This window comes from Vicia villosa, linkage group LG1 (genome assembly GCF_029867415.1).
Source record: "Vicia villosa cultivar HV-30 ecotype Madison, WI linkage group LG1, Vvil1.0, whole genome shotgun sequence".
Taxonomy (NCBI): domain Eukaryota; kingdom Viridiplantae; phylum Streptophyta; class Magnoliopsida; order Fabales; family Fabaceae; genus Vicia; species Vicia villosa.
The window spans coordinates 72,772,266-72,916,444 of record NC_081180.1 but is presented as its reverse complement, the minus strand read 5'-3'; the positions used below and the strand labels follow the sequence as shown (position 1 = coordinate 72,916,444).

Genomic DNA, 144,179 nt, shown 5'->3' with positions numbered 1-144,179 from the left:
TTTCAATTTAGTATCTCTCAATCAATTTTTTGGTTTGTGGACTTATATTACCTTGAAATAAGGTAATGTCTTCTTTAAGAAATCGGGTATTCTGATTAGGTATTCTGATTAGGTATTCTATTATTCACACTTTATAAGATCTCATTAGGTATTATGATCAAGACACAATGATGATATCTATTTATTATCTTGACAGAATTCCTTAGTACCTGATAGAGAAACCAAGAAGCATTTGTTTAGCTTAATTAAGACATGGATAAGACATGGATGAATTCAAACCGATTGTCGAAAGAGTACGAGAAAGGGGTATGGGAATTCGTTGAGTTTGCGGTTGCGCACTCCGAAGACCCGATTCGAATGTCGTGTCCTTGCTTGGGTTGCTGTTATGGGGATAAGGTTGACGGGAATAAGTTGGCATCACATTTACTACGGTTTGGAATTGATAGAAGTTATACATGTTGGACAATGCATGGTGAGAAAAGTAACGGGAATGTTGAGTCGAGGTGTAATAGGAAGTATGCTTCAAACGACGATTGCACAGACACATACGATTGCGATCGAGTCGAAGAGATTGCAGAAACGCTTGAAGAAGATCTTGAGGATTGTCCCAAAATGTTCGAGAGGTTGGTAAGCGATGTAGAGAAACCGTTGTATGATGGTTGTTCAAAATTCACAAGATTGTCTGCGGTGTTAAAGTTGTACAACTTAAAGGCGGACAATGGATGGTCGGATAAAAGTTTCACAGAGTTATTAGCCCTTATGAAAGATATGCTACCAAAGGATAATGTTCTTCCCAATCGAACGTATGAAGCCAAAAAGATGTTGTCCTCTATTGGCATGAGCTATGATAAGATACATGCATGTCCAAACGATTGCGTTTTGTTTCAAAATGAGTATGCAGCGTTGAATGAGTGTCCTAAATGCGGCGCCCCTCGATATAAGAAAAAGTTGTCTCCGGCCAAAGTCTTATGGTATTTTCCTATAATTCCGAGATTTAGACGCATGTATTGTAGTGAGACCGATTCAAGACACTTGACTTGGCATGCAGATGAAAGAATTATTGATGGAAAATACTATGCAAAATAATGGTGTTACCTTGGTAGCTGAAGCAATGCACATATCAAGTGCGAATGACTTAAATCCGAAATTTGCAAATTTGTCATATTTTGGGGTTATCGAGCGCATTTTGGTGTTTGATTACGCGAAGTTTCAGATTCCTGTATTTGGTTGCAAGTGGGTTGAAAATAATAGTGGCATACGAATGGATAAGTCAGGATTTTTGCAAGTGGATCTCAATAGGGTAGGGTACAAAGATGAGCCTTTCATTCTAGCCTCTCAAGCTAAACAAGTGTTCTATGTCAATGATCCGACAAGTACGAAATGGTCTATAGTGCTTTTATCTAACAAAATAGTTGATGAAAACATTGAAGATCAAGGTGATATTGGTGTTGGCATTGAATCTTTTACAAGAAACGATCAAAATGAGAATGAATCTTGTACTAGAAATGATCATAATGAGGGTATTTGGATCAATCCAACCGTCCGCGTTGTTAAGAGACGCGTAGAACACAATCCTACCAAGAAAAGAAAGAGATGTTAGTGATAAAGGTAATAGTATACATATTCCGACTAATTTGCTTTATTCAATTTGTACCGATTGTTTTATTCAATAGTATACTTATTCAATTTTGGTGTATATTTTCGTTTTGTACATAACTTTTGAACCATGTATCCGTTTGTCGACTTCTTTACATGTAACTATACTATTTTGACGATTCTGGAGCTGCTCATGCACTTATCTTTACATTTCAGGACTGTTTTTTTATCGGTTTTGCTTCTGCCCGTAATCAAAAGTCAGGCTTAGGGTCTGAATTTCGGAAAACCGACTTTATTTTTGAGTCCGTGGGGACGTTTTACCATAGCCATGTAAATTTCGTTCAATTCCGACAACTTTCTTTTTTTGACGCTTATTTTGATTTCACCGATTTCGTTTCCGATTTACTTGTACATGCATGGTTTGACTTCCATTTGACTTGTATAGATTGTTATCTTATTAATAGTGTATGAATGTGCTTTAGTTTGTTTGATACAGGTTCAATGGCTCCGGATAGAGATGCTCCACCTGAAAACTCACAAGAAAGAGATGCTCCGGATACAAATGCTCCACCTGATACTGAAGCAAAAGAAGTTGCACGAGGCATCACCATTATGAAGGGAATCATTCGACACAGAGACCAAGGATTAATATATCATTTGTAATGGAATTCTGATAACCAACCAATTGGTCCTAATTCTGCAAAGTTGATAAGCTATATTGGTACACTTGTTCGTATGCATATTCCAGTCTCCGTAGCTAAATGGAATCTGAAAAGCGAAGAGTTGGATGCGAAAAAATAAAGTGATTTGGGACGAGCTTAAGGTATCATATATGGTTGTTCTTATTATCTTGACGATAATTTGTTTAACTTATTGAAGGCCATGAAACTATTATTAACATTGTATTATATAATTATGTTCTTCATGAAGGATATCAAATAGTTGTATCTTGAATGTGGGTAAACATATCAAATTATAGCTACATCAATTAATACATTTCATCCAGGTTAATATCAGATTCTAATTTCTTCTGACTAATGAAGTTTTTTACTATAGGGTCCAATTGTTTACCATAATTCGAAATTTATTGACACCTCATCCAATGAACAATTTCACGTTAAGGTATTGTTATATCTTCAGCATTTGATTAATTTAGTTTACTATCATATTGTTGCTTGATCAAAAAATTTTAACGTTTGTCTTTTATCCATAACTATCTAGTGTGCATGTGGCCAAAAGACTCTTTTGGTCTTGGTTGATATTATTTTCATTGATTGGTTACTAAGCATGATATCGAATATATTTAAAAAGTGGCTACAGTGACGGAGCCAGAATATAACGTCTGGGGTGGCCAACAAATTAAATTATAATTTATAGACCAAAATATTCATACCAAAGTTGAACATGAAAAAATTAAAGAGTATTACCTAAAAGTATTTTGAAATAATTCTCTATAATTTTTTAATTGTTTAAAAAAATTCTCAATGTGATTTAGACAAACTCTATTTATATTTTTCTATAATTCTTGAATTATTAAGAACTCTTTGAAATTCCAACATAAAAGTTATATTTTTTTCATCTCTTTTTTTTCTTTAAAAAAATCAATTTTTCTACTTCTAATCTCCATTGTGAATTTAGTGCTAAAGAAACATAAGAAAAAAAATTACACTTTATCAACAATGTCAAACATTGCTCTAATATAAATTTACAAAAGATAAAAACACTTTAACAACCTTATTCAATATTGCAAAAATATGTCAAAATATAGAGGAAAATTATAATGCACCAATATGTTAAAATAAGTCAAAAACTTCAAGTCTAATAAATCTAGGAAATGAAAAATAGGAATATGCCAAAATAAGTAAAAATTTAAGTCTCAGGAAATGAAAGACTGAAAGTAGCAGCATTGGTTAACTAAGGTAGGATTAGTGAGAGACGGAGATAGGATTCAGTGGCAAAGTTGTAAAATTTTATATAAACTAAAGTTATTTTAAAATTTTCACAATATATGAAAAAAATTAAAAATAAAGTTTGGGGTGACCGTGGCACCCCCTTGTCCCTATGATGTTCCGCCACTGAGTGGCTATAAAAGACATGTAGTTTTGAGAAGGAGTGATAGGTAGCATTATATTATAAAGAAATTTTCTACTATTATTTTCATGTCATCCACTTTGATGTATTTTATCTCCCCTCTTACACAATTTTTTTTTGCACTCTAATGTGTAGTTTATTATCTTAGTGAGATAAATAGGAAAATAAATTTTAATAGTAACATGTCATTCTTTTTACATGTGATGTGAAAAATTGTTTCATTATTCTAAATTATGTATAAACACATGAAATCACACTTGCTCCGAATTAGTTTGCTATATGGATATTTGTAACTCAAACAAATCACATGATTTTGTATGGTGACTTTTGACTAATGACTATATGCATATTTAGCTCAAAAAAGTAAACATTATTTTGTACGGTGACATTTTCTTTCTGAATCCTTCAACGTAGTAAAACCAAAGATGCAAGTGGTGTGACATTTTCTTTCAGAATACCTCATATTCAAAAGCTAGTAGATTTTGACTTCTGAATTTAAAAACATGATATATATATATATATATATATATATATATATATATATATATATATATATATATATATATATATATATATATATATATATATATATATATATATATATATATATATATATATATATATATATATATATATATATATATATATATATATATATATATATATATATATATATATATAGAGCATATCAAGTGAAAGCATTTTTAAATGAGAGATGAGAGGAAAAAATATCAACCATTAGATTCATCAAGAGAGAGAATGATAATACATTAATGAGGCTATTAATTTCTCTCTTTTGATGAATCTAATGATTAATATTTTTTTCATCTCTCATTTATGTGTGTGTGCGCGCGCGCGCGCACTCAAAAGTAAATTTAAATTTATTTTAATTTACTCTTAATAGCAGTACTGTTAAATTGTGGCGAAATATTTAAATTTAATTTTGTAAACTTAAACGATTTTTTAAAAATTTATAAGTAAGTTGTGGAAATTTTGTAGTGTTTTGTTATTTAATACTATAGAATCAGCAGAAAATTAGGGCGGTTTCAACCAACGTATGATTTAGAGATATTAATATTTTATGTGAAACATATGGCGTTTGAAACAGCTACTATTTTCAAATTAAAACCACGACACGATAATATATTAGAAAAGGCGGTTGGTATGGCGTTTATCTTCAAACCGCCACTATTAACCTAGCGACAGTCAAATATACAGTGTTTTTGAAAACATCTTTTTTTTGGTTAATTGTGGCGGTTCAAACCGCCATAATATTCATAAAATAATGAAATTTATACGGTTTTAAGTAATACTTTAGTGAAATGTGGGTTAGAGAAGAAGTATATTAGAGTTTTTGAAGAAGTTCCAGATTTTGTGAAGGCCATCTCGGATCTTGATAGGGCTATTTTTGTAGCCTCAGTAAAGAGATTCTCTTAATTTTTATATATATATATATATATATATATATATATATATATATATATATGTATATATATATATGTATATATATATATATATATATATATATATATATATATATATATATATATATATATATATATATATATAATCTCCTTTTTTAAGATGTAATTTCCTTTTTTTAGATTAACCTCCTTTTTTTGTTGTTGTTAGATTTAACTAAAAACACATGGACATATATCTAATATGAATTATCTCGAGGAAAATTTTTATTCCACCACATGTTTTTTCAACACATCACGCAAAATTCCGAAAGTGTCCTTCAAAATCGGAATTATATTTTCGGTACGCGCCAATATTCACATTAACGTTGGAACTAACCGGAAATATAACTACGGTAAGAAACCGCAAGTATATTTCTTGTTCATGGGGCACCTAAAAGGCGCGCTGCCTCTCCCCTCCCATTACAGTTTCCAAATCAAAAACACAACACAACAACTCTCTCAATTTCATTTTCACAAAATTCATCGCATTTGCAACCGAAGTCGTTCTAAAACATCAAAACATCACTGAATCAAGCATCCAACAACAATCAAACAACAAAATAAACAACAATCAATCAAGTAAGTTGATTTTGTTATTTTTAAAGTTTATGTAAAATCCACTTAAATTTGTGTTTTAGGTTAGAAATTAGGTATTTGTCATTTGTTTTGAACATTATAAATCAATTATAATGTGTTAGACATGCATTTGCAATGATCAATGACTATTTAATTGAGTTCTTATGTGAGGGTGAGGTGCCATTAACACACCTCTAAAGTTGTAGAAGAACCCGAAAGCATATTTTCTGTTTTTATGAAGAACAAAATCGGAAGAATGTTTCCGGTTTTTTACCTTATGTTTTTTCAAGTTTGTTTTTCAACATTGGTCCTTGAGTCAACATTTTTTCCGTGCTTTTACAGGAGCAATGACTGACAGAGCATCTCGATTGAGACACGGTCAGGGTAGCACAACACGCTTCTGTTCAGAAAGAAAGGAGTCATGCATCCCAGCCTCCTTCTGCATCTGGACAAGATGTCAGTGGCATGATCGGCCCATGAGGACATCAGTGCCACTGAAGTCTTGCCTAAGTGTCATCGTATCATGAGCTTGCGCGGGATGCTATAAAAGAGGTTCATTTCCTGATGGATCTGATGCTAGACGGACTCTCGATGCCATCATGGCGGAGGCTCAGACTGCTATGCTTTACAGGAGGGACGCCTCGAGGATTACACTACGACTCATCATCCGCCCTACCCAGTAATTTTGGTTACTTTTTTTGTTATTTGGTTTTACTTTTTGTTATTCAGTTTGGATCACATTTTTGTATCTCGTACTACTACAACACTATATATATTCAGTAGTTCTGGTTTAGTAGCGTTTTGATATTCGATGATTTATGGTTTTTTTTCCCAAATTGTACAGGTAGTCATATTACGTGTGAATGAACCTTAAATATATAAAAATGAAAAAATGATTCTGTTCTGGTTAAGGTTACAGAATAAAGCGGAAATATATTTCCGGTCTAAAACTGCAAATATACTTTTAATTTTCAATTAAATTTTTTAAAAAATGGTGCACACTGAAAATATATTTCCATTTTAGCGAGACATTTTAAAAATTGCTTTAAGATACTTCTTTTAGATAGGGGTGGAATAAGAATCTCTTTTATCTCAATGAATAATCTATGAAATATACACAATTTTTTTCCAAAAAATAAAAAACCTAAAAATGCATGTCATTTCTTTTAAAAATAATTTGAAAATTAATAATAATAATAATAATAATAATAATAATAATAATAATAATAATAATAATAATAATAAAGATGTCAATGATTGGTCTGATTTGAGAAATGATTGATGGCAGAGACTCGTTGACTTTTTATTATAAAAAAATTAATTAATTTTTGTGCAAATTAAATTTTTGTTTTAAATACTTTGTGTTGCTTTACATTAGTTTTATTTATTTTTATTTTTATACAAAAGAGGGTCGAAACCTGAATAACAAAACTATAAGAAAACTACTCTATCAGTGGTGGAACCACTTTTATCATTTTCGAAAAGATTAGAAATAGCCATCGAAACCGAATCAAAAATAACCAACTCCTAATCAATAGTGCACCCAAAATTTGTCGAGGCATCCGCACATTTATTTGCTTTACGATATATGATCTATATGAACCTCTTCATGCATCTCAATCAATATTTGAATCCTTTTGAGAAGAGCAACTCCTTCTCCTTTTTAGTAGAGCATGTTTCAATTGCTTGAAGGACATTGTTTAATATTAGTTTTAGTTCAAATTAAATTTTTGCATTATTAGTTAAATAATTTTTGTACTATTACTTTGTTTTAAATAATTTTTGTGCAAATTAAATTTTTACACTATTAGTTTCTTTTAAATAATTTTTGTGCAAATTTAATTTTTGTATTATTACTTTGTTTTAAATAATTTTTGAGCAAATTAAATTTATGTTTTAACCACCCCTCCAAACCCTATTAGTTAAAAAAGTGATTTTCACATATATTTAGTATTTTTTTTTATTTCATCATTTTAGTGTGTCATTGTTTATTTTAATTTCTCGTATTTGTGCGGTATATTTTCTTTTTTCGTCTTTGTGCGGTGTTCATTTGTTTCAGGTTGAATGATGAGTTTCGATATAGTGCAGATCCAATCTATGACTTTGGTGCCATTAACGCTACATATCCAGAGGCATGAATATTTCGAACATTTCAATGTAATCATAGTTATATTCATAGGCATATGCAATTTTCTGTTTTATGCTATTAACATGGATGTTGTGAATTTATTTGCATATTCATCCTTTTTGTTTTTGCCAATTTTTAATTTGTATTGGAATAATGTATTCTATCCATCCGAATAAATGAATATTTTATTCAGTAAAAGAAACGTTAGTTTTATTTTCGTATCAATAATCAATTTTAATTAAGAATGAAGAATAAATTTTGTAAATTATCTATGGGTTGAGTATTGCATTTATTGTTCAATACCTTTGGAGTTTCTTCTTCCAAATTTTTTTAATCAACATTCCAAAAATATGATACACATTAAAAACAAATACACTTCATTAAATTAAATTGTTTTTCGTATCTTATTCCACCATCTAATTCCAACCCCCATTAATTTCTTATTCTTTTTCAAACCGTCAATTAAATCTCATTTAAGTGGTGTATTATAATCTTTTAATTTCAACTAAAATACAATAAATCTCCTTTAATGTCTTTGAAACTATGATTGAGATCAATATTTAGATTTTCTAATGACAGTTCAATTTAATAATAAATCCTAAGAGTATAATTAAGAAATAAATATAGCAAAAATTATTTGAAAATTGTGTGTTGAATTTAATACTAGATTATAATTAATAGTTTTATAGTTTTTACCATAGGAATTTTCTATTCATCAATTCTTTTAACTTGTGCCCAAAGGAAAAGGTGAAAATATGTCAGGTCGATAACAGAGGCCTACAGGAGACCTACAGGTTAACTTACACAGGCTCAGGCTAGACCATGTTAGAAATATGGTATGATAATCCTGGATATCTTCAAGAATCGTGTTTGTTCACTTTCCGAACAAAGTATTTCGACCCTATTCTTGTCGGGTTCACGAAATCTTTGCGAGGATAATTCTTGAAGAACAATCTGTTTCTGACAATAGAGCGCAGATCAGAATGTAGAGAGGAAGTATGTAATTTCGTGTACCAAATCGAGACCAAAAGACTCCTTATATAGGAGACCAATAATAGAAACGAACAGACACACCTTTTCGGAAAAACAGTTATGTCTGTTGGAAACAGGTGCAACTATTCAAACGAATTGTTATGTCCGTTGGGAGAACCGCCCCTTGGACCCCGACGGGACGCTGCCCCGCACCCCGCCAGGGGCTCCGCCCCTTGGAACCCCGTTTCTATTATTCGTATCCAATTGCACGTTTGGCTCTACGAGCGTGCACTCCGCACTACCCTAACTCGTTTCAAGCTTAACGCATAATTGCATCGGCCTACAGTAAATCACATTATTACCAAAATACATTGATGATACTAAAATCACCAACAGACCATCCATTTATTTAAATAGTTTACAAGTTAACTTGCACAGGCTCGGGCTAGATCACACATTTTTTTAAGGGTTAATAGTAGTTTACCCCCTTGTAATATGAGCGTGTTTCGGTTTACCCCCCTACCGTTGCCAAAGGCAGGTTTTGGGAACAGTTTTTTTGAAGAAACCGTTGCCAAAAGGTAGGGAGGGGGGAAAGCAAAATTCGCTAACATTACAGGGGGGTGAATTACTATTAACCCTTTTTTTAAATAGAAAAGACTTGGACTTTTTTATAATCTTATTTAATTAAAAAAGTTTAACTCGACCCAGCTTATTTTCATCCCTATTCAAGGACACAAGTTAATCAAAAAATAGATAAATACATACCGAAAAGTGATAATCGAATAAATTGTTGAATTTCACAATTTTTATATCCTATATCCTTCTATTTTTCTTAGATTTCTAGCTCACCCTTTTCTAAACCTCTATTTTTGTGTTATATGTTTCTCATTAAACTTACTCAATATTTTAATTAAAAATTAAAATATTTTTTTGCATATGGAATTGTTGTTTCAAATATGTATTCATATTTCAAACTCTTTTTTAGATGTAACTTTTTTTTCTAGATGTAACTTCTTTTTGTTGCTAGATTTAACCGAAAACACGTGGATTTATCTAATATGAATGATGTCTATGATTTATGAATTGTTTATATTTTTACCAAAAAAAATCTAGAGGGCACTTCTTTTCATTTTAAAAAAGAAAAATCTCAAAATTATTAACAAAAAAGATGTCGTTGATTGGCTAGATTGCAGAAATGAATCGCGGGAAGAGATTCATTGACCTAATTTGATTAAAAAAATTAAATGAATTTTTGTGCATCTTAAATTGTTGTTTTAGATACTTCGTGTTGCTTAACATTAGTGTTCTTTCTTCCATCGAGAATTAATTTAAATTTAAATTATGTATCAAGAATCAATTTTGTTGATTAATTACGAACTTCGGATAAGTTTGTGGATTCGGAGAGGGAGAGGATGGTTTTACATAGTATTTCGTTCAATAGCATTAGTATGAACGAGAGGTTGGCTCTTGAGGATCCGTTTCTAGAGGAGGAGATTAAAGAGGCGGTTTGGGGGTGTGGGAGTTTCAAGAGTCCGGGGCCCGATGGTTACACGTTTATGTTCATAAAAAATTGTTGATTCTTCATTAAGGAGGATTTTATTCGGTTCTTCAATTGATTTCATTCCGACGAGGTCCTTGCTAAGGCGGTAACTTCTTCCTTTTTGACTTTGGTTCCTAAATCTCCAAATCCGATTTCTTTGGATGATTATAGCCCTATTTGCCTTGTGGGGTGTATGTATAAAGTGGTTGCTAAACTTTTGGCGGGTAGATTAAAAAGTGTTAAGTTCTATCGTCTCTCCGTGCCAAAATGCCTTTGTTCCGGGTAGACAATTGCTTGACGGGGTCTTGGTAGTTAATGAAGTGGTAGATTATGCTAAGAAGGTGGGGAGAAATTGCTTATTATTCAAAGTGGACTTCAAAAAGGCATATGACAAAGTCAATTAGAACTTCCTTAGATTCTTGTTGGAAAAGATGGGGTTTAGGGCGGTTTGGAGGAGATGGATGGAAATTTTAGTTTTTCAAAGCAAAATGTGTGTCTTAGTTAATGGTAGCCCAATTAAGGAGTTTATTGTGGAGAAAGGTTTGCGGCAAGGGGATCCTTTTTCTCTTTTTCTTTTTGTTTTGGTTGTGGAAGGATTGACGAGATTAGTGAAAAATCTGTTGAAATCGAGGATTTTAGTGGCTTTAAAGTTAATGGGAGATGTAAAGTTGATAATTTTCAATTTGTGGATGATACTCTTTTGGCGGGGGAAGGGTCTTGGAAGCAAGTGTGGGCTATTAAATCGGTGTTGAAGGCTTTTGAGCATGTTTCGGGTCTTGGTATCAATTATCATAAAAGTAAATTGATTGGTATTATACTAGTAACAAGTTTTTGGAAGCCGCGGCTTGTGTTCTCTCTTGTAAGGTGGAAGCTAGTAATTTCTCTTTTCTTGGAATTCCGGTTGGAGTTAATCCGAGAAAACACTCGACGTGGGTTCCTCTTTTGAATAAAATGAAGAAACGTCTCTCGGGATGGAAACATTGTTTTCTTAACCTTGGTGGTAGGATCACTCTTTTAAAGTCTATTCCTTCTTCTCTCTTTATTTTCACAATGTCTTTCTACAAGATGCCTTCGAAAGTAGCTAAAGAGTTCTCAAGCATTCAAGGTAATTTCTAATGGGGAGGTTCGGAAGGTGTGAGGAAGATCCATTGGATTAGTTGGAAGACGGTGTGTCTCCCTCGTGAGAAGGGAGGGCTTGGTATTAAAAATATTACGGATTTTAACTTAGCTCTTCTAAATAAATGGAGGTGGAGAATTTTTCAAGGCTATGATAGTCTTTGGTACGATTTATTAAAAGCTCGTTATGGTGACATTTCAATGAAGATTTTTAGTGAAGTTTCTAGCGGAAAAGTTCCTTCTTCTTGTTCTTTTTGGTGGAAGGATATTCTTAAAATTGGTTCCTTTCCTTATAAAGATCTGATGGTGGCTTATTGTAATTTTAAAGTGGGGAATGGATTTAACACTCCGTTTTTGGGAATCCTGGTGGTTGGAGAATGTGTATATGAGGGAAGTGTTTCCGGATCTTTTTTCTATCTCTTTTTTTAAGCTTGTTTCGGTGGCCGGAATGGGAGGATGGAGTAACGGTGTGTGGGTTTGGGTGATTTTGGAATCGATATCTCTTCTTTGAACTCAGCCGCTCGTTCTCGATTGTATGATCTTAAAGTTTTGTTAGTTGGCATGGTGGTGGGCATGGATTCCCACGATAAGGTTGGGTGGTCCGTGGACAAGGGCGGTGACTTTACGGTGTCTTCTTGTTTTGATTTTTATGCTTGTTTTCGTACTCCTTTTGGCCCGTTTAATAGGTACGACATGATGTTGGATAAGGTTTGGAAGTTAGAGGTTCCTTTCAAGATCAAGGCCTTTGGTTGGAGAATTCTTGGTAATAGGCTTCCTACTAAGGAAATTTTGAAGATTAGAGGTATCGACTTCTCCTTAAACTCTTTAAGGTGTGTTTTTTGTAATATAGATTTCGAGGATAGGGATCATTCCTTTTTCAATTGCAAAGTAGTGAAGATTATTTGGAATGATATAGCTTTTTGGATTTGTAAACCGATTGATATAGTGGAGGAAAAGTGCCTCTCAAATTTTATGGATTGGTACTTGTTTTGTAAAGGGAAGAAGGTTAGGGATGGCAAGTTGGGAACCGTTTGGCTAGCAACGACATGATCTATATGGCTTTTGCGTAATAGTATTTGTTTTCAGAATAGGGGTGGAATGTGGATAATACGGTGTGGAGTATAAAATTTTTGGTGTGGAAGTAGTTGTTAATAGGAGATATTACTATTCCCAATTCTAGTTTTTACGAATTTAGTAAAGATCCTTTGTTATTTCTAGCGTAATTGTAATTGGATAGTAATTTTTCTTTTTTTTCGGGCTTCGTCTCGTTTTCTCCGTGTAATCAATTTGGAGAACCCTTAGTTCTCCCGTTAATATATTCTTGCTTAAACAAAAAAAAATACGAACTTCGTTGTTCAATACTTTCAGAGCTTCTTCTCAATTTTTTAAAATAAACATTTTACAAGTACTGTGTATGATACACTCATTAAAAATAAATACACGTCATTAAAATTAAATTCTTTTTATTTTTTTTTATTCTACCGTATTATTCCAACCCATTTAATTCTTTTTCTTTTTTCAAATAGTCCATTAAATCTGATTTAAATTGTCTATTATAATATTTTAATCTCAATTAAAATGTAATAAATCTCCTTTAATCACATTTAAACTGCAATTGAGATCGATATAAGAATTTTAGAGTTTAGGTTAAGAGATGGCGATTGGGAACTGTTCATGCAAAACTCTAATCACATTTCCATATTGTTTCCTTCCCATGGTTACATCAATCGTGCCAAGAAATTTCCTAGACATCCCCCCTCCCATAGACACACAGAAAACAAGTCTATTTATGTTTCAAAAATCCTAAAATAAACCAAAAAAAAATTTATTGGAGTTGTGAACAATGTGTGCAACATTCATCTATTTAAGCTTTCTACTCTGTATCAAGGGAAATAGATTGACTATTCTAATTATCGAGGATGGATGTCTATTTGGAGTAAAGGCTTGTAAGCATAACCTCCATGGAGATATTGTCAGAAGAATCAGGTATGTGAACTCTTGGAATATCAACCCTTGATTTCTAAAGCTTTTCTTATAGACCAAGTATGGGTGTGTATACATGGTATCTCCCAAGAATATTGGAGGCCTATAACTATTTTTTCCATTGCAAGTAGTATCGTTACCCTACTCTGCAATGACTCTACTATGAGCAAATCAAGTTTTGAAAGACCTTTTGGCCATTTTGTAAGGGTTTTGTTTGACCTTGACTTGACCAAGGAGTTAAGATACAAGGTTATTATGGAAAGGCATGTCTATGCCTTTTTTTGTGGAGCTTGAATATGAACATTTGCATGACTTTTGTTCTTTATGTAACTGCAAAGATTATAGATTTGAAAACAGTAAGAGGAGAAAGGTTGACTTTGAGGAGAAAGATTGACAAGTTGAGGCAAGGAAAAAAATAGATAAAGGAAATGCACCATTTGTGGTTGATTAAGAACCCATATTGAATGAGAATGGTGGTATAAGTGGTGTTAAGGATCTTATACAGGTTCCTAGGGATAAGGAAGTTCCTACTCCAATAGAAGAATATGAGTGTGAGACAGTGCTTCAAACTCTATTTTCCATCATTAACCCAAATGTGGACTTGAATCATGTTTCCACTCAGAGCACTCATGTTTTTGAGTTTATTAGTCTACTTTAAGGGTGGACTTGGCAAAGAACAAGGAATTGCTTCAAAAGGACATGCATTTTTTGGACAAATATTGGGCCAACATAGTTGAACAGGAATAAGAGGCATCTATTGGAATGTGAGAGGTATTGCAAACTCTCCTACCAAATTGGCTCTTAAGAAACGTGTGATCGAGTACAAGCCTCAATTTGTGTTAGTTTCTGAACCTTGGATGGTGTTTTCTAGTTTACCTCATAATTATCTTGAGAGGCTTAACCTTAAGGTATTTACTGTTAACTCTAGGGTAGGTCCAAAGCCTAATCTCTGGTGTTTTTATGATAATGGTCTAGACCCTTTCTTTGAAAGTTAGGGGTGCTATTTATGATTCAACCAACCATGTTTTAAACCTTGATTTTACACGGGATAACCAATAATCTAAGAATGTTAACACCGGGTTAATCTCAAACCTATGAGGCTTTTAATATCGGGTTGAGTTTCAACATAACTTGGTTTTATACCGGGAAAACCAAGAACCTGCGAAGCTTTTAATATCAGGTTGAGCTTGGACCTATGCAATTTTATAACGGGTTAATCTCGAACCTAAAACAGAACTGAATCACACAATCGCAAACTAAAGCTTTTGACTGGTTTAGCTTCTAACCCAAATAATTCCCTAAATGGATAATATTCAACCAAGGTGTATAAAAAGTATTCTTTTGGTGAATTTACCATTCTACCCTTTATTGAATTACAAATATATCCTCACCTCACTTGTGTAAAAAAATATATTTATATATATATATATCCTCACTCATAAAAGGACTTTTCTAACAAAAGCACTTAGGCTAAAATATTAGTGAGGAAAAGTAAAATAAAACTTTAGAGAGAGAGAGAGAGAGGGGTGTGTCAAAACATGTTTTTGGATGAAATAAAATGTGAAAAGGGATTTTATTTATAGGCTAGAGGTTGGCTCAAAAAAAATTCAATAAATGCATTTTATGACAATTTAATCGATTGGCACATATTCACAATCGATTAGAAGTTTGAAATATAATTGTTTGTAAGTTTATAAAAGGAAGTAAAAGATATATAGTTATTGCACATCATTAAGGCGCTTTCCTAATCACTTGTGACTTAATTTCGAGTTGATCTAATCGATTATACAATTGCTCCAATGGATTAGATACTTCAAAAAAAAAATGAATATATTTTCTTTTGGTTAAAGCATTATAAAAATATTTTAGTGTGTGTGCTTTAGCCGTGCGTTTTTACAATAAATCCCTTATGTTTTACACTTTGTTCACTCACTACTAAATTAGGAGGTACCATAGTACTTCAATACTTTTCCAGATGCTTTCTCTTTTGTAGGCACTTGCTTAAGTAGCTTGAGATGAGACTTTAGTTATATTCCTTGGAGGAGGTCCACAATGCAATCTTCAATTTGAAAAAGGACAGTGCACTTAGGCCAAATGGCTTTGGGCCCTCTTTCTTCCAATTTTATTGGAGTATCACTAAAGAGGATGTTTATGATGTCACATTGCAATTCTTCAAGGAGGGGTGGATCACACCCACCTATAATTAGGGGTGGCAAAACGGGCCGCCCGCCCCGCCTTAAGCCCGCCAAAAAAATGAGCGAGGCCGGCATGCCCGCCAAGTGAAATGGGCATAAAAATCATTCCCGCCCCGCCAAGATGGCAGGTTGGCGGGCGGCGGGCGATTTTTATTTATATTTTTTCATTTTTTTAATAGATTAATAGTTTTTTTACCTTTTAATTAAATTTTTCACTTATTTTTTAAAATTATTTTTTATAAAAGTAACTTTTTAAAAAATTTTGCTTTAAAAAATATTACATATATTTACAAAAAAATATATAAAATAAACCATCAAGAATTGGAATTACTAGAATTAACTAAAAATGAGGGAATTTCGAAAGAGGGGCGGGCTTTGGCGGGCGGCAGGCATCGGCAGGACGGGCTATGGCGGGCGGCGGGTTTTGGCAAGCGGCGGACCTAAAATCCCAACCCAACCCGCCATTTTTTGGCGGATGCGCGGGCCACGGCCCGTTTTGCCACCCTACCTATAACTCTAACATTATGGTCCTTATTCCTAAAGTCCCTTATGCAGATAGAATTGAACACTTCAGGCCCATTGAAATGGAAAATTCCAAGCAAAAAAACATTACCAAAATCTTAGCAGATAGGTTAACTGAAATTATTCCTCATATTGTATTTCAAGAGCTTAAGGTTTTCATCCATGGTCGATCCATCAAGGATTGTATCTGCCTCACCTCAGAAGTGGCCAATCTTCTCCATAACCAAGCTTTTGGTGGAAATGTTGCCATGAAGGTTAATATTTCTAAAGATTTTGATACCCCAACTAGGACTTTCTTATGCACGTTCTGAACAAGTTTGGATCTCACAACACTTTCTCAAATTGGATTAGTTGCATATTATATTATGCTTATATTTCCATCTCAATCAATGGTCGGTAAAAGGGTTTCTTCATTTACAGGCAAGGTGTTATGCAGGGAGCCTTGTCTCTCCCTTGCTCTATTATATAACTGAGGATTTCCTTAGTAGAAGTTTGTCTCTCTTGGATTCAAACAACAAGATTATCCTCATCAGTACTTTTAGACATCAAAAAGTTCAATCACACACCTTATGTGCTGATGAAATTATGATACTGTCAAAAGGAAATAGTGCCTCCATGGATGCAGTTAAGGATCTCTTCATGAGATACCCTTTTTCTCAAGCCAAAACATAAACCATTCCAAGTCTACCCTTTATTCAGAATCCATGACATCCAAAATACACGTAATTCTAGTAGCTAGAATGGATTTCATTGTTTGTCATATCACTTTCCTCTACATAGGGGGCCGTATCTTCAAGGGGAGGCCTAAAGTCAGACACTTTTAATATATTTCATACAAAGTAAGGGACAAGCTAGCATTTCGCAAAACTCATCTTTTGTGCATTACTTAGAGGTTTCTTTTGGTCAAGTCTATGATCCAGGGCATGCTTATTCATACCCTAATGATTTATTCCGTGCAAATCTCCCTGCTTTGGATCATTGAGAGATGGTGCGGTAATTTCATTTGGAGTAGTGACATCTCCAAAAGGAAAATGGTCACAATGTCTTGGAAGAAGTGTTTCCAAGATCCTGCTATAAGTTCCCTTGGAATCAGGTCAATGGTCAATCTTAATTAAGCTTATAGTCTTCTAAATTGTTAGAAAATGACAAACTCTCAAGATCAATTTTTTACTAGATAGTTGGGGTGGCACAATTGTGGCTGAGCATTTGCAAATACCTAGGAGCATTCATGAGAATTTGAGGTTAATGCTTAGTTCTTTTATTCATGATCACAAGATTGTGCTTCCTTTTAACCTGTTAGATGACTTCCCTAGTCTGCACTTGTTGTCTTGTAATGTGATCATTGCTAAGGAGAATGAGGAGTTAGTTTGGACTCCTAAAGTTGGTGGCCATCTCAACCTCGAGAAGGCTTATGTTCAAAAAATAAGCTCAGTTTAAATTATGCATTGGGGCGAGAAAATTTGGAGCATTACTATCCCACATTCTACCTCTCTTCTGTTTTGGAGGCTCATGCATGGTAAGCTACCAACTGATGAATAATTATGCCTTAGAGGTTTGCATGGCCCATCCATGTGTTGTCTCTGTAAAAGGTGTTATGAATTTCTTAGCCATCTCCTCTTTGCTTGTGTCTATGCAAGAAATCTCAAGAGTTTACTGAGAAAAGCTTTTCGTATTCATGTCATCAAAGCCTTGCGTGATTGTTGCTCAAAAGTAGATGATAAGGTCTCCAATTCATCCAACCTTCTTTTTCTTGTAGGCATTGCCAATATGGTTGCTGAAATTTAGAAGGTTAGGAATGATGCTAGATTCAATGGTGTCCTTGCTAGGCGGGAAGTAGTGGCCACTAGAATCTTCTCTCAAGTGTGTCTCTTTGGAAGGTGCTTGAAGGCATCTTCTTTTAGTGTTTACATTAGTGATTTTGTGTTATTCAAAACTTTTAAACTACTTATTATTCTTCCCGATCTTAAGGTGATCAAGGAGGCTTTGGGGGAGCCAACTCTTCTAAACTAGATTGAAGAGAATTCAAATGGTGCTTCGATTGGTGCTACTTATGTTGCTTCATGTGGAACATTTTTCGAGATCATAAAGGTAGGCACATGTGTATTTATGCTTGTTATCTTGGCCATGGGGACTTTTTTTGTTGAGATCATTTGGGGTTATCCTTCTTATAGAGCATGATATTGCCTCAAAGTGGCCTTGCTTTTGGATGGAAGCGGATTTCACTCTTGTAATCCAATCATTTTTTAAACCATCCTTGATTCGTTGGCGTATAAAGAACCGGTGGAACCATTTATACTAAGTACTAACTCAATCTTTTTTTTTGCCACTAACATATTTAGAAAAGGCAACCAATGTGCAGATATTCAAGCTAATTTAGGTCGAACATCTAATGACTATATTTGATGGAATCAAATTCATCTTAATGTAATTAGTGCCTATAGTAAAAACTTAAAATGCTTTTCTTACTTTAAACTTTACTAATCTTTGAAGTTTTGGTCAATCCTCTCATTTTTTACCTCCTTCCATTTATATATTCTCTTGAGGTTATAGTCCTTTTTTTTTTTTGCTTAAAAAGTTTCATTTATATTGCAATTGAGATAAACATTCAAAATTTCGGAATGAAAAATATGATAATCAATTTAGTAATAACTCAAAAAATATATAAACATGTGATGAAAGCGATAAATAAATTTTTTTGAAAAGAATGAAATTAAAAAATTTTATTTTGTAAAAATTAAAAAATTTTATTTTGTAAAAATTAAAAACAAAGTTAGGATGTTTAGTTTTTTTTATGTAAGTACATTTTTAATTCAATAAAAAATATTAAAAGCATATTTATTTAATTTTTCATAAAGAAAATATAATAAATTAATATGTATCTGTGTGTTTCTCATTAAACATTCTAAATTTTTCAATTCAAAATATTTAGAATTTAATTGGTATCTCACAGTATAAAGCAGTTTTACACCGTCAGTGAATCGTGACCGTATATTTATTAAAATTTAATTTTTATTTTAATTATTTATAAATAGTTGTGATGCACCGACTATGGAAAGAAATTTACACCGACAATAATATTTATCTACTATGTTAATATATTATATTATATTTTCATTCAACTTTTTATTATACCACTCCTCTCTCTCTCTGTATATAAATAAAGCAAACGTATTTTATTAATGGAAAATATATAAATACTTTGGTCAAAGTTATTTGAGTGTTGGGATTTTTCCCAATATATGTCATCGTGGGACCTTATTACCTTAAGACCTGAATCATAAACTTTTTTTCATAAAAAAAGTACATCATATTTTTTGGAATAGATGTATTTTGTTTAAAAATAATGATATAATATTTATTCAATGAAATATGCTTAAGAATTAGGTTGTTGAAAATAATAAAATGGAAGGTTAAGATTTCGCGGTGATCCCCTAAAAATAGGAAAAATTAGTATTGTGGGGCCTACGAACCAACCTTACTTGTTTGATTGCTTGGCACCCCCATGCCAACCGGGTCAGTCAAGATGTCGGAGGATTCAAAAATTCCTCTTTCTTCCTTCCAACAGGATGTTGACACAACCATGTGACTCAATGGACTACTACAAAATAAAAATTAGGATACTATTATCATGTTTCTTAATACTCCCTCCGTTCCACAATGAGTAACCCAGCATACCATTTCATACAGATTAAGAAAAGTGTAAAAAAGTAAGAGAGATAATATTATTTTTACTATAATACCCTTATTATGTATTGGAAATTGTGAACTTTTTAATAATTAGAGGGTAGAATTGGAAAAAGTGTATTGGAAATTGAAATGGGTCACTCATTTTGGGACATCATTTTATTCCAAATGGGTCACTGACGGAGGGAGTAATAATAATAATAATAATAATAATAATAATAATAATAATAATAATAATAATATAGAATCAAAAATAAATAATACCTAGGGTCAGTTATAACATCAAGTGATTCCAGCCCCTCTCGATCATAGTTGCGGTAGATCGAACTGTGGTTTTTCCTATCAAGTCTAGTGCCAATCACCATTAAACTAACTAACGATTGGTCTTAAATTCATATACTTATATATTCATTAGGTTGATATATTCATATCTCATAGTTAAATATAAAACTTTCTTACACTATTCTAATAGGAAAATTCTAATAGAGAATGCTAACATTTGCTACAAAAGCGAAAAGTTAGTAAAAATTAAATGTAGAAAAATTTAATTAAAATGCATTGATAACTTAAAAGAAAATTTATACAATCAGTTAATTATAGACGTTGAGTGTTGAAAGAAAATTGACTTTTATCTTAACCACCTATAAAGTAATGTAGACATATGATGATGATGACTTGACGGTGTAAAACTTTTTACATTAACATGTTACGTAGGCGAAATTAATGTTTTTTTTTTTAAAATTAATGGCAAGGACCAATTTGACTAACAAAACAATTTTTAAGTGACTAATATGTAACGTTTATTAGATTGGGGACAAAAGAGAAATATGAAATTAAGTTAAAGGACTTCGGCACTAATTAAACTTTTAGATTTTTATTGTCTTTTTTTAAACAAACTGTCTATTTAATTTATAAGTTTCTTAACATGTATCTTGGTTTTGTTTGGGAGTTCGGAGGGGAGAATTTTGAAACGCTTTTTAAAAAAATTATAGAGAATTTTAAATATTTTTAGAAAAAAGATTTTGTTTAGAATGATAAAAAGAGCGTTTATCATTAACCTATTTTTAATTTTTATAATACTATAACAATATAAATTATATTTGATTAATTTGTCTAACCCCTCCAAAATTCTTCAAAGCCCTCCTTCAATACAATTTTTTAGTTCCTCCAAATTAGGAGGATTTTGTGTTACAACTAAAAACAAAACCTTCTAAAAGCCTCCCAACGTCTGAAGCATAGGTATTTCTAAAATGATAAAGTACCGGTATCGGGTACGCACCCGTACCGGGTACACGTACCGTATTCAAGCTACTTCAATTTTTCTAAATATTCGATTATGAGTGAAATTTGTGGTTATGTCGAATATCAATATCGTATATTTATGTATTTTAATTTTTTTGATATTGTATCTTAACATTATTTATGATCTTTTAAAACTTTTACAATAATATTTTGTTATGAAACTAAGAATTTAGTTCTCTATTCATACATTTTATAAAATACTCTTATTTTTATTATCGTACCCGTACCTTGATTTTTTTTAAAATGGTGTATCCCGTACTTGTACCAGTACCCGCACCGAAAACCGTATCTGTACCTAAGCATCATAGCTCCCAACCAAAAAATCCTTCTAGTCTTTTCACTCTATCTTTTCCTTTTCTTTTTTTTAAATTCTCCCATCCCTTCTCTTCTAAACTTCCAAACAAAATTTTAGAGTATAAGTTAGCATTATCTTAAAAAGGTGTCTAAAGCTAAAAAAAAATTTCTGATAGAATTTTCAAGTTTATAATGCCTCTCGCTTTAAGTATAGACGTCTTTTGAACAATCTATACACCTTTTGTTTAAAAGAATTAATATTTTGTGTTAATATTTTTAAATTTAGTTTATTTTTAAAAGAGAATAAATTTTAATGATATTAAAAAGAGGATAAATACATTCTACATAATTAAAACATAAAGATACATTTTTTAAATACATATGAGTAAAACAATATATTATATTATATATATATATATATATATATATATATATATATATATATATATATATATATATATATATATATATATATATATATATATATATATATATATATATATATATATATATATATATATATCAAGTGATATCACTTGAATACGAGATGGACATAAATACTATTTTATCTATTTGATATAAAATAAAATAAAAAATGGAATAGAAAAAAAGAGAAGAAGAGAGTTTATTGTATTATTCACATTTTAACTTTTAGTTTCGAATACAATATGAGTCATATTTATAGGACACATGTAATGAATGAGAAATTAATACTGAATCCGCTCATTTATTGAAATACCTAATCATGTCATTTATAACACTCTCCCTTGGATGTCCATCAACAATATGCCTCATTAAAACCTAACTAGAAAAAATCCAGTGAAAAAAGTTCTAGTGAAGGAAATTATAGGGAGACAATCGTCCATTATTCATAACAGTCCCACTTGGATGTTTGTTTAGGATATGCATCGTTAAACCTTTTTAGGAAAAATATAGTGGAAAAATACATAGTAAAGGAAAAAGAGTACAATATTCTTCTAAGATAAATTCATTTCTCCCCCTCAAGTGAACGATCATTTCTTCGATGATGAAGACCAATCTTCCGTACTAGTCAGTTAAAAGTTCTATTTATTAGTGACTTTGAGAAAAGTCTAGAAAATTATCACTTGAACGAATTTGTTGGATGCTTATATCACTACTTTTTTTGAAGATCACGTGTAAAAACGAACTTTGGAGAAATATGTTTTGTCTGGTCTCTTTTAATGTAACCATCTTTTAATTGAGCAATACGTGCAATATTATCTTCATCTATGGTTGTTGTATTTATTTATTTGGAAAAAAAACTACAAGTCTATTGTATGTTTTAAATTAGGGACATTAACAAAATACATTCTCAGCATGATTCATGTAATGCTAAAAGTTCTGCATGATTAGATAAAGTTGATGTTATTGTTTGTTTCACATATGTCCATGAAATAGTTGTAACACCATAAATAAACAACTAATATATATGATCTACTATTATGAGAATCTGATAAGTAACTTATTTCTGCATAACATGCTAATTCTAATTTGGATACTTTGGAATAAAACAAATTTGTGTCCATTGTACTCCTAAGGTAACAAAGTATATGTTTAACATTGCTTCAATGTCTTCGTGTTGGTGAAGAACTGTATCTTGCTAATAGATTGACAGAAATTTATATATCATGGCATGTATAATTAGCAAGGTAGATCAATGCTTGAATCACACTGAGATATGATACTTCTGGATCAACTGATTTTTTATCCTTTTCTCGAGGTCTTAAAGAATCTTCTGCACATCCAATAATCGGACACCATAGGGGTAGACAACATATGAGATTTGTCCATATAGGTACTTCTGGACAAACTAATTTTTGATCCTCTTCTCAAGGTCTTAAAGAATCTCCCGCACATCCAATGATTTGATATTATAGAGGTAGACAAAATATGAGATTTGTTCATATAGAAACGTTTTAACATTTTTGTTATATAACAAACGAGATTTGTCCATATAGAAATGTTTTAACTCTTTTGCTATATAATCTTCATGGTGTACAAAAATTCCATTGTCTAAATGGTCACTTAGGACTTCGTCTTTTCCAAGTCCCTCATCTCAAACAATTTCTGTAAACAACTTATAGCATTTAGAAGCTCTCCACTAGTTCCAATAATATTTATGTCATCCACATGGATATCTATTATAGCAAATCATTTTCTAGATATTTTCATAAAAATGTTAATTCTCTATTTTATGATTTACATTAATTTTTGTAAAACAAATTAGGCAGCAACATGTTAAATAAAATGCTATAACTTGCAGAGAAACCATGTTTTACAAGATGTCCTATCATGATCATTTGACATCGTGTCTATTACAGTTTACAGTTTGGATTGTGTTAGTTTGTTACAAATGCAGAATATTTTGGGAATATTATGCAATTCTATGCGGCGCTCAATTTAAGGATAAACGATTTTATCTGTTTTCAAGATGTATTCTTAGTTTCTAAATATGGAGACTATTTAGGAAACTAATGATTGAAGACCTATTTTTATGGAGAAGCTTTTACAGAATTTTAGCAGTCTCCTTGCTGTGTTTTTGAAGCCCAAATCCAGTCCAGATGTTTGCTTTAAATGGATTGTCACTAACCTAGTTTTAGTGTGGAACATACGTGTAATTTTGTTAGGGTTTGTTTGTGTTAATTGTGAGCTTCTCTAATGACATATTGATATAAGAGTAGGATTGTTTCTATTGTGTTGTAAGTTATTTTTGTTAGAACAAGATTTGTTCTGATCAATATTCTTAGTTTTGATGATAACAAGGATATGAATTTTGTGTGAGATAATGTGGTACTCTAATACATTGCAATTTCCATTTCAGGAAATATATAAAGAGTATGCACAAATCAGCGCTCAGAAGCTTTGTCTCAGAAGGTTCAGCATGCAACATCAGAACATGGTCTGGAAAGACATCAGAAGATGGTCAAGGCAGAATCAGAACATGGGTCTATGGAAGCATCAGAAGAACTTGAGGTCAGAAGCAGAAGCACTGAAGTTCTCATGGTATCACGCTCAGAAGCACTTCAAGGTCAGAAGACAAGAAGATGCTATGCACCAAGCTGTTTGACTCTGATGATATTCAAATATTATATTCAAACATCAGATCAGAAGAAAGTACAGGTGGCAGGCTACGCTGACTGACAAAAGGAACGTTGGAAGCTATTAAAGGCAACGTCAGTAGACACATCGTGAACAAGGCTCGAGGTAGTTGACAAAAGCGTGAAACATTAAATGCAAAGCTGTACGGAACACGCAAAGCATTAAATGCATTCAACGGTCATCTTCTCAAACGCCTATAAATATGAAGTTCTGATGAGAAGCAAGGTTACGAATTCTGAACAACTCTGAACCAAATTCTGTGAATATTAACTTGCTGAAACGCTATTCAATTCAAAGCTCAGAAACTTCATCTTCATCAAAGCTCACTACATTGCTGTTGTAATATATTAGTGAGATTAAGCTTAAACGTTAAGAGAAATATCACTGTTGTGATTATAGCTTTTAAGAAGCATTGTAAAACTCTTATTTGATTACATTAATTTGTAAGTAACTAGAGTGATCAAGTGTTGATCAGGATACTCTAGGAAGTCTTAGCTTGTGTCTAAGCAGTTGTATTTAGAGTGATCACGTGGTGGTCAGGATACTCTAAGAAAGTCTTAGCTTGTGTCTAAGCATTTGTTCCTTGAGTGATCAGGTTGTGATCAGGATACTCTGGAAGACTTAGTCGCGGACTAAGTGGAAAACCATTGTAATCTGTTGCGATTAGTGGATTAAATCCTCAGGTGAGGTAAATCACTCCGTGGGGGTGGACTGGAGTAGTTTAGTTAACAACGAACCAGGATAAAAATAATTGTGCATATTGTTTTTATCGTTCAAGTTTTTAGACTACACTTATTCAAACCCCCCCTCTTTCTAAGTGTTTTTCTATCCTTCAATTGGCATCAAAGCGCCGGTTCTAAGGTGCAAGCACTTAACCGTGTTTAGAAAAGATTCAGGAAGAGAAAAACGCTTCAGTGAAAGATGGCTGGTGAAGATCCATCAAATCCAACTCCATCTACATCTGGCTCTGCTGAGCAATACAATGGTAACAATGGTTATACTAGACCACCAATATTCGATGGTGAAAACTTTGAATATTGGAAAGATAAACTGGAAAGTTACTTTCTTGGTCTGGATGCTGATCTATGGGATCTTCTGTTGGATGGTTACAAACATCCTGTTAAAGCTACTGGTGTAAGGCTCACGAGAAGTGAAATGACTGATGATCAAAAGAAAGATTTCAAGAATCATCACAAATGCAGGACTGTTTTGCTGAATGCTATCTCCCATGCTGAGTATGAGAAGATATCTAACAGGGAAACGGCCCATGACATATATGAGTCCTTGAAGATGACTCATGAAGGAAATGCTCAAGTCAAGGAGACCAAAGCTCTTGCACTAATCCAGAAGTATGAAGCCTTCAAGATGGAGGATGATGAAGACATTGAGAAGATGTTTTCAAGATTTCAAACTCTGACTGCTGGATTGAGAGTTCTTGACAAAGGCTACACCAAGGCTGATCATGTAAAGAAGATCATCAGAAGTTTGCCCAGAAGACGGGGCCCAATGGTGACTGCATTCAAGATTGCGAAGAATCTGAATGAAGTTTCTTTGGAAGAGCTGATCAGTGCCCTGAGGAGTCATGAGATTGAACTTGACACTAATGAACCTCAGAAGAAAGGTAAGTCTGTTGCATTAAAATCTAATATTAAAAAATGCACTAACGCTTTTCAGGCTAGAGAAGAAGATCCTGAAGAATCAGAATCTGAAGAAGAAGATGAACTGTCCATGATCTCCAGAAGGGTGAACCAACTCTGGAAGAGCAAGCAAAGGAAGTTCAGAGGCTTCAGAAGTTCAAAGAAATTTGAACGAGGAGAATCTTCTGGTGACAGAAGATCTGACAAGAAGAAGCCTGTCTGCTATGAGTGCAATGAGCCTGGACATTACAAGAACGAGTGTCCAAAACTTCAGAAGGAGAATCCCAAGAAGAAGTTTCATAAGAAGAAAGGTCTTATGGCAACATGGAATGATTCTGAGTCAGAATCAGGATCAGACTCTGAAGGAGAGCAGGCAAACTTTGCGCTGATGGCGACAGAAGATGATGGATCAGAATCTACATCAGAATCAGATTCTGAAGAGGTATTTTCTGAACTATCCAGAGAAGAGTTAGTTTCCAGTCTAACAGAGCTTCTTGAATTAAAAGCTCCTCTTAGTATCAAATACAAAAAGCTGAAAAAGCAATTTGAATTTGAAACTAAGAAGCTTGAGTTGGAAAATTCTGAATTAAAAGAAAAAGTTTTAAAATTATCCAATAATGTTGGATCTCCTTCTGATTCAGAAAAATCCACTCCTAGTCTGAATCATATTCTGAAAGAATATGATTTAAGTTTCAGGAAGTTCTTATCTAGAAGTATTGGCAGAAGTTAGCTAGCTTCTATGATATATGCTGTGTCTGGAAACAAAAGAGTTGGCATTGGTTATGAGGGTGAAATCCCATACAAGCTTGAATCTGTGGATGATATGAAAATATCATACAAGCCTCTGTATAACCAATTTAAATTTGGCCACTCCCATGATATTAAGCACACATCACATGCACAAAGTTTTCACATAACACACACAAAGAAGCATGTGACACAACCTAAGAAATATCATGGAACTCAGAATAAGAAATATCATGCTGTTCCTCCTGCTAAATATTTTGCTAAACCCAAGTTCAATCAGAACTTGAGGAGAACTAACAAGAAAGGACCCAAGAAATTGTGGGTACCTAAGTAAAAGATTATTCCTATTGCAGATATCCTTGGCGGCAAAGAGGACAGAAAGCAAAATGTCATGGTACCTGGACTCTGGGTGCTCGCGACACATGACGGGAAGAAGGTCTACATTCCAAGACCTGGTGCTTAAACCAGGTGGAGAAGTCAAGTTTGGAGGAGATCAGAAGGGCAGAATCATTGGCTCTGGAACCATAAGTCTTGGTAACTCTCCTTCCATAACTAATGTACTTCTTGTAGAAGGATTAACGCATAACTTATTGTCCATAAGTCAATTAAGTGACAATGGTTATGATATAATCTTCAATCAAAAGTCTTGCAAGGCTGTAAGTCAGAAGGATGGCTCAATCCTATTTACAGGCAAGAGGAAGAACAACATTTATAAGATTGATCTTTCTGATCTTGAGAAGTAGAAGGTGACTTGTCTTATGTTTGTTTCTGAAGAGCAATGGGTCTGGCACAGAAGATTAGGTCATGCTAGTTTGAGAAATATTTCTCAGATTAACAAACTAAATCTGGTCAGAGGACTCCTAAATCTGAAATACAAATCAGATGCTCTTTGTGAAGCATGTCAGAAGGGCAAGTTCTCCAGACCTGCATTCAAGTCTAAGAATGTTGTTTCTACCTCAAGGCCGTTAGAACTCTTGCACATTGATCTGTTTGGCCCAGTCAAAACAGCATCTGTCAGAGGGAAGAAATATGGATTAGTCATCGTTGATGATTATAGCCGCTGGACATGGGTAAAGTTCTTGAAACACAAGGATGAGTCACATTCAGTGTTCTTTGAATTCTGCACTCAGATCCAATCTGAGAAGGAGTGCAAAATCATAAAGGTCAGAAGTGATCATGGTGGCGAATTTGAGAACAGACTCTTTGAGGAGTTCTTCAAAGAAAATGGTATTGCCCATGATTTCTCTTGTCCTAGAACTCCACAGCAAAATGGAGTTGTAGAGCGAAAGAATAGGACTCTACAAGAAATGGCTAGAACCATGATCAATGAAACCAATATGGCTAAGCATTTCTGGGCAGAAGCAATAAACACTGCAGGTTATATTCAGAATAGAATCTCTATCAGACCTATTCTAAATAAGACTCCTTATGAACTGTGGAAGAACAGAAAGCCCAACATTTCATATTTCCATCCTTTTGGATGTGTATGTTTTATTCTGAATACTAAAGATCATCTTGGTAAGTGTGATTCTAAAGCACAAAAATGTTTCCTTCTTGGATATTCTGAACGCTCTAAAGGCTACAGAGTATACAATACTGAAACATTGATTGTAGAAGAATCAATCAATATCAGGTTTGATGATAAGCTTGGTTTTGAAAAACCAAAGCAGTTTGAGAATTTTGCAGATTTTGATATTGATATATCAGAAGTTGAAAAACCAAGAAGCAAAGCTGCAGAAGCTGGCAGTCTCAGAAGCAATGGATCAGAAGATCAAGTTGCTGCATCTTTAGAGAATCTGAGAATCTCTGAAGAACCAACAGTCAGAAGATCACCTAGACTTGCTTCAGCTCACTCAGAAGATGTGATCCTTGGAAAGAAAGACGATCCCATCAGAACAAGGGCATTCCTTAAGAACAATGCAGAATGTCAATTAGGTCTTGTTTCTTTGATCGAGCCAACTTCTGTTGATCAAGCTCTAGAAGATCGAGACTGGATAATTGCCATGCAAGAAGAACTAAATCAGTTTACAAGGAATGATGTATGGGACTTGGTTCCTAGACCAAAAGGATTTAACATCATCGGTACTAAGTGGGTTTTCAGAAACAAGCTAAGTGAGAAAGGTGAAGTGGTAAGAAACAAAGCTAGACTGGTTGCTCAGGGTTATAGTCAGCAAGAAGGGATTGATTATACAGAAACCTTTGCACCAGTGGCCAGGTTAGAATCTATTCGTCTATTAATTTTTTTTGCCACTCAACACAACATCACTCTTTATCAGATGGATGTCAAGAGTGCCTTCTTAAATGGTTACATAGATGAAGAAGTTTATGTCCATCAACCTCCTGGTTTTGAAGACTCCATGTCTCCGAATCATGTTTTTAAATTAAAGAAATCATTATACGGATTGAAACAAGCTCCCAGAGCTTGGTATGAACGTCTGAGTTCTTTCCTTCTGGAAAATGATTTCACTAGAGGAAAAGTGGACACTACTCTCTTTTGTAAAACATTTAAAAAGGATATTTTAATTTGTCAAATATATGTTGATGATATTATCTTTGGAACATCTAATGCTACACTTGGAAAGGAGTTTGCTAAGTCTATGCAGGCTGAATTTGAAATGAGCATGATGGGAGAACTCAAGTATTTTCTTGGGATTCAAATCAACCAAACTTCTGATGGAACCTATGTTCATCAAACGAAGTATGTGAAAGAACTTCTGAAGAAGTTTAATCTTTCTGAAAGCAAAGAAGCCAAAACTCCTATGCATCCAACATGTGTACTGGGTAAGGATGAGGTAAGTAAGAAGGTAGATCAAAAGTTGTACAGAGGTATGATTGGATCTCTTCTATATCTAACTGCTTCTAGACCTGGCATTCTCTTTAGTGTGTGTTTGTGTGCTCGATTCCAATCAGATCCAAGAGAATCTCATTTAACGGCGGTTAAGAGAATTCTAAGGTATCTGAAAGGTACTACTAATGTTGGTTTAGTTTACAGAAAATATAAAGATTACAACTTAGTAGGATTCTGTGATGCTGACTATGCTGGAGATAGAATAGAAAGAAAGAGCACTTCTGGATGTTGTCAATTTCTTGGAAGTCATCTAATCTCATGGTACAGCAAGAAGCAAGCTTCTATTGCCCTCTCAATAACAGAAGCAGAATATGTTGCTGCTGCTGGTTGTAGCACACAAATGCTCTGGATGAGAAGTCAGCTGGAAGATTATCAGATATATGAGAGTAACATTCCTATTTTCTGTGATAATACTTCTGCTATATGTTTATCTAAGAATCCTATTTTACATTCAAAAGCTAAACATATTGAGATTAAACATCATTTCATAAGGGACTATGTTCAGAAGGGTGTTATATCCTTAAACTTTGTGGATACAGACCATCAATGGGCTGATATCTTTACAAAACCCCTTGCTGAAGATAGGTTTAAGTTCATTCTGAAGAATATCAGTATGGATTTATGCCCAGAATGAGAAGATGAGAAGATCTTATGTATGAGTATCTTCTGAAATGAAATTGGATTTTTGTTTATAAGAAGTTCTGATTGAAATCAATTAGAAATTGTGATTCTGTTATTACTAACGTTTCATTGTCTAAGTTGATTTGGAATCTCTTTAAAAGCAAAACAGCTGTAACTGGCTATCCAGATGGTAAACACGTGTTCACTATTTCTGGACAAGCGTGCGTGCAGTTGAGGGGACGTCTACTTAGGTAACTGTGCAAATCACGTCTTTTGTCATTATTATCTCTCCTCACATCACGTAACATTAAATGCTATTCATCATTTCTTTTATTGTCCTTCTTTTCTTTTTATATTCCTCGAACGTTTCCCTCTTCCTTTTCCCTCTATTTATTCCGTCATTTCGTTGCATTTTTTTTAATAAGTCTTGGCTCTCTTTCTCCTTCTTTTTCTCTCTTGTCCAACAAAGTTTTTCTTTGGCATAAACCTTAGTCATTCATCTTCAACCTAGCGTTCATCATGAATCCTTTCAACTCAATAAGAACGAATGGAAGGGTTATTCAGTTACAGGATGTGAAGCATATCTTGGGATGGCTCTCCAAGTCTCTTTCAAGACAGATCTCTTCTTCAATGGTGTTATCAACATTTATCCAAAGCAAGAAGACCTTCTTGAGTCACTGGAGCCCGTTTGCAACATTAGCTCTCTATCTGTGAACTGTCCCTCACTTCCTCTTTGGTCTCTTGGATCTCTCCTACAGTGGAGGTTCTAGTCTGGACAGGCATGAAGAGTTTTTCAAGCTTCCATGGCTGAACAAACTGAAGACCAGAGGGTTCTTGAGTTGTTTGCGCAGTCTTTACGTAGGATAGAGCTTAGGTCTTAAGTCTTTGTAGTTTTCTTTCCTTGTTGCATCTGTTTTCCTGCATTCCTCTTTTGTAATACTTCTTGTTGAAATCAATGAAATGTTATTTATGTTTCTTTCATTTTGTCTCTTGCTTTACATCTGAATCTTCTATGCTTTTTGATGTTATGACAAAAAGGGGGAGAAAATATATGATAAATGATCTGATTAATATTATCAGTTACCGAGTAAAAAGACCCCACATTTACTAACAGAAGCTGCAAGCTTCATATGTTTTTAAGTTGTGTTGTTGCAGGAATCGAAGATTCAAGTTCAACATGAGAAGCAACGAGATGAGCAATGAGATGATGAAGCAACTCTTTAGAGAATCAAGCTCATGGATTCTTGAAGCAAGCTGAATGCTATGAAGCTTCAGAATGAGAAGCAAGAAGAAAGAATGATCAGAAATAGCTCTTGGATTCTTGAAGCAAGCTGAGTGCTATGAAGCTTCAGAATCAGAAGCAAGAAGCAAGAATGATCAGAAATTCTGGTAATAGAATATGATCCAAATCATTGTCTATTTGCTCTGATACATTGTCTATTGGATCTGATATATTCTATATGGCTTATATGGCCCTGATACATATTTTGTGTTCTGATACACATTTTATGTTCTAACTCATTCATGCTGAATTTTGTCATTTAGTTTTGTTCTGTAACATTTCAAGATGTAGAGATGCTCTGATGATGCTCTGGTACATTCAACAATGTTCTGATACAATCTAGCATGAAGTGATGTAAGAAGAAATTCAAAGCTCTGAAGCTATCCGAGGGAAGCAAAAATCAGAAGCTGTGAATGTTCTAAAAGATCCAGAAAAAACTCAAGTTCTGAAGCTGTCCTAAATGGAAGCAGGAATCAGAAGCTGTGAATGTTCTGAAGATCAAAGAAATTCAAGTTCTGAAGCTGTCCTAAATGGAAGCAGGAATCAGAAGCTGTGAATGTTCTGAAGATCAAAGAAGTTCAAGTTCTGAAGCTGTCCTAAATGGAAGCAGGAATCAGAAGCTGTGAGTGTTTTAGGGATCTAAAGAAATTCAAGTTCTGAAGCTGTCCAATGGAAGCAGAAGTCAGAAGCTATGAATTATCAGAAGCAAGAAGCTTATGTGATCGTCTCTACCGAAATAATCAGGGAAGTCTTTTATTATTAAAGTTCTTCGAGTATTTATTTCAGGGGGAGATTACTCATCTCAAGGGGAGATTGTTAATCTCAGGGGGAGACATATGCACATGCTTATGATATAGCTGTGTAATTTGTCTTTAGCCGTCTGCTCTTTCTGATCGCAAATTCATATCATTTATATATGTTTTTGTCATCATCAAAAAGGGGGAGATTGTTAGAACAAGATTTGTTCTGATCAATATTCTTAGTTTTGATGATAACAAGGATATGAATTTTGTGTCAGATAATGTGGTACTCTAATACATTGCAATTTCCATTTCAGGAAATATATAAAGAGTATGCACAAATCAGCGCTCAGAAGCTTTGTCTCAGAAGGTTCAGCATGCAACATCAGAACATGGTCTGGCAAGACATCAGAAGATGGTCAAGGCAGAATCAGAACATGGGTCTATGGAAGCATCAGAAGAACTTGAGGTCAGAAGCAGAAGCACTGAAGTTCTCATGGTATCACGCTCAGAAGCACTTCAAGGTCAGAAGACAAGAAGATGCTATGCACCAAGCTGTTTGACTCTGATATTCAAATATTATATTCAAACATCAGATCAGAAGAAAGTACAGGTGGTAGGCTACGCAGACTGACAAAAGGAACGTTGGAAGCTATTAAAGGCAACGTCAGTAGACACAGCGTGAACAAGGCTCGAGGTAGTTGACAAAAGCGTGAAACATTAAATGCAAAGCTGTACGGAACACGCAAAGCATTAAATGCGTTCAATGGTCATCTTCTCAAACGCCTATAAATATGAAGTTCTGATGAGAAGCAAGGTTACGAATTCTGAACAACTCTGAACCAAATTCTGTGAATATTAACTTGCTGAAACGCTGTTCAATTCAAAGCTCAGAAACTTCATCTTCATCAAAGCTCACTACATTGCTGTTGTAATATATTAGTGAGATTAAGCTTAAACGTTAAGAGAAATATCACTGTTGTGATTATAGCTTTTAAGAAGCATTGTAAAACTCTTATTTGATTACATTAATTTGTAAGTAACTAGAGTGATCAAGTGTTGATCAGGATACTCTAGGAAGTCTTAGCTTGTGTCTAAGCAGTTGTATTTAGAGTGATCACGTGGTGGTCAAGATACTCTAAGAAAGTCTTAGCTTGTGTCTAAGCATTTGTTCCTGGAGTGACCAGGTTGTGATCAGGATACTCTGGAAGACTTAGTCGCGGACTAAGTGGAAAACCATTGTAATCTGTTGCGATTAGTGGATTAAATCCTCAGGTGAGGTAAATCACTCCGTGGGGGTGGACTGGAGTAGTTTAGTTAACAACGAACCAGGATAAAAATAAGTGTGCATATTGTTTTTATCGTTCAAGTTTTTAGACTACACTTATTCAAACCCCCCCCCCCCCCTTTCTAAGTGTTTTTCTATCCTTCAATTTTATTCATTTATAAGCTTTTAAGTATTGAATGATTATGTATCATTCATGTTTCTTTTGATGCATTAAGTTGAGTGTAAGTTATTTTTTTATCAAGCTATTGTTCTTGATCGAAGCTTTTAAGCAAGATCAAGTATTGTATTTGATTGAGGGGTTTCTTAATCAAGTAGTGCTTTGTAATTGAATACTTAGGTGAAAGGCTGTCAATATCAATAACTGGGATTGGGACTGTAAGACATTGCTGCAGTGATTGGGAGTGAGAGGGGTTTCTCATATCTAGAAAGTTCCTAGCTAAAATTTACATTGGGTAGGAATTCAGTGAGAGGTTATAAATTGGAGGTTACTTAGCTTCGAATTAATACTGCTGATATTGGATTTTCTTACTCGCTTGGTAGCCCCCAGAGTAGGTGTTGTTCTACACCGAACTGGAATAACAATTATGTGTGTTCAAGTACTTTATAACACCTTTAAATTGTAATTACCTTGTCACTGTGTGTTTGTTCAGATGTCAGTGTCTCAACATCTCTTAGGACATCTGAGATATGCACACCAGAATTTCAAAAAAACAAGGACATTGAGATTCTTTAATACTAGTTTTCACATCATAGTATCTTTGAAATGACTCAATCGATTTTACCAAAATACATGTAAGTGTGGTTTGTAAACTTCTAATTTACTATAATACATAAGATTTCATTCTTCTAATTTGTTTCAACCCATAGTAAATAATAAAATAATTTAAACGAAAGATACTCATAAAAATTGATGACATGTGATTCAATTACAATTTTGTCATCTAAATCAAAAACTTATATATTTTGTTAATAATCACATAGTCCATAAACCAATATTAATATATTTTACTATGCTTTATAAAATTTAGAATGCAAATATTTAGTCAACAAATATTAATAACTCCATAAAATTTTTGCAAGAAATATATTTCTATAAACTAAATTGAATTAACATAATATATATATATATATATATATATATATATATATATATATATATATATATATATATATATATATATATATATATATATATATATATATATATATATATATATATATATATATATATTCTATTAGAAAATTAAGCAAAAAAAATATATTTATAAATATAAAATATAATATTTATATTTATTATACATTAGATAAAAGAAAGAAAAAACATAAAGGACAATAATTTCAAGAGAATAATATCAAAAATAAAAACATAAATAAAAAAGATTAATTATTGTGCACTGTCAGTGTCAAATTCTTTACACAGTCTGTACATCACAACCATTTACAAATATTATTTTATAAATATTTAAAATAGAAATTAAATTTTAATAAGTATGTAGTCACGATTCACTAACGGTATAAAAATACTTTACACTTTCCGTGCATATCAATTAAATTCTAAATAAGATAATATAGTTATTATTTAGAAACTACTGTATGGTAGAGATTCTTTCGTATAGAATGAAATTTTTCTATATAAATCGACTAACGGTTCAATTCATTATTTTTTAAATCATAGTATTTTAAAATAGAAAATTTCGTAAACTGATACAATATAATTATATACACAATCATCTTAATGCAATATAAGTTCAAATTAATATCACATATTCATTAATAACTTTGATTTTAGAAATCAACGAAGGATCCTAACTCAAAGATCAGATCCATTAGTATATCGATACTCAATCATATAATTTCTAGTTAAATGATCATATTTTTCATAATCTATATATATAGTTTATTAGAAAATTAATACTGTTTCTTGTTTTATTTTATTTCCAGTTATAATAAGATCCAATAAATCTTATAAATATCTATCACGATCTAAATATGTAATTATTCAAAAAATTAATCACAAATATTTATAAATATTTATCAATAATGATAATTTTTGAAATCATAAATAAAAGTTGGATATCAAAAGTTAATTGATCTTTATTTTCTTTTTTTAAATTACTTTTCCCCCTCTAATTTTCTTCTCTACAATTCTTTTTTTCTTGATCTATTTTTAACTAATTAAACTTTAAATATAATATTTTGAAATTTTAAATATTTCATTCAACAAAAAAGAAAGAGTTAAAAGGTAGTGCACTGACAATGTAAAATAGTTTTACACTGTCAACCAATAGAGAATCATCAATATGCCATGTCATTAAAGTTTTTTTTAAATAAAAGAATGTTTTAATTAGATACATGGTGGTGATTGGTTGACAGTGTAAAAATATTTTACACTGTCAGTGCATGACCCCTTTTCTCAAAAAGAAATATTATTAGCTTATTAAAATAATAGATTCTTTGCTCAGATTTTATATCTATCAAATAATATGATTTATGGACAAAATTAAGAGATTTGTGTGAGCTCTTTTCGGATATTTAAGAGATTTGTGTGATTACTTTAACAAACAAACAATCTTAATCTTAATATATATATAAATGGAAGGTTGTCATGATGGCAACCCTAGCCACATGTCATCATGATAGTCAATTTTAGCAAAAACCCTAATGTGTTATTTACTAATTTGACCCTACACTTAATGTGTTATTTACTAATTTGTCCCTACGTTAAAAATAAATAATAATAATAATTATTATTATTATAAAAATAAACATAATAAAAATAATAATTATTATACTTAAAACTTAAATAATAATAATAATAATATAATATTCAGCCACTACTATTAATAATAATAATATAAATAATAAATTATAATATAATATTCATCTAATAATAAAATAATAATAATTATTATAATAATAATATGATATAATATAGTACAAAATTTAACTACCACAATTAAAAATACTATTATTTATAAAAATTAGTTTATTTATTCTATTATGCACCCAACTATAATATTTAACACTATATTAATAATTATTAGAAATATATGAGGAATAAATAAAACAATTATCTAACAATATTACAAAAATATATATGTTAAATAATTGAAGTAGCAAATATATTATAAGAAAAATAATTTAAAAACAGAACTAAAGATTAACTGATATAATAGTTTAAAATTTATTAATATTTTATTTTAATACTTTCTAATATAATATAAAAATATTTTTTAAATATTCTATCTAAATATAAATTTTATTAATAAATAAATTTGAGAATTCCAATTTTGAAGTGATAAAATAAAAAAATAAAAAGAACTTTAAAACGTATATTTTGATCTAATATTATTTATAATATCTAAAAATAATATATGTATATATTTGGTTAATATCAATAAAGTTTTTAATAACTTTTTTACACATATTTTTAGATAAATGTAGTAATTTAGAGTTTATATAAAGTGACAAAACATTTTAATTATTAGAAATTTATGTGGAATAAATGAAATAATTATCTAACAATATAACAAAAATATATATATTTTAAAGAATTAAAGTAGAAGAAATATTATAAAAGTAATAATTTAAATAAAAAAACTAAAGATTAACTGGTATAATAGTATAGAATTTAAAAACATTTTATTTTAATACTTTTTAATATGATATAAAAATATTTTTTATTATTGTATTTAAATATAAGTTTTATTAGTAAATAAATTAGAGATATCGAACTTTTAAAAAAATGTAGTAATTTAGAATTTATATTAAGTAACAAATCATTTTAATATATATATATATATATATATATATATATATATATATATATATATATATATATATATATATATATATATATATATATATATATATATATATATATATATATATATATATATATATATATATATATATATTAAAGAATTGAAGTAGAAAAAATATTACAAAACTAATACTTTTAAAAAAGAACTAAAGATTAACTGGTATAATAGTTTAAAATTTATTAATATTTTATTTTAATACTTTTTAATATGATATAAATTTTTTTTAAATTATTGTATATTTTATTTTAATACTTTTTAATATGATATAAAAATAATTTTTAATTTTTGTATTTAAATATAAGTTTTATTAGTAAATAATTTAGAGATATTGAATTTTAAAGTGATAAAAAATGTTTATAGTTATATTTTGATTTAATATTATTTTTAAAATCGACAAATAATATTTTTTTGGTTAATATGAATAAAGTTTTTAATAAACGTTTTAGTCATTTTTAGAAAAATGTAGTAATTCAAAATTTATATAAATTAGTAGATCATTATATTTTTACTCGAATTATTTTATTGAAAAATGTATTTGAATAATAATTACTAACTTATATAATTTTTTTTCTTTTTAGTTTTTAATGTTATCATCATTGTATTTTAATTACAATTTAATTTTGGAACAAAAATCAGTTACAACTTTTATAATTATTGCAAAAATTAATATTTATAAAATGAATAGTTTTATGAAACGGCCAATAATAATATCATTTTATTATATTGAAACCGATAAATTTGTCCCATTTTCTACCTTAAATAGAAAACTTTTGTCAATTTCTTCTTCACACGTATATTTTAGAATTCATGCAAAACCTGACAAAACATCGAATATACGTCTCTTGCAATATCATCTACTATTCTACGCCGATTAAAAAAAGAATTGATTTTTTTTTATCTTTATCTAATATTCTAATCCAAAATCTCTTGGAAGGTTTCATCTTTTTTACCTCTATTCAAATCTATTTCATGTCAATGTTTTTCCGAATAAATTTTATTTTATCATTTTGATCTTATTTATATTTATTTTATATATTATTTTGATCATTTTTAAATTAATTTATACTCATATTCATATTTTATAATATAATTTATAATTATAATTTTGCAGGTTTCACAATTTGAATGGGAGTCTAATCGGCACAAGCTCCTACAAACAGTAATCTTAGCATCAATTTTGAAATATACGTCTCTTGCAATCAACCAATCATCTAGAGAATCTAAATTCTAGAAACAATAATATATATGTTTATGTTAAGATGTTTTTATTTTTTGGATTTATTTTTTATTTTTTTAATTTAATTTCCTTTGTCTTTTTTTATTTAAATCCTAAAAACAATAATATATACATGCTTATGTTAATATAATTTCTAATTATAATTTTGCAGGTTTTACCATTTGAATGAGAGTCGGCACAATAATAAACATGCATATGTTAAGATGTTTTTATTTTTTGTATTGATTTTTAATTTTTTAATTTAATTTCCTTCCTCCTTCTTCACACTTATGTTTTCTTTAGAATATAAATATATGTTGTTTAGTATTCTTATAATAAATATGCACATAAACTTATCAGCCTTCCAATTTAAAAGTTTGTAGACTTCTATGAATAACAATCTTTTAATGAATATTAATATATACGACTTTTGCAATCATTTGGATAAGCAAATTTCTATAACAATAATACATACGATTTCGTGTCCATATATAACTAAACCATTAATGACTTATTAAAAATATTAAAATATTTTTCTCACTATTTATGATTATTTGTCATTTCAAATTGTATTTCTAAAAAAATGATAATTCCATTTTACTATACTAATGACATTATCAATCAATGGAAACTCTCTATAATAATATTCGAATATTATAATAAACTCATATATAAAATAATATTTGAATAAACTCATTAGAAAAAAAAATCCTATAAGCATAATAAAATGATCTTCTATATTATTTTTAAAATTTAACTTTTTCTCAAATATCTGTTTATAAAACAACATATGATAATTACTTAAATAAAATCATTTAAAAAAATTCCATAAACAAATCAATAATCTACAATTTTGAAGTTTAAAATATTATATACAATAATAATAATATATTATGGGACAACCGCGCAACGCGCGGGTTATATACTAGTTATCATAATGATAACTATAACAATTATCACAACATAACAACACCTAATCAATTTATCATAACAAAATAGAAGACATAGTATAATAAACAAACAAAACAAATTACCAGCATCGTTTTTCCCTTTGGTATCATCCAGTCACTTGTCAAAATCATCACAACTCATACATATTATTTGTTCTCATATAGTTTTCTTCATTCTTTTAGGGTTTGCCTCATTATAGGTATTTCTTCTTCCTTTCTTAGTGTTGTTTTGGCCATTTGGCATGTGTGTAATTTGGTCAAAGAATTTGTTATTTTAAATTGCTATTGGTATATATTTTTTGTTGTCAAAACAATTTGCTATTAGGTATATGTTGAATGAAAAATTTAAGATTTCTAAGATATTGTGTTCAAACCTTAACCAATTAAAGAGATAAGAAAAATAGAAGGTTTAAAAAGTATGTTGGTCCCTGTAAGTTAGCATATTTTTGTTTTTAGTCCAGAATTTGGATTTTTTTGGGAAATGGCCCATGAATGTTAATTTTTTTTTGGTTTTAGTCCTTCAATTAAAATCGGTAGGAAATCAACCGATTTTAAATCCGCAGAAAAATTCGTAGAAAAATCCAAGAAATCTGCAAATTTTGAATTTAAGGACAAAAACAAAAAAGTTTTAACATTCAGAAACTGTTTTAAAAAAAAAAAAACAGATTAAAGACTAAAAACAAAAACACACTAATTTACAGGAAACAACATGTTATTTTAACCAAAATAGAATTACAAACAAAAGTAACAAATAAAAATGAAGAAAATAAATATCAATAGATTTTACAACATCAACCACTTTATTTTTTTTTTCTCATAAATGATAATTTAATTTTTTTTAATGTCAAATAAGCAAAGTACATTGTATGTGTCATTGAGAAATTTTCAAATAATTTAGAGACTAATTTATATAGACAAAATATTTGGGGCTGCCTTCCATGATAGGGAAGAGTAAGAGGGCTATTTTTTCCTTCATTAAGGATCGCATTTGGAATCGCATTAATTCTTGGAAAGGTCGATCTTTATCCAGAGCAGGTAAAGAAGTTATGATAAAATCTGTTCTACAGGCTATCCCGTCCTACATTATGAGTATCTTTATTATTCCGGAGACGGTTGTGAATGAGATCGAGAGGATGTTAAATTCTTTCTGGTGGGGTGGAGGCACTAATAATAAAGGGATAAGGTGGTTGGCTTGGGATAAACTAACTCGCTCCAAAGATTCAGGTGGGTTAGGCTTTCGTGATTTTAAGGCGTTTAACATGGCTATGGTTGCTAAGCAAGGATGGCTCCTTATGGAAAATCCGCATACTCTTGTTTCCAGAATCTTTAAAGCAAGGTACTTTCCGAGAACTCATTTATTTGATGCGAAGTTGGGTTATAATCCTAGTTATGTGTGGCGGAGTATTTGGATGGCTCGCGAGGTCCTTTCTCTTGGTTGTAGGTGGTGTATTGGTGACGGTAGGAACATTAAGGTTATGAACGAACCTTGGATTCGGGGAGATAGAGAGGGTTGTTTGAGGGCTCCCCAAAATCAAGGTGTGTATAATATAACTGTTAATGATCTCTTGATTCCTAATGTTAAACAATGGAATATGCAAGTTTTATGTGATCTGTTTGATAATACAGTTGTTAAAGACATTATGCAAGTTCCGTTGGCTGAGGAAGTGGTGGAAGACCGGCTGGTTTGGAAAGATGAGGCTAATGGTAATTATAGTGTACGGTCGGGTTATAGGATATGGAGGAAACATCATGATAGGGTGGACTCGGTAAAGGAAGGTATGAATTGGAATAGCTTATGGAGAATTTTAGCTCCGGCTAGAGTTAAACATCTCATTTGGAGAATTTGCAGTGATTGTCTTCCGTCGAAGGTACGCCTTGTTAATCATCATGTGCAATGTTCTCCTGTTTGTCTTCTTTGTGGTAATAACTATGAGGACGATTGGCATGTTTTCTTTGGGTGTTTGGAAACTCAATCTTGCTGGCTCTCGGCAGGTCTTTCTGATGTTATATTTCCCCGTGTTCAATCTTGTCGAGATACAAAGTCACTTATCCTTGATATATGTGCTAATGAGGACAGGAAAATTGCTGGGAGAGTTGCAGTTATGTTGGAAGGTTTATGGAAGAATAGAAATGACTTTGTTTGGCATAATGAAAAGGAAGAAGCTTCTAAGCTTGGTTGGCTAGCCTTTCATAAGTGGCAAGAGTGGTTCACAGCTCAAAATCCTAGAGACATTCAAGGTGTTAGCGGTAACTTGGTCAATTGGTCCCCTCCTCCTTCTGGATGGTTAAAATGCAATGTTGATGCCGCCTTCAATCAGCGGTTAGGGACTACTAATCGCGGTTGGTGTATTCGAAACGATCAAGGTAACTTTGTAGCTGCTGGTACTGCTTGGGACGAGTGTACTTTCTCCGTTTTAGAGGCGGAGGCCTTAGCTCTTAAAGAGGCTCTCCAGGTCGTTAGTACTTTATACCATGTTCCTGTTATTTTTGAGAGTGGTTCTCAACAGGTGGTAAATGCCATTGGCTCTAATTTATGGGGTAAGTCGGAGTTCTCGTTAATTATAAAGTCTGTTAAGTTGTTGTTATTAGATATTCCAAACTTTGAGGTTAAGTTTTCAAAGCGTCAAGCGAATATGGTTGCCCATACCTTAGCAAAGGCGGTCAATTCTTGGACTCGACGCTGTATGTTTGATGATATCCCTCCTTGTATTACGCTACATTTGATTAATGAAAGTTGTTAAGTTTGTTTTTGTCAAAAAAAAAAAAAACTTGGATCACAAAACTTCATTTAAGCTTATTTTATAAATGAATCACTTATTGAAAGATCAAAACTTTAATAAATTTGAGAAACAGACTCGTTTTCTAATAAAATTTATTGTATATTTGTGATTTGTCTAAAATTAATCTACCTCTATGATTATCTTAAGGGTCTTGCTAACAAATGCTCTCAGCAATTTTTTAAGAATATTAAATAAAAAAAATATTTTTATAAAAGTTAATATTTTAATTTACAATGCATTTTTAATGCATTGAATACACGCATTTTTTAAAAACTTTACTATTTTAATCACTTATCAAGAACACTCATTATCATTTTCCATATCTTAATATGAACCTGTTATAAGTTCTGTTTAAGAAAAATAAATCTGTTGTAGTCCAAACTATAACGAACTTTTTTTTGTAAGATCAAGTATAGTCTGCAGTCATTTTTATGTTTTGACAAACTGTCTAATCTAAAATAGGCTGTTGGGGGTAGAGTTGGCAATTTGGACTATCCGATTCGTTTCGGGTCGGCCCGTGACGGGCTCAGGCCTTTGGTGGACCGAATTTAAAAGTCTGAAATTTAAACGAGTTAAAATTAAATTGTCTAAATTCGGCTCTTCACGAGTTTCGGTTATTCGAACCGGCCCAAATTATATTTAATATTTATTTTTAAAATTAAAAAATTAATATACCATATAATAAAAACTAAAATATATATTTATATTGAATATTAAAAATAATACATTTTAACTACATGCATAATATCTAAAATAAATCATCACATAAATATACCATTTCAATCAAATAATTAAGATTTAAGTGTAAAGAACTACTCACCCTATATGATTTAAAAATTAAATTTCAATAAAATTAGTCTGTACATAATAATTTATTAATTATAAAATATAGAAAAAATGAATTATATCTATATAAACTAATTCTTTAACTCAGATTGATGTGAGTGTATTTAAAAAAATAATGACATTAAGTATGTTAGAATTTATGTTTTAAAAAAATAAATTAAACAAACGGACTATCCGAAATTCGGTCGGGCTATCTCGGATAATAAACGAATTAAAATATTTGTGTTCAAGTAGGGTATTTTTTATGGGCTTTTGGACCGATTCGGATAGTACGGCCCGTTTTTCCGGCTCTAGTTGGGGGACTACTTGAGAATATATTTTTTCTCTACAAAATTACAATGAAAAGCTATATGTATATCATTATTTGGATTACTTTTTAGGATAGTATTTATCATTACATTTATAAATCGATATAATATTATAATATTAGTATATAGAAAAAATAGTATTATTATATACATATTAGTCCTCTTAATTATTTGTGTAAAAATTAAAATTTCATCAATTTAATCGTTATATGTTTATATATTATTTTAATAAACATGCATAGAGAACATATTATATAAATTAAATGTATGTAAAAGTAAAATCTTATAGTCAATAGTTTATATATATTTTAAAAATAATATAATACGTCAAATTGAATTTTCTTATGACATATCTATAAAATTTAAAATTTATAAAAATGTATAGTCTTTATATTCAATAAGAACTATTAGTTTGACAGTTAAATTTGTGAAATTTACATAAAATTATCAAATGAAATAATTTTACATAAAATTTAACTCAGTTTGCAAATAGCCCTAACTCGCTAAGTTCTAACTCGCTAAGCACACGGCCTATTTTTGACTAGCACGTAAACCCTTTATTCACCATGAAGGGACTTAACAAGGTAAATTAAAATAGAGTTTCTCGAAATATTAAATTATTTAATATGAAACTTTTGGGTAAATGGTTGTGGGTTTATAAGAACGAAAAATATATTTTGTGTTATAAAGTTTTATCATGTAAATACAGGTTGGTAGAAGAGGGATGGTAAAAGGCTTCTTGAATGACTCCTTCGGGTGGAGGAAGATTCATTGAATAGATATCTCTATTAATGACTACTTTTCATGTCTTTTAAATTTACACTCATAATACATTCAATATGTTTAGATAGTTGAAAAATACTTTTTAAATATTGATATGATATAATTTGTCAAGTAAACAAACTAAATTCTAGGAATATATTTTGGTTTAAGAGTCTTTTTACAGTCAGATGACTAATGTTGTCATATTAATTAAGTGATCTAGTGATTGACATTTAAATAATACAATTGTTACCAAGTCGTTATTTATAAATAAATAACTACGACAAGCAACATACATTGATATGATTAATACTTTGAAATATATAATTGATCAATTTTTTTGGTCAAAAAGCATATCTTTATTAAAACCAAAAACAATGAAGTACACGCCGATCGTAAGGATCCCGGCTATCTAATAATTCTATTAGTACTCACATCAATGTGAGATCTAATCTTACTATTCTTAATACCTCTAGCTACAATAATATCAATAATCTTTCCTAATAAATTTCTGTCAATATCCTTTTGGGAGAAAATCTTCTCATTTCGACTCTTCCACACTTCATAAATTGTTTCAGCACAAGCAATTTTCAGAAGCTGACACAGCCATCCTTTTTTATGTGTTTCGGACATTATCCAAACCCTCTCTTCATTCCAACCATGCGGGCTTCTGTGCACTCCCATCCACTCCAAAATACCTTTCCAAACCATATGGACATGGCTACATTCAAAGAAGAGGTGGTGAATGCTCTCCAAATTATTGCAAAATTCACACGTCGGATTCACGCTAATCCCAAATTTTAACAGTCTGTCCTTAGTAGACAGTTTACCATGCAGTACCAACCACAAAAGGAAAATAGCTCGTGGTCGGGCCAAATTATGCATTATCATGTGTCGCCACTCAACCTTGTTCATCGTACCCCGTATGGCAATATAAAGTAATTTAGTTTTGAACTGTTTACCTTGTAAAACATCCTGCCAATACTGCATATCCTTAATATCATCTCGACATTTCATCATTTTTTTCACAGTCCATGAACAGCTTGCTTTCACCTGCCGCACCCATAGCTTGTCCGCTTTAGCTTGTAAATTCCACCGCACCCATAATATAATTGATCAATTGTTTATATTATAAATTAGTTAAGGACATCTAATCTCAACAAATCTACTTATATGTTTATTAATCAATTTTTTATTATTAGTTTACAAAATTAATATTGATAAAAATTTACACTTAGAATCATAATGAATATTGAACACCAAGAAATATACACCAAATTTCTATCAATATGATAAAACAAATGCTTTTGATGGCTAAACTACACACCAATTATTTTGAAATGAACTATTTTTTTTAACTAGTTGTAGTTTAAATATTTTTTTGCACATGGGCTTTTATTACCTTTAAGTAATAAGATATATAAAATTATTTGACACGAGACTATTGTCAATTATGAGAAGTTAAAATGCTTAGTGGATTCATTTCTTTTCCATTGATTTAAAAAAATCATACAAAAACTTGCTATGATATAACACCATTACAAAATCCTTGACAACAAAAGTGAATCTAAATCATAATTCAAATTCATTTATGAAGTCTATGATATTTTAACTAATCTATAAAGGTTTAAGGCCTATTAAAATTTTGGTACTTAATTCGGATGTGGTCCCTTCACTATCTTATTCAAATTCACATTATACTCACGTGTTGTCATAATCTTCTTCACGCCCTTGCGAGAATCATACTAAAAAACGTGAAAAGCCTAATACATTTTCTGCTCATTTTTTGTTTTTTTAGTATATTGAACTATGTTTTCCCATTTAACCATTTTAGTACTCATATCTTGCATCTTACATTTTCATAATAACATTCATTTTTTTATCTTTTTCAAATTAAGTTCAAACTAGATTATTATTTTTTTTGCTGTGTTTCATGTTCTTGAAGTGAAATATTGAAAAGGAAAAGGATAAGTTTTTTTTTCTTTTTGAATGTTCATTAGTGTGTGAACTTGTTGGTATTGAAATTTAGCATGTTTTGAGAGGAATTGGTGATTATTTTTCAACCAAGAAAGAAAATTAGGATTTGTTTGTGACTTTAAAATTGAAAAAAATTATTCTTCAATTTGAATGTTTTGATTTCTTGGGTGTTTAAAGAAGAAGGAATTGAATTCTACATTAAATCCAAATCAATTTCCTATGAATTTTATAAACATGTATATCATCATATATTATTAATAAACTTTGATCTATGTTGACAGAAAGTTAAATGTATTCAACACAATGACGACATGTTAAGAAACAAATATAAGTATCTCAATATTGTTCTTTTAACATTTGTATTGTCTTTAATGTATGCATAGTGATTATTCTTTGGTTCTTTCTTATTAGTTGAAAATTCATATTCTTGGTAAAAGTTGCTGTGTATTAAAAAACTAGATTTTACACATTTGTTGTATTGAATTATGTAACAAACTAATTTTTTTATCAATTAGGTTTCCAAGTGATTAAATTTCATGTTTGATGCTCCAACAAACTGATTTTTTTAATGAATTAGGTTTTAAAGTGATTAAACTTCACGTTTGCTGCTTTATTATAACATTTTTGCTCCGAGTAAATTTTTGTAAAAAGTAATATAACATTTTATTCACCTCTCTGGAATTTAGAACATATATAGTCAAAATTTGATCTTTGTTGTATATTTATCTTTTCTATTGCAAACGATACTCTAGTCGCAATATTCGTTTTCATCATTCATCTTACTATCTTATCTCATCTTCATTTTTTTTTAATTGAACATTGTTTATATTATATGACTCGTTCGTGCATGTGTTCATTGTTCATGGGTTAGTTGTGAACATATATACGTTTTTGTATCTTATTGTGTTTTACGTGTTACATGTTAACTGTGTTATGTCATACGAGTTAATATTCATTGTTTATTTTTCAGATGTTTTTGTTGTTGCTCATGCCTTAAATGTGTTCATTGATTCAAGCATATATATTTTTTGTTCATTTTATTCACAATATTAATGTATTCAAGTGAACGTCATGAATTTTGTTTCAAACATTCACATTGATATTTTTATGATACTTTAATTTTTTTCTTTTAATTTGTATTTATTATTATTATTTACATTTATTTTAGTATTTCTTCTAATATATAGTGAATTCTTTTTACAAAAATAGTATTATTTTGTTATTTTTTTGTTATGCAGGGAAATATAGTCGTTTAACACTAAGTTAAAATACACCAGAATTTGTTTTGAATCTATCATTTCTCACTTTCTACTGTTTTTCTATTATTTCACTAAAGTTACCTTAGTGTCTTGTGAGTGAAAAATACTTGTGAGAGTGTGATTGTACTATTGTTCATGCTTGAGTGTTCTTCATAAAAAGTGTGATTATCTTGTTTGATTTAGGTGTTTGGCTCTTGAGATTATCCTAATAAAATCTCTATTTTGTTTTTGAGATTATCTTGGTAAAATCTCTATTTGGTTCTTGATATTAGTCAGTCAAAATTTTTGTTTGGTTTGTGAGATCAATCGTCAAAAGCTCCATTTAGTTTGATGGATCAACTTGTGTAAAATATCTTATATATTATAATAAGGTTTGTGGACATATCTTTAAAAGCTTAATACTTTTAATCAGTTAAACTCTCAAGAAGAAATTCTTGGAGACATGAGTAGACCAGGTGGTTAGGTTGAACCTGTATAGTCTTGGTGCAATTTCTTTATTATTATATCTTTATTTTCTGTCATTTAATTTTCCTTCTTATTTATCTCTTTCCTTTATATTTTCTAGTGCTTTATGTCTACACTAACATAAATTGTTTTTAAAGTAATTTTTTTAATTAGTCACTAATTTTGAATATCATAATTCACCCCTTCTTATGTTCGGAGTCACTTGCTCAGCAGTTAAAACTCCCATCAAACCATGTATCTCCATTAGAAAGGAATGTAGATACCTCCTCAAATTCCTCATCTCTGTTGGCTATAACTCCACCTACTGGGACCATATTTATCTGAAGAAATGACCCCTACAAAGTGAAAACTGAAATTCTTTTTTATAAAACTGAATCTATCTTTATCTAGATGTTTATAGTGAATATGTTGTCCTATTCATGATTTGTGTCAACAAACTTAATATCCAAAATTTATTTACGAACATGGTCTTGAATAAAATGAAGTTTAATTTCAATTTTTTTTGGCTCTTGAATGTGTAATCAGATTTTTATACAAACAAATTGCATAAGTATTATGTAAAAAAAATATAGGAATGTTATTCACTTTTATCTGATAATCCTATAGTTAATTTTTCATCAAAAGAAATTAAGTGCTTCAATTTGCAACTGATAGTATTCTTCTTCATTTGTTGATGATGTTAACGTTGATTACCTTTTGTTTGACCAAAAGACTAATTTTTCACCAAGGAATCAACAAATTTAACTGGTGTTTTTTTCTTTCAACTCTATCTCCAGAATATACAACAACAAAAAATCCTACAAACTTATAATCTATTGATTTCTTATCAAGCAAACTAAGGTTAGTAGTTCTTTTTAGATATTTAAAGAATCTCTTAACTAATGTTATATGAGACTTTTTAGGATTTAGTTGAAATTGAACACACAAGTACACACAAAATAAAATGTCAGATCTAAAGGCTCTAAGATACAAAAGAGGCCATAACATACCTCTGTATATCTTTTGATCTACCTTTGATCTTGTCTCATATTTTTAAAGATTGTAAGTAGGGTGTTATGTGTTAGAATTAACTTACGTTTCATGAGATCAATTTTCTTCAAGAGTTATTTTGTATACTTATATTTATGTATATAAACTCCAATAAAATATTGATTGACTTGTATGCCAAGAAAAATTTTCAATTCCCCCATCATGTTCAATTCAATTTCCTTTTGCATTATCTTATAAATTTCTAGATAAAGCAAGACATTAGTAGAACCAAAAATAAATATCATTCACATGTTTTTGAACAATCAAATTTAAGTTTTAGCCATTTTTCTAAATATTGTTGTATCAACTTGACCTCTTTCAAAACCATTATCAAGATGGAAATTATTCAATCAATCATACCAAGCATTGGGAGCTTGTTTAAAACCACAATGTGATTTTTTTAGTTTTAAAACATGTTTTGATTTCTTAGATTCCTTAAATCCTAGAGGTTTTTTAACATAAACTTGTTTAGTAAACATGTCATTTGTGAATTCACTTTAGACATCTATTTTAAAAAGGATGGTATCATGATTGAGAACATAAGATAATAATAATAATCATTTAATTGATTTTAATATACCTACATGAGAATTTTTTTTAGTGTAATTAATACTTTCTCATTGACTATAGCCTTGAACTACTAGTCTAGCTTTGTTTCTTACAACTTATACCTTTTCATTGAGCTTGTTTCTAAACAGCCACTTAGCTCCAATGTGCTCTTCCTTTTTGGAGTAGTAACAAGATCCAAAACATAACTTCTTTAAAATTGATTTTGCTCTTTTTGAATAAAAACTATCTAATCGTTATCGCGTAGAGCCTTTATATGAAAGATGATTCATTAAAAGATATTAACCATATGAAGGTGAAATCATTTCTAAAAGATTATCTAGTTTTGTATATGTCTTCCTTGCTACCCAAGATAAGTTCTTCTCCATAAGAAGACTTATTCTTCCATTGATCACTAGGGTTGTGTCAACTAGCATCATCTAGTTCTCTACATGATTCTTCTCCATAGTCTTACGTGTTACCAAAGCCTTGTTCATAAGAGGCGTCATTTCTAGAGACAATGTTTACAAATGTCTTTTCTCTAGGGAATATTGGTGTTGGATTTTCCACTGGCCGAGTATCTGTAAATGGTTCTACTAGCTTTAATGTATCTTAGTCAAGCTCTTTGTAGTTAAACCTTACACCAATTTATTCTTCAATAACGAAAAATTCAATGTTATATATTATGTAAGCCCATGAGATACCCTTTCATGCTTTTGAATCAAACTTTTTAAGGTGCAATTTGGTTTTTAACACTTAACACGTACAACCAAATTTCTTAAATCTAGATTAAGACCCGCGCGAACGCAGTTGTAAATTAGTTTATTCATTTTCTATTGAATTTTAAATATGTTAAGAATTTATTTTGACAAAAATTGATTAATAAATTTATATTATAATAATTTATTATGAATTAATCACACATATAAAGTTACATTTTATTTGAAAGAAAAATACATACTGGAAATTGAGAGTGACATCTGGAACTTAGTTTTGCAAATTTAAACTACTATAGAGTAGTTTTTCATTCATATGTCTTTTTTGTATTTATTTTTTATTTATGATTTAAATCTTTCATTTTAAATTGCTAATGATGTGTATTTATTTTTAGTATTAAATAAAATTTGATGTTTATTGTGTCTATTTTGTCAAACTATTGTTATATGATGAATAAAAGGTTGCAAATGTTAGTTACTATATTAGTCTAATTTATTTTTTAATTAATTATTTTATTTTTTAATAATAGAATTTGAAATAATTGTCTAATTTTATCGTTGACATTTATTGAAATATGACTGTTTTTCTTTTAGACATTATTATCTCTAGTTTTATTATACTCCGCATTGTCAAAAAAAAATTTAAAAAAAAGTAAACTATAATTCATTTTGGGAAAACTCTATATCCTTGTATTTAAGAATAAAAAATCTTGTTGTTTGTTTTTAGTTTATTTGTTTGATACAATATGAATAATATAGTAGTAAAACATAAATGCACAATAAAAGATAGTTGCATATTTTATTATATTTTAAGATCAATTGAGAGTGGATTATTTTTAAAAATTGTGCAAGAACTACTTTGAGATTAAAGAAATTTATTTCGAAGTGTTATTTTTAGTGCTATAATTTTAAGAAAACAAAAAGTATTTTATAGTGTTTGGATTCACACATATCCATTTTAATTTTGAAATACATAGTTGAAGTAATTATTGTCTTGTTATACCATTTAGTTCAAAATATTCTCTTTTTTTTTTGCTGGGGAAGGTTCGAACTCGTGACCTCCTATAGAGAATAGATATTGTATTTAACTTTTTGAATAATAAAAATGAGTTGCGGGAGGTGCCATATAGGACTATGGGGTGATGTGGCACAAATGTAGTTGAAGTGTCAGCGATAGGATGTGCGCTTCTGATTTAATATATTATAAATAGATATAAAAATACTTGGATAATTATACATTATTATTTTAATAGAAAATAAGTGACATAATGAAAGGAATTTGTTACCAATTATTCAAAATACTATAAACTTTTTCTTCTGATCTATTTTCCATCCAATGTTGTCTTCATTATCATCTTATGAGTTGCTAAGTTGTACACTAGATGATGTTGATGCCATTAGAGAAAATTTTGCATGTTCCTCTTCTTCATCAAAGGATTTATCGTGTTCATCACATTTGCACATGTTTTTTCCTCTTGATCAATTCTTCTTGGATCTATCTTTCTCTAACTTGAAAAATTCATTTATGAAATATCTAAGTTCTGCGCATTAATGAAAAATGACCTTCTTGTCATATTCCTTCTTGTCTTTTGGGTCTTCTGAATGCTTGAAGTCTCTATTAGGAAATTTCTTATTCTTTATGGCACACAAATATTATACTTTCTTGGAGAAAAGGGAAAACTCATAATCTTTTGTTCCTTCTTCAAGATCTTCACGTTCTAATTCTTCATCTAGTATAGACTTGATCTACTTGCACTAAGATTTAAAGGAAAATGATACTAGCTTTCTCTAAGGTTTGTATTCATCAAGATCTATCCCATGACTCCAAAGGGAGATGATAATAAGATATTTAAGAGGTAGGACATTCATATCCTCTGTTTCTTCAATATCAGTCATCTTTGGTCTCCATTTTTTGCCAGATTTCTAAGGATTTTCTTGACATGATCAACACTAATATAACTTTCGTTCACCACTTTGAGTATGTTAGGAGAGAATATGGACACAAAAGAGGTCTAGAATTTGGGGGGGGGGGGGGGTGAAAAGACATATCCCAAAAAGACAACTTAAAAAACATTTTAGGTCCCATAAATGAAATTAGAGATTTTAAAATACACGGAAGAAAAACATAACACTAAGAAAGCTTGGAAGCATATAAATGAATTAATCTAACAGAATCATTACAAGACATCACTAAAGGCACGATGCTTTCAAATGCAAGTCAATTACTCCCTCTGGTCCTTTTTATAAGAGACACTTCACCTTTCTAGATTCATTGAATAATTAATGAATTTGATCTATAATACTGACTAGGTACATTAATTATTTAATGAATCTAGAAATATGAAATGTCTCTTATAAAAAGGACCGGAGGTAGTACAAGATAACCATAATCGATTTAAACAAAGCGGTTTAAAAACATTTCATGTAGAGATTCAATCAAGACATAATTAATTTTTTTATGCATCGTAAACCTAAGCTTACACATTAAAATGCTATAAGCAGGATATAATCTAAATAACATACACATGATATAATAATGAACTAATGCAATAGCTACAATAATGAATGCAGAAATCAAAGAAGATAAGGGAAGAAATAAAAGATACATAGAGATATATAGTGGTTCGGTGTTCGTCCTTGCTTTGATTTCTCCACTCTTCAATGGTGTTAAATGAGGAACCTTGTTTTGTAGGTAATAGAATTTTTTTTTTGATGACGACAATTTTGAATAGCTGTAAAAGATTATAAAGATAAACATCAACATGATGACAACTACGAAGAACGGTAAAAGATCAGAAAGATAAACATCAACATGATAACAACTATGAAGAACATAATAAGATATTCATCATGATAAAGATGCAACATGATGTTAACTGTAAAATATAAAAAAAGATAACACTCAGCATAGTAAAGATGCAATTGTGAAAGTCAACCAATGCACTTAAGCGGTTAAAGATGCAAGTCATGTGTTTGATAAAGGATTGATAAAGTTTTCAGATAAAGCTTCAGACATTAACAAAGGTTGTTCAGACAAAAGCCAACAAACATATTATATCAAAATCTTTAGGAGATCTGAAGCAAAGTGTCAACACAATGAATACACCACACACATGCTAAGGGAAGTTATTCCAATTTAGAAAGTGAGTGAAACTTTTGTAAAAGCAAAAGTCTTTCTTTATAGAAGTAGATGGCTATAAGCGTACAAACACTAAAAAAAAAATTATAAAAAGTTTTGAAAAGAATAAACCTTAAGAAGTATATATAGAAGTTGCATAGAAAGAGACGAGAGCATTCAAAAAGCCAAAAAACAACAATTTATTATTTTCCCCAATTTTCTGTTTTTCCTATTTTGGATCATTTTTGCATTACGGTTTATTTTTAGTATTTAAACACTTTTGGGACTTGATCATCAGGGCCACCTTTTGTTGTAATAAAATTTGAGACTTTCTCTTTCTTGTTGATCCCAAAGTTTTATCTAACATGTTTGCCACTTGCGAACTTGTATTTTCATTCTAAACTTAGCACTTGCTAATCTTTATTGATCCGACTACATCAGAAAGACTGCAATGAATCTACTTAAAATATTTCTAATCATGTAAACAATGTTAAAAGATAAAAATGTTATCTTATATTGTAATCATCAAAACCAAATTAAAGAACATTATCTTCAAACCATTATTGGTTCAACAATAGTTGCTCCAAATGCTAAATTATGAGGTTTAGGTTGGTAGAGGATATGCAAATTCTTATGTTATCTAATACTATGTTTAAGTTCTCATTAGCACCCGTCTTGGCCTCGAAAATAGGAGGAGACGGGTCTAAGTTGTCTTGTTAAGAAGTTAAGAAAACAGTCTCTAAATCCATGTTATCGTTATGTTTTTTATCGTAGTAGTTTTAGAGATTGGGTGATTAAGCTTACTACTCACTACTCACGAAATTTTATGTGGACAACAACCTGTTTATTTAGGTTCAAATCAACATAAACCTTATCATATTTTTCAAATGAAGACTCTAGAGTTTTGACATCACTTTAATTATTTTTTCAATGGTTGAAGAAAGAGCAACGAGTACACTCTCATCGTAATATTTCATACTTATGTTAGGAATTCACATTCAACCCATTGACACTATCAATGGTGCAACTTTCTAGGTCAAATTTAGAATCTAGTTACGCACTATGAGATAGTGATCAAATATCACCCACAACCTACCTTTTGTCATTTTTTCTTTGTCTTCAATCATATCAAGCTTAACCATGTAAAATCCATGCCATATGTCCCCAAATCCATATTTCCCACAAGTTTCCATCCAACCTTAACTCAATCTCGTATGATAAAAAACTAGTAAATTTCCTCAATAATTTGACAATCATTGCATCAATCCAAGACTTTCTTAATCCCCACTTGATCCTTAATCAAGTTGTGTGGTTCACTATCTTTAATTTCAATGCAATTTTTTAAAAATCAATTAGATCAATAAATTCCTTTTAAAACAAGTACTTGATATGGAGAGATTATATCTCTAAGCGACATCTTTTGATTGTTAGAGCCACCACCCCCACCACCATCAACTAGTTTTCAATAGGGGCGACAAATAGAATCAGCCTATTGGGCATGTCCGTTTTACCCACACTTTTTCACAGACGGGTCAAAGTTTTGCCCCTAGACCTTCTAATATTTTCACTTTGTCCTGCCTCATTTTTCTACTAGCTTTTGCGGACGCAGACATTAACATAACTAGCGTGATACCCGTGCGTCTGCACGGGTACCCGTTGTGACCGTGTTATTTTGTTCAATATAGATATTATGTCAGAGGTAAATGTTTTAAAAACAAATGTGTAAAATATAGAAGAAATTTCTTTTTAATAGGTTAGACTAAAGTTTGGGATATTTTGATTAATAAACATCATTTACGCATTAATATTTAATATTCCGATCGGTAACTTCATGTTCCCGTTAATATTCAATATTTTGATCAGTAATTCATGTTCTCGTTAATATTGAATATTTTATTCATTAACTTCATGTTCCCGTTAATATTCAATATTTTGATTAGTAAGGTCATGTTCCCGTTAATATTCATTATTTTGAACAGTAACTTCGTGTTCCCGTTAATATTTATTATTTTTATTGATAACTACGTGCTCCCGTTAATATACAATATTTTAATCAATAACTCCGCGTTTCCAGTAATGTTCAATATTTTGATAAATAAACTTCATTCACCCGTTAATATTGAATATTTTGACCAGTAACTTTATGTTCTCGTCAATATTAAATATTTTGATCAGTAACTTCATGTTCTCGTTGATATTCAATATTTTGTTTAGTAACTTCATGTTCGTACCACATGTGTGTACTATATCAGTACCCGTGTTTTAACAAAATAAGAAATTAGGATTTGAATGAACAATATATTTTTCCCGTCTATAAGATAATAAATAATTTTTTAATAAGTCAATTGATGAAAATTTTATTATTCAAAGAATGATGATTTTTATTTATAATATATGTTTCTGATAGTAAATAAAATATAAAATATTATTTTTGTTTTATCTATTTATTTATTAGTAAATTGAAATGGATTTTCATGATGAAATGTTCATGCAAGGCATCAACACCCTTAAGAGAAAGGTAAATATGCTAAACCAAAAACCTCTCACATTGTATTTTTAGCACATTAAATACTTGATGAACTTATAGCTCTCACTTTCTGCTACAACTTTTTTTATTATATTTTATCCATTCAGGAAGTGGAATTGATCCAAGAAAATCAAAGATTGAAGCATGTGGTAAGCTTTTTCAAACTCTTGTATATATTTAATGGATAATTCGCAGCAGCATAGTAATATAATGTGGATAATGTGGATTTCAGCATGACAATAAGCTTTCACAACCAGCATCGCCTTTGTTTCCTCGAAGGTGGCCATGGATGTTGATTATGTACCACCATCTTCATTCTTCTACAGAAAATCAATCCAATTTTTATCTCAACATTCAATCAAAATCATGACAATAATTTATTATCAGAATGAATGAAAAATTCAATTCAATTCATCTTATTAAACTTTGATGTCGTGGGTTTGTATACATAGTGCACATAGAAAGTAGATAGCACTAATTCAATTCAAATTAAGGACACAACACAATGATAATATTGCAAAGAATAGGAAATTCAAACGGTGTTCTCAATCAGTTGCGGCCTTAAACAAAAAGCCATTATAGAAGTCGGAAGAAGTAATTAAAAAGGCAGTACTATGTTTTTACAAACGGCATCAAATTCAAAACCGAGCTTCTCACAATTCTCTTTGGTCTTGTATCGCCAAAACTTAAACAAAAAAGCCATTATAAAAGATATGTTGCAGGTACCACTTGGTATAATTTCAATGATATAAATTCAATGTGTCTCATGTTTCATCCAATATTTATTTTCAAGTACTTATCCCCACAAAGGAAACTACATTCATCCAATATTTATTTTTGCAAAATCCATCATTTTTATGTCTTAACAGTGTGTTTAGTAAACATCCTAAAGCAGGGTGATCAAATATTTGTTTAAGTGCTAATTGATGCAACTAATTACTTCATGCAGTAAGGTTACTTTCATCCATTCAAAACCAAGTTTAAAATGTGAATTATTCAATTTTATGAGATGAAATATAGTCCAAATACTATGACTTTCTAGAAATAAAAAAGGACTGTCATAAATAGTTTGAAATGATGACCATCCCAGAGGCGTATTATCGCATACCTTTGAGAAGTTCACATCAAAAGCAGCCATAATAGTTATTGTGGAACAGCAATAGGGATTGCAATATCCATGAGAGCTGAGATAGATGTTGATGCTGCAGCTGCTTTGCTTTTCCGTATACTATGACAACCAGCATTGATTTTTCCTGAATAGCATACCCGAGGTCGAGACCTGAAAACATAATCAAAGCGGGATGGATCAACTTCTTTATGTAGCTGATGCAGCTTCTACTCAGATGCATCACCGAAAGACCGAGAGAAGTGAGGCTGGCATTGTAGCCTGCAATGGAAAAGTATTAACAAAGTAAACTGCATGTAAATGTGCTCTTTAGAATTACGCGATAGGATATCGTAAATTGACTAATAAGTAATATCTCCTTGAATGTTATCGAGAGAAAGACCCGCGTGGTTAACGTGGGAAATCATTGATGAGGAAAAATAAAAGGAGCCTCGACAGAGAGAGTGCGGTGGTGGTGTATCAGAATATTCTCCAAGTCTGGAAGCTGCAGACTATTCAGCCTCCTTTCTTAGAGGACTTGCTGCAACTCAGCATGGTCCTCCATTTTCCTTCTTTATAAGATGTCATGCGGATTATATAACATTTTCGCTCCTCCGTAAAATATGTTCGGTCAGACGGTACATGAGATGAGATGAGACTCTAATGCAAGTTTCTTGCATGGATGTGAGCACTTATATATAAAGAAATTGTAAGAAGTGCACGACATGTCAAAAATCCAAGTAGAAATCCTATACTCACCTAATAGTTGGCACACTGACCAACTCTCCATCTTTCTCTAGAAGTACATTATAGAAACCCCGGAAATTCATTCGATTAAGTTCTGACCTGAAAAATTCACATGTATAGACATCATCAGATACATGACAAGGAGCAAAACAATAATTAACATAATTTAGAGACATATACCATGGCCAAGGACAACAAAAATCCGTCAGTAAATGGTATAAATTTATAAAGGCCAAAATCCTCCACATCTGTTGATTATTTTTAAATACAAGTTTCCTATAAGAACTGTGATAATTTAAATGACACTCTCCTATCACAACTATGAAGTTTTTCCAATTGAACATCTTAGCAAAGGTGAGAATAGCAGATGTAGTATCGAAAGACTGCAATTAATAAATATATTACTATGAATAGTAGGTTTCTATCAATATCAATAACACAAATATAAAAATGTATTCTAATTAAACACCGTGAACATATTTTCATGGATAAGAATCACTGACCATCGGCTGAATATAACATCTTCCACCATATCTCTGCCAGAGGAGGGTTCCTTTAGGGGCTCAAAACATTCATGCATCACAGAAAGAGCAACATTGAGTTTGATGTAACTTTCTGCCAATAATCCACTTTTAGTACTATCAATATCACAACTCTCAGAGTCAATACACTTCACCCCTACCAATCCAAAATATTGCTTGCATTTGTAGTATATTGGAACAGCCTTCGTGACTTGATCATAAACCTTCATAGCTTGCTTTGCTAGTTCATAATCCTCCTCCAGTTTAGCATAATGCAGATAGAGAGGCTTCACTTGATCAATCGGAGCCTGTTTAGTCAAGCATGACAGAAAAAACAGATTAGAAAGCTATGTTGTTGAGAAAAATAAAATGGTGGGAAGAAATAGAAAGGAAGTAACTCACCTGATCGGATCAGATTAAAAGAGATGAAGAATACCAATTCAACTTTGCATTTTCATTTATACTACTATAACAACAATATAATAGTGTATATAAAAACATTAATCCAGTCCTTTGAAAGTGCAAAGCTGAGAAAGAGGAAATCCAGATTACAATAATTATACATCCTTTGAACTATATTGACCCGTTGGAAACAGTAAGCAAAAATAAATAGATTATTTCGAAACAGAATGAACCAAAGAAGAGAGACCTTACCAGAGCATACAGGCAGTGTAATCTAGTAGAATGAATACCATAATTAGACAGGTTTATTAAAATCTTGTCATCTGCTGTAGCATTTGAGTATTACACTGATGAAATCAAAATAGACAAAAAAAACTATTTTCACGACCCAACAAACCATAAACAGAAACACAGCATGCGAATAACAAAGTAAATTACCGCTATGTCGACTAACATCATCTCAAAATGCTACTTGTTGTAAGATTTGAGGGTTGGGATATGAAGAGGAATACGTGAAACATGTTATAAATACACTGGTATGATACTACAGAAAAGTGTAGCTAACCAATACTATAAATAACAAAATCATGTAGGAGTTACAAACTCTTCATTACATAACCATAACCGATGCTGAAGCTGGATGGAAAGAAGCATATAAAGTCCTCGTTAAGTTCTGCTTGTAACACATAATTATGGAGCATAGAAGATGCATGGACAGAACTACCTTAATGCCAATTATGTAAGACATCAATAGTGGAATATGGAACAACATACCTTCATAAATCATCAAAAGTACACATGGCGCATCAAGAAGAAACAATTCCTACTCTCAAATTAAGCCACTTGGCAGCACCACATAGAAAGTTCAAAAAGATAGAACTTTCTTATATTATAGATTTTTTTATAATTTTTAGACTAAAAAGATACACTGTCCATGGACCCGTTCCGTTCCGTGCCACTGTAATTATTTTTGCATGGCGTAACAATATTTTAAGCTTGCGTCCTCCACAATAACCTCTTCCTCCACCCTATTTTTATGGATTTTTGTAAGAAGGATTTAAATAGAAGGAACATGCTCGTTTGCACCCTTAATTTTCAATGGTTCTTCTCCCACATTTCATATTTTTACTTTCCTCAAATAGCATAAAGAACATCCTATAACAAAGATTTAATCCTCGTAGAGAGAGGGACTTTATTTCCATGCTCACATTAATAATTTCTTTACAATGAATAAAACTAGAATAACCTCTAATTACACTAAGACTATATAAAAATATAAACCAAGGGTGAGGGAGTACCATAACATGTTATGCATTAAATACTAAGTACTGTATTTTTCAACGGAGGTTATTTTACAGTCAACAAAATTCGCTAACATTACACAGGGGTGAATTAATAATTTCATAATTCATATTAACTAAAACTCATATATTAAATTTATTTAATTTTTGTTAATATTTTAAAAGTTAACCCGTCAATCTCTCTCTCTTTCTCTCTCTCCTAGTTGGATCCATTGTGGACTTACAAACCAGAATGGTGTGTATATATACCACTACCTAATGTCATCTCCTTCTTCAAACTAGTACTAACTATTCTTCATTTCTCCTTCAACAACACTCTAAAGTTATTTTTAAGAAACACTTTTTAGTGTCATAAAACAACAACAACAAAACAAAGACATTGAACAAGAAAAAAAAAAACATGAAGTATGTTCTTGTAACTGGAGGAGTTGTCAGTGGACTTGGTAAAGGTGTTACAGCAAGTAGTATTGGTTTACTTCTCAAAGCTTGTGGACTTCGTGTCACTGCTATCAAAATCGGTATCTTTTCTTTCTTCCTCCAAATTTCACCACCACCACCTTTTTGCTATACATGCATATTTTACCTAAATAGCCCCTACCCTTTATTTGTTTTTCTACAAAGCTTCAACCTTTGAAGTCTTTTACCTGTTTCTAATTCAAATTCTTTGATGGGTTGTCTTACATTTTTGTTGTCCTTTTTCAGATCCTTACTTGAACACAGATGCTGGAACAATGTCACCTATTGAACATGGAGAAGTTTATGTCTTGGATGATGGTGGTGAGGTACAGACAAACATATATATAGAAATAATAAATAACAAAACCAACAAAAAATGGTGTCAACTTTATGAGTTTTTTTTTCTTTCTGAGTAATGAACTGTTGAAAAGCAGTGTCTTGTAAGAAGAAAAAAAATGGAGAATCTTGACCCTTTTGTGTTTTTGAAAGGTGGACCTGGATCTTGGAAACTATGAGCGCTTTATGGATGTTAAGTTGACCCGTGATAATAACATAACTACAGGAAAGATTTACCAGGCAAGTTTTCATGGAATTATGGTCCTTTTTTTTTTCTCACCTGTGACAGATTCTCAAGATCATTGTTAGAAATTTACAACAAACTCCTTCATCTGTGAAAAATTCTAACCTGAATGTTTTCATGGTTTTACAGTCTGTCATTGATAAGGAGAGAAGAGGAGACTATTTAGGAAAAACTGTACAGGTACAACTGCCTAATCAATTAAGTCATTAAGTGCATGTTTGGATCAGTAGCAAATTTGATTAACATTTTGTTCAAGCTTTAGTCAAAATTACTGTGGTAATTTTGCCAAATTCACTGTTTATCAAGTTTGTTATGATTAACTAAGATCTTGATGATGTTTGGTTCTGATAGTATTGGTGCTATTTTCTCTTTTAGGTTGTCCCTCATATAACTGATGCTATTCAAGATTGGATAGAAAGAGTGGCCCACATACCAGTGGATGGAAAAGAAGGTCCAGCTGATGTATGTGTCATAGAATTGGGTGGAACCATAGGTACATACACTCTTGTAAACATTCTACACTCTTCTTCATGGTTACAAATACAATTAGATTGTTTGTTTCTATTGTTTAATATAAATAAATTCATAACAATAACAATAACAACACCCCTTGATCTGGTTGCAGGTGATATTGAGTCCATGCCTTTTATTCAAGCATTAGGACATTTTTCATATAGAGTAGGTGAGAATACTTGATTTTTCGATAAAATTTTTGTTGCGATTGCGGTTTCGGTTAGACTGCGAACCTTTATATTGCGGTAAAATTCTGTTGTGGAAACCTCTAAAATGGTTAAATTATGGTTGCAATTGCGGTTGGAGAGCTTATATGTCTATTTTAATAGTTGTTACATGATATATATGCAGGTGCTAGCAACTTTTGCTTGGTTCATGTGAGCCTTGTTCCTGTTTTGAATGTTGTTGGTGAACAAGTAATGTCTTGCAACTCTAAATGGCCTTTGAGATCTATGAAGAGAATTGCTTTACTTTCGTCTAACGTAGAAAATAACCTTTTGTTGTGTTTAGAAAACAAAACCAACTCAACATAGTGTGAGAGGACTTAGAAGCCAAGGGCTGACTCCACAAATCTTGGCATGCCGCAGCACAATGGTTATTTATTCTTTCTCTTTGCCTCCTCCCATGAACAAATATGCACAAAACAACACAAAAACGTGTAGGCGAACACTAACACCGCGCTAGTACAATTATTCACTGAAATTATTACTGGTGTCTGCATGTCCATGTTACAGTAACTTCTTAATTTAGGATTCTAAAACTCAATTTTTTTCTCAGGCACTAGATGAGAATGCTAAGACGAAACTCTCTCAATTTTGTCTACTTCCGGTATGTTTTTGTAAACGATAAATATATTTTGATGTATATGATTTCAAATGATTTCTGATTAGACTTTTCTTTCTCTACTAATGTTGCATGATGTTTTCAGGGGGAAAATATAATTACTCTTTATGATGTTCCCAACATATGGCACATTCCTTTGCTTTTAAGAGTAAGTTTTCCTCCAAAACTGCTGAACTACAAGTCATATAATTTGTAGGTACCTTTTCTTACAAATTATCTTCCTCTGGTCTATAGGATCAGAAGGCTCATGACGCAATTTTTAAAGTGCTGAACCTTACCGGGTTAGTCTCACTTGCTCCCCCCAACTTTATTTGTTCTATTTCTCGGACTCGATGAATATCAACAATTTTTTTATCTCTTCGTATTTTTCTGAAAGGCTGAAGTGCTGGTTTTTTGTATATGCAGTATGACTCAAGAGCCTAATTTAGAGGAATGGACTTGTAGAGCTGAATCTTCAGATTTACTTCATGAACCGGTGAGTAGTCAAAAGTCAATCTTAATTATATTATTATCATTGATTATTGGAAAGAGTTATATTTTCATTTCTTGAAAATTGTAGGTTCGTATAGCGTTAGTCGGGAAATATACATGCCTTTCAGATTCCTATCTCTCAGTTCTAAAGGTGGAGTTAGCTTTAACTTTATTACTGCATTAATCTTAATATCTTATGTCTTTCTGATTTTTTTTAAAGCCTGAAAGACTTATTTTTGTCTTTTCTCTGGGCCTAACATCTTAAGATGCTTACTCGCAAATTTCGGTCTCCTTCATGAAGTACACATGCTTGTGTTTTTCTTTTTGTTATTTGCCTATGTTGATACATTTAATATTGATTTCAGGCCTTAATTCATGCTTCTGTTAGTTGCCACAAGAAACTTGTTGTGGACTGGATTTCAGCTGCCAACCTTGAAAACACGACTGCGAAAGAGGTTACATCAATTTTTGAATCATTATGTAACAAGAAAATTTTATTAATACTAATTATTCTTCATAATAGCAACTTATTTATGTTGTTATTTAATAATGTTGCAGAATCCTGATGTTTATAAGGCAGCATGGAAGTTATTAAAGGGTGCTGACGGTATTCTTGTTCCTGGAGGCTTCGGTGATAGAGGAGTGCAAGGAAAAATTATCGCAGCTAAATATGCTCGGGAAAACAAAATTCCATACCTTGGCATTTGCCTTGGAATGCAAGTTGCTGTCATAGAGTTTGCGCGATCCATGCTTGGTTTAAAAGATGCTAATAGTACTGAATTTGATCCAAATACCAAAAGTCCATGCGTCATATTTATGCCTGAGGTATCTTCATTGGTTTATTTCGTTCTAATTCTAGATGCATGAGTCGTTTATTTTTTCTATATTTGTGATTTGTTTGAACTGTTTTTGTGTAGGGATCAAAAACACATATGGGAGGCACCATGCGTCTTGGATCGAGGAGGACATATTTCCAGACCAAGTTATGCAAATCTGCAAAACTGTGAGTGTCATGTCATTACTTCATCGAATTTTTTCGAGGACACGTTTCTTTGTGCTTACGCCGATGACTGAAATTTATTAAGTTTCTAACGCATAGACCCTGCCTCTTAGGTATGGCTGCAAAAGCTTCATCGATGAGAGACATCGGCATAGATATGAGGTGAACCCTGATTTGGTAACTAGCCTTGAAAATTCCGGTCTTTCCTTTACCGGAAAGGATGAAACTGGTCAACGCATGGAGGTACTACAGATAATCTCATGTAACTTTTTGTATTAACATAAACATATATATGATGTGACGATAAAAATTTGTGATATTTCATGTTACAGATTGTTGAGATACCGAATCATCCTTATTTCATCGGCGTCCAATTCCATCCCGAGTTTAAATCAAGACCAGGGAAACCTTCTCCTGTGTTCTTAGGTATTTCTATGCTACATGTCTCTACATTTTGATTCCATGTTTGACTTAAGATTCTGAGATGCTAACTTCTGATGATGTCAAAACACAACAGGGTTTATAGCAGCAGCATGTGGACAACTTGAAGCTGTTTTACAACACTCTTCAAGGGGAGTAAGCAGTGATATCGCATCGGTCAAAACATATCAAAATGGATTGGCAACAAAACCACAAACTTTTAGGCCAGAATATATATATGGCAATGGCAATGGAAATGCCAATGGAAATGGATTTCATTACTAAATGGTTTTATAACTACTACTAGTGTTTACTTGATGTGTTAGAAAATTTAAGGTTAATTGGTAAAATATGGTGTTTGTTAAGAGAAGATGTTTGTACAGTAAAAAAAATTTGAAAGTTGGTAGGAATTAGAGTTAAGGATGATGATGATACAGAGAGAGATGAGCATTGATCCCGGTCTTTTTAATGGGGGCTAGCTCTTTTAACTAAGTTTTACAAGTGTTTCTGAGTTTGGAACTCTTCATGTTTGTAATGGATTCTTCATGTTTTAGTGCAATAGTACTACTGCCTTTGTTTTTTTTCTTTCAAAGATGTTATTGTTTCAATAGAGAATTTCTCTTCTAAGATATGTAATGTGTCACCTATTCAAAGGATATCTAATCAAGTTGTAATCCAAGAATACTACAACATAGAGTGAACACATGTTCATGAAATATTTCTTGAAATTTCTAAGATAACATTTAGCAGCAAAAAGAATAATAATAGACACACCTCAAAGATCCTTTAACCCAGTCTTAAACATTACTATCATATTAAATGTTTCTAACATAAAGTATTATGTTCAATAAAAAGTAGTTTTTTTTTTTCTTCTTTAGAACCTTCAAAGAAATCATATTTTCCATGAAGTGCACTTATTCATTTTACTGAACTTGTGTTAATATTGTGGTGTTATGACGCGTTCCTATCATGCCCTTAGACGAGGTTTGCCGGTTACATGAACCTATTTTAAGTATTTATTATGTTTATTTTCCATACGAGTATTTTGATTTCATATTTATTATGTTTTATTTTGTCCATGTTTTGTTATGTTTATTTTGTGGTTATATGTTTTACAATAGTGTTGGGTATACGAGCATTTTTCGTTCATTTGTGAGAGGCGTAATTGTGATCCTATCACAAATGGCTCACCACGGGCCACGATGTGGGGTCAAAATATTCCCGTCCAGGCAGTCTTCAGAAGTACACGCAGAGGATTGTCGCTCTGACCTTACATGATGTCATATGGACATTGTACACTGACCATAGAGCACATCCGGAGTTTAACCACACTGCACTATTTTCGAGTTATCTGTGATGAGAGAGTATTGTTATTGCCTATTTATTTGAGAGGTGTCTCCGACAATTTAAATATGTTCAGGGCATTACCTAGACCGGTTCATATTGTACCTCCTAGCGTTGATAGATGGTTTCATGCTAGATGGTTTCATATTGTGACAGTGAGATTAAACTAAATGCAATGGTTTTTTTCTTTCCCTGGAAAATGTCTAAATGGTTATTTAGAGTGGTATTATAGAATATTATACCCTCGTATCATCCCCCATGTCTCAATCGAGTCTGCGAGATGTTATTTGACATTCAAATGTCATGTCACCACCTCCTCCACCAGATGGTATGAGTGATCGACACAAATGCACATAATAGCTCTTCTTTCTAATAACCTCATGAGTTTGATAAACTCAAATGACGAAATTTATGCGATAACATTGCAGATAATACACATTATCCGTGGTGGAGCAGTTTATATTTTGTATTACTATTTATTGTTGGTTCATTGACATTATTTGAAGTCTCTGAGATTATTTTATGTTGTAAATTATTTTGTGTTGATGTGAATTTAACTTAACATAACATTACATTGCACAACATGAACTTGACCTCAAATTCACATTACATGAATTATGAACTTAAAACAACATTCCATAACTTAACATGGGTCTATCATAACATGAAGTTAACTTAAATCTAACATGACATTTCATTACCAACACTTGGTTCATGACGTTTCATCATCTTTATAATATCGATAGTAGATCTCACAAGTGTCGCATCCACCTCAATTGGACACTTGGTTGTATAACGGTGAAATATACTCCACAAAACTCTTACATATGCATCCGTCTCAAACCTACTAAATTTGATCTTTACTTCATTATCGATAGTAGGTGAACGATACTAGATCTTAGCCACTTTTCAATTGTTGGTGTAGTCTATAAGAGGTTCACAAGTTTGATTTTAGATCTACTAAAGATGTGTGCTCTGTGACTCTAAGTTCATTACGAGGTCTCATATTATTGAAGGAAAAAAATGCCATACACCAATAATTATTTATTTTGGAGTGATATTGTAAACAACATTTGAAGAATATTTTTATAAGTTCTAAATTATTATCAACCACTCACGGTGATCAATTTAACAAATATAAGAGCATCTGATTTTTTGAGAGAAAAAAGTGTTGTACAAAATTTTATGGGCATAATAAATATTTTGAGAGTATAAATTAATAAAAAACGGAGGGAGTATAAATTATGAGAGAAATATTATTGATATTTTAAAATTATGGGTAGGTGTTGGGTTGAAATTGAAGAGTACTAAATTGAATTCTCTAATCTTTTATGAGAGAGAGACACGATTACCATTTAAAACATATGGGAAAGTGTCAGATTGAATTTGGGGGTGTCATAAAGAAATATCTAATCTTCTTCCCCCTCCGTGACTCCATGATGGCTAAGCAAATCAAAATCTTTCAAGTCATTAATTTCAAAATCAGAAATTTTATTCTTACACATACACCGTATGTACGGACGGTACTGTTCATGTACGGACGATACTATTCATGTACGAACGAATACTATTCATATACGGACGAATACTATTCATGTACGAACGCTTATTTTTAATACCTGGACGTGCATTAACCAACTTTATTACTGCATTAACCAAATTTTTACACTGCATTAACCAAGTTTGATGACTATTAAAAAATATTTTTAATACCTAGATATTGCATTAATCAACTTTATTACTGCATTAACCAAGTTTTTATACTGCAATATTAACCAAGTTTGGTGACAGCTAAAATTATTTTTAATACCTGGATGTTGCATTAACCAACTTCATTACTGTATTAGCCAAGTTTTTACACTGCATTAACCAAATTTAATGACTACTGTAAAGTACTGTTGAGTGTAAGTATTGGTATAATAATTGGATGTATAAATAGCATTACTCTTTCAAAATAGTTCATCATCATTAAGGATTTTTCTCTAATATGGTTCCTCCTCATGAGCATCTACAGTTATCACTCTTTCAAACCACCAAAAAGAAGATGAAGATAGGAGTACTTTTGGGTTTTTGATAATATGCAGGGGGTATTCTTATAGAATGTAGGGGGTATAGTATATAGCTATAAAAAGAATTTCTAATATCTTGAACAATTATTTTGGTCCAATTGTATTGTCCATCACATTGCTTCTAACTTAGTCTTATTTATTGCATGTCTTTTGTAGCATGCATGAAATTGCATATTACTTGATTGGTTTCACGTATGGTTAGGTATCTTGTATAATTTTGTTGCGTGTGTAGCCTTACATTCTCACACACCTTTTAGTTTGAAGAGCTAAATTGTCTTTCATTATATCATAGGTGTACTATCAAATGCGAAATAAAAAAACTACTCCATGAGATTCCTGTAATATCTTATAAACAAGTAAATGAAAAAATGACTTTCTCTAATAAATTGTCTCATTTTAAACCGCAAACAATTCTTAATACTAAATACTCCATCTCTCCGTACACGTTTATAAAATATCTCATAAACAAGTAAATGCAAAATGACTTTTTAACCGCCACACAATTCTTAATACTAAATACTCCCTCCGTATCCGTTTATAAGTAAAAAAAAATCACATTTTTCTTATTACAAATTATAAGAAAAAAATATTATTATTATTTATTTTTGGTTTATCACCACAGGTATAGTCCGGTTCGAGGTCAGTTCTGATATCAATTGGTTCCAACTCCCTCTCAATCGTAGGGGTGAGGGATCGAATCGTGATCCTCCTTATCAAGTTCAACACCAATCACCACCGAACCAACTAACAATTGATAATATTATTTTTATTTCATTTCAACATTTTATTCTAAAAATGCAATTGATTTTCTCTCATTTTTTTTCATAAACAACAATAAGATGAAAATATTAACTTTTGCTTATAAATTGGTACGGAGGGAGGAAGTTCGGCTGTAATGTCTTAAACCTTAAGAGATGAAGAAAAAGAAATATGTTTTTAAAGATAAATAAATTGAATGTTGGGGTTCAAACCTGCGCCCGTATATCTGATGTCCTTGCATAGCTACCAACTGAGTTAACTTAACGGTACAAAAGAAAATGTTTTAAGATTTAAAGAAAACAGAAAACTCCTTGAAAGTCGACAAAGACGGCATATCCGCGAGATGAGACCAAAAACAAAGTTGTCGTGATGGTGTATATTGAGATTGACACATCAGCTGACACAAGGTGAGGCCGACGATAGAGCTGGGACGACGAGAGGCTGGCGGAGAAGCCAACTAGGTGGCACGATGACACGACATTGGGTTCGAGTATGAGGGGTTCCGTCCGTCAAAGCTCGAGTCTGATTTTCCCAATTCGCATGTGTTAGTCTTTGTTTTTTGGTTTGTGGATCCGTTCATTGATGGGTTGTGTTTTTTACCTATTAAGGAGTCGCTAGGTTTCAACAGTTATAAATATACGTCTCTATCATTTTTCTTTTTACAACCTTCAGAACTTTATAGCTGAAATCAGAGAGAAATGTTTGAGAATTCTAGTGGTAATCTTAAAGAGATAAGGGTAAACTACTAAGAGTTTGTTTTTGGAATTTGAGAAATCCATGGGTATATCTACGGGAGATTGAGAACAATTTCTAAACACTTTTTGATAGAATAGAATATTTTGTAATAATTTTTTATAATTAGTTTTCTGTAATTATGTTGTACCATAACTAGATTGTTGACCAAATGCTACACAATTGATGTTTGTGTGTGTATTCACATGAATGAGAAAAGGGAGCATTCCCCTATATTACATGGTATTAAAGCTATTTCAAAAATATTGCACTGATCATGACCTTATTTTTATTTCTCTTGTCCCCACGCATTCTCACAAAATGGTAAAGTGGAATGCAAAATAACAATCATTAATAATATGATACACACTATGCTAGCTCATTCTTCCTTTCCCACATTGTTTTGGCACATACTCTTCACATGGTAACTTATCTTTTAAACATTTTTTCCCGCAAAACACTTCAAAATCAGTCACCAACATAAATCTTATATTACTGTAATCCCACCTACACACATCTACAAATTTTTGGTTCTCTATATTATCCTTTGCTCTCGTCCTCTAACATTCATAAGTTACAACCTCACTCTACTTCACGTGTCTTTTTGGGTTATCCGCTGAATCATAGAGGCTAAAAATGGTATGATTTGTCAAACACAAAATTAATAATTTTAAATCATGTTATCTTTGATGAAACCCAATTTCCCTTCACCAAGATACACTCTTTTCTCCTCTTTTATAACTTCCTTAATAATGACCTACACCCTTATCGGATGAATCATAGAGGCTACAAGTGTTATGATTTATCAAGCAAAAAATTAATAATTTTGAATCATGTTTTCTTTGATGAAACCCAATTTCCTTTACCCAAGATACACTCTCTTCTTCTCACTCTTATAACTTCCTTAATAATGACCTACACCCTTACCCGTTGAATCAAAGAGACTACAAGTGTTATGATTTGTCAAATATAAAATTAATAATTTTGAATCATATTATATTTGATGAAACCCAATTTCACTTCACCAGGATACACTCTCTTCTCCTCGCTTTTATAACTTCCTTAATAATGACCTACACTCTTACCTGGTACATCAGTGGCAAAATCAAATATCATCATCTGTTGCACATACCCAACCAACACCAGCAACTACAATTGACCAGCCACCCTCACCCAGAAACCAACAATCACTACCTCATAACTCCCCGATTAACTCATTTACTACAACATCCACTCCCTCACCACCATCAACCTAACCACATCCAATTTCACCTAAATGAAGCATAACCACTCGTAGAATGAAAAACGTTGTTAAACCTTACAAGATATTTACCCTACTAGTATGTCAACCTGACCCCACCATCTTTCTCATACCTAAAAACCCCAAACTAGCCTTATTCGACCCGAATGAAAAATATTTGAATTTGATGCTCTTATTAGAAATAAGACGTGAGAGTTAGTTCCTCATCCTTGTGATGCTAATCTTATTCAATCTATGTGAATTTTTAGGCATAAGAAATTTTTTTATGGATCCTTTAAGCGTTATAAGGTTCGTCTTGTAGGTGATGGATGGTCACAGGTTGCAGGTGTGAATTGTGATGAAAATTTCAGATTCGGGGTGAAACCAACTACCATTCGCACAGTGCTCACCATTGATCAATCAAAATCCTGGCTCATTGATCAACTAAATGTACAAAATGCATTTTTACACGGTGATCCCCATTAGACTGTCTATATGAATCAACCATTGGTCTTCCATATCCCTCATCATCCATATTATGTCTGTCGTCTGAAGAAGTCGTGTTATGGTCTCAAACAAGCGTCTAAAGCATGGTACCAACAACTTGTTGATTATGTCGCCACTATTAATTTCCACCATAACACATTAAACCACTCCCTCTTCATATATCGACAAAGTTTCGACATAGTCTACATTCTTCTATATGTAGATAACACCATCCTTATCACCTCTACTTATGCCCTTCCCAAATCAATTATGTCACTCTTAGTATCTGAGTTTGCAATGAAGGATTTAGATCCATTGAGTTATTTTTTGGGTATTGTTGTATCTCGTCATCCTAGTGGCATATTTCTCAATCAAAGCACTTATCTCTCGGAGATCATTGTACGTGCTAGAATGGCGTCATGCGAACCGTCCACCTCTCTTGTTGACACCAAGCAGCAACTTAGCAACTCCTCTGGCACGCCTTATGAGGGTCCCTCTCGATATTAAGTCTTGCAGAGGCTTTACACTATCTCACCTTCACTCGACCTGACATATCATATGTAGTTCAGCAAGTTTGTCTTCACATGCATGCACCTTCCACGAAACACAGGATTTCTCTCAAGCGCATTCTGCGTTATGTTCAAGATACAATACATTTTGGATTACATTTATCATTATCCCCCATTACACAACTTATCTCCAACACTGATGTTGATTGGAGTGAATGTCCAAACATCAAACGCTCCACATTTGGCTATTATGTTTTTCTAGTTAACAACCTTATCTTTTGGTCTCTCTCTCTCTCTCATTCTAGTGTTGGAGCCAAATGTCTTGCTAATGTTGTATCTGAGTCGTGTTGGATTCATAATCTTCTTTGGAGCTTCATTTTCCTATTCCTCAGGCCACTTTGGTGTATTGTGACCATGTTAATGCCATTTATCTCTCTGGTAGTCATGTGCAACATCACCGTATCAAGCACATTGAGATGAAAATTCATTTTGTTCGAGAAAAAGTAGCTTGTGGTCAAGCATGTGCTCTTAATGTTTCCTCCCGATATCAGATTGCATACATTTTCACCAAAGGGCTTCCTTGCTTTCTCTTTGATGATTTTTGGATCAACCTAAGTGTTTGTGAACCTCCCACTTCGACTGCGTAGAGTAGAATATTTTGTAATAATTTATCATAATTAGTTTCCTGTAATTATGTTGTACCATAATTAGATTGATGGCCAAACATTACACAATTGATGTATATATATATATATATATATATATATATATATATATATATATATATATATATATATATATATATATATATATATATATTATTCACATGAATGAGAAAGGGGGGCATTCCGTTATCTTACACTTTGAGTTTGTGTGATTCATACATATAGAGTTTTTGAAAAATTAAAAAACACTTGAGTAGAAAATATAACTTGTTCTTTGAATATTTTTGGATATGTAGACGAAGCGGTAATAACCAATAAAAACTCACACACACAACCGTGAGCACTCTGGTTCAAACCCCGATGATGACGTTTAACCTAACAATATCAATTTTTGTTAGTTGAGCTAGAATTTGCGACATTTGTTCTTCGAAATTTGAGTGACTGTTTTTATGTAACTCATTTGTAATATTTTATAAATCTTTTGGAAGTATAGTGAATTGGAAAATTGTTCTTCCTTCATAATAGATCGTTTGATCAAACTGAATAAATAAGTTATTGTGCTTCTAGTCTTTTTTTCTTTTCTTTTTTTGTCAAATTAAATTGTTGAACAAAGAGTTATTTTTGCTGAAAACTATTTATTTTAGTTGACATTGTTTTCTATTCAACACATCAAATTTCTTTATGTCAGTTAAACTTTTGATTTCACAACAAATACAAAGCCTTGTTCATAAGTGTGTCCAAGGGTATAAATATAATGCGTGTAGGAAGCACAATACCTAAAACAACCCAAGTTACATAACAAACAGCAAAGATGCAATATAAACAAAAACTTGAATCAATGACTGAGTTTCTTCCATATGCATTGGTGTAGGTTGACAGATGCTCAACATACCTTTGTTAATAATACAACATAAACTTTACATGCTATATTTAGTTCTCTCCGCACTACGGTCAATTGCGATTTTAAGCCATTTACAAAATTACAATATCAATATATCGTTCATGACCATAAACTATAAGAAGCATGTCTCAAACAATAAAACATCTCTGGTTTTATTCAATGTACATGATAATGATATACTTTTATGCTGACCCTATGTAATATATTTGGTTCCAAGTTGTCGATTTCCGGTTCAGAATATGACAATGGACTATAACCGAATCGATAGACAAAGCTCTTGAACTTGAATGTCTCAGTTATAGTGATGCTTTGAAGCATGAGTCATGCATGATGCTAACAAAACATCTCTTTGTGAGGAAATATGTGTTGAGCTTCAAAAAATATCCATATCGATGGAACTAATTAGCACGCCATCATCTTCCCATTTCTTGTCCTTTACTGTCGGATCTTTTCCTATCAACTGAGGAGGAACATCTAAAGGTGGTGGATTCTGCAAGAAACAGATAATTCCAAATTAGTTAAAATGATGATGATGTTTCTAATCATTAGCTTTAAGAGAAATCACAAGAATACTACCATGTTGCGGATTAAAGGCCAATTGATTCCACGGAAAAAAGGATGTTGTTTGATTTCATTAGCTCCTGTTGTTGAACCTAGACGACTGCCCGGGTCTCTTTGCAATAGTGCGTTAATAATCTGCCTGGCTGCAAGACTTGCCTGAAAGATATATCAAACTGTATCAGTCAATGCATGATCAGGACAATAACCGCGAAAACTGTAACAAGATCGTTAATATACCGGGATGCTGCTTGGAAAGGTAAGATCCTTGTGTAAGATGTTGGAAAATGTCTTCTGTCTATTCTTTCCTCGAAATGGTGTACGACCATATAGCATCTCGTACAACAAGATACCTATATTCAGGACATGATAAACAAATTGTGAATACTAACATAAGAGGGCTAGACAATAAAAAAAAGGATGGAAATGCTCACCAAGGGTCCACCAGTCTATAGCACTTGTATGCCTCGCTCCGGTTATGATTTCCTGATATCAAGCACCTTAAAAACCTTGAATGGTGATAATAATAACACATAAATGTTGCACTAAAAGCTAGTTATAGTCCATGCAGTGTATTATGAAAAAGAATAGAAATGCGTCATACCGGGGAAATATATTCTTCAGTTCCAACAAATGAGTTTGATTGTGTAATTGGCTCGGCAAAAAATATTGGTGGTGGCTGACTTCGAGATCTTCTACCGCTTCTATTACCAGGTAATGACTGCTTCATAACCTGAACCAATAAATATAAATAATTTACATCAGTATTGTCAAATAGCGGCTATAGCATAGAAGAATCTTAACAAAATGCTCTTGTTCTGTGACACAAGATCTAGTACAAAAAATTTCCATATATAAATCAGTGTTGTTAATCGCAGCAAATAGAAATTAGTTTGTTCAAACTCTGGTGCTATAGCAGCTATTATGCTTATAGAAAACAAGGATACATACCTGGGGTTTACAAGATGTAATAAATGAGAGATCAAAATCGGTTAATACAACATGGCCATCCTTTTGAAGTAACAGATTTTCGGGCTTTAAGTCACGATAAACTATACCTAGAAAGATTCAATAGTATACAACAATATTCAGATTACATAGTAAAGAACAATGCAATTCATCAAAGCTAAGAGCCAATGGTAAGAGTTATAGCAACACAAGTGAATGGTATAATGAGCAGCCTACCCAAACAATGGAGATATTCCAAGCCGATAACAACCTCTGCTGCATAGAATCTGGATACATACAAAGGCGAACAAGAATTATTAGGGACCGTAATATAAATATATAATACGGACTCCTATCAAAACATATAACTATAACTGAAAATACAATTCCTGTTCTAAAAAAGGAAAACCTCAAAATACCTTGCTGAATCTTCTTTTAGAATCTTCATGGGTTGCCTGTCGAGTAACGCAAACAACTCACCCCCAGGGCAGAAGTCAGTAATCAAACATACATGCGTGTCTGTCTGTAACAACAAAGGAAATATCAGAACAGTTGGTAAGCATCCGATAATTAATAGACACTGCCATTATTAGTCTTTAAGACTTTCTTAAATCAATAATACTGCTAAGTCATTATGCAGGAAAAATTTCAGGCATTTTATTTAGTTAAATCAAGATTGCTTTGAGTGAACATTGGAAGACAATATGTATAGAGACTATAATCTTAATAAGATAGTAATCATAAGATACTATATAAATGAGAGTTACCTGAAATGAGGTGTATAGTGTTGGAAGAAAAGGATGATCTAGTAATGATATAATCTCTCTTTCAATGCACGCTCGATGAACCTGTCATAATAAGGTGATTTTCAACATGCAAAATTCCTATTAAAAAGAAAACTAATCTAACTTTCTTAGAAATATTCAAACCTTATTACGATTCATCATTACAGACTTTTCCATTGCCTTCATTGCATATAGTTCGCCGGTACCTCGAAGTTCCACTAAATGAACACTGTAACACAAAACAGAACCACACCATGAAAATAATGCGGAAAGGAAACCATCATCCTCTTCTGTTTTCCAAGTTAACTAAAAGTTATTATTACCTGCCAGTATCTCCACAACCCAAAGGCCTTATGGGAGAAAAATGATGAAGGCCAATTTTCTCGCCTCTTGCGGTGATCTAGAAAAAGGAAATATACATTATTTGTATAAATTTCATTCACCACAAAGGAAGTGAAACAAATAAATTGATACCTTTTGAATAGCAACCCAACAAGGATTGTCCCTTTTGTGTGGTCTTGGAAAAACTGTTTGAGAATGAATTGCCCACAAATCTTCTGGTCTCTATATAACCATAAAAGTACAAAATCATTGATAATCGATTTTTATTTTCTTACGTAAAAATATGAAACAATACTAGTTTTACTTATTTATAACCCAATAGGAATACCTTACCAAATTGGCATCAGGAAGTTCTCTAACAGCTTCATCAACATTTTCTGCAGTAGCTTTCACCTAAAAGGAGAATATTTGAAAGCATGGGAATCGTGTCATCATGATACATTGTATTCAAATCATGTAACAATGATAATAAGAAAGAGATTTCAAACACTCACCAATTTAGCACTTTGTAGCTCGGAACCCTCAGAGAGGCGGTTTCTTAAAGGCTCTAAATGATCACTTCCATCCAGTTGAACACCAATGAAGTATTGAAGTTCACCCTACACACATAAATTGTTAACTTTTCATGTTGCAAATGAATTGTTTTCTGGGAGAATAATAGAGCATTTCAATCACCTTTTGGTCACGCATAGGCTGCAAGTGAAACAAATTCCAGAATTTCTTTCCTACAAGTTATAAAACCATAAGGGTTCATCTTGTCAATAACAAAGTGAATCAAAATGATGCTAGACAACGATCTCATTTTGACCAATTGCTTACCACTCTTAGTATAATTGATCAACTGAACTGTGATTTCCCTCTGATCTTTGATAGCATCTCTAATTCTAGAGACAGTTGCCTGGTCTGTTTCTGGTCCTTGAAGAAACCTGCAAAACATGTGAAGTAGATGTAAATCTAAATGCAACTTTCCAAGAGACATGACATATGGTCCTTGTATACGAAGCTATAGTAAAATTTATACCGGCAATTCCGACCCAAAATTTCTTCTCGCGTGTATTCTGTAAGCTCAAGAAAGCTATCTGATGCAAATATCTGCAAAGAAACCAACAATAATCACTCGTAAGTTATGATATCAGCACACATAACAAGTTTCATACTTTATAGTCACATGATATCTATCATCTTTGTGAATGTAAGTTAAACTTAAAAGTTTAATATGTATTAGGTGAAAATAAGAAGATAATAAAGTATGCTTCTAAGACAATCAGTTATCATTTTCAAGGAAAGATAGCACCAATTGCTCCAAAAAAAATTAAAAAGAACATTAATTAATCTTACTATAGGACAATCTGGAAGTCTAGGATCAGAAATCACAAAATTCTTTTCTATCCTTTCCAATGTGGTTGCTAAATCAATTCCTTGCCTTATATCCCTCTCTCCTAGTTCCCAATTGGACCATTCTACTTCCTTTGTCATCAAAACTTCAGGTTCAATAATAGCCTTCTCCTTATCTCTCCCAAGTGAACTCATTGATTTCCCTTTATTACTGCAATAAAAGAGAAAACATGTGTTATTGAAAGTTTTTGAAATAGTTATCCTTTTATACAAACTAGAGGTGAATTATCAATCAAATTTAGAAAGTAAATTAACAAAATACCCTTTCAAAGAAACTCCTGATTTTCTTGACGACTTGCTCCTTTCCTCGTAAGAACTAAAGCGCGAAATATTATTACTATCACCATGGAGTTTCAACGGAGTTTGTCTACCAAGTGGTGTACCAGCATTCACAGATTCAACAGACTTTGGCAAAGCAAATTCGTGATTGAGATTCTCTTGATCTTCATGCAATGTGGTGGAAGTGTCCTCATTCTTACCGCGAATAGTCGATTTAGGATCCTTAACGGTTTGAATAACCTCGGTGATTGAACCCATAGCTTTCTCCTTTTGACGAGCTGGCAAATGAGAAATTACATTAGTAAATGTGAAGTCAGAGTCATCACACAAAGTCTCACAAAATGGCTCAATTGTTTGTATTACCGTCGTAGCGAATTAATGATTTTGGTAATCCATTTGGTCTTAGTTCCTTCTCGTTCACACCTTCCGTGTACTTGCTCACCTCAACCTGCATTCTGTAGTAGTAATAAGCAATATCTGTGTTAACCAATTATTACTATTATAGTAAGATCTTGTTATACACTGATAAAATGCTGTTATGTTTAGAGTTCTAAACTTCTAATACACCATAGGAAAAGCAGGACTAACCCTATGAATTTGATAGTATTGCCATGATCATCTTTGATTGGTGTAACAGTTAGAAGATTCCAAAATGGTGTTCCATTTTTCTTGTAGTTTAAAAGCCTGCCGCAATAACTTCTCCCATTCTTAGTTGCATCCCGAATTTTTGCTACTTCATTCATGTCAGTTTCAGGTCCTTGAAGAAATCGACTGCAACAAGAATTTGGCTTCTTAAATTAAAAAATAATTACATTTTCTAGCTATAATATGCCTACAATTTCAACCTCATCATTAGAATCTGTGTGTAATTATTCACAATTTTAAGGAATCTTAAGTAACTGCATCAGCATCTGCAACCACAAATTAATTCACTACATTTTCTAGTGACATATACCTACAAAGACTAACTCTCCGATGCTAAAGCAACATATATATCATGCTATCACAGTTAACAGCAATTCCGGCCGCAAAAACTGAATTAGCCTTTAATTTTTCACAATATCAAGGACTCTAACCTAACTGCATCCGCGACCGCAACTTAAAAGCATTCCTTTTTACGTATAAATCCGAAGGGTGTAAAATTGCTTACCAATTCCTTCCAATAACCTCTTTTGATGAATAACCAGTCATAGTAAAAAAGCCACTGCTTGCATACAAGATAGGACAATCAGGCTTAGTTGCATCCGACACAACAAATGTTTGTTGAAGTGTAGCCAATGCTTCTTTCAAGTCTTGTGAAACTCTTGGAATCAACCCTGACAATCTAGCCTCCGAACCAAAATTCGAATCCCCCGAAGTCCTCGTCGATTCAACAAACCTATCCGACATGCTTCTGCTCTTGTCACCATCAACTGAAGAACTTGATGTCTCAATTCCCGCTTTGAAATTGCTCGAGTTCACAACAAGTCCCCATTCCGCCGTCCTCTCGGCTATGGCTGCTTCGGTTAGAATTTGATCATCATCATCATCACCAGAAGCAGCCTTTGTTGCAGCTGAGTTTTCATCATTCTTGTTAGCAAATGCCATCCACTTACTATTACCAGAGGAATCTTTTTTCTCCATCTATGAACACTAGTTGAATACCAATGAACTATGAACTATCAAAAAGTTTATGTTATTATGATGAAATTGAAATGATGATTGAACATGAAAAGTCACAAAAAGAGAGTTACTTAAATGCAATGATATGAATATAGATAGTACTGAGTTAGCCACATAAGGAATGTAGCACAGGGTGAAAATGAAAGTGTACTGGGTCTTGGTTTTGTTGGATAGGATTGTGTTATATGATTATGTCTTTTAGCTTTGATTTCAGTGCACAGAGTTTAGACAGAAAGGATAACGTTCTAGGATCACATAATAAATACAACAACTCACTGTGTATGTGTACAGTGTTTGTACTATTATCTTCAATCAACTCTTAATATAGTAAAAATCTATTTCTTACGAGGTAAGACAAAACGTTTTATATCCTTTTATACATATACACACACGAATAAAAAAAGGTGAATGCGTACTCCGGTTAAGCCAATTCAGTTGGTAGTTGTGCAGAGACATCAATTAGGCCGCAGAGAAGGTAGAAAGTAGAAAGTGAAGAGGTAAGGTGTGAAGAATTGTGAGGCTAGAAAGTAATTGGCGTGGCACGTAAATATCAGTGTCAAAATTAAATAATTTGAGAAATGACAATTGAGGATGATAGTGAAGAAAGTTTGGAGGGACTTAATGGTGTGGCTGTGAGAACTTCCACGTTAAAGAAATTGACATTTGGAAATAGTGACTTGGGAGAAAACCTCCAACAAGCATTATTATTGTGTGAAACTGAGACCACGTATGGCTTCATCTCTCACTCTCAGTGATCCCACACCTGAACACGAATACAGGGAACTAGACATGACTATTTATTTTACTTTTGGATTTTAATAATAATTTGATTTATGTGTTTTAATGTAAAGAGTATTATTTATGTTGTCGAATAATCATACATTATGGCAGTTCTATTATTATTAACGTTTAATTTTTATCATAATGACTTTTGAAGTTATATACATAATTCGTCAATTATGATGTGACTTTGTAATTTTTTTTACAATAGTAATGGATGAGAATTAATATCTTTAAAAAAAACTCAAATTTCACTTTAGTTTAAAGTATGCCATATAAATATCTCGGTTTTGTGTCAATTCAGATTTTTATTTTCAATTTAATCGTATTATTAGAATTTATCTCGTTTTAAGATATTATAAATTTCATAGTATATACTATATATTCAATAAAGAAAGTACTACTAGTATCTGCTAACTATATGACTTCAAATATGATCACCACCTCGTTCAATGGATATATCCGATTAATCCGCACAAACATTCATGGACATAGGTATTTTTGTCATCCTAACCAGAAAGATGCAGCTACATGGTAACATAATAATTTGTGTACTCAAAAATAGGTGGTCCAAGTGAAAATGAAATGAGTGTGTTGTTTAGAAAGGTGTCTCCTCCTTGCTAGAGTAGTGTTAGAAGGGTTAGAAGGTTCCAACTTTTTGTTGTTGACATTCCAAGGACTTGGAATATAATGGAAACTTATTGGAAGTAAATTAAATTGATCTATAATCTACATTATGTAGGGTCTCCCCTACTCTTAGTAGTGCGGTGAATCTATGTCTAGCCATTCTCGTGTGCTACATGAACAAGTGTATCAAAGGACCATAATTGATCCTTTCTGTGGGGTTTTACAATTAATATAGGATTTGATTGACATGGTTAAGTATATACCAACTCAACAAAACAGATTCCAACAAATGTAGCATAGCAGATTTTCTTCAACATATGATTAACAAATGCCCATTTATATCATTTAGTTCCAAATATTGCGAACCTGTAATCCAAAAGAAATTATGAGCCAATTGATCTTCATCCTTTCTCCGGAACTCTTGGACAAAAAGACTGTTGGTTTCATGGCATTTTAGCTACCACAAACCCAATCAATCTTGATAGTTTCACATGTTTTATGTTGAACTTCAATTATACAGCTTGAGGATAAGCTAAAATTCCTTGGTCAAACCCTTATTTTGATCTTCATTTTGTTGGTTCAAGACGAGGAGGAAAGACATGTAGTCATTAAACTGTCCAAAATAATTAATATGATTGAGAATTTTAAATTTTCAAGTATTACATTGAGATTGCAAGTTTTAAGAAACAAATTTGTTACAAGTCATTTTCTAGGAAGCAAAAGCAACCCCATCTTTTCCCACAACAAACTTCCTCTCCACTAACCACAAACAATGCACTCAAGAACACCAAAGTAGCATCAAACTGTAGAAGTGTAACCACTGCAAGTACTCCTTGCCATTGACCATAACCACGGCAGCACTTATCATCTTCACCCAAACCTTGACACCAACCCACCCAAATTTGTGTCCTTGTTTTAGTTTCTCCATCAATCATTTTTTTTTCTTTCTATTATTGGTTGCACTTACATAACCATAACCAATAATACCCATTACCAAGTCGTATGTATCTCTGATACTTTAAACCCTTCAGCTTGTGGATTGGACTTAAACCGTATTAACACATTTTTAACATGGTACAGTACTTAAATTACAGATGAAGCCTGTCTCTTTTCATTCTAAACAAACTGGATGCTTATATAGGCTTTTTATCAGCAAAGCTATGCGTAAAGTAATTGTTATTAAAGTACAAGTAAAACTAAATTCACTCCTATCATGTTGCTGCCCCATGATGGAAATTATTAAGCAGAATTGCTGTTATAGAATAATTATATCATCAAGAATAGAAGATTCGAACCAAGTAATCACCATATTCGGTTGAGTTTAGACTTCTGACGGAACTGCTTCTTTGTTGTACACCAGGGGGCAGGAAATGTGCTCAACTGAATATAATTCACACAGTCAGCTCTACATAAGCACAAACTATTTATATTATGTAACCATATATAAGCTGACACAAAGTTGTTAATGAATATCTAGTCAATTCCATTTTTTTAGAAAGTTTCAATTATCAAAATGTTCCAACTTAATCAGCATTAAAGTGAGGTCCTGTGGAGCAAGAAAAATGTGAATCTTTAAAAGACTTAGTGGATAGCTCACACTGCCAATAAGCTTTGCACCAAACCATGCAGTATCCGCACCATGTGGAGGAGGGATGACTCTGATTCCATTCGACATATCAGGAGGAAGTAACGAATGAAGTTCCTTCTCTAACCTTTCTGAAGCATATGATCCCAAAGGTAGAGTTAGAAAATGGTAGCCCGTAACAGGGGTATTCCGTGTCATGGTTTCAGCTCATCTTTATGCCCAGATACAAAGATGAAAAGTGCCAAAATGAAAAGAGACATTTACCTGCTAAACCTGGTAAACATGCAGAACCTCCTGATAAGACAATGGTCTTAAACCAATCACTGCCGCCTGCTAATTCTGCAGAATAGCAATGGTCCACACAGAGAGCTGTGGCCTGGTGCAAACTCATTGCTCGACTATACCAAAATGTAGAAAAATGGTTAAGCTAGAACAATATAAACAAATAAGACGGAAGAGGATCATAATCAATCCATTGTACGGCATGGTTTAGACAATTATCACAAATTACCATATCATTAAATAATGTATAATTTAGGTTCATTAGTTTTCAAGTGAGTTAAATGCCTCCAAAAGAAGATTACCAAAGTTGTGTCAAGTTTAAAAATAGTATTATCACCTTCTTACAGTACTATGAAAAATGCCACTAATTATTGTACTTGATTTGAAGTTGGAAAGAACAAAAATGAAAAGAAAAAACGTCATCAAGCAAAACAGCTAAATAATGGCAGGCATGAGTGTAATCTCTGAAGCAAATCAGTATACAAATAAGTTGTAACAATATTGGAAAAAGTAAAAAAACTTACACCCCAGCAAGACGTGGCTGGAATAAGATCTCTCCTGTTTGAAACCGCTCTTTCGAGAGTGTATACCTCCCTTCACCAGCTTCAAATGATGCTTGTGTATCTTTCAATAGCTCAGCTTCATAGTCATACGCCACATAGCATAGCTTCTGTTTCCATGTAACCAGATATATCAGCCAACCACATTAATATGATTTTAAAGTGACGTAAAAATATGCAAGGAGCACACTAATATAGGAACCTGTAATTTTTATTCCAAAAAATGGAGCTAGACTTCGCAATTCAGAAACATAAATCTATAGAAATTTGAATGTCTAACCGTCCTTGCCCCTATAGGCCCCAAAAATTACTGACCTAATGGTTTCCTTGTCTCTATTCCCTTTGATTATTTATATCTTGCTAAATATTTTTAATTAACAACTTACTAACAATGAAGACCTTCCAAGTTCTAATAAGCCTTTTAACTCTACTAGCCAATGTGATTTTTGTCTCATAAGCAGGCTTACAAAAGAAGCAAACAGGTACCATTGACTCTCACCACACTTCAGGAAAAAAAAAAAAAGAGAGAGAAGATGGAAAAGGAACAAAAAACATAAAATGGAAACTTTAACGAGATCAAAGTGTACCATCAATTTTCTGAAGTGTCTAAATAGTTAACCTCTTGGACACTCCCCTTGTTGAACCCATGAAAGTAGAGTTGTCAATTTGGATTGCCAGGGAAGAATACAACCAGACCAGCTTTAGTGGAGACTAATAAATTGCTGAGCCAGCCTAATCCTTTGCAGGCTAAGGGCTATTTAGGTTGACGGTTGAAGACTTAGAGTAGCTTCATTTAAGGAATTTCAATTAATCATGACTCTAACAAGTGAATGTTTGTTTTAAATTGACATTAGAGTAACTTAAGAAAGATATACAACACAATTTAGTTGTTGATTTTGACATTTTTGGGGCATGCAAGTGAGCCTTTTTAACCTGGGCCCAACTATGTTGACATGGTCTATTCACTTGTCCAGTTATTTGGGCCACTACTGTAACAAGAATCCAGCAGACATCCTAACAAAACTTTCCTGACCAAGTTTTGAAATAATGGCCGACAAGCTGGTAATAACCAACTTCCATTTTTCTGCTCAAGGGAAGTGTTGCCAATGTCAATATCAGGTCTGTTGATAGCTCTGTGACTGACTGCAACCATAACTATCAGGAGTAAATTTAGGGATTCTGTTTCTTATTGTGCTCAAATTTGTTCTATGGCATTCCTCCCTGATAAGCAGGGCTTGTTTGATTTGAAGGAACATTTTCTATTTCATTTATTGTTTTCATTGCCTCTCATGTTACCTAGATGTACAAAGGAAAGGGCTTTCATGAGGGTGATGATCAAATTCATAAAAGGCTGACAAGTGACAACAACCAAAAACTGCCATTTTTGTCCGACAAGATAATGTGGTGGTGGAAACCGCGGTATTTTTCCATAATCATCAAATGTAGAACCATTCTCTACCATAAAGAAACCAAATGATTTGGCTTTGATGCTTAAATTCCTAAAGCCTCCCTTTCACTGATTAACTTCTTGGCAAAAATATTTAAAAAAGAGGGGGGCAGGTAGAATGATGAACTTTGTCAAAAACCAAATCAACTTTGAAGCTTAAGTTATAAGACGGATGCCCGGTTTTCATATCTCTCATAATATCGCATACCAGGAACCGAGACATGTGAAGCTTCTTTAGATATTGCAACTAGAATAAGAGATGTTTAAACTAAAATGAAATTCATAAGCAATGTAGGGTCCACTTCTGTCCTTCCAAGTACATTTGTGGCATCAAATATAAGTAAATTCTCATCAAATAAGAATTTCAAAACAAAAAAGACAACAGCAATACCTCTTTCAGTGTGCGAACAGTGTACAAAGATTCAAAATTTAAGCTGTTTTGTTGCATTTTCTCTCTAAGAAACCCTGTAAGTTTTAGTGCTCCCAGCCCCACAACCTCCACACCCACCTTTCGCATCACTTTACCATTTAAAACTGCAAAGCAAAAACACATATATGCTCAATCAGGGGAGAAAACAGAAGAGATCAACAATAAACCCATTGACTTCAGAGTAAAGTATAATGTATATATTAGAACACAAGAGGTGATGTTAAGTGTTGACTGCTTCTGAACCGGATTATGCAAACTGACTTAACGGAAATCACATTTGAAAACCAAACTAACTAACAAAAGATACATTTGGCAATCAAAATAACAAACACAATACACATCCGAAGATGTTTTAGTAATTTTGATACATTAAGGGACTATAGTGATAGCACCTCAAATGATAAAGGACCAAAATGATTGTTTACTCAAAAGAGAAACTAGTTCAGACTAGGAGTAGTTAGCTTGTTAGTTAGACGGAATTAGTTACCTAATTAATAGGAGGGGTCAAGGGTAGAGGGAGATCATAAAGATTTGTAAACATTTTATGATTTGAGTGACCAGAGTGATGGCTCAAAATTTTGGAGCATAGATTTCTCAGTATTCAACATAATTATTCTCTTTTGATTCTTTCTATCAATTTTTCTTCTCAATTTTCCACATTCCTAACAGTTCATGTATTTTATGTAAGAGATATTTAGTTAAGCATAAATAGGAACTGTATGAGAGAACAAAATGATAAAGCATACTTGGAACTACAGATGTGACTTGAAAGCCTATATTAATAGATATTCCAGAAGTTTGTTTTGCAGCATACAGAGCTAAAGTTGCCTACACTTACAAAATAGAAAACAAATAAGTTAAGAAAATATAGTAAGAATAAGTGCTGTACAAAACTAAATAAAAGAACAAAATTTGATATTTACTCATTGATTTACAACATTTCCATCTTCAACCATCTTTCTTTCTTTACAATTTTATGCCTTTTCAGTTTACTGCTGAACAACGAGATTCTTCCCAATTATATACTCACTAATCTTTGCAGAGTGATTTGAACAAAATAATTTCAGCCTTAATTTCATTTCAAATAGGGATTTGTGTTAGGGAAAGAGCAGGGAATACTTGTTAAAGAGGTGCAAGTACATAAATCCATGTATGCCTCTTTTTTTTTAAAGCTAAATTTTCCATTTATGTCTCTTCTCATTAACTAAATTAAAGGAGGAAGAAAATGGATCCTCTAAGTCCAACACTCAGATCCAAATCTTATTCTCATGGGTTAAAAGTTAAATGGTAATAAAATTTCTGTTCCCACTAAAATATGCTACCTGGTTGAGAGCACAAACAGCAGGAACATTCAGGTCAAATAGAGCAGCACAGATTGCATCTTTAAGCTGCTGTCTTGATGCTCTGGCTGATTCGGTATCTGCAATGAGGAAAGAGGTCATTAAATGACTAGAAATAACCATGGAACCATATTATACTGTCCTCTTGATGATCATGTATGCAAAAACTTTACACAATGCATGTAATTTAATAGTATTCTTAGTATCATATTATATGTTAAAACAAATGATGAGTTAAAATATCAAATAGCTCTTGAATTGTATGAAATTTGGTAAACTTGATCTACCAAATATGAACTTTAAAGTCAATAATGTATAGCATACACAAGCACGCACACGTATGCGAAAGTGCAGCAGCATAACTGACTTTGACATGGTTAAAGCAAAACCTGCAGTGGTTTCGTAGTGTTCCTAACTTCACAAATAATCATAATTCATACAGTTATGAGGGTAGACAGACCAAGCATTTTCTTTTATAAATTTTTTCCTAATAACTTTTATTTTCAAAGCATATAAATTGAGGTGTTTATTGAAACTGGTTAAGGTTTGGCACCTGGTAATGCATCCAAACAAAATTACGCGTATTTCAAAAATTATATACAAATTAGTTCTTAAGAAGGAAATTCATGGGCTTCACTAAAATCTTGATCGAGTAAACCCCTAAATTGGGCTTTCAAAATATAGTGTCATTGTCACCGCATTATTCTCCAAAGAATTTGTCACCAAATTAGTCCTTGATGATCTAATTTCCAAATCATACCACATTTGTCTTAGGTAGGACAGAAGGGTTTACTCAGTATTGATCCGCAAACAACACAAGTAATTTTAATTTTCAAATAAGTAAAAAGAAATTAACTAACCATCATAGTGGCATATTGGTAAAGAAACAACAACTGCTTGAGAACTTGGTTTCACCTTCATCCTGCAGAGAAAGCCACCAATATATCCTTGCCATTAGACATAGAATTTGCTCAAGACATACACAAATGTATAACCAGTAGAAAACAACTACCCTTTCCACAACACCGTTACTACAGTTTAATATTAATCATCCCTGGAAAAAATTTCTACTCCAACAAGGAAAAGCCCAGAATGATTCACCTGCCATAGACGGTCCCAAAAAAATGTCGAAGCCTAGTATATATCGGTGTCTCCACATTACCAAATTCCTGCAAATGAAATTCCCCAGAAGACATTACTAAATGGAAACCATTAAAACAAAAGAAAAAAAAGTTTGTTTTAAAAAAAGTAAACAAAACGAATATATTATTTTTGAAGTTGAAGAGAAATAGTTTGAACATGATCAAATAAAGTTATTGATAAATATTAAAAGAACAATTACAATAAATAATAAAAGCATATGTAAAATAAGCATCTCCGTCTCAATATTTTTAGAAAGCTCGCCTTTACCATTCTCTTTTCTATACAAAATATATATTCGGTGAGGCATTCCCTTATACAAGGTCAAAGAGATCATCAACCTCTACACGGATTTAAGTGAAATTTTCATAACGCCTATCAACCATGCTACTTTTTATACTTTTTATTTGAACTCAAGTCATAGTAAGCATAGGAGAAGAAAAATCCAACCAGATGGGTCGATGCTAGTTAGTAGTCACTACTCAGTAAATACTTTCAAATTAGAAGTTAATAACTATTCCTAAAAGTTTAAAAATTTACTCAAACGTCCAATTATATACTTCAACAGATGCTTTATTAAATGATATTACAATGGAGCTCCGTGGTTATTAAATATAAAAACTTAGTCATAATTCAACTCCATAAGTTACCGAGTTTATCCTAAATTATTATAAACAAATTTTAATGAAGAGGTTAGACACAGCAAACACTTCCAAACCTTGTAAATCTGTGGCTCCAATTGAACCAGGTAGTCTTACCAAAAAGGTAGGAGTTCGCCCCAATGGACGCTCCTCTTTGCTCCAACCAAATTTGCAATAGCCAGAACCACCTACACACAACAACAGCAAAAATAACTAACTAAACGCATCATCTCATATGAAGCACCAACACAAACAAGACGGTGAGTTCGGCGAAATCATCATTCATTTTGTTGAAGCTGAAAGTGAATTCGAACATGTGATAAGTACCGTCGATGATAACAGCAGGAGGAAGTCGTTCCCGTTGGCCATAAATATGCTTAAACGACAACACGCGTGGCGTTTGAGTAACAAAGAACCTGAAAAATTCAACTCTAAATTAAACACAATTACTAGTTCTAAATCATATTAAAACAACACGAGTAGTAGTAGTTACGGTTGTTGAATTGTTACTTACGGAAGAGGATAACCAGAGGTTAATTTAGTTTCCGAGAAGATAATGGAATCGTAGTGTAGAGGCTGGTGATTGTGAAGGAAATGATCCCAGAGTTCGTTATCGGAAACAAGAGATCGCCATGATTTGCAAACGATGCAGAGTTTAGCGGCGTGTTTAGGTTCCAACAATCGTATGATTTTGAGGAGTATGTCAGAAGGGAGTGAGTCGAATAAACCCAAAGGAGCGTCATGATGATGAGATCGTTGTGATGAATTGTTCGAGGTGGTTGTTGTGGCGGTGGTGGATCGTTTAAACGATGCTGCTGAGTCGCGTAGTTTTCGGAATAGTGTGGCCATGATTGAAGTGAAGTGTGAAAGGGGAATGGAGTTAGTTAGTTATTGGGACTTATGGAGTGGGAAATGGGAAAGAAAAGAAAGAAGAGAAAAGTCTTGTGTTGACTATTGCCCGCCACTATTTGTCTCATTGCTATTGGAGGTAAGTATAAGAAATTGTGATGAGATTGTGACACAATCATGACTAATTCAAAATGTTGTTACAAAATAAATTTTCTAAGTATGATTTTCTAAGAGTTTTGATTTGTATACACGGTATATTTCTAAAGGACGACAATTCAAAATGTTTTTATAATCACAAAGATTATTTATTGTATAAGAGTTTAATGGATATGCCCTGACAGTGTAAAACAGTTTTACACTGTCATCCAATAGAAAACAACCAATTTGCTATGTCATTAAAAAATTTTAAAAATAAAAGTGTGATGGAATTGGATACATGGTTGTAATTGGTTGACAATGTAAAACTATTTTACACTGTCAGTGCATCATCCCTTTTCTCATTGTATAATCACAACAACAAATATAAATAGACACATTTATAAAATATTGCTATGCATAAATCTTATTAAATTATTATTACTCCCTCCATTCCTTTTTAATTGTCATATTTTAACTTTTTACAGATACCAAGAAAATTATTATGTTAACTTTTTAAGCTATAATTTTCCTTTTGCCTATAATACCCTTAACTTTTAATCATTTCAATATATTTTTTTCTTTCTCATAATAATTAGTTAGGGGCAATTTTGACAAAACTATAAATGATTACTATATTGAAATTTGAAAGTGACAATTAAATTGAAACAAATTTTTTTCACAAAAGTGAGAATTATAAAAGAACGGAGGGAGTAATAAATATTATATTTGATAAATTAATTTAAATTTTTTAATTTTATTTTATTAAACATTAATAAAAGTTTTTTTTAATAAGCAATTTGAAGCTAGCGGGTTTCGACATTATACTAAGGAATAAAAATTATTTAGATCTGATAGTTCTTAAAAATAATTATTATTCAGAATATTAAGATGTTGTGACATCTTGCTTAACATCTTTCAAGCACTAAAGAATAAAAATTATTTAGATATTTAGATGTGATAGTTCTAAAGAATAAAAATTATTCAAAAGATCAAGATGTTATGACATCTTGCTTAACATATTTCAAGCACCATATTTTAGCAAAATTTTGTCAATCCTAAAATCATAGATCCAACCATCTCCCCATTTAGTAAATTTTGGCTAAAACAACCAAGAACCAAACTACACAAACATATATCAGTAAAAACGTTGTTACACAAACACAAGCTACATGCTAAACATGTAAATTTTGTACATGAGGAAAAGATAAGAGATGCTCCTCCTCAAACACAGTTCCAATTTACCATCCTGGACTTCCTAGATGAAAGTTCACATAACTCAGCGTACAATACTGAGGGTGGAAATAAGCTACTAGGCTAGGCTTTAGAAGGTCTGAGTCTGGCCTACAATGAATTTAAAAGGCATGAGTCTAGCCTGAAAGTTTGGCCAGACCTGAAAGTCTATTTAAAAGTATGATTCTCATGAAAGTTTTCAATTAATTCATATTACTTAAGAAGCCTTATAGATCGACCTATATATGCATATATAGGCCAACCTATTTAGCCTTTATTCTAATATATATGCATATATATAGCTTTTTTTCTTCATTTGTGTGTGTGAAAATATAGGCCGGTCTATAAGGCTTCATAGGTTTTTTTAATAGCCTAAGTCTGGTCTATTTAATTAAATAGGCTTTTAAAAAAGCCTAAGTCTGGTCTTTTATTAAATAGGCTTGGTCTGGCCTGACCTTAACTAGGCTAGGCTATAGACCCCTGTAGGTCGTCCTGGTCTATTCCTACCCCTACACAAGACATAACTATGCTCAAAACTCAGACCATAAGACACAAACATGATGTTATAACAATCAACATGACATTCTGCAAATACAACAATAACAGAGGTAGCAGCAGAAGCAGAAACAAACAGACACAAATAGACTCAAGACTCACATGACAGACAGTCATGCTCCGCCTAAAATGTTGCATATATCAAACAACGTTTGACTTAGACCTAGACTTACTGACACTTTTCTCCAACTTTTTAGCCAAAAATTGACAAAAATAGAGCAAAAAAAATAACCTGACACAAAAGAATCAATGTAAGCAAGAATTGATTCAAGACAAACAAGAATTGAACCTTCTTAGCACTAACATCTTTGGAAGATTTTCTCATTGTTGAAATGCAGTTTGTGAGGTTGTAAAGACTTTGAATACAAGGACAGTTACCTAGATTATAACGAACCCTTGCTTGTAACGACGGTCCAGTCAATGAGAGCAATTTTGGAAGAAAATAAAATCATCCTTAGTAACAGTGCACCATTCACATTTGGAGAGAGACATGTTTCTTAGCAGCTTTTAGGGATGGCAAGCAGACTAGCACCCGTGGGGCCCACCCGCACCCGAACTCGAGTCAACGGGCGAAAATCCAAGTTGACTGGGTTTGGGTTCGGGTGCGGGTTTGGGTATTGTGAAACCCGCACCCGAAACCCAAAATCACACCCGCTTTTTTATATTTATATATATATATATATATATATATATATATATATATATATATATTTATATATATATATATAATCTTGTGGAAAGTTGTAGGAAAAATGTACTTTTTTATGTATTTTACTGTGGGTTCGGGTTTGGGTGAAAAAACCTGAACCCAACGGGTGTGGGCATGGGTGTTATTTTGCCACCCGAACAACATTTAGGTTTGGGTTTGGGTTTGGGTGCCGATTTCGGGTGCGGGTTTGGATAATGTGAAACCCGCACCCGACCCGACCCGACCCGGTTCCATCCCTAGCAGCTTTGACCTCTGGAAAATGTTACAACATTTTAAATGACATTGTTCATGCCATTGGAAATGCTTTTTTTTAGATTGCACATATCACAGGATGAAAGCATATAGGTGGCAGACCGACCAAACAGTTACTACTATAATTCTTCAATTGTGCAATTCAAAAATTACCCCTCATATTCTCGATATAACTTGCAACTCAAGTTATAATGAAAATAGTTCCTGCAACTTCTCAGACATACTAATCTTAGGAGTGTCAATATTTGCCTCTAGCAAGACTCTTGACACAATGGTGACTTGAACCAAAGACTTGTTTTAGTAAATAGAGTTAAATTTCTGAGTATCTTGATTGTAGTAGCTTGTCACACAACAATGTCATGACATTCAGTTTGACATTGTACACTTATAGTAATCAACCTAATAGAGAATACATCTTACTTCAGCAAAGTAGCTAATCTTAAAGAAATATCAAGATTCAATTAATTCAAATCAAGTGACCAGAATATCCTCCAATATTACAATCTTCATAGACTTCGCCAAAATATTTTACTCCAATATTCACCATCATTAGTAATTTCCTCTGAAGATACTGATGATTCCAGACTAAAAAAACCCAAATAATGAACTCCTTCTTAGAAAAAAATGTATTTACTTGAAAGCTTTCTTATTTAGTGTCTGCTAGTCTTTTCACAATTTCTGGAGTAACAACCTGCTGAGATGATGTTTCAATATCTGGTTGAACATTACTAAAGGTAATTCTCTCAATAGAGAAACTCAGAAGCATACCTTGTTTTCTTTCAAGGAAAAGATAAGAACCTTTTAATACTTTACATATCATAGATTTTCCTTTTCTATAGATCACAATAGAATATACTTGTTTCTATCCTCCAAGATATTCACCTTGCATTAGAATGGTCCGATCCATTAGAATATATTCTACCACTTTTGTAAGTGTTTGATGTTGCACCTTCTAGTGTGACATCTTGACTTCATCTTCATTGAACACCAAGTAAGAGAATAAGAAATTAAATACTTGTGGTGACGCGCTTGAGGAGGTGGAGAGGACCTGTGACGCGCACGTGAGGTTTTCCTTCTTGACGCGCCAAAACGAGGTTGAGCTCCTTGCGACACAACAGGCTGCTGGTGACCCAGTATAAGTGGAGATACACAGGCAGCGGGTGCTGAGATGTTTTTTGATATTTTTGTTAGGCACCCAGTTGTTTTTTGGACACGACCTCGTCGTACACAGATGTCGTTTACCAGAGGTACTTATCAGCTACCTAACGTATCCATGAGTACAACTAGGGAGCGGTTACACTGGCATACAACTACCATAGACTCAGAGAGGGATGCCTGTGGAAGGCAAGGACTGTGGCTGGCAATTGTTCCCTTTTAATGGTAACAATCTTATATCACTATAATTTTTCTCAAAATGGTTCATTATATATTTGTGATAATGTTTGATCCCCGTTTTTTTGCAGGGCTGGATATTATAACACTTGCCCATGAACATTGACTGGGAAGAGGTGTCAGACTAAATTGAGGTCATGTCGCGTGCTAGTGTCTTCATCCTCCTCATAGGGAACCATCTGTCGGATCCTTACAAACACTATCTTGATCGCATGACTGGTGAGGACGTCTAATACGACTGCTACGCTGCTCACCGCGAGACGGTTCCGTGGGATGACTGCACTATATTATAGATGCTTGGCAGCCAGTTCGACCAGCACTGTTTGTTATCTTCCGGAGCGCGTCATGCGTAAGTTTGGGTACTGTCAAATGATACCTCGCGACCCTCTTGTCTCCGCTCGTATCTTGATGACCCGTCGGCAGATAGATGAGGTCTTTGGAGACTGGGAGCATCACATGGTTCTTGAAGAGGCTCCGACAACCATATCAGAGAGAGACTGGAGTTGTACCGATGGGTACATCACTTGGTACGGTGTCACACCCATACATGATCCCCACTGCACCGAGATCACCACCCAGACCAACCCATGAGGAGATCTTGTAGTCTCATCAGTCTCAATTGGACCACACTGACGATGTTCTTCCTTGCTATCGTGAGATACTTGACATGGCGCAGGCATGCATTGTCGCTGATTTCTTCCCTGAGGGGTCTGATCACAGACGTGTACTGTAACACCCCCAATTCTATACTAAACAAATAAGGCATATATTTGCGTAAATCAGAGTAAAGAAAGCATGCATCTCACGAGGGCGTTACACACATTTCAAAATAGAACAAACATTTTATCTTTAAACATGCAATGGTCATTTTCAAATAACACGGGAATTTAAAACAACATGCAAACCACAGCGGAATAATCATATCATTAAATAAATGGTAAAATAGGATGATTCCCATACATCATCCACCATGTTTCAACATCTTGGCTCAAGGCCACACATTAACCAAAATAACATATTCAAATACGAATACAATATGAGTAAACAAATATCTCATAACATCGAGTCATAAAAACATAAAACTCAACTCCCATGTGTTACATATGACCAGAGCACAAGTGACTACTTAGTCACGACACCCTACTAGAGATCTAAATCTCGACGCTAATCCTCCTTCGAAGCGTCATTATCCATGAAACCTGCACGTTACCAACAAAGGATAACATTCAAACAGAAGGGTGAGAATTCAACTTCTTATAGATAAACATAATATGGGAAATGTAAAACACAACAAGAATACATTTCAAGAGTTCATCACTCTTCACATAAACATGCATCATATGCCATTAATCAAGATTCACATATTCATGCCATACAACCTAGTCGTTCAATTCCACATATCATACATGATTGCTAAACAATGTACATAATCATATTTCACCAACATCTAGATTCCAAGGACATATAATTTCACATCTACATCACATATGTTCCAATCACATATATCACAATTATAACACAACAATCTTTCATATCAAATGAATCACCAAATTCACTTATCACATCTCATACACACATAACAATCACACAATTGCATACGTTCAAACATCACATAACACCAATGTGACTCAATGCGAGACATGTGACTCTATGCATGTGGTACCCAATATGAACCCAACGTTTCACCGCTTCCGATTCAATATCTAGAATCCAAGCCACGCTCCCGATCCAGACAAGATCAAAGCCAACACGCCTATTTCCTATTAAGGATCACGTCTGCTACGCCTGTTTCCATTCAAGGATCAACGTCTCTTACCATGTGAACCCAAGTTTCACCGCTTCCACCATAAAGCCGACCATGCTATGAATGTATGTACAATTACCAACAATTTATGCAATTAAGATTATCTCATCAATCTTAACTTACCGCATACCACAATAATCCAACTCCATGAATTATCCGCCAATTGTACACAACATTCACAACACAATTAACAATTACAACAAGGTATAACAAACATCATATATCCAGTTACAATCATCATGAATATATTCCCACACATCTTACCAATAGTTGTTATTCATCACATACCAAAACGTAACACACATAAAAGCATTTACATGTATTCAATCCACATCTCAATACATACACCTTTAAATGATCATTATATACAAGGAACATTCAAATAGTATATATATATTCATCCTAACATATCATAGATATCACATCACTTGACACATCTATGAATATTAGTCACAAGTCATTAATTCATCATGTACACATAAGTAAGTCACATGTTATCCATATATTAATATCAAAATTAAACCATTCAACATCAACCAAACCTACCCTATCACATAGATAATCTCATTAGCTTCCTAGCGCTTCGAACGGCGCATAAAACGGAGCTACGGATCAAAGGTTATGGCCTTTACAAGAATCTGCCAAAAATAGAATCTGCAGGTCGACGCAAAGAAAAGCATAGGTCGACGCATTGAACTCCTGCCACCCTCGGGTATGCGCATGCTGACCCAATAGGTCGACGCATTCATCAGAAAACCCAGATTTTTGCCTTTTAGGCTGCACAGGTCGACGCAAACCTCTGTGTAGGTCGACCTATGCTGCGTAAAACTTAGAAAATCACCATTTTCTTCCCCATTCCCCTCATACAACACCCATTAACCCAAACACAATCCATACATCAATTAAAAACAAAATTGGCACACATATGATGTTCATAATCATGTTTCTAACCATGGGTCATTCATACAACACTTTAAACATGAACAAATCATAAAATCTCATTGTTTTATCATAAACCCTAACATTTTCCAAAACTATGAGATGAAGAGATGAAAGATTACACAAACACACATTACCCAATCATATAGTCTATAAGAACTTGGATTCAAACCCTTACCTCTTGAATTTCTCCTTCTAACTTCAAGAAATCTACAATCCTCTTCTCTTCTCTCTTCTATTCTTTCTAGCCTCTTTCTCCAAAATGAATTTTTATGAGAACTAACCTAATTTCTTTCTTACTATCTTTCTCACATAAATGGGTTTAACCCACAATCTATTCTTTCTAACTAAATTAGGCCCATTAACTAATATCTCATAATATTACTAATAATTCAATTAATCCAATTAGCACAAATCTCAAATTAAATAATATCATACTAAATAATTGAATAACATGAATAATTAGTAAAACACCAAATAAAACTAATTAAATAAATAGCTAATAAAATCGGGATGTTACATGTACTGGATGGTAACATGGGGGTGACAGAGGGAACATTTTTATACCGTCGACACCATGCCAGGACCGGTGGGGCACTTGACGATAGATGCAGAGTAGTCAGCAGAGGACGTGGACGCAGAGGCGGGGCTAGAGGCATGGTAAAGGATGAGGATGTTATCCGACATACACAGTAGTGATGCATGTGATTTTATTGATATATGTATTTTTATTATATATTTGACATTATTTACATGATCTATACGATGTACTATTTTGTTATACTATATTCCATTGCCTTTAAATTGGACTACTTTGATGTACTATAATTTGATGTTCCATTTTTGTTAAAAATATTGGAGTTTTTGAATGAAATGCTTATGTAGGTGATTTAAAATATAGCAGAAAGTTTTGTTGGTACATCTTCAGAATATTCTGTTTTTAACACGTTCCTTAGATACATCTACAGAAGATTTATTGAACTGGAATATCTTGAATTTTCCCAACTTTCACTATGTTTTTAACGCTTCCGTAGATACACATACGGAAAAAAAATCAATTTTTATTTTAAAAAAAGGTGTTTCCGGATGTGTATCTACGGAATCATGAGGCATAATTGAAATTTCACCAGATGGCTAAGAGTATCAAGAGATGCATTAAGATATTTTCATATTTAAAGGTATTGCTTTTTATCTTTTCTTATATTCCTCTTCTAACAATTGCACAATTATAAAAATAATTTTATGTGAAGTGTTTTTTAGAAAAATGCAATAAATATTTAATTAATTTTGTTAATAAACTAAGTTAAAATATATACACTATTTATTTGCCTCCACAAAAGAATAAATTCTGAATCCGTCATTGAGACTAGCTCTTAATAATATTGAGGGAACTCTTGATAGTTAATCAAACTCTTAATAATTTGACGAGTCTTTAATATTATTAGACGAACTTTTGATAATTGGATGGACTTTTAATATTTTAGAAAGAGCTCTTGATAGTTAGGCGAGTCTTAGGCTAAACACAATTGGGCGAACTCTTGATAGTTGAACGTTGAGCTACCACAAAAATTATTTGTTTAAAAAAAGCTAAATCCCATAAGATATTTTTATTATAAAAATATGACTAAATTACCTCCGGGATCCTTTAAGTTTTTTAATTGTATCAAGTTAGTCCTTTATGTTTTAATTGTAACAAGTTGGTCCTTTTTCGCTACATGTTGGTTCTTTATGTTAACTAACGTCTGCACCGTTGATCTTTTTCTCAAAATCATTTCCAATAAAGCTGAAGTAAACATTAATGGTATTGATATGTCACGTAACATGGGTCAAAGGGCATCATTGGATCATATAATAAAATTTTCAGAATTTTTTAGTGCATAAAAGTATTTTTAAACTAATTAAAATGCACGCAAAAGAAGAAACTAAAGAAAAATAGTAAAACAGAAAATAAAATTCTCATAAAATTACACGAAGTGTAAAATAAGAAGAAATAATTTTAGAAATTTTTTCATAATTTTTTGACCAAAAACGGATTTAATATGAATTTTAGAAGTTAAAATAAAATTAATAGAACAAAATAAACTAGAAATAGGTCAACGGTGCATGCGTTAAGACTCACATGTAACAAAAAAAACATAAAGGACTGACTTGTTACAATTAAATAACTTAAAGGACCCTGGAGGTAATTTAGCCTAAAAATATTTAAAATCTCATTTCAATACACCTCTTAATTAACTATTTATCTTTTTGCAAATCGTATTCGCATTGGTTATGTTTTTTAAAGGGAATTTATAATAGAATTTAAAAATTATAAGTTGTGCAAAGAGGAATTAAAAACTTCAAACTCTAGTATTGTGAACTTTTTATTTTGACAGGTCGGCCGGTGGACGGTGGTGCGTCGAATTTGGATCCCCTAACTTTCAACTCTCTATCTTTCTCTAAGACCATCTCCAATGGTAGTTTTTTCTATTGAGTTCTCCACCTGTACCATTAATTTAATAATTAAATATTTAAAAAATTTGTCATGCCATAATAGAGTTGCGTTGCAATGCAACAACTAAAAGATTGTAGTACACAATCAAATCAAGTTATGAGGTAAAGTTGTGGGACTCATATCATATTTTTATTAAAGTTAAAATTAAATAAATTCTTTTAATATGATGTGGCTTAGTGGGTCCCATAAAGAACTCAAATGTAAGGCCATCTCCAACGGCTAATAGTTGCCGTTTCGTACGCCAGCTGGAAGCAAATGGTAAAATGAATGTTCCGCCACGCATGCCAACATTCAAATGCATTGCAACGGTAAGTTTAAATAAAATATTAATATAAGTTGGAAGCTGTGCTATGCAACGGCTCTTTTGCTTATTTTTTTTTTTTATTTTAATAATTTATTTGGTTATAAATAGAAGCAAATGTTAGTCAAATTTTATCACACAAATTTATTCCTTACTCCTAGTATTTTAAACTTTTCTCTCACAATTTCATCTTATTAGCCTTCAATTGATCATATATTTTATCAAATTTTTCATCTTCTTAGTTCAAATTATTATTGTTAAGGGCAAATGGACCCTAATCAATATAATTTTCAACAATCTATGTTCCATCTCATGCAAAATCAGCAAAATTCTAATCCGCAAAATTCTCAATTTCCCCCACCGCCAATAAACTCTACCGTATTTTTTCCGCCACCAAACAACCCAAATATTTATTTTAGACCACAGATAAATACTCATGGGGTGAATTTTTCTCTTCATGAACCCGAAACACCAAATGGGTTTATGTCTGAACGTCAAGTTCCACAATTTTCAACTCAAGTTGGTATTGAAAATACTACAATTGAAAAAGAACAAAGGCGTTCTGTTAAAAAAAAAAAACCTAGAGAGGTATTCACAAGGGAAGAGGATACACTTCTTATGCAATCATGGCTCAATGTTTCAAAGGATCCAATTGTGGGAGTTGATCAAAAAGTTGATAGCTTTTGGTTAAGAATCACCGATAATTATAACCAATATCGTGGGCAGTCACGAGAAAAGCTACAAGCCAATTAAAATCTCGATGACATCGAATAAATGGTTGTGTTCAAAAATTTGATAGGTGTTACAAACAAGCTGTTTATGGAAAAAAAAGTGGGGCATCAGAGAAAGATATCTTAATCAATGCGCATGCTTTTTATGAACAAGATGAAGGTGCACCATTCAATCTTGAGTATGCATGGCGGCTTTTAAATGATGAACCTAAATGGATGGGAGAATCCACCGAAAATTCTTCAAAGAGAACAAAGAATTCTGTTAGCGGTTCATACACGGCATCGCTAAATTCAGAGACACCTTCAAGTTATGAGTTAAACTCATCATCTCTAATGGAGCGTCCAATGGGACAAAAGGCGGCAAAACGAAAAGGTAAGGCAAAGGAAAATGCAAATGCAATTGAACCTCCTTCTAGTGTTATTTCCGATACAAGGAATAAAAGAATGGAAGTAATGGAAAATCTAGCACGACTTAAGGAGGAAGAAAACAAATTAGTCAAGGAAAAGATGGAGTTTGAAGCAATGCAATTCATAATGTCAGACACTTCTAAGATGAATGATAGTCAACGTGAATTTCATGAAAAACGTTGTAATAGCCTAAAAGAAAAATATGGATGGTAATAATATGCAATGTTCTAGTATTTATTATATTTAAATATTATGTAGTACTTGTTATGTATCAACGACTATTGTAATAAGACGCAGTGTTCTAGTATTTTTTAAATTTAAATATTATTCAAATTAGTCGTTATTCAAACTAGCCGTTATTCAAAGTAGTCGTTATTCAAACTAGCCGTTATTCAAACTAGTTGTTATTCAAACTAGCCTTATATATACTCTCATTCTTTTCACACTCTTCTATCATTTTTCTATCACACTTCTATCATCATTCTCTCACTCTTCTATCATTTTTCTATCACCATTCTCTCACTTCAATGGATTCAAACAAGTCAAACAACCTCAACAAACTTTTTTGGGAGGTGATTGAAGAAGAACTTATGGACAACACAGATGAAGAACTATTGTTGTCAATGCTCGAGAAGGAACGTCAATCTAGAAATTCATCAAGGCGAAAAAGAAGATCAGTGATAGATCGGAATCGTGAAGAAGGGCATATACGATTATTCAACAACTACTTCTCAGAAAATCCAGTATACACGGATGCCCAATTCCGTAGAAGGTTCAGAATGCATAGGCATTTGTTTCTTCGAATTGTAGAAACCCTTAGAAATTATGATGAATATTTTCAAATGAGGGTCGATGCAACTGGTAAAATGGGTCTTTCACCATTGCAGAAGTGCACTTCAGCTATTCGTATGTTGGCATATTGATCTTCCGCTGACATTGTAGACGAATATGTTCGAATTGGTGAAAGCACTGCAATTGAGTGCTTAGAGAGATTTGTAAGGGGCGTGAATGAGGTATTTGGGGCTGAGTATTTGAGAAGGCCTAATAGCAATGATGTTGAGCATCTTTTACAAATGAGGGAGTCATGTGGATTTCCAGACATGCTAGGTTCCATTTATTGTATGCATTGGGAATGGAAGAATTGTCCTGTTGCATGGAAAGGACAATTTTGTCGAGGTGATCATGGTAAACCCACGATCATGCTTGAAGCAGTGGCATCACAAGACTTATGGATTTGGCATGCATTTTTTGGTATTGCAGGTTCAAACAATGACATTAATGTGCTAAACCAATCTAATGTGTTTAACGATATTTTGGAAGGACGTGCTGCTACTGTGCAATATACAATCAATGGGAATCCATATAATATGGGGTATTATTTAGCGGATGGTATATATCCTGAATGGGCTACATTTGTCAAGACCATTTCAATGCCACAAGGAGAAGAGAGAAAACTATTTGCACAACACCAAGAATCAGCTAGAAAGGATGTGGAACGTGCATTTGGAGTGCTTCAATCTCGATTTGCAATAGTACGTGGTCCAGCGCGTGCTTGGCACATGGAAACCCTCAAGCATACCATATATGCTTGCATCATATTGCACAACATGATTGTCGAAGACGAACGACACACATATGGAGGTGATTTTGATTACTGTTACGATAATGCAGGTAACAACAACTCAACGACTGAAACATTTAGCGGTCCTCACCCGAATCTTGCAACAAGACTACAAAGAAGAGCAACTCTTCATGAAAAACAAGTTCATCGCCAACTTCAAGGAGATCTAGTCGAGCATATTTGGGAATGTTTTGGACATGAGGACGATGAAAATTAAATTTGAGTAATTATGTTATGTAATTTATTTGTGTTGTTTTTAATTATATTTTTATTGTTTTTAATTATATGTCATGCATTTGAGATTAATTTAAATTATAATTTTAAATTTTATGTTTAATTTTATTTATTTTATATTAATTAAAATTTAAATAATTTAAATTATTATTTTAAATCAAATAAAATTTAGTATGAATAAAATATTATTATACAAAGTAAAATTGTGGGACTCAATATGAGTTCTTTAGAATTATACCATTCGAGTGAAAATTGAAGTGAGTTGCTTCAAGATGATGTGGACTAATGGGTCCCACAAAGAACCAAATAATGGGTTGCACCATTGGAGATGCTCTAAGTTGCACTATTGGAGATGCTCTAACTTTCTTTCTATCTCTCTCATGATTTATTTTCTCTCACATATTTTTTCTCTCTAAAATAAACATCATTTCTCTTTTTTTTTTTTTTTTTTGAAAAAAAGATACTTTATTACTTCAAAAAAAACAATAAGTACAAGCGATCCTTCAGCGGATCCAGCCTCTATTTGAAATCCTCAATTACTAACAAAAAGAAAACTATAACCTAATATCCCTCTAACATTAGGATAGAGATATATTTCCTCAGTTTGTTTATATTCCACCCTCTGTATACTAGTGTATCTATAATTCTTTTCCCAACTATTTTGGTATCAACATTCTCACCAAAGCTTTTGTTATTCCGAATCCTCCAAAGTTCATATATAGTTTCAGATGCCGCCATTTTGAGAATAGCGGCCCTAGCGCTTTTTCCCTTTGTCTGCTGTATAATCCACGTAATTTCCTCGTGCCATGCTTTCGGGATATGGTGAATCTGCACCCATCCTAGGACCTCCTTCCAGATATCATTCATAACTTCACATTCAAAGAATAAATGCCTCATTGTTTCCTCACTTGAACAGAAACAACATTTAGTGTTGTCGATCATGCCAAATCTATATAATCGGTCTTTCGTTGCCAACCTCTCATGACACGCAAGCCATAGAATGAAATTGGCTCGGGGTCTAGCATTATTCCCACACAGTAGATTTCGCCACTCTACCTTCTGCCCTTTATCTTGAAATAGCTTGTAAATGTTGCCCATATTGAATTTAGATTTAGTCATGATTTCATCTATTTTTCCCATCTCTTTGTTATCATCTCTTTGTTTAAGTACGACCTTCATAATCCACGAATCAGTAATTTTACTTTGAATCTCCAGTAGGCTGTTATTTTTAACATAGTATGCTTGTATCCACCTTACCCAAAGTGAGTCTTCTTTACCACTCAAATTCCAAAGCAGTTTCACTATGGTTGTAGTATTCCATACTTCAATATCTCTAACATTCAGACCACCATGACAGATTGGTTTACAAATCTATTTCCAAGCTATAGGTGACTTACGACCCCCCTCAAAACCGCCTGTCCAAAGAAAGATACGACAAATTGTATCAATTTTCTGTAGAACACCCTTGGGGAAAGGGAAACAGGTCATCCAATAGTTGGTTATCGCGAACGTAACACTTTTGATAAGCTGTAATCTCCCGGCATAAGTTAGGAGACGAGATGTCCAATGCTTTATCTTATAGACAATTTTGTCTATCAAGGGAGAACATCATTTCTCTTTCTTATTCATTTTTTAGCCTAAAGTCACTCTACATTTCCCTTCCTAAAGATAGAGGATCCTTTATCTGTGGTACGTCAAGTTAGTCACATTTGTCAAAGCTATACCGTTCTCTATGCATTAAAAAATCTCTAGTCAAGCAGTCAAAAAAGAAATAAAAATCTAGAAAAATAATAAATATTTTTGTATACTTTAATAAAAAATTCGGATGCACTGCATGGATCCACTTATCATTCTTCCACTCATCTAGATTTTTTCCTTTATTTTTTAAATTTTAATAAGCATCTACTTTTTTTTTTTTTTTTTTGGCTTTATACCACCGGTTTATTCCGGTTCGGGGGCGAGTTCTGGCATCAAGTGGTTCCATCCCCCTCCCGATCGCAGTTGCGGGGGATCGAACCGTGGTTCTCCCTACCAAGTCCAGCGCCAATCACCACTGGGCCAACTAACGATTGGTATATTAATAAGCATCTACTTTTAATATAATAAAGTACATGACATATGAAATTCTTTTAATATCCCTATATTCACCAATTTGAAAGTGATATTCGGGGACATAGCGGTAATTGTATCTCCTTTAATACTTTCATTAATGAGTAGATTTTTTAATCAAAAAAACGTATTGAGTACCGTGTAACATATTTATTACTTACATATTTAATCAAAAAAACGTATTGAGTACCGTGTAACGTGTAGTAGCATTTTCAGTTAATATTCCAATGTTTTGATTCCTTACTTTTGCACGCATACTGTCTTGGAAATACACCAAAAACGCATTGGAAATACACTAAAAACCTTTGGATTCAAACTTCAAACTTTATTTGCCCCTTCTATTTATTTCTATCCTCATTCACAGTTTCTTTCAATTTCCTCTATTGCAAAAGGTTCCATAAGTAAAATACATCAAAGCTCTACACCTCTACTGTGAAACATAACTGAAACGTACAACCTCATTAAACTTGCAAAACAATTCAACAGCAAGCATCACAAAAACTCATCACTGACAGAAGCAACAACATAAACCGCAAGAAGAACAAAGATGGAGCTTATGAAAGAAGAGAAGATTTTGACACCTACCTAATACTTTCGAGCTCCGCCGAAATCGAAAATCAATGGACTAGCTTTGGGTCATAAATTTTCATGTCGTTTCATTATATTATTTTCTCATTACTAATATATGTGATATCTTCCAGTGACTAATAACCCCATAACTATTGTGTAAAATTGCATACCATTGTCATTTAATTTAGCTTTAGAACTATAGGGTTTTTGAGGAAATTTTGAAATTAAATGATGATAGTCTAATGTTTGAGAATTTGGTTTGTGGATTCATGGTGAGGACAAAGAAACGAGTGGGACAGTATTCACAATTTTCAAATCGATTGAGTTTTTATGGTGAGAGAAATCAACAATGGTGGGAATAGGTGGTGAGAGTGAAGGAGACGATGAAGTGGTATGAGAGAGAACAATCTGAGGTTACAAAATATCCCACGTTTTCTCTCTCTTCCCTTATTTATTTATTTATTTATTTTTAATTATTAAAATTGTTGTATAAAAACTTAATGGTTAATGATTAATACTCAAATACATGTATACTATTATAAATAGGAATTCAATTACAAATAAAAATATACCATGTGAACCAATAAATTATATGTAAAATAAACAAGCCTACAGTATAAAATATTTTAACTTTTAATAATTATAATATATGTATTTTGACAAAGATAGTTTATTTATTTTTAAATATAACATTTGTTATTGCATAAAAAAATCAGATAATTTATAATAAATTCATTATTTGTTTTCTAATAAATCTATTTATTGATTACTGTAATAAATCTATTTAATGATTACTGTGATAAATCTGTACATTAGTATTTAATAATTTAATAATTTATATATGTTAAAATTATACACAATAATATACCAATTTATTTTTGAAAGATCAAACAAAATAATTAAAATTACCAACCATTTTTTTAGAAAAATATATGATTTTTAAAAAAAATCTTACTCTTTATTATAAAATAACGCTCTTATTTGTAAAAAAAACTAAGAGAAATAATTATTTAATAAATATTTTTTTTAATTATAAGTAATGAAAAATATATTATTTTATAATGTATCTTTCAAAAATTAATATGATTTACATTTTTAAATAATATATTATTTTATAAATCTCTCATTCCATAATATATTTGAATGTTAGTATATATTTAGATGTCAGTATATTATCTTTATGAAGTATAATATAATAATATAATAAAATATAATAATTAGAAGGATATTTGAATGTTAGTTTACTATCCTTATGAAATATAATATAATAATATAATATAATAATTAGAAGGAGTATTTCATACCTGTTACATTTATGATTGGTTGGGATTTGCTTTACACGCATCCTGTTTCTTAACTTTTTCAAAATGGTCAAACTTGCCTATTCTAATAAATGACATATTATAATAAATTAATATTTCAAATCCTAATATTCTATATATATTTTTTTAATAATGATAATAAATTGTGTTTTTGAAATTTTGATAGCTATAGTACTATAATATAATAATTAGAAGGAATATTTTATACTATCACATTTATGATTAAGATTTAATTTACACGCATGAATATTTCATACTGTCCCATTTATGATTGGGATTTAGTTTACACGCATGCTATTTTTTAACTTTTCAAAACGGTTGCATATTCCAATAAATGGCCTATTCCAATAAATGACATATTCCAATAAATTAATATTTCAAATCTAATATTCTATATATTAATTTGATTTATACCTTTTATTATCAGGTATTAACAAGGAATTGATAACACGTTCTTTGCATTATAGGAGGTATTGATAACACGTTTTTATATCTTCAAAAATTAATTTGATTTAATTTTAAATAATATATTAAGTTATAAGGAAAATAGAGAAATTCATTCTATATTTTTGCATATGTAAATTCATAGTATATGAATTTTATATTCATATGATATTTTTACAATTTACTTATCACATTCCATTTTTCAAACCTGTTTTTCCACCATATATTTAATTCTAATAGCAATTACCAAATATTTCATACTGTCACATTTATGATTGGAATTTAGTTTACACGCATCTGTTTTTAAACTTTTCAAAACGGTCAAACTTGTATATTCCAATAAATGGCCTATTCCAATAAATTAATATTCCAAATCTAATATTCTATATATTAACTTGATTTATACCTTTTATTATCAAGGTATTAATAAGGAATTGATAACACGTTCTTTGCATCCTAAGAGGTATTGATAACACGTTTTTATATCTTCAAAAATTAATTTGATTTAATTTTAAATAATATATTATTTTAGACTAATATATATTTTTAGATTAATTTATTCTTTAAATTTATCTATAACTATTAATCTATGTGATACATGGATAATAATTAACAATAATATCTATTTAAATTTTTAATACAAAGTTATAAATCTTCTTTAATAATGGATCATTTGACTTTTATTTATTTATTTACCTGGATCCTTATTTTTATAAAAGGAAAAATATTGTTTATATTATTTAGATTTAATTTTTTAACTAATATGTAATTGAGTCAAGTGACAATAATAACGATATGTCATCAATATTGATGGCATATCATTATTATTGTCACTTTACATTTAGGGTGTGTTTGGTTCAAATGAGAGGGAGGGGAGGGGAGAGATTTTAATGGAGGGGGAGAAGGGGAGGTGAGGGGAGGTGATGAGATTTTTTTAATCAGATGAGTGTTTGGTTCAAACGAGGGGATAGGAGGGGAAGAGAGGGATTTTAAGTAAAAATATGTTTGGTTCAAGAGGGGAGGGGAGGGGAGGGGTTTTATTAATAATTTACACTTTTATCCCTATTATCTTATATAAGTGATACAATATGATATTCAAATGTGAAAAATCTATATATATTTTTTGTTAGTAAAATTTCTAATATTGAGTGACTAAAAAGTTATAATTTACTACATAATGTTAAAAAATTGAGTTCACTTAATTCGAATAAAATATTCAAAAATAAATTAAACAATATGTTGATAACAACTTTGAAATCGTAATGAATTATTTAACACATAAAATACATAAAATAATTTATTATTAAATATAAATGGTTTAAATATTTTAATAAAATAAATTAATTAATTAAAATGAAAATTTTAAAATTTGATATAAAAGAAAATATGATAGGACACATAACAAAATTAGAAAAAAAAACATAAATAAACATAAAAGAGTTATAAAAAAATCAAAAAAGTGAAATGATTATGATTTATATTAAGGACAAAAATTTCAAAATAATTTGAAGGTGGAGAATAATTATAATAAATTGATAGAAGCAATCGATACAAATCACACAGAAGAGAGCAATAATACAAAAGAAAATGAATAATTTTAAAATATTAAAATAAAACTCAGGATATTATAGTAATTATAATAGTTTTTAAAATATTAAAGTTGAGATTCCCTCCCCTCCCCTCCAAATCTTTCCGATTTGGAGGAACGCAAAAAGTGTGTTTTGGAGGGATTTTGCTCCCCTCCCCTTCCCTCTCACCCCCTCATAAAATTTGAACCAAACACATTTAGTTAAAAATATTCTCTCCCCTCCCCTTCCCTCCCCTCCCCTCCCCTTCCCTCCCCTCCATCTACTCCGAACCAAACACACCCTTAACATGAGACAGTTATGATAGTTGAATACATAATTTCTTATAAAAACAAAAATTTGACGGGCCGAAACTACTTATAAAATTACATTTAACTTGAGACAATTATGACTGGTGAATACATAATTTGTTATAAGAACAAAAATTTGTTATTCTTTTTGTATTTTATATACATTTTTAACCATCACTATATTATATTAATTTACTACTTATAACGATATTATACGAACTGTGCGAACGCACAGGTAAATGATTTCTTAATTATTTTCTTTATTTTTCTACTAAAATATACATTTTTCGACGGGACAAAGCTACTTAATTTGTATATATTTTATTTATATTTTTAACCATTACTATATTATTTATTTTCTTTATTTTTTATATGTTGATATTAAGCCATAACTGATATTTTTGAAAAAATAAATCTATTAAATATATCAAAAAATTTATTTAAAATAAGTGAAAAAGATTTCAAATGCTTATAATAAGATAGGGGTATGAGTGACAACAACAAAATTGGACAACAAATTTGGTACATGTTACCGAATCAAATAAATATAATCTCATATATTATATTTATTTTATTATTTATAACATTGTGCAATCCGTGCGAACGAACGGGTAGATGACTACTCAGGATAGATTTGTAATGATATTGTATGATGTGTGTGAACACAAAGGCATATGATTACTTAATTATATATATTTCTAACTAAATTAAATTAATATTTATATGACAATTATAATTTCAAATGTTTTTTCTTTTTAATTTGCGTATCTTTTATATATATTTATTAACCATCGTTATATATATATATATATATTTATTATTTATATCGACTTTACGTGACCCGTGCGAACGCACGGGTCCTTTACTAGTTATCTTTGAAACATATGCCAAATATCAAAATCTTAAATTTTTGAAGAATATTTCTTTTTACAAACAAATTAATAAAATTACGATAAGATCCTTATTTTTACAAAACAAAGATGCGCACAGATAGAGAATAAGAAGAATAGGTGGTGGGAGCAGCGCAAAATAGGGTTAGAGAAACACAAAGGCCCAAACTTAGTTAAACAAAACATACATTCTTTCCCATTCTTCTTTTCATCTTTCTTCAAAAACCAAAACGCCACCACCACCTTCTAATAACTATGCTATCTTCAACACCCTCAAATCACTTTTGAGTTTCGATCTTCACTCATCATCCAAACACCTTTTAACTTGGTATGCTTTCTACTCTTTTTTCTTCATTTCATATTTATCTTAATATTTATTTCTACTCTTTCAATTTTCATTTTCGTCTAACTTTCCAGCTTAATTCTCTTGATTCATGCTCAACGGCTTTTGCATGCTTTTTTTCTTTCAATCCTTGTTCTAATCTTTCAGGAAATCACATTCACCACGACGAATATGCCTTAGATTCTACTTGAAACTGTGATGTAAAGCTTTTGAGGCTAAACGTGTTTTTTTTAATGTGAAATTGACGGTTTAAATCAGATTTGCGAGAATTTATCCCAACATAAATCACTTTTATCGAGAATTAATTCACTCAGAATCAATTTTTTTCACCACAGAACTAAACACGCTAGCTAGGTTAATTGAAATAAGCATTTAAAAGCTTCAACAAAATCATGGTAGCACTATTTACTATTTGTGACTATTGAATGAATTGTCTCAAACTGCATGAGCGAAGCGCCGAAGCTGATGTTTGATGATGATCTCCATTTTTTTTTCTTTACATTATTATAACAAACGACATTTGAACTTCACACTAAGATCTTTGGTCTTGTTAATCACTTTTGCAGACTAACTTTTGTCTAATTGAATATCATTGACAAAAACAAATAATTTTAAAGCATATAGATAGTGACATCGAGTGAAAACTCATTTTTACTTTTTGTTCAAACTATTTGTAACTTAGGCAATTAGGTTTTCCCATATCTTTGTGTAACAGCGAGATGTTATGAAATTACGTGTTGCTTGTTAGGTACGAGGGATAGCATTTCTGAGGAGAACTTTGATTGATTGATCGATAATGGGAGGTGCATTAGGAAAGGGTGACTCGCCCAAAAAGTCTTGGGTACCAGAAACTAAGCTTGAGGCTAAAATGGTCGAAGCAATGCAGCGCAGGGAATGTCATGGATGTACCACGAGATCATTCAATACTATAATACTAAAATTTCCAAAAATTGACGAGAGCTTCAGAAAATGCAGAGCCATATTTGAGCAGTTTGGTAGGTTTCCACTTCAAATTTATGCTCTTGTTAAGTTCGTATTTTATGTTGATATATCTTCTAACAAAAGCCTGATATTAGGGTGGTTGGGTAGCTTATAGTTTGAGCTAAGGGTTAAAGGAGTTGAAAGACCGAGGCTCAAACTCCGGTGACGGAAAAAAATACTAACATAGAAACTAATAACTAACATTTGCTTATCCAAAAAAGAAAAAGTTAGTTGAGTTTATAGAATCCTTTTATTATGACTAGATCATGAAACACTAGTGAATCATATAATCGAAGTTGCATTATATATATTAGAATTCAGTTTGATTTTATTTCATTATGAAGTTAATAAGAAGTGTGTTTTTATGTGATTGTAACTGCAAATATCAAGCTCATTCAAAAGCTTTAGCAGTGGCACAAATGTCATTAATATGTTTGTCACCGACTCATACATGGCCAAATTGACATATATAATTGCTAACAGACGTTTGTTTTTTGCCACAGATGAAGATTCTAACGGGGCAATAGATCAAGAAGAGTTGAAGAAATGTTTCAGTAAGCTGGAAATTTCTTTTTCTGAGGAAGATATCAACGATCTTTTTAAAGCATGTGACTTTAATGATGATTTGGGAATGAAGTTCAATGAGTTTATTGTACTTCTTTGCCTTGTCTACCTTTTCAAAGATGACCCTAAGGCACTTCATGCTGTATCCTAACACATTAGCTGCATCATTTTAATTTCATTATCATACACAATACAAGTAGGGATTCTTAAAAATTCAAATTTTGAAAATGAATTAGTAACACCTGCTCTTTGGAAAAAAACATATCATGTCTTGTGTGTTTTGATCTCTGGTTGAATTATTTGGGGGATATTATACATTTAACACCGGCCTTTTGTGTTTTATTTCGAAAACTATTTGTTTAATTTCAGTTGATGTTTGGACTTCATGAGCATTGCAATGTTATTAGCTCTATGTAGTTTTTCTGTTATGGCCTTGCTTTTCTAGTCACGCTTTTCTTTAGGATAGCATAGAATTTTGAAGTTATAATTTTGTCATGCAATGAAAATGATTAGAACATGTTAGGTTACGAACATTGAACTTTGAAGTAATGCAATGTAGTAGGCAGGAAAACATATCTCATCCATGTCTTCCTGTTTTCATTGATAGTTTATAAGTCATGAGTTTCCATGTTTTGTTACCATTTCAAATTGTTCTCCGTGACTTGTTTAGAAATCACGAATTGGCATGCCGAATCTGGAGGCCACTTTTGAGACATTGGTTGATACATTTGTATTCTTAGACAAGAATAGGGACGGATATGTCAGCAAAAATGAAATGGTCCAAGCTATAAATGAAACTACATCTGGGGAACGTTCTTCTGGAAGAATAGCCATGAAAAGATTTGGTTAGTTGTCTCTTCCTCTCTGTGTTTAAATACACATGCATATGCATTCAAGTTGCACACATACTCATCTTAGGAGCATGCATTATATGCTAATATTTTGAAACCTGCCTTAACATGTTTTCCCAAGAAAAATGTGTACCTCTAATTTGATGAAAAAAAAAAGAGATTAAAATGAAGAACATCTATTACGTTTTTTTATAACATTAGCAGCAGAACATTTAAGGAACTCAGAACATGGCAGGGTGAGTATCGTCTGTAATCTCATATTGCAGAGGTTGTCAAATTACCTGTTATTTTCTTCTGTTTCCAACCATATTAGCATTTACCATGCTCATGCCGGAAACATAGAACTATCATTTATAAGGTCTATAATTGTTGGAATTTATGACTTTATTACGGTCCACCCCTAGTCGCCTAAATTGCGGCATTTGACTTGCCTTTGCAGCCTCCAACACCTTCATTGTGTTGGGTTTAAAAGGGTGAATTTAGTCCCACATTGCCTAGAGATATTGCACGTGTTTATAAGTGGGGGCAACTCTCACCCTACAAGCCGGTTTTGTAGGATGAGTTAGACTCAACCCAAATTTTAAGATGGTATCAGAGGCTATCCTAGATCACTTGTTGGGCTTCCCGCATCGTCCACACTTTGGTCTCATTGAGTTATATAAGGGTTGGGTTAAGCCTAATCAAAATTGTAAGATTTTTATTTATTTAGTTTAAAACAGAAACAACGAACCTTCACTCCGCGTGCATCCTTAAATCTTCATTGCAACTACTTCTAATATAGTAACAACTCAAAAGCAATCTTGTCTCTTATTGTTTCTTCCTGAGTTTATATCTGTTCATTAACAGTTATTTTATTTATTTACGAAAATGCAGAAGAAATGGACTGGGATAAAAATGGAATGGTGAACTTCAAGGAGTTTCTTTTTGCATTTACACGGTGGGTTGGAATTGATGAAGGTGAGGATGAGTAAAATGCATAGGCCTGAATCTTGTCATCTGAATTGTCTTTGGCTCTATCTTTTGCTAATAGTCTGTAGATTTGTGCTTCAGCCAAAACAAAAAAAAGCTTTTCCAGTTTTCACTTGTAATAAAGGACAAGTTGCTTCATTTTGAATTTTATTTCAATGAAATTATAATTGGTGATGTAAATACTAAATAGTAAGTGCTAAATTGAAGATACAGTCAAACATTAAATGTTAAATGCTATCTTGTAATTGTATTGGCTTCTTTATTGTTCTCTTTTCTCTTTATAAGTTCCCATTTTTTATATTTGTTGAACTATAAATATATTATATGACAATTTATTAATAATATACTATAAGTTCCCATTTTCCGGCAATTTATTTTCCCAATTTTATGCCTTTTCACAAATCCTAGTTGAAATTCCAAAAATGTCTATAGATGTCTAGACACACTCATTTTCTATTATATTTAATTTAATTTCGGAGATGTATCTTCGAATTTATGTCATATGTATATTCAAAAATAGCTCTGATATTTCAAATAAAAAATAGAAGCATGGATAATATGAATATCATTAGTTAATCGAAAATTTATAATTGATAATCATAAGAACTTGACATTAAATTAAAACATTCAACATTACACATCGTTACAAACATGTAGTTCTGGACGTTGCAATATGTTGATAATATTTTCGACGAATTTTGCAATCTTTGCATCCACTTCAATCAGATCCTTTGTTTCATATTGGCGAAAAATACTCCGCATAACCTCTAAATTTGCATCTGTCTTCAGTACAAAGTTGGTGAACTGTATCTTCTTATCGCTGTCAAACAAGGGTGAATGATACTCGAGCTTGACAACTCATCGATTTTTTGGATATCGTTGGAGCATATTCAGTTTGGATTTCAAGTCAATGCAAGTTATGTCCTCGCAGACCCTAAACTGAAGTGACGACATCTCAACATTGAAATACACAAATGCAAGGTGGGGGATATGTACTCATTTTCGGTTATTTGGTGTTTTGTAGAAAAAATGGGATGAGAGATACCCTATTTATACAAGACTTGAATCACTTTGGACCTTAGAAACATTATCATGTCATCAAAGCATTTTTCGGAGATGTATATATGAATAAACCACATTATTTTACAAAAAAAAGATTTATTCGGATATGCACATCCGAAAAATTCCTTGGTATTTTTTTTTTAAATTAAAATGAGGTTTATTTGGATATGCATATCCAGAATCAACACTGAACGGTCGGATAATCAGGTTTTCAAAGAACGACTCGCGTCAGGAATGTCCTTTGAAGAATAAAATGTACAAAATAATATTAATTGTGTGATACAGCATGTTGTTTTTTTTATTTTGTGTGTAAATATATCAATATCATATTCACTTATATTTATAATCTAGAGAATTTACTAACGAATTTGTAACCCATGAGAGTAACGAAACTCCCTCTATTATGAACCTTTTTAATCAAATCATATAAAAAAGTCACTGTACAAAGATTCGGAGGATTTAACATGCCACTCCTAAAATTATACATGGCACCGTTCCATTTTTTTATTTCAGAAATGCCCCTAATGATACACAAACAATTTTCGGATGAAATTTTCGGTAGACTCTTTTGAAATTTCTGGTACCCCCCTGCTAAATTTATGGAATCACGTAAATTTCAAATTTACGTGATACCAGAAATTTCAATTATACTGAAATTTTCGGTAGTATCATTTTTAGGGTTTTTTTTCTTATAAACGGTCTGGATTTTGCCGACACTTTTGAAGGGCTACGATTGCATCGACAAATTATATGGCCTAGGATGCTCTGCCATGTGTATAAATAGGGGCATGTGGTATTGAGAAATACATCTTCTGAAAATGTCTATTTCTGAATTTCTGATTGGTGTGAAAGTGTATTTCAATGGAAGCAACCCTGCAGTGGAATTCAAAATTTCATATGGTAGCCTGGTACCTTTGAGCATCCACATGCTCAAGGTATTTGTCCTTGAGCCAAGACACCCGAAGATGAAAACCACAGTTATACGAGAACTCCTCATACACCTTCTTCTGAGCTACCTTTAAGTCGTCCATAACCAAGCGCAGCGCCGCCGCTTGGTTAATGTAAGGAGGTGCGAAGAAGGTACCAGCAATGGAGATGTGGAGGAGGGAATCTACATCATTCAGTGTCATCGTCATCTCCCCGAATATAAGGTGAAAGGATGATGTCTCTGGGTGCCACCTCTCAACAAAAGCAGTCATTAGATAGGCATCCATCATGGTAAGGGAGCACTGAGAAGACTCCAGCAAGTGAAAGTCTCCAATAATACGACTAACCGCCCCAGGCATAGGATCCCTCAGGAAGCCCTTCAGCTTCGACCCATGTGAAGCGATCTTCATCACTCCTCGCTCTTGTAATAGGCAAAATTAAAATATTATACATAAACTATCGTACAATAGCATAAAGTAAAATATTAATCATTACATAGTTACAAATATATATTTACCCCCCCTGCCATATCCGATGAGCGATATGGTCAACATATCTCGTGAGCACGAACACGTCTCTAGGTCCTCCAGGAAACCCTTCATCAATGTGCACTGAAGGCTCAGTAGACGCTTTGGCACTTGTGTCTGTATAGGTCGGAGATACCTTGTCTACAACCTCAGTAACAACAACCTCCTCAGGCTAAAGCTCCACAACCTGCCTGGGTGTAGGCTCCACAGTCTGCTCAACTACCGGCTCAACAACCTGCGCAGATATCGACTCCACTACAGGCTCCTCAACAGCACGCTCGATCAATATAACAGGAGGTTTTACCTCTTAGGTAGATGCATGTCTTTGACGATGTGGTGGGCGGAACTGCGTCGCCTGCGCCGCCTGCTCCGCCAACCGTTTCCAGTGAGAACCAGTCGTAGGATGGCGTCTAGCTCTAAGCTCTGAAGCATGTGCCTCCTCAGCTCTAGCACGAGCCTATACTCTATCAACTGCCCTGCTGACAACTACAGCGTCTCTGCCTCTGGTCCTTACTGAAACAAATTAAAAAAAAGGAAAAAAATTAGAAAAAGTACAAAATACCGAAAATTTTGAATTTTTCGGTATTTTTCAAAAAAATTATAACTACCATAAATTTCAAAATTCCCTGAAATTTTGAAATTTCCGGTTTGAATATACCGGAAATTTTATAAAAATACCAGAAATCTTACTATTAGTCATCAAATTTCCGGTATTGGCTCAAAATTTTTGGTATCGCCTGTGAATTTGAAAAATGCGATATGTCACGTAAATTTGAAAATGTTTTAGAAATTTCACATGTTGGACATTTTGGTCTTTTCATTGTATTTGGGGGGTGGCCATGTTTAATTGGGGGGTGGCATGTTAAATCGTCAAGGATTTGTTAGCTCTACGTGACAAAGAATATATATAAATAAGATGCCATAGTTAGTATGAAAAAGAGTTGTATCATCCTTCCTTTTTAGAAACTTATTTTCAAACAAAAAATTGTTCATATTATCTTAGGATGATCTTTAACGGTCTTCCATCATGATGATCTACATGATTTTCTTCAATTAGAGTTTGATCTTGAAATTTATCTTATCTTGATCGTGTTCTACTTCTTGATATTTATCTTCATCTTCATGAGTTGTCTTTTCCGTAGTTCTTACGTAATCAACAACCTCTATTTCTATCTACTAGAGTTAGTTCAACAAAGGTAAAATGTATGAGTTCTTCTATAGTCGTGGTCTTTTCAAAAAGTAGTTTTAAAAGAGGTTTTAATGCATGGTTTTTAAAGACCTCGCATATAGAAGACAATACTCTATTACATTTGTCACACAACTTACTTAATCCTAAAATATTTCAATAACATGTTTAGGGATATTTCCAGATGTTCTTGAACTAACAATTTTAACTTTGTTGCTATAAGAATATCCTTCTTCTTTTGTATGAGGAAAATAAGAAAACATGTTTATTTCTTCAATCATATGGCTTACAGAGTCACTGTTGATATCATCTTTAGAATTCAAGTTATTAAGCATATTTGCACCACATTTGGACATTTTGAGCTTTGGAGCCCAATTCTTTTTGAGTACTTTGATGTTATGCAAGGGAGTATATTTTGACTTGCTTTCATGACTTTTCTTTATAAAACAAAATATATCAATATGACAATTTTTATTACAATAATTGAATTTGTAGGTTTTGCATTTAAATGTTTGTTGAGCATTGCAAATATTTCTAAGGATATTACTATTGTTCTTAGGTTCATAACCCATACCAACCTTATTGTAAGACGCCCTTTGGTTACTTAACAAAAGATTCAAGTTGTCTTTATTTAGTGAATTTATCAAGTTTATCTTGAAGATCTTCAACGTTATTTTCCAAAATTGCACATTGAACACACTTAATAGATTCATCTAAGACTTTGTGAAAAGAGGAGAAGTTTTGAATCATATTATCTTGTCTCTCTTTAAGACTTTCTATTTTTTCCAATGGGTTTTTATTTTTCATTAGAGGAGAGAAATAATGTCAATGTAGGTAGAGACAGTTTATTCTAATACACTCGTTTCTTTGGTTAGATTTTTATAGATACAAAACATGTCCGGACAAGAAAAGTAAGAGGTTACCTCATATTCTTCATGATTTTCCATGAGACACATGTTTGCTTCTTCCTTATCAAAGGATTCCACATCATCGTCATCCCAAGATATGGAGGCTCTTTTAACCTTTTTTTTTTGTTTCTTGAATCTTCTCTTGTTCTGATTTCTTTCCATGGTTTTGAGAGCAATTTGGTCTTATGTGCCCTTCTTTTTTGCATCGTGGCATGTGAGAATGAAAGATGATATTTTTTCATTTCTCCTGGAAACTTGAAATTTGTTTTTCATGCCTCAGGAAATCTTTGAATTTTTGAAACACGGGTTTCGTGTATTTATTAATTCCACTTTGACAATCTTCATCTTTTGATTTCATATATTTGATATTAGTAGCTTTTAATGCAATACTTTTCCTATTTTACTTGTCACCTTCTTCATCATCAGTAAGTCTTTTCAACTACATCTCATATTCTCGCAATTTACTAAAAAGAGTATACACGTCCATGTTTGCTAAATTCCTATATTCACTTATCGCAATGAATTTAGGTTTCTAGTTTCAATTTAAGGATCTAAGAATTTTCACAACCAAATCCTCATTTGAGTTCTCATATAATTTACGACGTGAGTAAATTGTGTTTACATTTGATTAATGTTTTCTTCAGGTTTCATTGTAAAAAGTTCATACTCATGGGTTAATATGCTCAAACTTGCCCTCTTTACCTTAATAGTTCATTCACGGGTAATTTAGAGGATGTCCAACATTTCTTTTGCAGTCTCACAATGAGAAACTCACAAAAATTCATCAAGACCAATAGCGACAATGATGATGATTTTTGCCTTCAAACTATACTACATATTTTCCCTATCATCTTTGGTCCAATTAATCTCAGTGTTTTACTACAACACCATTAATTTCGTGCGTAAGAACAAATGAATATTCTTTCTCAGCCTTTCAAATAGCTAGGCCCATCTCTTTGATGAATAACTTCATCTTCTCTTTCCATAAACTATACCCTTCTCCTTTAAAGGATGAGAATTAATTTAGTGAATATCTTGAAGTTATTTGTTGTCTCATGGGACGATTAGTCTTTAACAAGAGTTAAACAAGTGACTCCAAACACAGGAGAAAGGGGTGAATTATGGTATTAAAATTTGTGATTAATTTAAAATTTTGTATACTTAAAACAACAATTTGTGTTAATATTGAGATAACAAAAAGAAAAAAATAGTGAAAAGATATAAAACTAGAAAATAGATGACAAAATATAAAGAGATATGGTTAGAGAGGTGACACCAAGATTTATAGAAGTTTAGCCGAATTTTATCTTAGACAACTCTCTAAGAGATCTTCTTGGGTGTGTTAATAATGACTTGAGTATTTTCAAGTTATGCCTATAAACATTTGTTACAAACAAATCAAGAAATTTTACGCTGACTTATCCTCCCAACTAAACTAGAGCTTTTTCATGGGCTGAGCTCACAAACCAAGTAAAATTTTTAGCGGCTAATTTCAATAACCAAACCGAACTTTTAATGGGATGAGTTTTTGAAATAAACAAAGATTTTCACTAGTTTATCTCTAGAATCAAACAGAGAACATTCAAGAGAGTCATATTCTTGAATCAAATAGACAAGCACAACACCAATATACAACTTTCCTCACAATTAGTTTTCACTCATAAGATACTAAAACAACTTTTGATGAAAGAAAGTTATTAAAGAGAAAGTAGGCGAGTAATAAGACTAAGATAGAAAAAATTTGGATCTTGGATGTTTTCAAACGACGAGAGGTCTCCTTTATGTTGGAGAAAATGTGGCTTAAAAAGGAAACATTCCATGATTCGTTTTAGTGTGAATCGATCATTACAAGAGGATAATCGATTATTCAAACTACAAATGAAAGATTATGATATCTAGCCTTTGCAAATCATTAAGAGACTGGTCTAATCGATTATAGTCGTTACAAAATGAAATAATCGATTATTCACATAGGTCTAATTGATTATCCAATTGTAAATAACTCCTAATTGACCAGGTAGTTCCTTAATCAACTAGTCAGGCCTTGAAAAAAGTTTTTGGGTGGTTTTAACAAATAAGGAGAGACTCCTCAAAGGTTTTAAGTGCGCGTATGAGTTGCCTTAATGGCTTGCGAGTTACTCTCCCACATTTACAAGATTATGGTAACTCAGACAGACACGACCAAACGAACTTTTATAATTCCCCCTTTTTTTGCAACTCTGAAGATTTAAGTTACTTTGCCAAATACACAAATCATATAAGCACTTCACTTAAACATTGTATCTTTTACTTCATGAGACTTTAGATATCTTCAAATTTACACACTATCACCAAATAGTTGGAAAGTTTTATTAACGACTTTAACAATCATTAGTGTTGTCTTCATCAAAACACCAAGACAACCAACAACATTAGGATCATTGGTTCAACAACAATTGTATTAGCTCAATACATACAAACACATAGATCCATCTCTGCATATCTATATATCCACATGAGTAGTAGGTTCTTTCACATTGTTATTATCATTTATATCCATAATAATCACAATTATAGAAAAAAATGATGAAAATGGAGAAATTCAATACATGCATTGAGGATGATGATGGATTGATGATAAAGTTGAACTTGAAAAAACTGAAGGAGAAAGTGTTATTAAAAAAATGAAGAAAACGTGAAGACAAGAGCACTATAGTTTCAGCTATTTATAAAGCCAAATGCCTAGGCCGCACAGGCTATCATTGCATACAATAGGTTCACGTCTAGTAGTAATGGACGGAGCATCTACGATGCAAAATTGACGCATGCAATATGATTCAGGGCTCACAACGCATGTACCTTTCCATGATAAGCTCATCATGACAAAACATTTAATGGTTCACGTGCTTCACACGTTTGATGCTCGAGGGATTTGTCCTCAAAGCTCCGCTTAGGAGACTTTCCCTCCAAGCTTCACGGGACCACCATTTTCTTACCTACAATATGGCGCAGAGACCATGGCTATCTCAAGCCTTAGAGTTAGGTGGATCTTTCACTAATTCAGAGATTCAGATACACAAATTCTCTAACTTTCACGTATGTAGGAGCTATAATAAAAAAATTATTTAGTCGATATAATAAAAAAATAATTTTATGAAATGCTTATTTTTTGGGTCAAGTGACCTAGTGACTGAAATTCACCTTTTAAAGATGAACAAGTGAGATGCTACGGATTCGATGCCACACTCGTAAAACAGATATCTCTCCACAACTAACAACTGAGCTCGTGACAATTTTATGAAATATTTATGTAAAAAATCAATTCTAGAAAATAGAAAATATAGAATTAAAACAATGAAATAAAAATAATAAAGTGATGTGGTAAACAAAATGTCAAACGTGGAAACCCTCTGTCACAAAAATTAAAAAATGAAAAAAAAATTGGAATCCCTCTCCTCGTAGTCACGCCCTTTGATTGAAACTACTAGTGTCACTGCCGCATCCTTCCGACGGGTTCTTCCGCTCCGTTCCACTACTCAATTCACGTCACCTTCACTCTTCCCTCTCTCTCCCGTTGCATTTCCTCGCTCCAACACTATTTCCAATCTATCAACATCGTCCATTCAATAAACCCCTAAAACAGGTTTCGATTTTCGTTAATCCATTCCTATAACCTTCTTTATCATGCATACATCAATCATAATCATAATCATATTAACGAGATTTTTTATTGTTGCTTTCAGTCGAGTACTCATTACACAATTGCATTGAAGCTGTAGCTGCTCTCTCTCCTCACTCGCTCAATTTTTGGGGAGGTTTGGATTTTCGCTTCTTACTTTGATTTTTCAGTTTTTTTTTTTTTTTGTTTCTTTCTCAGTACTATTGGATTGCTATGCCTATGATTATGTAGTTAGCATATGTTGGTGTAGAATTTGTGTTCTTTGGTTTTTCCAACTTGGGGTTTAATAGATTGTTATTGGATTTACTTTACATTATTAGGTTAGATGCTAATCTATTGTGTTAATGTTTTATTTTGTTGCTCACTTGATATTGATAATGTTGTAGATAATGTCTATTATTTTGGTGTCTTTGTTTTTTTTTGTTGTTTTTGTTTTGACTTTTGAGGATGTGTTTAATTATTTGATTCGTGTAGTAGAGTACACATTCATGTTGTAGTTTCTTTGTGACCCTAGAAAATTTCAATTTTTTGAGGAGTGAGTGGAGTTTGTGGATGTTGTGAAGTTAGAAAATCAGAGATTGTTTTAACGAATGAGAGTGATGACGTGTGAAATTCGGGGGACATTAGGAAAGCGTAATTTCATTTATGCATTCATACGAACTTCTATATTTGCATGCATGTATTTTTTTGCATTATAATTACTTTTAATTATATTTATATAATTTTTTTGCTGCCTTCATTTTAGTACTCATTGCGTAATCGCATTCTTCATCCGTTCCTTGTAATTGTAGCTGCTCCTCTCCTGGCTCAGTCATTTTTGGGGGAGGTTTGGATCTCCCTTTTTTGACTTTTCATCTTGTTTCTTTCACTATCAGATCTAAGCTTGTGGCTATATTGCTGGGTTCATTGGTTTTTCGTTGGTTTTTTCAAAGTAGGTGTTTTAGATTGTTATTGGATTTACTTTTAGTGTTGTTAAATAGCGGCTATAGTGGCACTATAGTGTTATAGCATAGTAGAATTTGAACAAACCACTATTGTTTTTTGATGCGCTATTTAGTACCAAGTGTTGTTAAATAGCGGAAATGGCAGTGTTACAGAACCATAGCATAGCGAAATTTGGACATATCGCAATTTTTCGCAATCCGTGGTCTACAACGTTGTTTACTTCAGAATAATAGGTTAGATGATAGTTTAATGGGTTAATGTTTATTTTTGTTGTTCATTTGAAATTGAGAATGTGGACACCACATTTTAGGGTTTTTCTTGCATTTGTTGAATGTTTTTATGTTGTTTTGAGGATGGGTTTAACTATTAGATACGGTAGAGTACGCATTAATGACACAGTTTCTCCTAGATTGTGTTGTGCTACAAACTATGTTATCAATTGCAGCAGTGCGTAGGGGAGGGTAGCTGCCCCCACACGCGGTGGCGCATAATAGAGTCACGGCCATCAGTAGCCTTAACAATCTTCAATACCCTAGAAAATTTCATTTTTCGAGGAGTGGAGTATGTAGATGGTGTAAAATTGAAAATAATGTTTGATTTAAAAAATGAGAAGTGATGACATGTGAAATTTGGGTGACATGTTGAATGGTGAAATTTCTTAGAACTTTTCTGATTTTAGATTGTGAGATATGTTAAGTATTGTTTTATTTTCTTGTGGCAGGCTTTCTTTGCTAATGCAAAGATGAGTTCGTTTTCCATTACAAGGAAAAAAACACCATTTCAGAAGCATAGAGAAGAGGAGGAGGCAAAGAAGAAGGTAGAGTTGATGTATCCGAATTATTTGGTTCTCCTTAGAATTTAGAAAAAGAAATTTACTGGTTATCATGATTGAGTTTCGTATCCTGCAGAGAGCTGAAGATGAGACTGCCCGCTTGTATGCCGAATTTGTAGAGTCATTTCAAGGGGATAACGCTCCTGGGTCAAAGACCTTTGTTCGAGGGGGAACAATTAATCCCAATGATAAATTGAAAGATGATTCTGAGGGTTAGTGACCGATGAATTGTATATTTCTCACCCATTTTTTTATATATTGTTTCTGCCTCATCTCTTGGAAGTTTTGATTATACATGCTTTTCATGTTGTGGATAAATATTTGCTATTATTTTGTATAATAAATTTAATAAAAGCATGGGCCTTTCTTATTCATTCGCGGATGACAGGTGAAAAGTCCAAAGATGGGGTATCTGGTCCAAAGAAGGGAAGTAGGTAAATAAATGCTTTTGATTGACATGTTTATGTTCTCTTTAAATCAGGCATCATAAGTAGAAAAATCACATGCCTTTCAGGTATAGCTTTGTTTTCAGTAGGGTTGATCTTAAAGCCTTAGTAAATTAAATTGATTTTTATGAGTTATGATACATTTAATGGTACATTTTGCTATAAGAATATTTAATGTTGTGTTGTGATTAACCTCGTTGAAAAAGTACTTTTCGTGTAATTGTGTCACTAGGATTTTTTCCAGGGATAAGCTATAGTTTCTCAACTCCCTGATATATAGCATGTTCTGTTTATGATGAAGTCCTTGGTTACTTTAGAGAGATCAACTGAAATTCCTTAGTCAATATTCTGTTGAAGATCGTCTCATTTTATAAATCCCCCAAAAAGCTTATTCTGGATGGTTTTCTGACGATGTTAATACTTAATGTAAAAGTTTGATTCTATTGTCAGAACTAAGAAGTATAGATGTTCTTTTGCTGTACAGACATTTTAAATTACTCGAGTAATCTTCAAATAGTTTAGGCATATGTATATGTAATTGTTGAAGGTACACTGCTTAATTATATCTTTATCTTGAGGTATAACAAATCTATATTCTTGCATTGCATCTGTTCGGGCACATCTGTTGAAATTGGTTTAATGGAAAACCAAATTATGCCTGAAAACTATAAAAGTGATATCCCTGTAGTTTATTTCATTTTCTTTTGTGGTGCTAACATAGTTGTGATTCGTCTACGGCTATGGTGATACTTTTGTGCTCCATTTTTTCCTTCGTAAAAAGTATTCTTTTACAATTTTTTGTTGTTATTATTAGCTAAAGCATATGTAGATACGTAGCAACTTCATATTGACATATATTCAGAGTGTGTTTGATTGGAAAAACTATTTTCAATTTTCACTTTGCTGTTTTCACTTTCAATTGCATAGCTGTCATCTTTTTTTGATGAGTGGGAATCAAACTCGGTATCCCAGGGTTTACGGTATTCACACACACTACGCACCAACCACTTGCACTGGACCCAGTGTTACACACCACAAAACTGTCATCTTGATTTCTGTTTCCGAAGATTTGTACAAAAAAAGAAATAAAGTGAACAGTAACCAATTTTATAATGAATGAAAGCAGTAAATGTTAACAAAACAAAGCCTTTATGTGTAAAAGTGTCCCAAACGGCATTGATTTAAAGTACTAGAAGATCTTAGTGCCTCTTGCTGGTTGAGTCAGAACCCTTTAGTTTGGTGCATTCTTTTGGTGCCTTAGGTTCACTTTTCTTTCACATGAGGTGTGCCTTTAGCGCTTTATTGATAAATTACGAGGTATGCCTATAGCATGCATTTTTTTTGGAATATGGAATCAGGAAGGGAAACCAAGCAAACTAAGCTGAGTATATCACTACTTTTGCTTACTTAAATAGGCGGTTCTTAAGTAGATTACCATGTCCTTTTTTATAGGCGGAACTATAAAATTCAAAGGTTTAATTTTCAAGCCAGCACTAACAAATCCTTTTCCCAGTAGATGAGTTCGACCACTGAGCACTTGGGGAATGCTTGCTTAAAAGCTAGCTGAATAGGGAGAAGGATCTAGTCACCTAAGTACTCCATAGAGCATTCCATACTAAATGTGAGACTTAAGCACTCCATGATATCCATGTCCCTCAAGGTCACATGGATAATGGCACCATGTGCCCCATTATTAATTACCTCTGACGAAAAGCCATCTAAATAAGAATTCTTGTTAATGGTTGTCCTATGACTTTTTTTGGTTACCTTTTACCTCTAACTATTAGAATACACTCCATATGATTTTCTCTCTTGTTGGGAATGGGATTCATGTTGTTCTTCTCTGTACATGCTCGAATAATTCATAGAAGGTTCTACCATCTTTTTCCACAATAGGAAGAATCAGTTCTTGAACATGTCCAATTAGCCCATATGATACCAAGTTAAAAAGGTAGGTACTCACATCTTAAGTCTCATTTATACAACATCCAAAATCAATACTTGACGTATAATTTCGGAGTCAAATTTTTACCTGCGTTGTACTATAATTACTAAATTTACATTTTAATCACTTCATCCCGATTCTACTTGCATGAAAGCCATGTGATTCCAAAGCTGGTTTCTCTTGCCATCTCTAGCTTCCCATCTATATCTTCTATTGACTCTCCTACTAGGACTAAATATCCTACAAAAAGCTTGCATTGTGTCATTGAATCTCAGACATGTTCATTAAGCACATATGATGTCAAGTTGAAAAGATAGATATTCAAAGGTGACTTTGATGCATCCGTCATTCCCTATAGTTAAAGGAAAGTCTTTTATAGGCTAGCTCCACCTTGTTTTTTCACTCCAGGATTGGTAACCTTCTACAAAACCTTTTTTGGTACCTTAATATATGGATTTTCCAAATCAATGAACATATGTGTAAGTGTTGTTGATTACTTTGCTCTTTCTACATTGATTGTCTTGGGCAATAAATTTAAACCATAACTTCTATATTTAGTCTCACATTTTAATCTTTAGTTAGTTACCCACCACCATTGCTTGATCTGTAACTGAATTAGACATTCATCTATGGAATTTTACGACTCATGAGCAAAGAATATCTTCATTGTCTTACATAGGAAGCAGTTTAAAAGAGAGAGAGATGATGAGACAATCTTCATACTTTTTTGTAATAGTTTTCTTTATTTAAAGTCCCCTTTTCTTGGATCATTGACCACAATACATAACAATTAAAGACCTACATCTTTGCTAATCTTTTTTAGAATCTTTAGATGTTTTCTAAGATCTAAGACGTATGCTGCTTATGCTTTATAGTATGAGGAAGTTGCATGACTTCCTGCATTAATTTGTTAGCCAGAGAATGGCATGTGTTGGGTGTGAAGGGGGCGGATTTAGTCCCACATTGCCTAGATATATGGCCAGGGACGGAGGCACGTTGTAAAAAGTGTAGGCATGTGCCCCCACTTTATTTTCATTTATATGTAGTATTACCTATGTTGTTTCTTTGTTCTAATAGTATAATAACTCATAACATAGACGCAGCTATTAAAGTGATATATATCTAATACCTTTCTTTGTTAAATTTCATTAGAATAAGACTCTTCACGTATAATATCTTTCATATCTCATAATATCTGTAATATATTTCTTTGTTTAATTTATATATCTCTGAATCACTCGTAATTTATATGTAGTACTATCATATGTTATTCCTAAAATAATAGTAACTCATAATATATATGCAACTATTAAAGTAATACTATATTTCTTTTTCTTTTTCTTGGTTTAATTATTAAAGTATACATATATGATATTTGCACTTAAATTTTGTATATTATTTGTTATTTTTAAATATAAAATATAATATACTGATTAGTAAATTATTTCAAACTTTCTAGCTCCGTCCCTGGATATGGCCCATGTAGTGTTTATAAAGTTTGAGAAGTCCTCACCTTACAAACCAGTTTTGTAAGGTTCAGTTAGGCCAATCCAAATTCTAAGGTTGTATCAGAGTCTATCCTTAAATATGTTGGACTTCTCGTCAAGGGTTTGCTTTGGAAATGCTACAACTAACTCTTGCACTTGTTAGAATCAGAAAGATGGAAAGAGAATATATAGAAAGAGATACTCATAATGGAATCTGTTATGATAGAATGATTTGAAACTCTTTATTGATTAGAATAGTTACATGATAGAGTATTTATAGAGTGAGCTTCTAAACTCTCACTCTTAGACTAAGTGCAAGCTGTTACAACAGCTTGTAACTAGCTCTAACTATATGAAAACTAACTGTTACTACATCCAAACAACTGTAACTGAATTGTAACAGCAAAACAGTAAGCTGTAAATTATAAGCCTAATAATAATAATTGTAGCTAGAGAACAACAGTTATTCCTAACAGTACTTTAGTTGGTCAAATGTATTTTAGTAAATTGGTATGGAAGTTCATCGTTTATGTTCATTTGTAGGTATGTACCGTCTTTTATACCACCACCATTGGCATCCAAGGGGAAAGAACCTGAAAGAAAAGTCAGTATTGTAATTGAAGCTTTGACATCTGGTTTTATTTTTAATGTTGAGATGTATACAAATCTAATGCTTGTGCGTTGTACATTTCAGAAAGAGGAAGAAAAGCCTAAGGAAAAAGAGAAAGGAAAGTCGAGGAATATTGATCATTTTATGGAGGAGCTAAAGCAAGAGCAAGAGATGAGGGAAAGACGAAATCAAGACCGTGAACAATGGCGTGATGGGCGTCTTGGAGAGCATTCTATTGTTAGTGATACCTTTTCTTACTTGTTAGCATACTGCTTATAGGTGGCTTGGGTTTGGATTTTGGACCTTATATCTTATTTATTTATTTATTTTGGTAACTTATATCTTTAAATACACAAAGCTTGATTATTTCCTATACATTTTCTCTTGTGAATGTTGAATGCTGTTGGGCAAGACTACTTTTTATTAAGTTTATGGTAAATGTATCATAGAAATTCATTTTTATTTGATTTCCTTTGCATTTGTTTCTTTTGCCTGTTTTGATTTTATGCATTACAGATATGACTTGCTGTACTTTATAATCTGCATAGCAAACATAGTTACTAGTATATTGTATATTTTCTTAATTTCATTTTATTCCTTTTTATTCAGTACATTTATGAAGTAGTTATGCTGATAGTTTTCCTTCTTATCAACAGTCCAGTCGGTTTGATGAACTGCCTGATGATTTTGATCCAAGTGGAAAACTTCCAGGATCATTTGATGACGGTGATCCACAAACTACAAATCTTTACGTTGGAAATCTCTCACCCCAGGTTTGACAGTCTGCTCAATGAATGAGATTTGTTTGTTCTTTGAGAATTAAGGTGTGTAGTCTCATGTTGCCAACTTTACAATTTTTAGGTTGATGAAAACTTTCTTCTGCGCACTTTTGGAAGATTTGGACCTATTGCTAGTGTGAAGATAATGTGGCCTAGGACAGAGGAAGAGCGAAGGCGGCAAAGAAACTGTGGTTTTGTTGCATTCATGAACAGAGTTGATGGACAGGCTGCTAAAGACGAAATGCAAGGTCTGGATTTTTTTTATATCTGAAACTAGAAATGCTATGCTAAACTTCTTCAAACTTTGACTTTAAATGAACATTAATACCTATCTTCAAATGATATCAGTTAAGATCTTTGAGAAGTATAGGATGAAATGATTCTGAATATGCTTAAGTGATTGATCTCTCAGATGTCATATTTTATACATCAAGTTTACAAGGCTAGTAAATTCTAGATACTTACAATTTGCAAAAGGAACAATTAAAGCTTAGTCTTTTCTTTTTTGGTGCATTGAATCTACTCTACTTACAAAGAATCTAAGCCAAGTGGAACATTAAGCTACTTCTAGATGCTTGTATAATCTGAATTTTCCCTGAAAGAAATGTGTAAATACAAGACTGAACAAATGGTTTGTGCAGGAGTTGTGGTTTATGAGTACGAATTGAAAATTGGATGGGGAAAGTCCGTTGCCCTCCCATCACAAGCATTACCTGCACCTCCACCAGGGCATATGGCCATCAGGAGTAAAGAGGTATTGTTGCTTCTTATTATCTTTTTAAAGAAAGTTAACTTAAACAACTTTTGAGCATGTTCGGCTCTTTTTTGGACCTATGCATAACAAGACTTTTGTTTCATTGGCCTAAATTTCTGCTTTACATATGAAAAATGTTTTACTCACTTTATTTGCAGGGTAACACTGTTATCTTGTCGGGCCCATCAGGTCCACCAGTCACATCAGTACCTAATCAGAACTCTGAACTGGTAAGTTCTCTGTTTTTGCTTCTCATAATTTGTTTAAAGCAACGCCTTCTTGTGTTGTCATATGGTGATCAGAAATCATTAAACTGGTAAATTTATGTGAAACCAAAATTTGATATGTATTAATGCAATTACCTTTTTTAGAGACACTTAAGTTTACATCTTTCATATAAACTTTTATCTTTTGCAATGTTACTATCCTCTAAATTCCCAATGGCAGAATTTTTTATTAAATAAAAATACATAAAATACCAGAGGGTGAAAAAATTTGAAGGTCACACTTACTCTTGTTGTTCCTGATATAATGGTTCTTACCCCTAATCTACCCGCTGTAACTTTTGCCAGGTTCTTACTCCTAATGTTCCTGATATAATGGTTACACCTCCTGAGGATGAACACCTAAGGCATGTAATTGATACAATGGCTTTGTATGTCTTGGACGGAGGATGTGCTTTTGAACAAGCTATTATGGAGAGGGGTCGTGGGAATCCTCTTTTCAGTTTCTTGTTTGTTCTTGGCTCGAAGGAGCATACCTATTATGTTTGGAGACTGTATTCATTTGCTCAGGTACATCAATGTTAATTTTATGAAGATTCAATTTACTTTCTAGTAATATAATGATTAAAACAGTTACTTTCTAGTAAAATATTGGTAACATCTTTTGAAATTATAAGGCTAGTTTTTTTAGGCAAGGGGTAGAAAAGGGATAGTTATAAAAAAATTATATTGATATTGGTGTGAGTATCTTTTAGTCAAAAAAAAGAATTTGGATGATCTTATTACAAAAGACAGAGAACTAGTTCTTATTCATACTAGTACTGGACTTCTGATCTTAATTAACTAGGTATATAAGGAAATATATAAGGACATATAGAAACCAGTCCCAAGAGATAACCTATGATACTCTAAATTACTATAAGATATGACCGAAATATCAGTGTAGTTTCACATATTGTAGCACTTTACCCCCAAAAGCTTTGATCTTTATGCTCGATTGAAATACACCCTTTAGAAAAAGAAAATCAACTAATTATAATCACTGTTGGAGGTTTATGAGGCGAGATCGCATTAGGGTCTGTTGAGAGTACTAAATCGAATAGTGTTACGGCCCCGTTTAAAAATGTGGGGAAACCCTCGCCACGTGAGCTACCTTTGGGGATTGAGTTAGACCAAAACCCAAATTCTAATCTGTTGGGCTGCCTGCTGATGTCTAGTCCTACAAATTTCATGCTCTATACTGCCAGTCCTGGGCATTACGCAGAGTGTTGAGAGTGTCACATTCAATAGTGATATGGCCTAAATACTAAATAGTGATTAGAAATTTAAAAGTGTAGGCACTAGGCATCCCTCGCCACATGTGCTAGCTTTGGGGTTGAGTTAGTCCAAAACCCAAATTCTAAGAGACAAAAGATGGGGCTGCAGGTTGCATTTGGAGCAGAAATTGAGGTTCAATCCCATATGGACAAACTACAACAGAACCTGGGGCAATTTTGCTTCTGTGAGATAGCTAGGCATGCGTAGCTTCTGGGATAGCCAAAGTGAGACTGCTTGGAAAGGTTATAGAGACTACTAAAAAGTGGAGACAGCAGTGAGGCTAAGTAGCTAACTGGTCTGAGAATTTGACACAGGTTTTGGAATTGGCAAGTAGAAGAACCCACTGATTATGGGTTAATTTGAGAGAGAAGGGGCGATCGGAATATGCACGACCAAGAAGAAGGAAAAAATTAGGAAAAAATTAACATTTTGACAGTATATTTTCAAATTTTAGGGAACTTGATATTGCAATAGTGCGAACAATCAATGGAAGATGATACTGCTCAGATACAATGTTGAAATTATAAGGTCTTTCTATGTATATAGGTAGAGAAAAATAGTCAGAATAAAATTATATTGGATATTGGTATATATTTTTTGTTGAGTGTTCTTATTGCACAAGACAAGGCTCTAATACTTATTTATAATAATGCTAGATCCATAATTTGATTAAATAAGGAAACACATCGAGATATACAAAGAAATATGCATTCCAATTCTAATAGACTATCTAGGATAATCTAATTTAGAAGCTACGATCAATATATTATAAGATTTTCATATATTTCAAGAATACTAAAGTATCCAAGAAAGGAAATAACTTATATTTTGATGTAATGATGTAACAGTTATTTGTAACTTGTTGATTGAAAATGTTTCATTTCCTTGCAATGCAGGGTGATACTCTTCAAAGATGGCGAACTGAACCTTTTATCATGATAACGGGTAGTGGAAGGTACTCTAATTATTCTCGTCCTTTCAGTGAATATTTGGCTTGTTAATGAGGAAGAAAAAGACTTGATGGATTTTTTTTCCATTGTAACTTATAAAAGAGGAAGAAAAAAACTTGATGGATTTTTTTTTTAAAAAAAATTCTCAATCCGCCCCTCTTATATATGCTCAAGCTGTCAAAATACACTACCGGAAGTGTGTTTCTGGTAAAATGCCGCATTTTTGGGGGTTTGATTGAGCAATCATTTTTTAATTTTATTTTAATGTTGTCTCTGAATAGGTCAGTTGGATTAAGTGTGTACTAAACAATTAGTTTTTTTCTTTTCACAGATGGATTCCTCCTGCATTACCAATAACCAGAAGTCCAGAACATGACAAAGAATCTGGCTCCACACATGCTGCTGGAAGGAGCAGGGTACTTTCTTTCTACTGTTGTATTTTTAGTCAGGATGTATACAAGTTCAATAGTGTCTCTCTTGATCAAAACAATTTTTCAATTTTCCTTGTTTTGATGAGTATTGCAGCGTGTAGAACCGGAAAGAACACTGACTGATGCACAGAGGGATGAGTTTGAGGACATGCTACGTGCTTTAACATTAGAGAGAAGTCAGATAAAGGGGGCTATGGGGTTTTCTTTGGATAACGCCGATGCAGCTGGCGAGGTAGTACTGTCACTCCGTTCATCCATTACTGTAACTCCCTTCAGTATACTTGATTTATCTGGTCTCTGTCAGTAAAAATAATCTTCAGCTTGCTTATCCATTTTAGCCCATCTGCTTACTCTGTTCATGCTTACTTTGTCCACGACTCCATCCAATAAGCTTAGGTCTTGATCTAACTTTTGGATTAAATCCTTGATCGGCTCTATAACTCAAATTCAAGCATTGGACTTGACAACCTAATGGCAAGGTCTGGCCTTCACCTGACCCATGCATTCCCAAATAATCAATCTATGTCCACAACTCTGTACCAGAACAAAAGTAAATGAGTGAATGATGAATTTATCTTTGCTCCAATTGTATTTGAAACTACTCTTCTATTGTGAATGTGAATATTATATTGCTGTCTCAGTATACCGGAAAATAAACAGGAAGTAACTGCCGACAACCTCTCTAATCAGAAAGAAGATACTATATATTGCAACAAACAGGAAAATACTACTTATTTTATCTAACATGATATTAGCAAGACCTCTTAGAGAGGTTGTTGCAATATATAGTATCTTCTCTCTGATTAGAGAGGTTGTCAGCAGTTAATATGCATTGTTAATCCTACAAGTTATGCAAACCTCTTAAGCATAAAATAGGTTATCTTAAGAAATATAAAGGGTCTGGTGTTGATGTTGCTCACATGCTATCATTTTCGTTTTTTGAAATGACAAATGTTAATTGTTGGTTGTTATTTTTGTTACGGGAGGGAATTGAATCCATGACCTCCTTATCACTCCAAACCCTATGTTCCTTTCCAAAACCACCTATCTCTTTTCTCACATGTTATCATTTAAGCCGTCTTCCGGAATCATCTTATATTGTGCATTTGGGAGGAGGCTTTCCTAATTATACACTATCTTTTCTTAATTGCAGATAGTTGAAGTGTTGACGGAATCCTTAACACTTAAAGAAACCCCTATTCCTACTAAAATTGCAAGGCTTATGCTTGTCTCTGATATTCTTCATAATAGTAGTGCTCCTGTAAGAAATGCATCGGCATATCGCACCAAGTTTGAAGCAACGTTACCTGACATAATGGAGAGTTTTAATGACTTGTATCGGAGCATAATGGGGCGTATTACTGCTGAAGCCCTTAAGGTAGGCTGAACAATAATAGATTGCTTTACCAGGATTTCAAAAAAAAATAAAAAAGATTGCTTTGATATAATTTCTTGTGATTCTTTCTTATTCTGTTTGCAATCTTCATCTGAAATGTTCCAGGAACGAGTACTGAAAGTTTTGCAAGTGTGGGCCGATTGGTTTCTCTTTTCAGATGCTTATGTTAATGGCTTAAGAGCCACTTTCCTTAGACCTGGAAACTCTGGTGTAATACCATTCCACTCCATATGTGGTGATGCACCTGAGATTGAGCAAAAGATCACTTCTGAAGATGCTGTTGTTGGTGACAAGACCGACCAAGATGCTGCATTGTCAATGGGTCGAGGAGCTGCAACGAAAGAGCTAATGAGTCTTCCTCTTGCTGAGCTGGAAAGACGGTGCCGGCACAATGGATTGTCACTTGTTGGTGGTAGAGAAATGATGGTTGCACGGTTGCTAAGTCTTGAAGAGGCAGAAAAGCAAAGAGGTTATGAACTAGATGATGAATTGAAATATCCCCTCAACCAAGCAAGTTCAGGGAAATATACAAGTAGTCGACCAGAAACAAGTGCAGATCCTGAACCAATGGGAATATCTGGATTGAATCACTATGTGGATGAAGATTTGCAGTTGCAAGGCAAAGGTTCTGCACCTTTAGCGCCAACACTTTCTATTCCACAGCCTGAACTTAAAGCCTTCGCAAAAAGAGAGAAGAATGATCTGATTTTGCCAGCTTCTAAATGGGCTCGGGAGGATGATGAGAGTGATGATGAGCAAGGGAAAGGTGGAAAAAATCTTGGGTTAAGCTACTCATCTTCGGGTAGTGAGAATGTGGGTGATGGCCATCTTAAAGCCGATGAATCAGAGGCTGCTGCTGATTCAAGTTTTCCAGCTCATGCTTACAGTGGAATGAATGAAGAGCAGAGGTTGCATTGTATTTCCTTTTTTGATTTCTGTCTCTTTTGTTCTAGATAATATTCAGTAGTTTTAACTTTCTTTCCGCAAAAGCAATTCAAACACAAGTAGAAGTTCTTTTCTGTCTTTTTGGTTACGCTAAACAATTTTTTTTATTTGTGTTGTATTTATTGTCTTATACTTACGGAGTTTAGCATCAACTGTTATACAGGCAAAAGTTGAGACGCTTGGAGGTTGCTTTAATTGAATATCGCGAGTCTCTTGAAGAAAGGGGAATTAAAAATTTGGAGGAAATTGAGAAAAAAGTTCTGATGCATCGAAAAAGGCTGCAAGTGGAGTACGGTATATCAGATTCTAGCGAAGATGGCCAAGGCAGTAGTAAGTTATTTCAACCTGTCCTTCTGTCATAGAGGCATTTTTGATACTGACATTAGGATGACGATTATGAAAATTCTAGTGATTCTGGTACACATCATTTATATTTGATATTGCTTTTTAATTTTTCGGATAAATGCCAGTCATCTATCTTAAGTTACTTATCATATTCCTGTTAGAAACTTCAAATCAAAATCACAATTTCAAGGCTAGTTTTTACTTAATAGTGTCTATTTGACTTCGGTGACTTGCTGCAATTTTATGTGATGTTATTTTGCATAACAGAAATTGAGATGATGTTTGCACTTGAGTTATGATGGTGATTATTTAGTTGCATAGTGTCTGCAATGTTCTTTTCCCTATGGTCCATGGTGGTTTTCCTTGGTTCAGTAGGTGTATGTCCCTGAAGCCGGTTAAGAAAAATATGCAATAGTGGTCTTTCTTCTGCCACCATATTCTTCTGTTTATTCACTCTCACTTTGTTTTGCTGTGTAATTTCATGGCAAATTTACCTTGCGTGGTTCTAATTGTATTTGTTTCTTAACGGAGGATGGCCTACCTGGTCTTGTTGTACCAAATGGCTATGTCATCATAGTATAGCTTCTTATTCTTGAGGCGCTCCATTAAAAAGAAGGGAAACAAATAATTAACCGCAATTCTTTCTTGTCAGCAGATGTATAAAAATGTGTTTGGGAAGATTAAAACTGAATGAGTCGAGAGACACAGGGTGAAAATCCAAAATGTATTTAAGCATGAATATTCATTCATTTCCATTTTTAACTCATTGCTTCACCCCTTCCATTTTCAACCTTTCCAAGCACGCTTAATTTCTTGCAAAAGTGCCATTAAAAAATGTGAATGTGTCTGTTAGTGATTGATGTCTTGGTAAACCTTATTATTTGTGATCAAGCTTTCAAACGTTTCTGGCTATTTGACAATTGCAGGGAGAACATCTTCAGAGAGAAGGGATCGGCATGATGTCTCAAGGAAGCGACACCGCAGCCATAGTCCAAGTGGTAGTCCACGACAGAAACCATCAAGCAAAGACAGAGATAGAGAACGTGATTTAGAAAGGGAACGAGAAAGAAAAAGAGATAAAAATTATGATTTTGATGGTGATAGAGGAAGAGACCGGCTCAGGGAGAAGAGTGGAAGCAGGGAGAGGGATGATTATGATAAGGATAGAAGCAGGGACAGGGACAGAGATAGGAGAAGACGCGCCAAATAATATTTCACTTGCTCTAACACCAGAGATCTGTAACCGTAATTGTTTGCAGATTGTTTTGTAAGAGTTTGGACAGTTGGCTTGTTGTCATCAGAGGGGAGAATTTTGGTATTGTGGTACCTGATGGAAAGATAGGAATGGAATGTCTGCCAGAAAATTGTGTTGCTAAAGACAATCTTGAGAATCTGGCTCTTGATACCCCTATAAATTTACAATGTAATTTTAAGATTTTAAATCTTGTTAGTTTTGTGAATTAAGTGAACGATGCTGCACATTCCCTATGTAATCAACAAGTTCTGTGAACAAGTATTGAGTTAGTTCACAGGGAGATTTGACTGACATTTCTTTTCAGATATTTTTTACCGGCTGTTGATTCAGTTATGTAGGTTAAACTGGAGTTTTCAAGCTAAAGGGTATAAAGGTGCAGTTGAAAACTTAACAGGGATCCGATCGATTATATTATTGAACAGTGATATTGGGCACATATTTTACCGGAGTTATTTGCATTACTTCTCTTTTGTTGATAAAATGATAGTAGTACATTTTTCTGCCTTCAAATTGTAGGCATATTTCATAGATTGTGGCTGGTTAAATTGGGAATTTCTTTTCCACTCTGTGCCTTCTCACAAACCCTTGGTAATAACTTTAAAATATTCTTAGAATTCGGAGATGCATTTCTGGACATAAAGTGTCATATTGTTTATTTATTTAGTATGAAGTATTTTTAGAGATGTATTTCCGAATTCATTATAAATTTTTTTTCAGGAATAACCATTCGTCATTATGAGTGACACAAGGGACAAAACACTCTGTCATAATGAGTGACACAAGGGACACAACACTTGTTGGAAAGACCTTCCCTGATTTCTTGAAATGAGATCCCATCACCACAAGATGTGCAACAGGTATACCTATATAATAAAAGGACACAATTTCACACGAAACTTCATTGTAAATATCAATCAATTTGATCACAAGATTACCAATCTTGCGGGATAGTAAACTAACTCAGCATTGAAAATTCATTATAGTTTGTGTACTATATTAAAATAGGATTCAGAAACCGGGCTTGAAAAATTACACAATAAATTTCAGTACTAAAGCCATCAATGTTATAAAATGTGATTTGGAATTCATAAACTTTAAATTAAAGCAAAGAAACTCATGTGAGAAACTACAATTTCTAGCTTAAAATGCATTTAGTGGGGTTTTCGGAGATGCATCTCCGAATTAATCTTTATTTTCAAATTTAAGGAAGTTTTCGAAGATATGCATATCCGAAATAATTTTTGTTTCAATAGCTTAAAAAATTTCGGAGATTCATCTCTGAACAATTTTTGGCAAAAAATGGGATGACTGCTTGGTTCATGCAAGATGAGGTGATTTAAGATGCGTTCGAAGATGCATCTCCAAAAACGTCAAAGGTCAATTTCGGGTTTTCATAGGTATGAGTCACTTTCTAAGGATGGAAAAAGAAATTCTCATAAAATTGATTTCTAGTTTTTGATGGCCAGAGGATTTAGGGTTTAAAACTCAAGTGACTTGAATTCTAATGTTGAACTTCTTAGTGGTTCAATAACTCACAAGTTTGAATAAATTGAATGTTAATTCTAGAAGATCGAATGTTTCCTACAGTTGAGTTGACAACAGTATTAGTATCAATAGATTATCACACTATTTGAATGTATTTCTCTCAATTTATACATGAGTTAAACGGAATCTCCACTATTGAATGGTAAAATCGATCATCTTGAATTAGTTGGTCTTGTGGTCGGATATCAGTTTTTTTTTATAAAAAAAAATCTTATATAGATATTGGGATTTCTCATTATATTCTATAAGATTTTTTCAAACTTTATGTAAATTTGGAAAATGCCCGCTTATGCTACTTTTTAAAGATAACTTTCGGATGTACATTCACCAATCAACAATGGGTTATGTATTTGGAATGATAAAATGTGTGTGAAAATATTATCTTTACATGACCAGTTTCTTAAACCTCTCACTCAAGACACTATATCATACCTCTTTAAACTCTAAAAAAATTTCTTTCTTATTTAGTTATTGTGTTTGATAACATAATTAAACTATATTTCAATATCATAAACATCATAATCATTCTAAATTACAAGTAACTTACATTTGTATCTCTTTTCATTGAATCACAATTAGTTTTTAATGCATTGATGAATTTTTTCAGAATATATTATCCAAAACCTTTTAAACTTTGTCAAGATGTTAACTTTTGGACAATTATAATGAGTGCTTGAATTTTATTTGTTTTTAATGGTTGTGTGTACGGTACATCTTGATGTTCTTCAACCCTTGTGTATATTGATGTTGGAAAATAATTTGATATTCAGTAATGATATTATTACACCAAATTTGACAATCACACCATATTTATATATGGTTTGGGTTTTTTATTATATTTAATAATTATTTTTTCACTTTTTCCATTACAAATAAAAGTATGTATTTTCTGTATTTTATGAGGTCTAAGAATAGATGTAAGATTTTTGGTGTAAGCATAGCACTACTCTTTGATATTAAACAAGAGTTTATACTTAAATGAGTCTATGCAGAAGATGCTAAATTAAGTTTTAGGATAATAATCAAAAAGTCATATTTTGGTTACGAGACATGAAAGAAATAGTCACCATAAAGAATCCATCAAAAAATAGAAACTTAATAACATCAAAATCAAGAAATGTGGATGTTCCTTTTAAGTTGTGTGAATATTGCTTAACAGATTTGTCTCAAATTTTTGGAGGCTATGCGTAGGTTTGTCATAGTTTAACCATGACAAAACATATGAAAACTTTATTTAATCATAATTTAACCCAACAAATATTTTATGTGACTTTATTTAATTATAGTTTATCCTTAAAAAATTTGAGATTGTAACGCGTCTCTCATTTAAATTTAAAACCAACTTTCAAAATATTTATCTCGTATTTATCTCAATTTTTTTTTCATTCTTGATCAAACTTAGAAATCTAACAACAGTCTCCCCATGTGTCTAATGTATTTTTTCTATTTTGATTTTGTTGTATGTTTCTATAGGGTTTTTTGAAATACTTTGGTTAATAAGTCAAAATATTTTGACTTATTCCAGTTTTTCTTCTAATTTGTTTTTATGCATCTCTCTCCCTCTCTAATCTTTTTGTTGATGACATATATGTTATGAATCAGCTCAACGAAGTTCGTCACATGCTAGAATTTCAATTGTTTATTTTTAACCTGGCTTATATTCAGGGGGCTTACAAACCTCGCCCTCTAACTTCTTTTTGGCAAATTTATTCATAATATTATACTTCCTCTGGTCTCATTTATAAGAAAAGATTCTCTTTTTAGATACATTGAATAAATAATGTATCTAGACAACATATTGTCCAAATACATTATTTATTCAATGTATCTAAAAAAAAGAATATTTTCTTATAAATGGGACCAGAGATAGGATATGTTTGTCATTATAAGAAATGAGGAGATTATTCTCAGTAGTCACATCATTACAGGCAGTGTTTTAAAAACCGGACCGATCATCGAACCGGTGAGGATATTGGGTCACTGGTTTATCGATCGAATCACTGGGTCACTGGTCGAACCGCACGACCAAACCGGATTAAACCGGATAACTCAGTTGAATAGACCTGTCATTATATAGGTATAAAACCGGTCGAACCGGATGATTCAGTCTCTAAAAAAATATAACTAGCTTTTAAATTTTTTAAAAATATCATATCATAATTCACAATTTCATAACTTAAATTCAAATTTTAAACAAAGGTATCACACATAACAAAATAATAAAAAATTACAAAGTCTAATTGCAAACAAAGTCTAATTATAATATAATCTAATTGAATAGTTTATAACAAAATAACTCCAATGTGTACCAAATTTAATTCAAAATAGGATCTTCCTAAAAAGAAAATCAAATAAAATTCAATATGTTTATGCTATTTAAGAAAATTTATTAGCAAAGATAACAAATAGACAATAAAGTTTTTAATTTGTCACTAACGAAAAAAACTATATGAGAATGCTATTTAAGTAATACACTACTAAATATATTAAAAAAAAAGTTTAAGAGAAATGTTAAAAAAATTTTTTAAAAAAAAGTTAAAAAAAAAAAACAATTAAACCGCCGGTTTGATGGCATACCCGATCTGACTATTGAACCAGACCGGTTACCTAGCCGGTTCCCGATCTGACCGGCCAGTCTGGTCCAGTTTTTAAAACACTGATTACAGGTGTGTTTATACTAAGGATGAAAGAATAAGATTTTTTACGTATAATACCATTCCTGATAGACAAATGATTGAAAAGAACCAATGATTGTAAAATCAAATATTCAATATTTATACTCCCTCTGATCTCATTTATAAGAAAAGATTATCTTTTTGAATACATTGAATAAATAATGTATCTGGACAACATACTGTCTATATGCATTATTTATTCAATGTTACTAAAAAGAGAATCTTTTCTTATAAATGGGACCGGAGGTAATATAAAGCATGCAAATTCAAATGATGAAGACTATTGCTTTACACAAGAACTTTCATATATTTGAACTATTTTTACTTTGCACTTCATTATATTATTACAAACGAATAACATGTAGGCACAAGTGCTTTTATCATGGTTATTTCTTATAAAATTAATACATATATAATAGTTTTATTGAGTTTACTACTATATATATATATATATATATATATATATATATATATATATATATATATATATATATATATATATATATATATATATATATATATATATATATATATATATATATATATATATATATATATATATGTGAATTGTTGTAATCAGAGTCTTTGTAATTTTGGAAATCCTCTAACATGAAGCAATGAAGTCCTCTAGTGTGATGCAACGAAGACCTTAAAGGTTTAAGAAAAATAAGTCCTTAAAGATTTAAGGCAATGAAGTCTTCTAGTAAGAGGCAGATAAATTTAGGATTGAATTGTCTTAGTAATTGATTGTAATTAAATTTGATTATAGTGGAAATCTCTGAACGTGAGGGGGTTGGACGTAACTCCTAGTTAATAAGATAAATTAGGATAAACTTTGTGTGTGAATCTCTCCCTACTCTCTTTTTATTCAACACTTAATTCCTTTATTATTGTGATAATGAACAAGCTTTCAAAAATCCAGCACAATTCAAACTCTAATTTCTTGTGTTTTTCTTTCCTTTAATAGATTATAAATCAATTGACACTCATATAGATCCTAATGCAAAACCCCTTCCTAACTAGGGGGCTATTCTGATCCACGAAAATACTTGAAACTAGTGGAAAATTTGATTTATCTCACTCTAGCCAAACCAGACATATTTTTTTAGTTAGCGTTGTGAGTTAGTTTCTTAAATCTTCTCGTGGCATCCATTAGAATGCAATTGTTATACTCCCTCCGGTCCTATTTATTAGAATCTTGTTAGATTCATTGAATAATTAATGTATCTAGTTCATTATTAGACTAGATACATCAATTATTGAATGAATCTAAAAAATAAGTTGTTTCTTATAAATAGAACCGGAGGGTAATTTTTAAGTACATTAAAAGAGCACATGAAAAGGAGTTTGTTTTTACTACTAGAGACCACACTAATATCATTTGGTATCTAGATGTCAATTGTGCAGGAGATGTGAGGGATAGGTGATCTATTTCAACTTATTACACTTTTGCAGGCAGAAATGTGATTTCATGGAAGAGAAAAAAAAAGAAAAGTGTAGTTGCCCGACTAAGTACATAAGTTGAGTATTGATTTATGGCTCATGTGAGGTTGTTCAAATGGAACTCGTGTGCGATAATCAATCAATTTTACACCTCTCATCCAATCCAGTTTTTCACAAGAGGACAAAACATACAAAAATTGATTATCATTTTATTATAAAAAAGATTAAGTGGTAGATATGTTTACTAAATATCTTGAGAATATCTTACCTCACCCTTTGGGTCTCTCTTGAACCATGTGAGTTCCCAAAAATGCCTCTGCTTTCGTAAATGTACCTCTGGAAGTATCCTTTTATTTTGTTTAACGTTGTTTTATTTCGTAGATGTACATACGGAAGCTTCTGTATCTGCATCTACGGAAGCATTTGATGTTATATTCGCGCCAGACTCTTCTCCTCCCCCATTCTTTACTTTTCTCATTTTCAAACACTCAAACTCTCCAAACCTCAAAAATCAAACTTCCACAAAACTTGTTTTCTATCTCTCGAGTTCGGCCGATAACGTCAACATCAACTATCAACACTTTTCAACAACTTCAAAACTTAATTTAATCGATAAGTTTTGACATTTTGAGTTATTTTAGAGTATTTGTAATAGAGTTTGTATTCGGTTTTTAGGTGTAGAAATGATTGGACAGTTTTAGAAATATAGTTTAGAGACAACATATGTACTGTTTGATGTGTAAAATTGACGATCAAGCAACCAAAATGGGATTTTTAACTCTTTACAACAGTGACCAGACGCCATTGTTGCATTTTTGAGGTTTCAGAACCTTCCGTAGATTCATTTACGAAAGAATGGAACGTTGGGTCATTCCGTAGATGCACCTACGGAAGAAATCCAGTTTTTTTGTAAAGTAAGGTACTTCCGTAGATGCATCTACGGAAGAGCAAATATTTTTTTCTTTTCTTGTTATAACTACAAAGTATCTAACTCGATTTTATTTGTATCACAATGCAAACATTATGGCCAACCATCCAGACCGCATTATACATGGGAGGAAAGCACAGCATGCATCCGTGTGGCGTAAACGGATGCATGTAGTATCACAGGTGACTGATGGAGCTTCCGTTCCAGCAGATGTATCTGCTGCACCTGTTCCAGCTGGGCGTTCTCCATCCGTTCTAGTTGAGGGGCCTTCTCCATCTGTTTCAGTTGAGGGGAATTTTCCATCTACTACTTCATCAAGGAGGCCTCGGGATGATGCTAACGGTTCCTCACAGATGCCCTCCGCCTGCAGACTTCGACGGGACAATTCTTCTACTCCTGTGCCAGTGCCAGTGACAGCCGATGCATGATATTTGGTGCCACCTCTTGAGTTGCACGAGAATGATGAGGTGTCAGAGCCTGTCTGATACCCAACAGGTCCTATAGATGCATCCATATTGATAGAGTATGGAGATCATTCAGCCAAACATATCTAGAAGAGGGAGGTAAATTTTCTTTGGTTATTACTTATTACTTTTTTTCTTCAGTTTCTGATTAATTGTTTCTAACTTTGCTTATTAATAACAGTGTTTTTTCGGAAAATTTCAGAATAGGGAACCACAGAAATCTACAACTACGGCCGGAATATTGGCGCTCTCGCGTAGCATGAGGAGACGTGTTTCCAGGATATCCTCACAGCTTATGGGCTGAGGTACCTCTGTCAGGTCGGGTTCCAGAAGATACATAATGGGATGCTGATGACATTTGCAGAGACGTGGCATCTAGAGACATCGCCATTTCATGTTCCTCACGGTGAGATTACCACCACTCTTGAAGACATTGCATGCCTCCTGCATATACCTATCAAGGGTACCCTCCTTAGTCACGGTAGGTTGACGAAGGAGGAAGCGCGGGAGATGCTGGTTGAGGAGCTAGGGGTTGATCCTAAGGATGCGCTTGAGGAGGTTGAGAGGACCCGCGGGGCGCATGTCAGGTTTCACTTCTTGAGGCAACAGTACAATGGCGAGCTCCTTGTGGGACATGCTGCTGCTGATGACAATGATGAGGTGGAACATGCTTCCAGTTCGACCATTATTGTTTGTTATCTTCTGGAGCGCGTCATGCATAAGTTTGGCTACGGTAGACGATACCTCGCCACCCTTCTGACTCCGCTCCTATCGCCATGACCCGTCAGCAGCTAGATGATGTCTTTGCAGGCTGGGAGCATCACATGGTTCTTGACGAGGCTCGGACGACCATATCAGAAGTATACTAGAGCTGCGTCGACGGGTACATCACCTGGTACTACAGAGTGTAGAGATGTCAAAATGGCCTACCCGGCCCTAAACGGGCCGGCTCTGGCGAGTTCTGGGTTTTTTAGGGCTGAGCCAAAAAGACCCGGTTTAATATGGGTTCAAGAATTACTACTCGTCCGGCCCTAGATGGGCTTCGGGCTACCCGGCCCTAAACATGCTTTTTTAATAAAAAAAATTAAAATAAAAACTCCATAATATTTATTATAACTAAAATAAAAAATTATAGTATTTTAAACATATTACATTTTTAAGAACTATATTATCTCTTATAAATACTATAATATGTTTTTAAATACAATATATGTCTAAATTTTATAAAATAATACTTGAATATTTAAAATAACAGAAAAACTAATATAATACAATCTAAGAATGTTGATTATATTAATGTATTATATTTAAAAGTGAAAGATCAAATAGAATAGAGATAAAATTTAGTGAGGAGAGAAAAATCAATATGATATTTTGGAGTAAACAATATAAATATTTATATATATATATATATATATTTTTTAATTCTATAATTATGCAGGCCTAATGGGCTGCCCACGGCCCATATGGGCTATCCCTAATGGGTAGCGCGCTTTTTTAGGGCTGGGCTAAAAAGACCCAAAAAATATGGGCTCTAATTTTAAGGTCCAAGCCCTATAATTTTTCGGGCCTGGCGGGCCGGCCCATATATGTTAGCCAATTTTGACAGCTCTAACCGAGTGTCACACTCATACATGATTTTCACTGCACCGAGATCACCGCTCAGACCAGCCCACAAGGAGATTT

General features: G+C 32.6%; 7 protein-coding genes across 8 annotated transcripts; 5 read left to right on the top strand and 2 right to left on the bottom strand.

The window, feature by feature from the left end:
• The first annotated feature begins 60,410 nt into the window (after positions 1–60,410).
• LOC131641926 (uncharacterized) lies at positions 60,411–65,011 on the top strand. The gene is made up of 19 exons (XM_058912229.1): positions 60,411–60,662; positions 60,847–60,926; positions 61,090–61,176; positions 61,310–61,360; positions 61,556–61,673; positions 61,806–61,862; positions 62,045–62,109; positions 62,204–62,287; positions 62,471–62,521; positions 62,622–62,684; positions 62,771–62,817; positions 62,942–63,011; positions 63,096–63,158; positions 63,373–63,462; positions 63,566–63,832; positions 63,925–64,010; positions 64,121–64,250; positions 64,340–64,433; positions 64,525–65,011. The coding sequence occupies exons 1-19, from the start codon at positions 60,545–60,547 to the stop codon at positions 64,710–64,712; spliced, it is 1,809 nt and encodes a 602-aa protein (XP_058768212.1). The 5' UTR covers positions 60,411–60,544; the 3' UTR covers positions 64,713–65,011.
• Positions 65,012–73,022: 8,011 nt separating this feature from the next.
• On the bottom strand, positions 73,023–79,443 carry LOC131641906 (phototropin-2-like). 2 transcript variants are annotated; one of them, XM_058912208.1, is made up of 22 exons: positions 78,590–79,443; positions 78,028–78,210; positions 77,803–77,894; positions 77,423–77,717; positions 77,104–77,311; positions 76,787–76,857; positions 76,585–76,691; positions 76,441–76,490; positions 76,260–76,364; positions 76,099–76,158; positions 75,898–75,987; positions 75,747–75,823; positions 75,568–75,652; positions 75,406–75,486; positions 75,058–75,161; positions 74,876–74,925; positions 74,642–74,742; positions 74,295–74,423; positions 74,125–74,176; positions 73,931–74,043; positions 73,709–73,849; positions 73,023–73,622 (listed from the first exon to the last, which is right to left on the bottom strand). In XM_058912208.1, exons 1-22 carry the CDS (start codon positions 79,060–79,062, stop codon positions 73,506–73,508), a joined length of 2,784 nt encoding a protein of 927 aa, XP_058768191.1. In that variant the 5' UTR covers positions 79,063–79,443; the 3' UTR covers positions 73,023–73,505. The 2 variants fall into 2 exon arrangements, with proteins under 2 accessions (XP_058768191.1, XP_058768185.1); XM_058912202.1 differs by having other exon boundaries at positions 74,642–74,748; positions 78,590–79,441.
• A 1,679-nt stretch (positions 79,444–81,122) lies between these two features.
• Positions 81,123–88,872, bottom strand: LOC131641917 (actin-related protein 8-like). Its single transcript, XM_058912218.1, has 12 exons — positions 88,448–88,872; positions 88,261–88,349; positions 88,051–88,121; positions 87,254–87,321; positions 87,013–87,074; positions 86,135–86,232; positions 85,559–85,640; positions 84,774–84,916; positions 82,900–83,045; positions 82,358–82,491; positions 82,106–82,224; positions 81,123–81,888 (listed from the first exon to the last, which is right to left on the bottom strand). Exons 1-12 carry the CDS (start codon positions 88,780–88,782, stop codon positions 81,811–81,813), a joined length of 1,425 nt encoding a protein of 474 aa, XP_058768201.1. The 5' UTR covers positions 88,783–88,872; the 3' UTR covers positions 81,123–81,810.
• A 9,991-nt stretch (positions 88,873–98,863) lies between these two features.
• LOC131645643 (glutathione S-transferase T3-like) lies at positions 98,864–99,948 on the top strand. Its single transcript, XM_058915961.1, has 2 exons — positions 98,864–99,282; positions 99,396–99,948. The coding sequence occupies exons 1-2, from the start codon at positions 98,864–98,866 to the stop codon at positions 99,946–99,948; spliced, it is 972 nt and encodes a 323-aa protein (XP_058771944.1).
• A 314-nt stretch (positions 99,949–100,262) lies between these two features.
• Positions 100,263–101,573, top strand: LOC131645627 (uncharacterized). The gene is made up of 2 exons (XM_058915960.1): positions 100,263–100,596; positions 100,678–101,573. The coding sequence occupies exons 1-2, from the start codon at positions 100,263–100,265 to the stop codon at positions 101,571–101,573; spliced, it is 1,230 nt and encodes a 409-aa protein (XP_058771943.1).
• Positions 101,574–108,930: 7,357 nt separating this feature from the next.
• On the top strand, positions 108,931–112,754 carry LOC131641897 (probable calcium-binding protein CML21). Its single transcript, XM_058912193.1, has 5 exons — positions 108,931–109,129; positions 109,893–110,139; positions 110,629–110,831; positions 111,360–111,534; positions 112,414–112,754. The coding sequence occupies exons 2-5, from the start codon at positions 109,941–109,943 to the stop codon at positions 112,509–112,511; spliced, it is 675 nt and encodes a 224-aa protein (XP_058768176.1). The 5' UTR covers positions 108,931–109,129; positions 109,893–109,940; the 3' UTR covers positions 112,512–112,754.
• A 7,744-nt stretch (positions 112,755–120,498) lies between these two features.
• LOC131641891 (protein RRC1-like) lies at positions 120,499–135,899 on the top strand. Its single transcript, XM_058912187.1, has 19 exons — positions 120,499–120,741; positions 120,842–120,913; positions 122,444–122,539; positions 122,631–122,766; positions 122,943–122,988; positions 126,976–127,036; positions 127,127–127,279; positions 127,699–127,815; positions 127,904–128,069; positions 128,463–128,575; positions 128,734–128,805; positions 129,148–129,369; positions 131,013–131,071; positions 131,398–131,482; positions 131,592–131,729; positions 132,651–132,875; positions 132,999–133,801; positions 134,002–134,168; positions 135,110–135,899. The coding sequence occupies exons 3-19, from the start codon at positions 122,465–122,467 to the stop codon at positions 135,391–135,393; spliced, it is 2,922 nt and encodes a 973-aa protein (XP_058768170.1). The 5' UTR covers positions 120,499–120,741; positions 120,842–120,913; positions 122,444–122,464; the 3' UTR covers positions 135,394–135,899.
• Positions 135,900–144,179: the final 8,280 nt, after the last annotated feature.

Coding starts and splice junctions, on each gene's coding strand:
- LOC131645643 (XM_058915961.1), top strand. CDS start 98,864: ATGGACCCTAATCAATATAATTTTCAACAATCTATGTTCCATCTCATG. Junction 99,283..99,395: donor CAAAAAGTTGATAGCTTTTG/GTTAAGAATCAC, acceptor AAAATTTGATAG/GTGTTACAAACAAGCTGTTT.
- LOC131641917 (XM_058912218.1), bottom strand. CDS start 88,782: ATGGCCACACTATTCCGAAAACTACGCGACTCAGCAGCATCGTTTAAA. Junction 88,350..88,447: donor ACCTCTGGTTATCCTCTTCC/GTAAGTAACAAT, acceptor TGAATTTTTCAG/GTTCTTTGTTACTCAAACGC. Junction 88,122..88,260: donor TCCTGCTGTTATCATCGACG/GTACTTATCACA, acceptor TGTTGTGTGTAG/GTGGTTCTGGCTATTGCAAA.
- LOC131641926 (XM_058912229.1), top strand. CDS start 60,545: ATGAAGTATGTTCTTGTAACTGGAGGAGTTGTCAGTGGACTTGGTAAA. Junction 63,463..63,565: donor AAAACACGACTGCGAAAGAG/GTTACATCAATT, acceptor ATAATGTTGCAG/AATCCTGATGTTTATAAGGC. Junction 64,011..64,120: donor TTATGCAAATCTGCAAAACT/GTGAGTGTCATG, acceptor CCTGCCTCTTAG/GTATGGCTGCAAAAGCTTCA.
- LOC131641891 (XM_058912187.1), top strand. CDS start 122,465: ATGAGTTCGTTTTCCATTACAAGGAAAAAAACACCATTTCAGAAGCAT. Junction 129,370..131,012: donor GACTGTATTCATTTGCTCAG/GTACATCAATGT, acceptor CTTGCAATGCAG/GGTGATACTCTTCAAAGATG. Junction 133,802..134,001: donor GGAATGAATGAAGAGCAGAG/GTTGCATTGTAT, acceptor ACTGTTATACAG/GCAAAAGTTGAGACGCTTGG.
- LOC131641897 (XM_058912193.1), top strand. CDS start 109,941: ATGGGAGGTGCATTAGGAAAGGGTGACTCGCCCAAAAAGTCTTGGGTA. Junction 110,140..110,628: donor AGCCATATTTGAGCAGTTTG/GTAGGTTTCCAC, acceptor TTTTTGCCACAG/ATGAAGATTCTAACGGGGCA. Junction 111,535..112,413: donor AATAGCCATGAAAAGATTTG/GTTAGTTGTCTC, acceptor ACGAAAATGCAG/AAGAAATGGACTGGGATAAA.
- LOC131645627 (XM_058915960.1), top strand. CDS start 100,263: ATGGATTCAAACAAGTCAAACAACCTCAACAAACTTTTTTGGGAGGTG. Junction 100,597..100,677: donor AATGAGGGTCGATGCAACTG/GTAAAATGGGTC, acceptor CTGACATTGTAG/ACGAATATGTTCGAATTGGT.
- LOC131641906 (XM_058912202.1), bottom strand. CDS start 79,062: ATGGAGAAAAAAGATTCCTCTGGTAATAGTAAGTGGATGGCATTTGCT. Junction 77,718..77,802: donor ATCATTAATTCGCTACGACG/GTAATACAAACA, acceptor CTCATTTGCCAG/CTCGTCAAAAGGAGAAAGCT. Junction 74,177..74,294: donor CTGAAGAATATATTTCCCCG/GTATGACGCATT, acceptor GCTTGATATCAG/GAAATCATAACCGGAGCGAG.